Here is a 144,179-nt window from a genome sequence, read left to right as displayed (position 1 = left end):
AATATTTATAATTATTTATTTACTAGATGGCACGTGCCCGTGCAGAGCACAGGCTTTTGCACAACATCGTTGTACAGAAAAGGTCCAACATCGAAAAAGGTAATTTCATACTTGTTTTAATTGTTTTATGAATTATCAAGAAAAGAGAGCAATACCATCAAATTAAGTAAATATTAACATATATGCTTCATACCATGTAGACTAATTTTCGGAACAAAGTTACACGAATACATTCTTGAACTTAACTTGATTGTCCAACTAAATCAAGAGCTAATGCAATAATTGGACAAAATCTGAATTTTAGTAACGGCAGTTGACGACACATATATACTGTTAATATATACTATTAACCATGCGGTTTAATTATAGTATTATGTTTTATTCTTTATGAAACAATTATATATTTATTTATTCAATTCAATAAAGTCTTATTTTAAATAAATCATTTGTTCATATGTGTCTTTTACTTATATAGTAGACGATTTAGTGTATGGAGCTTTAGCTCATGCACGGAAGGTTGAATTGTCGGTTCTTATAAGTTATAAAGTTATGTTCACAATCAAAGATGAAACTGGACAAAATATCTTGATGATTGTAGCACAAGATTAAAATATAATTTATGTTGATTTTGGGAGTGATCTTATTTCAACTTCTAGTGCTAGTACATTTTGTATGTATTGAACGGACCAAGTAGAGATAAGTGGTTTTGTACTGAACATATAAAACAACCTCTCTAGCTCATTAAATGTACTTATACTCTTAATCATGATATGATTATTATGATCAATGTAATTTATTTATTATTTTGATTTATCAAAAGGTACGACTCAATTATGAGTCAACGTATTCATGATAGTTGGATAGTGGTAGATAACATTTGTGAAATAATGATTTTTTGATGAAGAAAAAAGATTTTATTGATCAACCACCACTGCTAGTTACAAGTATACGTCCTATTCATGTTGTCCCTATTCCTTTATCTATATCTATTTATATCTTCAAAGTAAGTAATTTCCTATGCTAGGTAAGTAGTCTATCAATCCACTCCCTTTCTCTATTCGTCGTCTTCTTCTCTTTGAAGCCTACTGCTCTCAGTTTGCATTCCACTTTTAGTTGCTGTACTAGATGAGTTGGAGTTGGCATTTTCTGATCCCACACAGCACCATTTCTTGCCTTCCAAATCCGGTACCCCAGAGATGCTAGTATAGCATATACCACATCCCTGCATCTTTTACCCCTTATTCTTCTAGCGCATCTATTCCATAGCCCTTGCACATCTGTTAGCTGCACCCTTATCCCAATCCTAGTAAGCACATCTTCCAAACATTTCCTAGAAAATGCACATTCAAAGAAAATATGATGTACTGTCTCCTCATAATCTCCACACATTGCACATTTGTCATCTGGGCTGATGCCAAGGTGGAATAATCTGCCCTTAGTCATCAGTCTTTGATGCATAGTCAGCCAACAAATGAAGCTGTGCTTCAGTAGAATACATCTACTCCATACCCATCTATACCATGTTATAGTGTCCCTCTCCCCCATTCTCCATTTATATCCACTAGATACTGCGTATTTCCCAGTAGCACTAAGCCACCCATCCTGCCACTACAAAAAAAAATGCTTAAATTGCGACGGTTTAATAGCGGGGGTCAATTACAACCCCCGCAAATTTCATTAAATAGCGGGGGTTTACATGGCCGACATAAATAAAAGAAACTAGTGGGGGTTTGGAACCTCCACCATCTGGGAAAAAACTAGCGACAATTTTTCCCTCACTTTTTTTTTGGCTTGGCTCTTTTTTCGCTGAAACAAAAAAGATATCTCAAACCCTCCCTCTCTCTCAAAACCCTCGGTGTCTCAAAACCTCCCTCTCTCACTACTTTTTATTCCACCCCAACTATAAAGGGTGCAGATTAAATAGAAGCTGGAGTTAGATGATTTGCAAATACCTTCCCAACAACATCACCTACCAAAACTATACAAAAGAGGACTTAATAGATCCAGATTACTACCCATAAAAGATTTTTTAAAAAAAAAAAAACAAAAAAGCAGGTCGAATTGTCAGCAAAATTCCACAAATTAGAGGCAAATCAAGAGATACAGACTTCTTCTTCTTTGGAAAACATTGAATCATCCATTTCTGATTTCAATTTGATTTTTATTGTTTGGTTTTCAATTTAGTGTTATGGGTGTTTTTTTTTAGTCCATTTTTTTGTGTGAATCTGCACTTTTTCTTTATTGGGTGTGTTTTGTTTCTTGTAATCAATTCAATTTGTTTTATTTGGGTATGTTCTGTTCTATTGTTTTCATCGACGTGTTCAAGGTAGTTCTTTTTATTTGGTTTTCGATGAGAGTATGGTTGATTTTGATCAATAGGCTATAGTATATGTTCCAGATTTGTATATGGTTTTATTGGTTTCATTTTATATATTTTTTGAGCCAAAGTTTGAGTCTTTTGGTATGGTATGAGAAGTTTTTAGGTGGGTATTTTACTGAATTTGATCCATAGGTGGAAGGTCCAAGCATAAGGAAGTTACTACTTTTTGTTTCATGTTTTGGGGGTGGGGTAAGTATTGTATAGTGCTTTTATACTGTTAGTAGAATTATTTTTTGCTGCAGATCTGATGATCTATTAATTTCTTTTGTTTGGAATGCAACTGTACCTCTGTGGTACAGTTGTAATGAATACTATAGTTGGGAATGGAAAAACAAAAGCCTCTGTGAAGAACATACAAGCGAATTTCTTGAGAACCCAAACTCCTCTTCCTCAATCAACTGGTATCTCTTCAATTATTTCTACAAATGGGTCTTTCATCTTTCCCATTTTTGGGTTTTTGTAATCTGCAATTATTTTTACAAATGGGTCCCCTTGAACGTGTTTGATTATTTGTGTCAATGAGTTGAATTTTCATACTACAGTATTAGTGTGTTGATTTTGAAATGTAAGTTATTTCAAGAAAAAAACCAGTTTTTCGGATTATTTATGTTTGAATGAGTTAAAATTTTATTACTGTGTTGATTTTGAAATGTAAGTTGTTTTTGCTTCGGGTATGAATGACTTTTGGTGAATGGCGTTTCAATGAATTTTCATGATGCCTCTGTCTTGCAGGACGTTGTTAATGCTATATGTGATGACGATATCAGAGCCATATCATTTGTTGGCTCAAATCAAGTGAGTACTGCATTGATTTCTTGACACTTATAAGCCACAATTAGGTACTTCATGCGCAGTTATAGATAGAGGACATTAAGTAGTACAGTGTTCTCAAGACTAAAAAAAATCTGTACTTCATAAGTTTTTATCTTCTGACTTCTGTAGCTTGGTTTGGTTATGTTGTCTAGTGATGGATCAAGAACTGCTTTGTAATAATTATTTGTGGGTGTTTCCTTTCTTCTTCTTTTTGTTTTTGCCTTTTCTTTATACTTTTTTCTAGTAATGATCTGCAGCTACTTTCTGGTTTTGGAGGTTTTAGTTATATCTCTACCCAGAAAGGTGTTGTTACAGTTGTGAATGTTGCTGGACCTCACGAATGAAATTTGTTAGTGATTTAGAATTTTAATTGCAGATAACCATCTCGTCGTTTTAAGATAGTATAAGTATGAAAACATTGAAAAGCTTGCCTTGAAATTAAATGCGGTACAGATAATTGGGGGACATTTGTAGATAACTGTATTTTTATGTGGGTACTCTACCTTTGAACACCCACCTGTATACTGTGAAATTTTCCCAGCAATCCAACGAAATTATTATCTTAGCAAAAGATAGGGAAAAAAAAATCTAGGTTCTTCATATTTTATTTGTAAAGTCGGTAGTCATCTCATGCTTAGTTTTTGTGCTTTATATTTGGGTGGTCAAGTCTCTCCCATTTGTCTTTGCCTCATAGAACTTTCATCCGTTTGCCATAAATAAGGTTTTGGCACATCACAAAGGCAGGGTTGGATGGTGAAGTGTACACTAAAGTAGAAATCGTGGTTTCTTCTTTCAAATGAAATCGATTGCCAATAGATTTATAATCTATTTTGAATCATCTTGTTCACCATGTGGTATATTGAGCATTCCTTGCTTTACTCTTACCCCTCAGGCTGGTATGCATATATATTCTAGAGCATCAGCTAAAGAAAAACGTGTTCAGGTTAGTGCAATATTACCAACTCTCCTCTCACCTGTATTTTCCAATGTGGCAAACATGTTTAACATCATTGTTAGTACTATTGAGGTTAAAAGACATGACTAACCAACTGAAAACGCCTTCAGTCCAATATGGGAGCCAAAAACCATGGCGTCGTCATGCCTGATGCAAACATAGATTCCACGATAAATGCTTTAGTGGCTGCTGGTTTTGGTGCAGCAGGACAAAGATGCTTGGCATTGAGCACAGTGGTCTTTGTTGGGGACTCGAAACCTTGGTAACACATTTCACCATGCTTATTATTACTCCACTTTTCTTAGATCTTTTAGTTTACTATTGACACTTGTGATGCATGACATTACATTAATCTTGCAGGGAAGAAAAACTGCTGGAACGTGCAAAAGCCCTGAAGGTCAGTGCTGGAATAGAACCTGATGCAGACCTTGGTCCAGTAATTAGCAAGCAGGTGGGTACATGGTTCAATATTGCACAAACAAGTTACTCAATGGCTGATGCTCTCAAATTTCCATGTGTATGATTCTGGACCAACCAGCTTTTATCCTTTTTTTTTTTGAGACCACAGGCTAAAGAATGAGTATGTCGATTGGTTCAAAGCGGTATCGATGATGGAGCCAAATTATTGCTTGATGGAAGAGATATTGTGGTATCGGGTTATATCTGTTCGTCTTCTAAATTTTGTTTCTGATTGCATCTAATAGGTACTTTTTGTTTCTGATTGCATCAAAGAGATACTGGAGAGCCAAACTAAATGCATGATCTCTTACATCAAATAGCTACTTAAATAAAAGCATAATCTCTTGCATTGAGTAGCGGTTTCTGTTCTTCGTTATGAAATGAGGTTGTCACTTAAGTTTAACTTGTTCCACCATGTAGCCTCACCCATACCTATCAAGTGATATATTAAGCTAAAATTGTCATTTTTCTGCTCGCAGGCCAACAGCTTAGATGAGGCCATTAACATTGTTAATCAGAATAATGTGTGTTAATGTCCTATACTAATGTCATCCTGCTTTTCCAGGTATGGTAATGGTGCTGCTATCTTTACTACATCTGGTGTAGCAGCGAGGAAGTTCCAAACAGATATCGAGGCAGGCCAGGTATGAAATGTTGCTGCTGCATGAACTTGGTAACGTTTGGAGAAAAAACAATGGTGTTAAATCCTCACTTAAAATCATGACTTCATGGATGATATTCATCATGTTATATTTTGCAAATGTGTGTCAAAGTTTTCCTTGTAAGATCTATAACGGTTTTATGGCCTTTATAGAAGTGTATGTTTTGTTGTTAGTAATGTCTCAAAAGCAAATGACTAGGAATAGAGAATTGTGCCAACTGTTTCTACCTATCAGTTTCTTGTATGTATCATTTGACATCCCATTTCAGCTGTTGTCTAATACCATAAAGTGATAAAACAATAGATCTGTCTTATAGTTTTGGAGTTCCTGTTTCCTGATAAAATTCTTGCTTCTTGTTTCTGCTTCCTTTTGAAGGTCGGTATCAATGTTCCTATTCCAGTTCCGTTGCAGCCAAGTGATGCGGTTAGTGGATCCCTTTCGCCCATGGATGCAAGAAGATCATGCGGTGATAGTAATCCTAGTGACAACCGTTGATTTCATTGTATTGTTGGGTAGGAACGGATGTTAGAATGCTGGAGTGAATGTATTGTGTTTAAATTTAGTTTTTGAGTGATCTGATAATGCTACTTAAATTTTTAGTTTAAAAAACTAATGGTACTTTATGATAACATTTGTGATTTTACGATATGTTATTGATATCTCTTAAAGTTTTAACGTTTTTTTGCTTTGATTATGATTTCCAGCTTAATTAGTGATTTTGTAATCGATAATATATAAATTAAAAAATTTAATGGATTGTTGGGGGATATGAGACTGCCAGGACCTTTAAATATAAGCTAATTTTTTTTTAAAAAATATATGTATTGCGGAGGTTCTAAACCGCCGCAATCTGTAATTGAGAATTATTTTTAAAAGATTAAATTTTAAAATTACGGGGGTCAACTGCCGTAAAATAACCGCCGCAAATTAGTTCTGGTGGTCAACAAAAAACCGCCGCTAATTGATTGCGACAGCTGTTATTGTGGGGGTTTTGACAACCGCCGCAACAACACATTGCGGGGGTTTCAAACCGCCGCAAACCTTAAAAATAACCCCCGCAATTTAAGCGTTTTTTTGTAGTGTGCACATATCCGGCAGCAAACAAATCTCTGATTTTGCGGATTTTCCTCCAATACCAGCTACTATGATGGTAGTGCCACCACTCACAACCCTTTAAATATACTGCATCAATCAATTTTATCCACAGGTTATCTATTTTTTGTGCAATGTTCCAAACATACTTTGCAACTGCAGCTTCATTCCATTTAATGCAATCAGTAACCCCAAGCCCTCCCTCATGTTTAGCCCTACATACCAAGTCCCAGGCTATCAAAGGAGATTTGTTAGTTACTGTCTTACCATCCCATAAAAAGCTCCTACATAGGCTTATGATCCCTTTGAGAACTTGCTTAGGGAGAATGAATATAGTTGACCAGTAGTTATGCACATGGAGTAGCACAGAATTTATAAGCATCACCCTGCCAGCATAAGAGAGGTGTCTAGTTCCCCACATTTTAATCCTTCTAGTCAATTTATCCAGCAGCTCCTCACAATCTATCTTAGAGAGTCTTTTAGCAGAGATAGGTACCCCCAGGTATCTAAAAGGTAGAGTACCTTTCGAGTAACCAGTCGGTTCTAGTAGATCATTTAAGCATTGTTGATTCATATTCACACTAAAAATGTTGGATTTAGCAGCACTAGTGCACAAGCCCGAAGCATCTGAGAAGGTTTTCAGTCCTCGAAGTAGTAGTAAAACAGATGAGAACTCCCCTTTACTGAATAATAAGACATCATCAGTGAAACACAAATGATTAAGCTGCAAGATTTGACATTTAGGGTGGAATCTGAAGCTTTCATGTTGTCCAACCTCCTTTATGATTCTAGTAAAATACCCCATGCATATGACGAATAGAAGAGGTGAAATTGGATCCCCTTGCCTTAACCCCCTCTTCCCTTGAATCTGGCCATACACACCCCATTGATGGCTATGTTATACTGGACAGTAGTTAGGTAGTTCATTATCCACTTAATACATTTTGGAGGAAATGCTAAGGCCTGCAACATTTACTCCACAAAGTCCCATTCCACAGTATCATAAGCCTTTTTCAGGTCGATTTTAATAAAGCAGCTACCAGTGGTGTTCTTCCTATTGTATAGCCTCACAAAGTCTTGACATATGAGCACATTCTGCACAATAGATCTACCTGCCACAAACGCACTTTGGTTTGCTGAAATGATACTAGGCAGAACAGTTTCGAGTCTTCTAGATAGCATTTTGGACACCACCTTATAAATGGTATTACAACAGGCTATGGGCCTATAATCACTCACACTCTCAGCATGGTCAGACTTTGGCACTAACGTAAGAGTGGTGTTGTTCCATATCCTTAGGATTTTGCCTGAAGAACTCCATTACCCCTGCTATTAAGTCCCCTTTGATGGTGTCCCAGCTGTCTTTAAAGAATTGGCTGCCATAGCCATCTGCCCTGCTACCTTATTTCCTGCTATCCCCTATAGTGCTTCCTTAACCTCTGCAACAGTGAAGTCCTTCACTAGTATATGTTTATGATCCAGGGACAGTACTGGCCCCTTCTTCACAATAGCTTGACAGACCTTAGTTCTTGTAGTGTTAGCAGTGCCCAACAGATCAGAATAAAATTCAACAAAACCATCAGCTATTCCTTCTATATCAGTCTTTGTAACCCCTTGAGAGTCTTTGATAGTGAATATCCTATTAGTATTCCTTCTAGCCTTCAACATGCTATGAATATACTTAGTATTCATGTCACCTTGTGCCAGCCAATGCATTTTGTATTTCTGCACCAATTACTGCTTTCTTGCCTTGTCCCTGTTTTGGTACTCTCTGCGCAGCTGTACCTCATGTTCAATCAAACTTACATTTCTAGGATCAAGTTGCAGGGCAGTCTGACAAACATCCAACTCCCCCTTAGCTTTCTCAGTAGTCAGTTCCACATCCTTGAATTGTGTTCTATTTATGCTTCTCAGGGCTGATTTAAGTCTGTTGAGTTTTCCCACTAGTTTGTACATTTGAGTGCCGGATATGTCCCTTTACCAATTTTTCTTTACCAGTTGTTGAAATTTGGAGCTTGGCTCCACATATTAAAATAACTGAATCTGCCCTTAAGTGTTTGCTGCCCTGTATCCCAACTGATGATAGTAGGTCAATGATCCATCACTCCCTCATTCCCATAGTGCACCTCTGAGCTAGGTAATGAAGTCAACCATACACTATTTACTAGCACCCTATCAATCCTACTATAAACTCTACTCCCATCCACATGCTTATTTTTCCAGGTATAGAAAGCCCCATAAGATTTAAGGTCATGTAGAGAGCAAGCACTAACACACCTTTTAAACTCTCTAACTTCAGCAATCGAGACTGGGCTGCCCACCCTCTCATCTCTATGAAGTACACAATTAAAATCACCCATCACTACCCACGCCCCTTGAACAATCCCACATACCAATTTTAATTCTTCCCATAATCCTCTTCTCAGAGCCTGATCATTGTACTCATACACCACTATTAGCTGCAACATATTTTTGGTACCTCTATGTTCCACTACACAATGCATCAATTGTGCTGAGGTCCTAATTATAGTGACATGAAACAGTTGTGGTTTCCATAGCAGCCAAATCCTTCCACTAGGATGGTGTGTAAGATTTGTGCTAAAATGCCATCCATTACAAAGATTAAGCGCAGCTGAGGGAGCCTTTGCTCCCTTAATCTTTGTTTCTAGGAGCCCAAATAGACCTACTTTAGAGTTGTGCATAAACAGATTCATTTCCCTCTGTTTATCTAGTCTATTCAAGCCCTTGGCATTCCAAAAATCAATCTTATCCATTTGGGGAAGGGGTTTCACCCCCTTTCCCAGTACCTAAACCCACTCCAGTTGCCAGTTGACTATCTAACCCCTGCTGGCCCCTATCACCATTCACCACACCCCCAGTACTTACCCTATGATCATGCTCAGCAATGTCAGGAGCTTGCAATTGACCCTCTTCTGCAGTATTTGGGACTTGTTTCCCTTGCATCACCTTACTAGAGCCAGCATCAGTATCCCCAATTGCATTAAATGAGTTTCCTATTGGTATAATATCTACTGGTTTCTTTTGCATAGGTTTTTGATACCTCCTTCTCATACCTTGTCCCCTCCCATTTTTCTGCCCTTCAGGACCTTTACCCTCTACTACCTTATCAGTAGTATCAGGTGGAGGACCTTAGATTCTCCTGCAGTTCTGCTTTTCATGCCCATAGTTGCCATGATGCCCACAAAGTATTGGTAACCATTCATACTCGACTGGTTGCACAATGAGTTGCCCGAGTTCATTTTCAAACTTGATCTCCTCAGGATACTTGCCATTCAGAGGCACCTCCATCATTACTCTTGCGTACATAAGTTTCTCCTTCATAGTCGTAGCCACATCTGCCCTCACTGGATTGCCTATCAACCCATCAATCTTAGTAAGAGCACTTTGCCCCCAGTATTTCATGTCCAACCCCACCAGCCTGACCCAGATTGGCACTTGTTCCACCATGATTCTACTCCTCTCCATCCCTGTCTTCCATGCCTTTACCACCACTGGTTTTCTGTCAAATATTTGCATACACCTTGCATTATCAAATGTGAAATAATAACTAGTTGATAGAATCCGTGCCTCGACTTTGAGATTGATGATACCCCTTTATGGATGCTTATAAATTTTTATGTGAAAACCCTGCAGTGGATTATGTATCCGTCACATGAAATAAGTTAAGCGGGAGTATAAAAGATTTAACTAGTTAATGAATTAAATTGTCAGTAATTTAATTTAATTTAATTAATTGGTATTTGTAATCATAACATGGGGAGTTAAATAAGTTTTAATGAAAGATTTCGAAATTAAACTAGGGAGTGCAATTACAATTTTTAGTGGAATAAATTGTAATTTATTACGGTGGGATTAATTCATTCATATTCCGAATCAGTACCACAATATAGAAGCCTCGTTATTAAATCTGTGATCCCTGCTATGCTTGGAATTCTAGAACTGGGAAATTAATATTCTTGGGGGGAAAAGGAAAAGCCCACACGTTTTTTCTAGGGTTTTACACCAAAAAACGTGGCTATATATAACAAGGATTTTCATCCCTAAGAGATACACCTTTTCCTAGCCGTAATACTCGCTCACTCGAGTATTCTCGTTCATAGAATACTTAGGATACATAGCAGAAGACTGCGGAATTGACATGCAGTGCTGTGGAAGATTTGTGTAAAAGCTTCAAGAGGTTAGTATTTCAATCTCATTTATGATTTATGTTATCTAGATTACATGTAACTTTGATCTTGGCTATTTACTTCCACTGTTTGTATGCATGTATTCCATCAATTGGTATTAGAGCTCGATGATGAACGCGTGGGCTATTTGTATACTCTGATACCAATTGATGGAATAAAGACATAAACAACGGAAGCAAATAACCAGGATTGAACTTGCATGTAATATAAACAACACATAATCAAGATTTTAATCAAACATAAAATCGATACTTATCTCTTGAAGCGTGAATACGACCACAAATCTAGCATTCAAGCCTGAGCAAAACCCGTCAACGCGTTCATCCTTGAGTTCCATAGTCACTGTTGCGCTTGGATAAAAAAGAATTGAATGGAATCCGATTTCTTGGTGGTAAAAGATAGACCTAGCAGGTTTGGGAAAAGGGTTTAAACCCTAAAACCTATAGTTATATAAAGAGTCTTATTCCATAAGGAGGCGACAATTGTTATAAGTTTCTACACGTTTTCCATAGTCCGCCCACACGAATTTCGTAAATACCGGTATTATTTGGGTTACATATCAGAAGACTGTGGAACTCAAGGATGAACGTATGGACGATTGTTTCTCATGCTTGAAGGCTAGATTCGTGATCGCATTCACGCTTCAAGAGATAAGTATCGATTTTATGTTTGATTAAAATCTTAATTATGTGTTGTCCATATTACATGTAAGTTCGATCCTGCCTATTTACTTCCGCTGTTATGCCTGTATTCCATCATATACTTCATTTAGGTATCCACTAAAAGAAAAAAAAATCAAGCATTAAATATTTTTTTTTTTTTTTTTTTTTTTTTGCTATAAGCATAAGAATCAAAACATAGATTATCAAACTAAATCTAGAACGATGTATGCTAAAGCAAAAGAGAGATGGCTAGCTAGCCCTCTGTTTGCAATTCAAAATGTCAACAAAAGTTGCACAATTACAATCTTAAAAGGCTCTTATTAGAAAGTTCTTAATGCTAAAGTAGTTATAACAAGTCTAAAATGGTAAGGATTTCAAATGCGGCATAAGAGTACTAGTCATGAATATAAGATTCAACTATTGACCTTATTTATCTTTAAAGCAGGTCATTCAGAATTGAGCACACACTAAGAGAAGGAAATAAGGTAGCAAACGACCTACTGAGGAAGGGAAGCAATATAGAATTTTTTGAAAACTTAATATTCTATTATGTACCCCTTTTCTGCCTTATTTTCTTACGAAAATGACTCTTTAGGTACTATATATTCTAGACAAGTCGAGCCATCTATTAAAGTTTCTAAGTAGCTAAAGTACGTAATTTCTTTTTGACAAAATAAAAACCTACTGACCTTGTTTTTATTATGCAACACTTTTGCCATTTATATCCATCTCTACTAAAAAAATTAAGGTATAGTTTCAGAAATCCCCCTCAAATTCAGTTTGATTATACTAACTTTCCTCATAGTTTACTATATTACGCTTACCTCCTTTATTCTAAGCAATTTGTAACAATTCTTCTAATCTATGAATTGATTTCCTCACCTATCAAGTACTTGAGCTTCTCACCTCATAATTAAATTCAAAACGTGATACACGTTGAATTTGAACATTAACCTGGAGCCTAGCAGGTAGGTGATGAAGCAGAAGGCCAAGCCGGTTGCCCGTCTTGCATTATGACTATTGGATCCAATCTGACAGTGGAGATAACTCCAGTGACATTTTCCAAGATGAAGTCAACGGTCAACTAATTTTTTTTAATTAATTGCAAAAGTAGCTTAACAAAAAGTATTAATGGTTTCTTCTACTTCATATCTACCTACCAATCACACAAAAATGCCTCCGCTAAATCCAAGGTTTCTAGTCATAAGCTTGATTGTTCTACTGAGCATCACCGTATTCAGAGAAGCTGAAGCATCATATAGAGTTTACAAAGTCAAAGTAGTCCATGAATTCCCTCACGACCCCCAAGCCTACACTCAGGTTAATTAGTTTCCCACGTTTTTCTATAATTTTTCAACATATGCATTATGAATTTCAAGTTTCCAATTTTTCGGTGAAATATACTTTGTGGTGACCATAGCTTTTACCTGGATTTTTTTTTTTTTAATATTTCAAGTTAAATTTGAAGAAATTTATGATTTTTTGAATTCTAGAACTTTTTTTATGATTCATAACATTATCTTCTGTCTACTCGTACTTATAGTTTTTGCGTAGAAAATTGAGGTTTTTGACCAAACTTTTAGAGAAAAAATAAATATTTTCGATTAAGTAGGCAGAAACTGTTTTTTCAAATGCTAAAGAAACTAGTTTTTCACTTAAAGCACTTTTTAAACCTTAGCCAAGCACAAATTACTGCTATAATATCGACAAAGGTGTTTTTCCAGTTGATTAGCCAAACATAAACGACTACTCTGTACTCTTCCGAAATGCACTTATGATAAAAAAAAAAACACTTTTCAAATTGAACTTTGGCCAAACAGGCTATTAGTTAGTTGCTTTTGGTGCCTGATGCCGGGTGTTTATTCTTCAGGGGCTTCTCTATGCAGAAAATAATACACTCTTTGAATCAACTGGACTTTACGGACGTGTAAGTTGCCTTAATATATATACTTGAGTTGAGTTCATGATTATTTTTGAGGCTTAACATGAGTAATTCTCTCCTTCTGAAAAAATGCAGTCATCTGTTCGAAAAGTTGCATTGCTGGACGGTAAGGTATGTCTACAACTTGCTCACTAAATGTTTAACCATAATGCAAAGTTTTGGGAGGATTTAAAATAAGTAACACCGGTCAGGTTTTTCACGGATTTGATTAGTTTAGGAGGCTTAGGGGACAGCTTCTGCTAATTGCTAAATGCTAACAATTCTATCTATAAGCTGCTTTTTATAAAGTTTATCCTTACATTTTGCATAAGAAAGAACATCTTTCTATTGCTGAAATCTATAGTGTGCCATCTTGGACCTAACAAGAATCTTCTATTGCTGGTTCCACAGGTTGAGAGACTTCATGAAATGGAGTCTTCTTACTTTGGAGAGGGTCTAACTCTTCTTGGTGAGAGGTAATGGATGCATACATCTTTTCCTGATTCTGGAAATAATGTGGAAAATGTGTTGTGGTAACTGCTAAGTAAGCAATCTTGCATTTATCAGATAGGATAATATGTAAGAAAGTAGTACTTCTATCCTGTTCTATCGTCTCCTAGCAATGATTGCAATTAAATTCTGTCCTGAGTATTGTAGCATTTTATTTTACCGTTATGAGCACATCAAATTTTGGTAGGAATATCGTATGCCTGATATTTGCTCGTGTATCAAGTGCATTTAGCTTTTGCACTACTTTCAGGCCAATTGACATAATGATAAGTAATACTGTTTGAAATAATAATAATAATAACTGACTTAAATTTGGTGAAACTTTGTTTGTAATCTGAAGTTTTGACTGTGCTCTAAGTAGCAGCCCTCTAAGTAGCAGCCTTTCTTTTACCAAATTGACAACTTCTGCACTCCCTATGTCCAATGTAGTTGTCCTACTTTGACTGGGTGCGTAGAAGAAGAGTTGAAATTATATTCTATTTCTTTAGTAGTGGGGTTAAAATTATGCGTGTATGAAAAAAGGCTTCCTTTTATACATGCTTGAGTAGCCGGAAATAGATGCTAGAACAATTTAGGAAGCCGATCTTAGGATTACTTTAAACTTTAAAGAAATTCATAATATATCTTCTGGTGTACATTAGATCAGACCATGTTTCTTTTTTAGTTTTTTCCTTTTTGATCGTTAGTGTCTTTTTGTTTCCTTTCCTTTATTCTCTTAGTGATGGTTTACTATTTTTGAATTTACATTGACCACTAGTTCTTATGCAACAACTGCGGATTTTTGTAGGTTGTTCCAACTAACATGGTTGCTGGATACCGGTTTCATATATGATCGATACAACTTCAGCAAAGTATGCTTGTCCTCCAATACTTTGTGTGCTTTTAATTAGCTCATCTTCTTTTCCGGATTTTAATGTGGATGTTGCTTGTTGTAATATGAAATCTTCTGATGTATTTTATGAGAAAAGTAATGTTTGTAGGATTATTGCCTCAATTCACTTCACAGCTTCACATGTCATAATTTTTAGAATTAAATTATATGCAGTTCAAAAAGTTTACTCATCACATGCAAGATGGTTGGGGATTGGCAACCGATGGGAAAGTACTTTTTGGAAGTGATGGAACATCAACATTATATAAGATTGACCCTAAGACAATGAAAGGTTTTGCCATCTACAGTCTACATGATATTTAGTTTCTTCTTTGCTTTCTTAAGATGGAGATACTCCTTTCCTTGGTGCAGTCATCAGAAAACAAGTTGTCAAGTCTCAAGGGCATGAAGTGCGCTACCTCAATGAGCTGGAGTATGTGAAAGATGAAGTCTGGGCAAATGTTTATGTGGTAAAAATTGCTCTATTTTACTGAGTTACATTTGGACTTGGATTTTTTTTTCCCATTTATTTTACATTATGCACATATTTAGAAAGACATCTTTGAGCAACTTAACCAATAGTTGTTTTGGTTATAGAATTCAGGGGAATAGCTCCAGGAAACAACCTTGCTTGAGAAACTAGTTGTATTATGTCATATAAGTTTGTTTGACTTATGATCCAAGAATCTGTTTGGTGCCGCTCAATTAAGTCCTCTCCGTTTCTTAATCAGCTAGAAGTAGTTAGAGCAACCTGTCTTAGCAAATCTCTTAATAAGCGTAATCCCATTTGATATGTCATGACACTAAAGGGGACAGATAATCTTCTTCTTTTTCGACATCTGAGTGTCGTATTTCTTAACTCAAAGTTTACTTTGAATTAGAGACTGAAGTAATGGTCGGTGTTGTCTTTCTCTGCAGACTGATTGCATTGCTAGAATTTCACCAAAAGATGGCACTGTGATCGGGTGGATTCTCCTTCAATCTCTAAGGTATTAGCTTTTTGTTCTTTGTCCTAATGTCTTGCTGTTCACAAGTTCTGCTCCAGATTTATTAACAGATAGCTTCTGTGACATTTTTCAGAGAAGAGTTAATATCAAGAGGATATAAGGTAACAATTTTCCTTTGCGCATAAGATGTGTTATGGAGATGATTTCTGTTTTATTTTGATATCTATTTCTCTCTCTCTCTCTCTCGCTCTCTCTTTCTCTCTCTCTCTCTCTCGTTTTTTGACACAAATATAGAGCGCAAGCTAAATTCTCTATTGCGCTTCACTGCAGGACTTCGAGGTCCTGAATGGAATCGCATGGGACAGAGATGGTGACCGTATTTTTGGTAAGAATTAATCATTATGGTATTTTGTGTGGTCTTCATCAGGTTTTTGGATAAATATGCACTTAACCGTTAACATTTCTTGTATAATACATAACTAATTTTCAATTTTCACTGAATGAGTATCAGTAAGATATTTCTAATCTTGAATGCTTTTTCTTCCCCATATGTTCTTATATCGAATTTGTTACACAATCTGCACCTTTGGTTTAATTGCCCTCCCTCTCCCTCGATCATTAACCTGCAATCCAGGCATCGGAAGCTCTCAGTCAACTTTACTAGTAGCCTCAATTTGTAAAGCACAAAAACATTTCGTACCTTTGGTACCAATGCAAGATGTCCTATAAAGGAATTCCGCTGTAATACTGTGTTTTAACAGTTTCATTTAGTGATCATGGAAGGTTCTTCGAATGACGCCGTTCTGTTCTTCATTGCAGTGACAGGGAAACTATGGCCAAAGCTCTTTGAGATCAAGTTGCTCCCCCTCACACCGAATGATCCATTGGCTGGAGAAATCAATAACTTGTGCATCCCGAAAACCAGTTCTATCTTGGAAATTTAGAGAGCTGATTATGTTTATCATTTCTCATGTAAGCATCCATTTATTGATCAATTCTTCCTATATGTTACGTCTATTGCTATGTATAACATAAGCTACTCATGCACGCTGCAACACAACAAAAAATGGAATAAGGCAGTGCAAGTCTAATAAATTGTAGCATATTCGGGTAAAAATATCAATAGGCAAAAACAGTCTGAAATGGGGACTAATATAGAAGTACACAGACACTGAGTACACATTCATTCGTCAGCCCATTTGCAAGTTCATTAATTGAGTTTAGACCAAATGGCTTCTTTTGAGGCCTTTCCAAGCAGTGTTTAAAAAGGCAGGGGCGTAAGGCGAGGCGTTTTACATATGCCTCGGCGGGGCGTAAGCCCCATGGGTATTTAATTTTTTGTATTTCATAAAATAATATAATTATAATAAATATTTTTAAATAGGTAAAATTACATAAAAAATAAAAGAAAAGTGTGTGTCTATATATATATATATAACCTTACAAGTATAAACAATACAATGAAATAAAAGCTATTATGAAATGCAAATCAACTCTAACATCTTAACTTTCAAACAATGAAAAATCACAATTTGTTAAAATAATATTAGTATCATTCTATTCATTGTATCTCCCTATAAACAACTTTATCAGTATTATAATTGAAACGTAACTCCTTCATGAATAAAAATAAAATTACTTTCAAATAGAGAAATAATAAAATATGATAATTTTGATACATAGGACAAAAGACCAATGACAAGTGAAAATTCACAATTCGGTTATGTATTCTTAAAAGAAATATTAAGTGATATTCACCCTCACGATGTTCTCATATAGTAAATATGCAATACTACGACTTGTTATTTGAGTTATACCCAATCTTCTTATTTCGGTAAATGAAAAATTATTAAGTATCAATCATTTGTTAAAGAATTATGAGGGTCAACGGTTTTAATTAAGGAATTTAACATATAATTGTGTAAGAACTGTTAGGCGAGCCCCGAGCGTTGGGCGTTAGGCGTGTTTAGGGCGTACAATCGGGCGTAAGCCTCGCAGGAATTAAGCCCCGCACGTGAGCCCTGGGGCATTTTGCTAGTGCCCCGCCCCGGGGCGAGCCCCGAGGCGAGTCCCAGAACTGCCTTTTAAAACACTGTTTCCAAGAATACTTGCTAATATGTCCCTAAGGAGTCCGGAGTCCGGAGCTTAAAGGGCACTAAAATGCACAAAATAAACCAAAAAAGGTGCTCCATTTCACATTATACCAAAAGGGGTATAACGTGGAGGGGCCAACGTTATACCACCAAAAAAGTTTTCACGCTGTCAGAAAAAAAGAAAAAAAAATGTGTAACGTGGATCAATCCACGTTATACAAAATTAAATATCACGACCTGTTGTAGTTGAATATTGCACTTGAGTCGGAGATAGATCGAACAAGTTTAGTTTTTGTTAGTGACAATCACGTTTAGAACTTTTAATAATAACAATATTAATAATATGAATCGCAATTCTCAATTGAGTATTTTGTATTTTTTATTTCAATTCATGGATGCGTAAGTCTTATTGCGAAAGACATACTTCCTATCCTAAATATTGAGCAGTCGTTTTGCGATGAAAGGAAAAAAAAAAATTACCCCACCCAACGTTTGTAAAACGTGGACTGATCCACGTTATACAAAATTTATAATTTTGAATTTTGTATAACGTGGATTAGTCCACGTTATACTTATATATAAGAGTTAATTTATATTGGAGTGGTGAAGTTGTGTATGAAGAAGGTTCAGTGAGATATAACCGTCGTCCGGGAACGGTACAAAGGTTTTCAATCTCCCTCAAATACGATCGTCTAGAACGTGTTTTTATAAGCAAAATGAGCATAACTGATCCTAACCTTTCAGTGGTTATCACTGGACGATATCCAACATCAATTACGGCTAGGGGATTTCCCATTTACGAGGAAACTCTTATTTCGGACGATGATTCCTTATCGTTATTTCTTCGAAGTCCTGATATATTTAGCAATCATATCAGCATAGCAACACTTGACATGTATGCAACTGTTGAACGCTCTACCAATGTTGAAGCACCCACTGACGATGAGTTTGATATTTGAGGTACTACGTATCTTCCCGCTATGAATATTGGGCTTGAAAGAGGTACACTTCAACAAGAAACAATGGTAGGAGTTGGTAGTCAATCACATAATTTTGGTTGGATTATGCAGAGCTGTGATATTCCTGGACCGAGTAGTGCTCCAGGTACAAGTGAATTAGGTGGCGGGAGTATAGTTCGATATCGTCCTACTCAAGTAGAGTCATTTACGGAAAGGTAAATATAATGATGTTTTGTTCACTTAGACTACAGTTACAGGTATTACAAGCAAAAGTACAGTGAAAAATTTTCACCGTTCGGTGATGAGGCATATTGGTCACCTTCTCCCTTCAGTTTAATTGCAAACACTGAATACGAGTGAACTTCAGGAGCGCGGAGTACAACTAGAAGGAGGAATGAAATGGATATAGCTCCTGCTCGCATGGCTAGGAAGTGTAGTACGTGCAAGCAAACAGGTCATTACAAGAATCGCTGCCCCGACAGAAATCAGTAGTTGTTGTTGCTTGTTGGTTTTTATGTTTTTTCCTAAGTTGTACGATCGTTGTTTCAATATGTAATCTTCCCAGAATATATAATATGTCTTGTGCCGTTTAATAACATATGTAATTTAACATTTACTACTCAGTTAATGTTTGACGTTTATTTAACTTATATTTTAATTTTTGTTTTTTAATGTTCGCATGTATAACACATATTTAATTATTGTATGAGTTAAAATATTTGTTTGAGTTAATTATTATATGACTTGTGGCGTATGTTTGAGTTAAAAATTAAAAAAATCACTGAAATTGTTTTTTATTAAAAAAACAACCGGATATGATTTAAATCTGGCCAACGTCTTACAAACTATTTTTGTAAAATGTTGGGTGGGGTAAAATATATATAAGTATAACGTGGATCAGTCCACGTTTTACAAACGTTTGGTGGGGTAAATTTTTTTTTTTTTCTTTCATCGCAAAACAACTGCTCAATATTTAGGATAGGAAATATGTCTTTCGCAATAAGACTTACACATCCATGAATTGAAATAAAAAATACAAAATACTCAATTGAGAATTGTAATTCATATTATTAATATGTTATTATTAAAAATTCTAAACGTGATTGTCACTAACAAAAACTAAACTTGTTCGATCTATCTCCGACTCAAGTGCAATATTCAACTACCATGGGCCGTGATATTTAATTTTGTATAACGCGGATCAGTCCACGTTATATTTTTACATTATTATTTTTTTTGTTCTGACAACGTGAATTTTTTTGGGGTATAACGTTGGCCCCTCCACGTTATACCCCTTTTGGTATAATGTGGAATGGAGCACCCCTTTTGGTTTATTTTGTGCATTTTAGTGTCCTTTAGGCTCCGAACTCTGTCCCTAAGGACATATGGAGAAGTCACCTAAATACAAGTTTTTGAAAAGTAATTTTAAATCATTACAACTACTTTCAAAAAAATTACACAAATACAATTTACTTCAATTTATTACCATTAATGTATATACTTTTTTAATTTCTCTTTCTTTCAAATATAGAGAGGACATGAGACAGAATTAATGTAGCTTTCCAAATAAAACAAAATTAGATGAATGTTATTTTTTAATAGACCTTTAAATCCAACATCTATCATTTTGAAAAGATTCTTTTTCAATTTCTTCTTTTTCTTCCCTTTTAACTTTTCACTTGATGCAATTATTATTTATGACTAAAAGAAATTATTTAAATAGATTAATATTAATAAAAGTACATGAAGATACAGTAATTATTATCTAAGCTTCAGCATAAAAACAATTTGTAACTTTTTTTATTGTGCATATGTGTGCGTGTGTTTATATATGTATATTATTTCATTAAAATAGTTGGTATACCAATGTTAAATGTTGGATATAATATGCTTAATATTATATAAAGTATACAATAGCACAATAATTAATATCATATCAATGTTATATGTTGTATATGGTATACTTAATATTATATAATGTATACAATAGCACAATATACTTGACATTATTATATAAAGTATACAATAGCACAATAATTAATATTATACCAATGTTATATGTTGTATATTGTATACTTAATATTATATAATATCTACAATAGCACGATATACTTGATATTATATACCTTATATAATATTACAATATACTTGATAGTATACAATATACAATACATAGATAGAATTATTTATGAATTACCACTAAAATAGGATCTTAATTAATAATTGACACCACATCCCATAAAACTTGGCTTCCTTTCTGCCATCACATATTTATTATTTAATTTTTTGCTCTCTCTTCCATGAAATAGGAAAATTAACTCAATTAAATTTTATATTTGAAATATTTAATATAATAAACAATATATGCCTAATATATACAATAATGTATGTGGTCAAATATACACACGCGCGCGCGCGCGCACACACATATATATATAATACTTTTCGTTTAATAGCATAAGAAATTATTTTATATATAGTATATACTAGTTAATATACATAAAACAAATTATATAGTGAAGTATATACTAGTATAATAGTGAAGTATACATAATATACAAGTACAAGGTTATATATACTTGTTCAACGAAGTGTATAATATATAATATATAAACAGTAGTATACTATTTTATGGGTTAAAATGCTAGCTGAGTATATTGGGATGTTTAGAAAAGAAATTAATGTGTTTTGATATGTATTTAATTTGGTTATCACTAATATAGGAAACTCCTTATTATTATCCTTTTATTCATAGCAACATTTTTTTATTTATGGTATAAAATCATGCATATACCCTAAATATACAGTATATATTGTAGATTATATAATTTAGTTAATAGTTATAGATTATAAAATATTTTACTTATTTACTTATATTTATGTAATTTCCCCAGGACATATCGTCTAAGTCCAAGAGTGAAGCATATGAAGTACAGTAACATTTATAAAGAAGAAATTGCACGGTTTGTCCGTCAAATGGGTTGGTCATTAATTTTTGTTCTTCAAAACCGAACTTATGTCTAATGGGACATAAGTTCGGCATAAGTTCTTTAACGGTCGGGGCATAACTTGTGGGATACTATGATGCAAAAATATAAACTTATACCCCGCGAAAAAGTTGCTTGTCTTTAGGGCCATAAATTAAAGACACCACAAAATAGGATATAAGTGCAAATGACCCTCTACAAATTGATTTTAACTAGAAGGCTGGAAACCATGGACTTAATTAATGATCAACATGGGTTCCACAAATTCTTAGCATAACAAGGAACTGGCTGAATATCTAACTATCTTTTACCCAATGCATAGTAGTTACAGCACAAGTCTGGAACTGAATCTTCTCAACAGGTAAAGTATCACTGGGGAAAGGACAATCAATTTTCTTATCAGGCAACAGAGCACACGGCTGAGGACTCACTTGGCTCGAAACACCTTGTATATTACTGCAGTTCCATGGTAGTTTCTTAGCATGTTCTGACAATTCGATGCCCACATTCGATATGCAAATTCCCTTGAAGGCATCACCACCTATCCCCACTAATTTTCCTGCTATTGTGACATTCTTAGCTATGACATTTTTTAAATTGATTCCCTGAATGACAGGAAGTGCTTTCGGATCATAATGATCGTCAGGATGGGACCCATAATCGCCCGTCATCCAAAAGGTATATTTCATTGTCTGTAATTCCATTCCTCTCACGAAAACGTCCTTCACGTATGCCCCTCTTCCTATAGCAGTTTTGATCCTCAGGCCTGATTCAGAACTAATTGCTGTAATGTTTTCAGCTCTAACATCTTGAATGCCACCGGACATTTCGCTTCCAAGAGCAATTACTGCACTATCAGGAGATATGCAGTTGAGGTTTCTTATGATTAGGTGTTCTGTAGCCTGTAGGCATTCCAAATGCTATTCCATATTCATCCCAACCACTTTTCACTGCTATACAATCGTCCCCTGAGACTATGTAGCAATCTTCAATTCTAGTGTTTGAACAAGAATCTGCATAACCAAAAATGAATTAGTACTACTTCACTAGAGGATGTCATTTTCTTACATATTTTGCTACAGTATGTTGTTGTAACAAACCTGGGTCAATCCCATCTGTATTGGGTGAATCAGTTGGTGCAAGGATTGTTAATCCCTTAATTACCACCAAACTGCATTTTTTGAAGGAAAAATATTAGAAACAAAGAGTACATGTCAAGTAAGTTAACAAGAACATTTTTGATCGAAAGATCTTTTTTGACGCACTATCTCTACAAAGGTTACAACCTAGGCATTCAAAAGCACTAGGGAGTGTGGTGAGATGATAAAGATCTCTCTATCCTTAACCAGATGTCTCGGTTTAGAGACCTAAAATGGAGAAACACATGGTAGGCGCTTTTTCCTCTAGTGGGCTTAACATGGCACAAATTCAAATTAGTTGGACTATCGGGTTTCGGATAACGATGGTTAAATTGAAAAAGGAAAAAGTTAAATGAGATATGATATGAATAAATGAGAGGAACAAGAAGGTATACCTGCTGTAAACAGGATGGACATTCCATGAAGGAGAGTTGATCAATGTAAGATTGGAAATCTGGACATGATCTCAATCAGGTAAGGTCGGGTGTTTTTCAGTTGACCTTGTCGAAATTTAGTCCACCACTGTTGACCTTGTCCATCTATGGTGCCATTTCCACCTGGTCATCATCAGCATACATATAAAAAAAATATCAGAAATTTTGGTGTCTTTTTTTTGAAATATTATGGACCCCAACAGAGGATTTATGATATTGAGGATTCATACGGCCTATTCCAGTTAGCTTGGGATTAAGGCATAGTAGTTGTTGTGCTTGGTGTCTTTGGCATATTATTTTGTCATGATGGTAAAGAGTGGAGTAACCATGGATAATTTACCTGTAATGACTACATTAGTCAAGTTTGTTCCAAAAATGAGACTAATAAACCTTGGTCCTGGAGCATCCCTTCCTACTCCATAAGAGGGCAATGGTGGAATTAAATCCCACTCTGCTTCATCCTGTACAAACAATCACATAGTGTTTTTTAATAACAAGTGTCGCATCTTAGTGAAGCGAAGCCAATAATTTCGCTAAGGGTTCAAGATTTAACATATATATTTTGATCTATATAATTAGTATAATATTTATATACACAGTGTTTCGAGAATAGCATTCAATTGACCAGTCTTTATTGTATGTGGCTACACCACTGCTTACGTCATGAACCTCGTCTAGATTTGCTAGGTCAACTCACATATAATTTTAATGTGGTGATTTAATATGAGATGCCCTAGCTTGTATTGCAATTCTCTGTGTCATTTTTCTAAAATAAAGTATCCAAAATTAACTAAACTAATCTAGAAGAAAAATTGAAACATTGGGACAATTATGGATAAAAAAGTTTTGATACTACACAATTAATTAACCAAAAAATTAGTAAGATATAAATTCTCTGGATTGATTTGTAACCATTGACACACTAGACGATTTCCAAAGGGGTGTCAAGGAACAAAATAAATCCGAAGACCAAATTCGTCCTTCCATCCCTTGGATAGAACACGACTATTTTTTGTTTGTTAGTTCTTTTTAATGTTGTCCAAGAGTTCTAACATAAATCGATAAACGAATTCAATTCATAGGGATCCTTCATTCAAATTGTTTTGCACCAAGACCATCTCGATTCCCTGATTAATTGATGTGGTCAGAGATATAGTGTTTTACTGATTTATTTTATATTCCAATGGATATCTTTTTTTTTTTCCCTTTCCCACGTTCTGCTAAGAAAAAATATCAAAACAATTTTTCTTTAAAGAGTAAAAAATGGCAAAGGGAGAAGGAATGAATGAAACCTGAGATGCCAGAATGACAGCATCCTGGTGTATATAAAGAGTGAAATTACTAGTGAGATTGAATGGCCCTGTTAGCCATTTTCCAGGAGGAAGAATTAGTTGTGCACCCCCATCTGTTGCAAATTTGCTCAATTCACTAATTGCCTTTCTAAATGCCGCTGTGTTCGACGTTTTACCATCTCCTTTTCCTCCAAAATCTGTCAAAATTGCACTGTGCTTTCGACAACTTATTGCTTCATAGTCCACTGATCCTAGTGTTGTAAGACATAACATTCCCCATGTCAAAATGACCATCACTTTCTCCAGAAACTGTTCCAAAATTAAAAAAAAAATAATAATAATGATAACAACAATAATTATTATAATGGGCTAAAGAGAAATGGAACTACATGGCATGTCGATGTGTGATAGAACTCCATTGTGAACAAAAAGCTTTTGAACGAATGTATATTGGTCTAAAGTTTCTGTTATATAGACTATAGTGTAGAGTAGTATTTAATAATGACATGATTCACAAAATCAACTTCACTTTAGTCGGGATTGGTATCAATCTAAGCATTTAATAACTAACAAATGAGTATGGGGTCTCAACCATTGTGGAGATTTTCACATTTGTAAGTTTATTAATTTTATTCCAATCAATATGGCGAAAATTTTGGAGTCCGGAGCCAAAATGGCATATTTTTACAGCAATTAGACCAAAATAGGCTGTCTTTTTTTTTTTATACCCAAATGGGTATTTCGTTGATCATTCAACGAAATACCCCAGTTACTGTTCATAGCAGCAACTCTTTTTTTTTTTTTTTTTTTTTTTTTGCTATTTCGTGGATTGTTCCACGAAATAGCTTTTTTTTTTTAATTTTTATAGCTTTTTTTTTTTTTTTTTTTTTTTATTTCGTGAAAAAAATGATTTTTTTTTTACATATCATGACACAATCCACGAAATAGATGTTTTTTTATTTTATTTCGTGAATAAAAAAAGAAATAGGAAATTATAATTATTTTTTTTGTTTTTGCATTTCGTGTATTAAAAAACGAAATAGGATAAATTTTTTTCTAATTTCGTTCGTATAAAAAGGAAATTGGAAAAAAAAATATATATATATATATATATATATATATTATTTCGTGTATTAATGAAGGAAATTGATTTGTTTTTTTATTTTTTTTGCATTTCGTAATCTAATGAACGAAATAGGTTTTTATTTTTTTTGTATTTAGTGAATAAAAAAACGAAATAGGAAATTATATATATATATATATATATTTTGCATTTCGTGTATTAAAAAATAAAAAATAGGAATATATATATATATATATATATATATATATAAATATATTTCATTCATGTACCAATGAAATAGGATGAATATATATATATTTTTGTGTTTCATTTATAAAAACATTTATATATTCACGAAATAAAAAAAAATCTTATTTCGTTTTTTAATAAACGAAAAAAAACAATAGTTGTAAAGTCAAGACATAACTTTATTTTAAATATAAATATAATTCTAAAAAATATAGGGAGAAAAACTAGTTGTAAAGTCGTCAAACTTTAGATGGTCATAACTTTGCGCTCGGACGTCCGATTTACGCGATTTTTTTTTTGATTTTGGGTATTTTTCCGAGATCTCTGCACGCAAACTGCCGCAAGGCGGTTTGGCCGAGCCGATTTTTAAAAAAACGCCTTTTATCACATTCAATTTCAATTTTTCCCCAAATTGGCATGAAATTTTCAGTTTTATTTACTTATAAGATGATGATACGCAATAGATTTCAACGTAAAAATCCAGGGATAATGTATCTGTGAATGTCAATTTCACTTCTGCGGTTTCAATTTTTGAAAATAAAGCTGACTAATTTTCTCGATATATAAAGTTGACTAAAATAACCTTACAGTTAAACACTAAGTTTTTTGAAAAATATATTTAAAAAAAATTAAAAAATGGCTTTTAATCAATTTGGAATATATATATATATATAAGATCAATTTCAAAAATATATAAAAAAACTGTTTTTTTTTTTATATTTCGTGGATTGTTCCACGAAATGCAAAATAAAAAATAAAAAAAAACAGTTTTAAATTAAAAAATAAAACAGTTTCGTTAATATAAATAAAACTATTTTTTTTTTTTTTTGCATTTCGTGGAACAATCCACGAAATATGTTTTTATTTTTATTTTTTATTTTGCATTTCGTGGAACAATCCACGAAATATTTCATTGGTACATGAATGAAATATATATATATATATATATATATATATATATATATATATATTCCTATTTCATTTTTATATAAACGAAATGAAAATAAAATTATTTTCCTATTTCGTTTTTTAATACACGAAATGCAATATATATATATATATATGTATATAATTTCCTATTTCGTTTTTTTATTCACTAAATACAAAAAAAAAAACCTATTTCGTTCATTAGATTACGAAATGCAAAAAAAATAAAAAAACAAATCAATTTCCTTCATTAATACACGAAATAATATATATATATATATATATATATATATATATATATATATATATATATATATATATATATATATATATATATATATATATATTCCAATTTCCTTTTTATACGAACGAAATTAGAAAAAAATTTATCCTATTTCGTTTTTTAATACACGAAATGCAAAAACAAAAAAAAATTTATAATTTCCTATTTCTTTTTGTATTCACGAAATAAAATAAAAAAACATCTATTTCGTGGATTGTGTCATGATATGTAAAAAAAAATTCATTTTTTTCACGAAATAGCAAAAAAAAATAGCAAAAAAAAAAAAAAAAAAAAAAAAAAAAACCATTTCGTGGATTGTTCCACGAAATGCAAAAAAAAAATTAAAAAAAAAGCTATTTCGTGGAACAATCCACGAAATAGCAAAAAAAAAAAAAAAAAAAAAAAAAAAAAAAAAGAGTTGCTGCTATGAACAGTAACTGGGGTATTTCGTTGAATGATCAACGAAATACCCATTTGGGTATAAAAAAAAAAAAAGACAGCCTATTTTGGTTTAATTGCTGTAAAAATATGTCATTTTGGCTCCGGACTCGAAAATTTTGCTACTTAAATAAAAGTCCGAGAAATTGAAGTTACTAGATGCAAATTTGGTAAGAAGTTTGATGTGCTTCCTATGTCTCATTTTGGTTTAGGAGATCCTCTTGCCGTTTACATTTGCAAAGTATTATATTAGAAAAATATTAATAACGGTATTGAATAGGTAATAAAATTGCAAAACCAAATCAATGAGTTTCATAAAAGAAGAAATAAATCGAGTCAATGGATTCTGAGGTGACTGTATTTTGATTTAGAGGAGGACTAATCCGAAATTAACTCTTTCTCTTTCTTTTGGTTGATTTCATATATGATCACTCAAGTTTTGGATTAAAATTATTAAAATATTATTTTAACTTTATTTAATATCATGAAAGTTACTAAACTATTTATCAAACCAAAATTTCACTCAACTTTTTTTTCTCTTGTGACTTTCTGTGATACTTATACAAAATTAAGTGATTTTTCTTTATAAAAGAAATTTATTAACTTTTGTGATACATATATAGGTAAAATTGAGTGGGTTTTTCGTTATAAAAAATTAGTGTTTTATAGTAATTTTGTTACAATAGGATAAAAGTTGTGTAGATATCCCATTTTGATGTAGAATGAACTTTAGACGGATTGAATCATAATACAGTCAATGGCTTTGTCCATTTTAACTCAATCTCATTTGACGGCCTGCTGCTGATATGCCTAGAATTAAAGATCATTTTGACTGGTCTGTGGTCGTAAGCTAAGGTAACGGAAGTAATTAATTTTTAAAATGGTTATATCCACGGTCAAATAAACAAGTGTTTATTTCCTTTTTTCCCTTCCTATCTTTCTTCCAACCCCCCCTTTTTTTTATTGTGAAAATAATTAGGTGTGTTCATGGTCATGTTTGACTCGATTTTTAGTTAAAACCAAACCAAACCAATTAAGGTGGTTTTTTTTAATATTCAAACCAAACCAAACCATTATGGAATAAATTCTATCGGTTTCGATTTTGTCGATTTGGTTCGGTTTCGCGGGTTTTAAGGAGGTATTTTATAATGCAAAAAAAATTGATACAAGTGCGGTACAAAATTTTCATATTATTCACAAATGGATAACGGTGTCCCAGAGAAATATTTACATACGCTTGAGATGATATCTAGGACACCTTTGAACCAAGAGACGAAATCAGAGAGGAAATAATTGACCTCTTGACTGAAACTTCACGAAACTTCAATTTGATTGTTGGTTGTGACAGGAGAATATAGGTCTAAAAGGGTTTTTCATCCAACTTGAAATTCATTTTCAAATTTGCATCGAAAACTAAGTGGTTTGACCATCTCACACTCTTTATACACCACCACATGAATTGAAATGGAAGGAGTAATTTTCACTCTATGATACTCCCTTCCTTTTAAATTAGCGATTTTAAATATACAATTAAATCTTTGTGGCTAAAAAGCATGATAATAAAGATAAAATGATAAACTTAAATCTAATTTATAGAAAAAAAAATTAAAAAAGTATCGATGGTTTTAAAATATATTGATATGGAAATAGTGACACATGGAACTAATGAAAATATTTCTTTTTCCGCACAAGAATACCTTCGTGAGCCTTCCTAACTCAATTGATACTATAAAAAAGCATTATGAGGCAGGAGTCATATAACGGATTGGAGGAGAATAAGGAAAGTGATAGACAAATGGTCAGCTCCATGTGCAGAGCCACGAATAAGTAAGTGGTCACCTAATTTGTATTGGCTGTTGCCTAAAGAAGAAAGTGCCAAATTTCGTCATAAAAAAGCAAACATCCAATCCAAGTAAAGGTAGGTTTTATTAATCACCATAGATTAGACGTGTCCCATTCCCAGATTCATGCTTAATCTTGGTGGAGTTTAATTGTGATTACCGTCATTCGAAAATAAAATAAAATATGACTATTAGTTGTGCTTATCCCACCGGAGCCCTTTTCCATCTGTCCAATTTATTTCCCTCACCCTCCTTTTTCGACACTAATTGCCATAACGCCATTAACACTAAACATAAGAGTTTACTCTTCATTTTTTTTAATAAGTCATTTCTCTTAATTTGTCTTTCTAAAATAGTAGTTAATATTTCATAATTGAAACATTATTCTATATATTCAATAAAAGAATAATTTACTTTGATTTGAAGTTTGCAATTCACACCCCTAATGTATGCTCTCTTTTGTGATTTACACCTTATCCTGCTATTTTTAATGATTTGCAACCTTATCTCAGTTTATTATAAGTCATAAAAAATTCCTTTGTTCAAGTATTCACAAGGGCACACCAGATAAAACAGAACTAATATTTTTCTAAAATTTATTTTATATGTACTAAGTTGAGTGGGTATACTTCTCCCATACGTGTGCTTAAACCCAAACCAAGAGTACAAACCATTAGCAACAACATCATATGATAGTTGAACGAAAACAAATTTCAACTCCGAGCAAATCATATTTGAAAGACAAAGTTCAACTTCACTGGATCAAAGCAATGCAAAATCAAGGAAGAGAAATTGAAAGCTATTTAGTAGTCTTCTCTATATAAACGTACCCGATGTGCTATTAAAACACGGTAAAAGAATCTATTTTAGTTATTATCACTATGTCATTTTGTCAGTGAATGTTGATCTAAAAATAAGAAAATCACAGTTTGCCAAAAATATAATGGAAAACCTGAATTCATTCGTTCCCGATTTACATTGAGAACGGCAGAAAAACAAAAATCAAAGCAATAATTGGCATCAATTTTACATATGTACAAATAAGCAGGGGCGGATCTATGTTGATAGGGGAGGGTGGCACGGTACTGGGTCATTTCGGTCGAAAGTCTATGCATATATGTATATATGTAAGCGAAATACTATAAATATTAATCTTGCCACTCGGAGTATCATACGACAATTAGGAAACACAGCGATTAATAATTAACGACAGTGTTTCCTGGAGTGTTGGTTAGGACCTATTGTTTGCTTACAGCGGTCTATGGTTCGAATCACAATTGGACATTGTTTTGGCAAATATTTAAGCGAGCTTTTATTGTTAAAAATTTTTAGTTAAGCGAGAATTGAACCCTAGACCTCTTGTAACTTGAGACTCAACCAACAATCTAGACTCTTTCCTCTCTACAAATTTGATGAAAAATATCATTTAGTGCTTGTCCTATGTAAATATTGAGACCACTTGACAAAATATTGGGTACACTACTGTTCATGCAGAATAATGCGTATGCCACTGTTCATAGCGATGTGGCACCCGAAACTTCTAAATCCTGGATCCGTCCCTGCAAATAAGTTAAACTCCAACCAACAAATAAGAAAGAACTCAGAGGATCTAGCAGTCTTCCAATCCAATTCAAAAAAGGTGAAAGCTTCACTTTTTCTTTTGGTAACTAATATTTTTTATTAATCATTAAAGGGAAGTGGTTATTAATAGTTCTCTTTTTTTCAATACAGGAATTTAAGGTAGTCTAGTCTTGGTATTTTGGATGGGTAGGAATTTAAGATAGTCTAGTCTTGGTTTTTAATTTAGATCATATTGTTATGTTTATTAATTCAATGTTACTATTTTGCCGTCATAATTAATTGAAATTAAGGAAGAGTTTAATTATGATTTTACAAGAAACTAAAGAGATTAGGGTGCAATCATTTTAAAAAAATACTAAGGTTTAAATCACAAATGAGTGTATATATTAAGGTGCAAATTGCAAGCTACTCAATGAAATTATTTACTTACCCATTTGGAGTATTTCATTTATATGTTTTTGTTTCCCAATACCAACCACCTGCTTGAACCTTAATCGGGAGTACTAAGATACCAAGTTAATGGTGTGGTGTTATTTAAATGTTTACAGTTTATGCCTTAAAAATAGGAAAATATATTCAAGTTTAACATTAATAATCACCTTCAAGAATGTATTTATACCATCCGATCATCTAAAAGACAATTACAGGTAATTTATATACAAACATTAATTGGTAACTTTAAATGGAAAGCAATTTCTATAGTGGATCAAAATACATTGATGGTGTAAAAAACTATTTACACTATCTTTTTGTCGAAAAATATTTAGAAAATCAATACATATAACTTAAAGTCTTAAACTCTTTAGTTAAACATCATTCTTGAATGATTTCTTCATCGGAAACTGAATTAGGGATGAAGTAATAGTTAGGTTGGATCATTGAGAAATTGCTTAGCTTTCAGCCACTTTTTTCCACTCTGATCTAGTGCAAGTTATAAACTTTCTTTGTAAATAAAATTCTTGCTTAACGGGACTACTTGACACTCTTCATTCCAAAATAAAAGAATTTTTGGGGTGTGTCACACCCCTTAAGAAAGTTAATTAAAGACATTAATCAAATACTAGTATTTTGTCAATATTATTCTTTTACTTCTTCCCAAACTTTTCTTAAAACTAGAGATAGTTTATGTTGAGAATTGATTACAACAACAACATGCCCGGTGTAAATCTTACAAGTTGGGTATAGGGAGAGTAGAGTGTATGCAGATCTCGCCTACCTTGTGCAGGTAGAGAGGTTATTTCCAATAGCCTCAACTCAAGGAAAACATAAACACAACATTTATGGAAACATACGCAGTAACAATAACAGGATAGTAAGAAAACCGAAGTATAAGTGACAACAAGTAGTAATAGAAAACTAAGAATTAAAAATACGAAAATAATTAAATAATAAAATACCAAAAATAATACTATTGGTAAGGAAACGCAAAACTAACTACTATTAGCCTTCTATCCCAATCCTCGACCTCAACCGTCATGTCCTCGCAGTAAGCCGAAGACTTGTCATGTCCTGCCTGATCACCTCTCCCCAATACTTTAATGTTAGGATTTGATTATAGTCGAAAAACTCATTAAAGAAAAGGATAATGTTGAAATTAAATTAATATATACCTCTTTGGACTTTAAAAAAATCTTTTATTTTGGATCATAAAAAAGGTGTCAAATTCATTTATATTGGAATGGAGGGAGTAAATCGAATACACCTAATCGTATATTAGTGATTAATCTTCTTCTATTTTAGGTTTGTAGAACATTGAGTGCCATAAAATCTAAAAGAATTCCAAGCAAATTGCATTTTGTCCGTATTTCAGCAAAAAATGTTCAATAAGGACACGACAAGGTCCCATGAGCATACTCCTGCATTTTTGTAATCAACAATTGCTGTCAAAAAACTAGAAATTCGATTTTTTCAGTTTACTAGAATTTGATTAGACCACCTTGGTAAGATGTATACTCGCTCTATCCTTAATCATAAATTACGAGTTTGTATTTGCTATTAGAAAAATTCTTGATAAAGACTATTTTTTCATTTAACAGGTTCTTCACGACATAATTCACAACTAGTAGAGCTAGTAAATATCAAAATTCGGATAGTTATACTTAAAAAAGGTTACAATTAGAAGGGATTGATAGTCTGCTTGGCTCAACTTCTAAAATCTACTTAGTTTGAAAAATGCATTTGTTAAAGGAAAAAGGGTCAAATATACCCCTCTATTTTAATTTATTGGCTAACTTTGTCCTCTGTTAGCCAAAGTAGTCAAATAAACCCCTCCCGTTACAAGTTGAGGCCAAATATACCCCTATCGTTAGCAAAGTTTCAAAAATACCTCTCATTTCTAACATATTTCCACATAAACAAGTCTAGTCATTGGAATTGAGTAACATGGACACCACATGGTATTTAACTTATTCTAGGCAATTTTTTTAAAAACAATCTGGAAAATTGATTTTTCTAAAAACAAATCTGTTAAAAATGGCTTTTATTAAAAATCTGATTTTATTTTATTTTATAAAACCTGCTTCTTAAAAAAATATTCTGGAAAATTGGATTTTTTTTATTAAAAAAATTGGAAAATGATTTTTTTTTAAATTCAGTTTTTCAAATTTTTTAAAATTAATCCACATTTAAAAAAAATTAGGAAACTTCAAAAAAAAAAAAAAACTTTACAGTTTTCCAGATTTAAAAAAATTATTTACCAGATTTTTTAACTAATATATCCAATTTTCGAGAATATATTTTAAAAAAACAATTTTATTAAAACAAAAAAGTTTCAGATTTTTAATAATAGCCATTTTTTTCAATTTTTTTTAAAAAAAATCAATTTTCTAGATTGTTTTTAAAAAAATTGTCACGTAGGCACCACATAAAATAAGTCAAAGGCCATGTGGCGTCCATGTCGTCTAATTCCAATGACTAGACTTGCTTATGTGCGAATATGTTATAAATAAGGGGTATTTTTGAAACTTTGCTAAACGGTAGGGGTATATTTTGCCCTAACTTGTAATGGGAAGGATATATTTGACTACTTTGACTAACCGAGGGCAAAGTTAGCCAATAAACTAAAGTAGAGAGGTATATTTGACTCTTTCCCTTTGTTAAAAGTGCTTTTCGAAGTACTTCTGAAGAATAAAATTTGTGTTTGAATAATCAATTTGAAAAACACTTTTATCAATATTAGAGCATGAATTTGTAATTGACGACAAAGGTATCAAAAGTGTTTTTTTTAGAAAAGCAACTATTTTTAGCTTATGAAAAACAATTTCTGAAACTGCCCAAACACGCTTATATTTCCCCTCAAAATTTGATCAAACATCTCAATTCTCTAAATAAGCACTTCTAACTTCTCGGAAACTTAGCCAAACAGGCTAGCCAGAGACTGGAGGCTTTTAATTAAAGGTGACAAAAAGGTTTGAAAATTGAGTTGGGGTAACTCTAGTTTTTTTAATTGAGTAGGAGTGATAAACTTTGGATTAGTGATTAGGGAGTTTTGACTTGCCACAAAGTTATATTTTTAACACTTTTCCCCCAAGCTTTGTTTTTTACACTTTTCCCCCAAGTTTTGTTTTTAACACTTTGACCCAACCCATATAAACCCTACAGAGCCAAAAAAAAAAAAAAAAGCGCCAGTTTTTTCATTTGCCTGCGCCGTTTCCACCATTTTTGGCTCTTCTTTTTTGCTTCCTTTCTTCTTCTTCTTCTTCTTCTTCTTCTTCTTCTTCGTCCGCCATTGTTGCTCAAGAAAGAAAAAAACAAGACCACCCGATTTTGCAATTTTTTGACTGGATTTCATTCGTGTAGCACTGAGAATTACTTCATAAATATTTTCCTCTCATTCTATTGTTCTGCTTTCTTATTCTTATTCTTCTTCTTCGTCTTCTTGATCTTCTTATTCTTCTTGTTCTTCTTCTTCTTCTTCGTCCACCATTGTTGCTCAAGAAAGAAAAAAACGTGACCACCCTATTTTTGCAATTTTTTGACTGGATTTTGTTCGTGCAGCACTGGGAATTACTTCATAAGCGTTTTCCGCTCATTTGGTAAGTAAAATAATGTTGTTTTATTTCAATTTTTCATCTGGGTATAAATCTATTGATTTTCCAACAACTTACAATAGCTACTGTAGTTGTTGCAACAGATAATGTGGTTGTTACAACTTCTACAACAGATTATGTAGTTGTTGTAATTGTTGTATAAATAATCAGCAACAACTGAGTGAGTTGTTACAACATGTATTCCACTTGTTGCAACAACTCAATGATCTGTTGGAGTCAGCTTCAGTTTTTGTCTGAAATAGAATCAAAAAAACTGAAACTGCTTCCAACAGATTATTGACTTGCTGCAACAAGTGGACTACTTGTTGCAACAGGTAATACATACACCTATTGCAATAACTCACTAATCTGTTAGACATATTTAACAGTCTGAAACAGAACCCAAAAAACTGAAGCTGCTTCCAACAGATTATTGACTTTCTGCAACAAGCGGACTACTTGTTGCAACAGGTAATACACCTATTGCAACAACTCACTAATCTGTTGGACATCTTCAACAGTCTGAAACAGAACCCAAAAAACTGAAGCTTCTTCCAACAGATTATTGACTTGCTGCAACAAATGGAATACTTGTTGCACTTATTGCAACAGGTAATACACCTATTACAACAACTCACTAATCTGTTGGACATCTTCAGCAGTCTAAAACAGTACCCAAAAAACTGAAGCTGACTCCAACACATTAGTGACTTATTGCAACAAGTTTATTACTTGTTGCAACAAGTAGTCCACTTGTTCCAACAAGTCAATAATCTGTTGGAACAACTGCTGCAGCTGTTTTATTTTGTTATAGTTTGGTATGTACTCTCATGACCAACTTTTTGTTAAACAAAATATCTTCAGGTACCTCAAACACCACTAATCGGGGACTCAATAACAATAGGGGTTGATTGCCATGGTGAATGGATCGAGAAGAACAATCGATATATTTGGCGATGGAAGGGTGGTGACACGTTAGAGACGATAGCGATGACTGTCCAAAGAGATATTGTGTTTGATGATTTTGTGAACCTAATCATCACCTATTGCGAATTAACTTGTGAACCAAAAGATCTCGCCATCGCTTACATGCACAGCTCTTTTGAAAATCAGAGGGTCTTGCCATTTAAGATAACTAATCAGGTTCATTTGCGTGCTTATTTGAATGATGTAGCTAGGCCCATTTTAAGGGTATACGTTATTGGAAGCCCGGTAGAGAACCACAATTTATCTCAAAACCAACAAGATGTGTTAAATAATGAATTAGATGGGGTGGATGTGGATATCCCAGATAATGGAAGTGGGGCTGACCCGATTCCTATACCCAAAGTTGCGAGCAATACAGTGGGCACTACACAATCAATACAGTCTAGCCATGATCAAGATGATGAAACATGTTTTTATAAAGGAATGTCATTCAAGAACAAGGAAGCACTAGCAACTGTATTGAAACTTGCTTTCTTGAAGAAAGATTTTAGAATCAAGAAGGTGATTAATTCGCGTACTTTGTATTACTTCAGATGTGTACATCCGGAGTGCAAATGGTGGCTGAGGGCTGTGAAGCTTTTAAGTTGAAACTTGCTTCGTTGAAACTTGCTTGCTTGAAGAAAGATTTTACAATCAAGAAGGTGATTAATTCGCATACTGTGTATTACTTCAGATGTGTACATCCGGAGTGCAAGTGGTGGCTGAGGCCTGTGAAGCTTTTAAGTTCTGACAGATTTTGTATCAGAACCTACATAAAGCATCACACATGTGGTTCTGAGCACATTACGAGCCATAATCCACACGCTACAGTGAAAGTCATTGGTGAATACTTTAAAGATAAGTTTCCTTACGGTAAAGGCCCATCGACAAAAGATATGAGTCAATCAATCCGTACAGATTTGGGTTGTAAGGTAAGTTGTTGAAAGGTCTGAAAGGGCATGGAGATTGCAAAGGCTTTGACAAGGGGGGACACATGAGCACGGGTATGCGGTGCTTGATACGTACCGTTATATGCTTCATTTTGCAAATCCAGGAAGTAAGACAACATTGAAGGTTGATGAAAATGGGAAGTTCAAGTACTATTTTGTAGTCTATAAGGCTTGGATGCTTGGTTTTGCGCAAATGAAAAAAGTCATAGCTGAGGATGGGACATTCTTGAGGAGCAAGTACGAAGGAGTAGTGTTGTTAGCAGTCGCACAAGATGCGAAGAATCATATTTTTCTGGTGGCATTTTGTGTAGTGGACAAGGAGTGTGATGCTTCGTAAAAATATTTTTTTGAACAAATGAGAAGCTATATAGAGAATACCCCTGAGTTGTGCATAATTTCTGATAGGCATCCAAGTATCAAAAGGGCGGTTTCAATTGTCTTCCCTGCATGTCATTATGGTTTTTGCATGAGGCACCTAGGGGAAAGTCTGAGAACCACCTTTCACAATGGGGCGGTCGTATCTCAATTTTATAAAGCAGCAAAAACGTACAATATTGATGTCTTTAATGACCATTTCAATCAAATCAGAGATTTGGTTCCTGGAGCCGCCGAACATCTTGAACGTGCTGGATTCCACAGATGGAGCAGGGCATTCTGCCCCGGAAATAGGTATTTGCACATTTCTGTTTCCAACAAGTAACATATCTGCTGCAACTAATAGGTTACTTGTTGCCACATATATTCTAATTGGTGTGATTTTTCCAACTGCTGAGCCACCTGTTCCAACACTAACATGTTTGTTTTGTCAGGTACAATTTTATGATGACAAACGCTGCTGAGTCAGTGAACTCAGTGTTCAATGTTGAAAGAGAATTTCCCATTACTGCTGTATTTGATTCCATAAACAGGAGGTTTACTGAGAAATTTCATGAGAGGCGTATGGAGTTCATCGACTCACTAACCATCTTTGTTCCCTCAATGGAAAAAATATATCAAAATTTGTCACCTTGGGGAATAAGTTATCGGCCCATCAAATTGCCAACTACAAGTTCAGCGTCATCGGCCACAGTTTAGTTGCAACAGTCGATCTGCAAAGAAGATCTTGTATTTGTAGAGTTTTTGAACTGGACAAAATACCCTGTCCACATGCTATGGCAGCGCTTCGAGTCCAATATGGTGAAGATTTTGGAAGGCGGATTTATGACTACTCATTTCCATATTATAGGGTGGAGAATTGCATAATTGCATACTGTGAGGAAATGAATCCCGTGCCTTCTGAAGAATCTTGGGAAGTTCCTATGGATATTTTAGAGAGAGAAATACCTCCTCCACATGTTGATCCGAGCAAACCGGAAAGAAGATGGACAAAGAGGAGGCATGGAATCGGGGAATCATTTGCAATGAGGAAAAACAAATGCTCCATATGCAAAACAGCTGGCCATCAAAAAACTACATGCCTTAACCGAATTGTTCCATAGTTATTAATCTTGTAATGTCTTGTAATAATAATTACTATTGTTGATGTTTGTGAAATTGGATTTTATGACATTTTTATGTTGTTCTTACTTATAATGGAAAATTCTGTTGATTCTGTTAGTGAACTTGGTTTAAATGATATGTTGATCTTGCTCAAATCACCAATGTATGTTCTGTGGTTTTACAATTTCTGAACAGTTTACACCAAGTAAAAATTCTGTTGCAACAACTATGTAACTTGTTGGGATTTTCCCAACCAGTAATCAGACTTGTTGCAGCAACTAACTTAACTTGGTTTTCCAACAAGTGACATGACTTGTATAGCAAGTTATTTGGTGTTTTGAGTTTGTACAACAAATGGAATGAGTTGTTGCAGAAACTCCTTAACTTGTTGTGTTTTATCCAACAAGTGATATGACTTATTCAACAGCTATGTTACCTGCTGCAACAGATTATGCAATTGCTGCAGCAGATTATGCAATTGTTGCAACAAGTTATGCAATTGCTGCAGCAGATTATGCAATTGCTGCAGCAGATAATGTAATTGTTGTAATAGATCATGCAATTGCTGCAGTAGATAATGTAATTGTTGTAATAGATCATGCAATTGCTGCAACAAATCATGCAATTGCTGCAACAAATCATGCAATTGCTGCAACAACTAGGATATGAGTCACATATATTTAGTGATCAACAAAGGGAATCAATGATAGTTAGTGTTAAACAAAGGGATTCAATGATATTTAGCGATCAATAAATTTATCTACTAATATCCTTAATGGATTAGACTGTAATTTCATTGATTAGATGGGTAATTCTAAGTGTATACTTCTCAAATCGAGCGATCGTTGGAATGATTTGATGAGAACTACTTGATTCACCTATATTGAGATGTAAACAAAGAAAACCAATGATAGTTATTGTTTACTATATGTACCTAACCAATTTGATGGTATTCTGAGTCAGGACATATGATCAACTAAGCGTATTCTTCCCAAATCAAGAGATTGTTGGAGTAATTTGATGAGAACTACTTCATTCACCCATATTGAGATGTAAACAAAAAAAAAATCAATGATATTTATTGTTTACTATATGTACCTAACCAATTTGATGGTATTCTGAGTCAGGACATATGATCAACTAAACGTATTCTTCCCAAATCAAGCGATCATTGGAGTAATTTGATGAGAACTACTTGATTCACCCATATTGAGATGTAAACAAAGAAACCCAATGATATTTATTGTTTACTATATGTACCTAACCAATTTGATGGTATTCTGAGTCAGGACATATGATCAACTAAACGTATTCTTCCCAAATCAAGCGATCATTGGAGTAATTTGATGAGAACTACTTGATTCACCCATATTGAGATGTAAACAAAGAAACCCAATGATATTTATTGTTTACTATATGTACCTAACCAATTTGATGGTATTCTGAGTCAGGACATATGATCAACTAAGCGTATTCTTCCCAAATCAAGCGATCATTGGAGTAATTTGATGAGAACTACTTCATTCACCCATATTGAGATGTAAACAAAGAAAACTAATGATATTTATTGTTTACTATATGTACCTAACCAATTTGATGGTATTTTGAGTCAGGACATATGATCAACTAAGCGTATTATTCCCAAATCAAGCGATCGTTGGAGTAATTTGATGAGAACTTCTTCATTCACCCATAATGAGATGTAAACAAAGAAACCCAATGATATTTATTGTTTACTATATGTAACTTGTTTAAACAGGTTACTCATCACAGATAAGCCACTTGTTGCAACAGACTATCAACTTGTTGCAACAACTGAACCAACTGTTGCAACAGATTACAAACTTGTTGCAACAGATGTGTCAGTTGTTATAACTTCTTCAACAGCTGCTAGATTTGTTGCAACAACTGCCTCATCTATTGCAACAGATTATCAACTTGTTGCAACTTCTTCAACTGATGTTAGATTTGTTGCAACAACTGACTCATCTGTTGCAACAGATCAGAAACTTGTTGCAACTTCTTCAACAGCTGTTAGATTTGTTGCAATAACAGACTCATCTGTTGCAACAGATTATCAACTTGTTACAACAGATTATCAACTTGTTGCAGCTTCTTCAACAGCTATTAGATTTGTCGCAACAACTAATGCGTCTGTTGTAACAAATTATCAACTTGTTGCAACAACTGATGCATCTGTTGCAACAGATTATAAACTTGTTGCAACAGATTATCAACTTGTTACAACTTCTTCAACAGTTTTTAGATTTTGTGACTTGTTTGAAACTACTGAAAATACTGAACATAATGTACTGAACACAACTTAAATACTGAACATCTAATATATACTTAACAAAATGTCTTAGAAAGGTACTGAACACCTAATATATACTTAAATACATAATGTCATCAAAAAACACCTAATATATACTTAAATTACATAATGTCATCAAAAAACACCTAATATATACTAAAATTACATAATGTCATCAAAAAAACACCTAATATATACTTAAATTGTTCAACAGGCCACATTTGGGCTCCAAAAAATACAAAATTAATAAATTGTTTATCAGCCCATCTTAGGGCTCCAACACCTTTTCAATGACACCTAATGCCCATCTCCATTGCATCCTCCCCACAGAGTTGTCGCTGATTAGACTTTCGAATTTTGTCACAGTTGTGCCGGTAAGCAAAGCCTCCATAAAAGCAATTGACCACGAACCACATGCCCTACTAGTGACATTGTAGGGGAAATTATTTAGCCTATTGAATTCCCACGGTTCATTGAGTAACTTTGCAGGCAAGTGTGCGAATATGTCACTCTGTTTCAATAACTTGGGCCATGATTCCATTACCGGCTGCATGAAATAAAAGAAAGCATCATCTGCGTACATAGGAACGTTGCAGTCATACACATTTACCACTCCCTCTTTAATCTTGAACTCGAGAGTGACAAAATGTGTGACCTCAGTATTCATCACTGTTAAAACCCTCTTTGCACCATCCCGCGAGCAGCCACTCGGGTAGGGTCTAACACCTTTACAATAATCGACCACTTTATCATCCCACTTGAATTTAGCAAGTCTAACCTCTATAGGCACGACATTCGAAATTGTACTCTCATTTGTCAATTCTATGTACCTCTTGAGAATGTTGTTGTAAAAGTTGAGGTCCAGGATTATGTCAGTGGAATCATAGTACTCAGGGAAATTGATTTGCCTCATACGCATTAGAAGCAGGACTTCATCTATATACTAAATTAAAAGTAGTAAAACAGTTAGTTACTTGTTGTAAAAAATAAGTAACTTGTTGCAACAGATTATCTACTTTTTGCAACAAGAAGTTAACTTGCTGCAACAGATTCAACAAAATAAAGGACCTATTGCAACAGCTAGTTAACTTGTTGCAATAGATTATCTATTTATTGCAACAACATACTGAATTAGATAGATATATACAAGTGTTGAAACTTACCCAATCCTCCCACCAAATTTCCATGTTTGTCAAAGCCTTGATGTCTGGGGCTCCAAATTCATGAGTACATGGTTTTCCCACGCTTTTTGGCTTTGATTGCAGTCTCAACCTTTTTCGTTCTTTGGGCATGTACATGTTTGAAAATGTCCTCCTTCTTTAGCACTTTTGGCCAACATCGAGAAGAGGAGTCTCAATTGACTTACTGGGAGTAGCAACAGGTTTTCTTGATCTAACTTATGCAAGTGCCTTGGCAATCCGAACATGAACAGGAGTATAAGGTGAGGAAAGGTTCTTTGATGGATTGATACCCCTCTTGGATACCAACCTCCGGATAGAAGTGTTTGTGGCTTCTTGGGCCTGCACCAACTCTTCCACCTTTCTAATCAAATTATCTATTTTCTCCTTACAAGTGGTGCACTCACAAGCACATGAGGGCACCTTAGAGGTACCGGCACCAACATCAACAAATCTTCTACCACTCAATCCACCACCACTAAAATTACCACCAAATCCTCCAACATCACTAAATCCAGCAGCTGGAGTAAATCCACCAATATCAGCATCTTCATCTCTTAATTTTTCCCCAATAATACTTGCCGGGACATCATCACCAACACCACCACTACCAACCACATCAACAGGTTGAACAACACCACCAACAGCATCAGCACCACCAACAGCATCAACAACAACATCACCAGCAGCATCAACAACAACATCACCAGCAGCATCAACAACATCACCACTAGCAACAAGACCACCACCACCAGCAACAACATCATCAACCCTAGTGATGGTTGTTACTCCAGCCAATTCCCCTTTGAACCCATCAATCAATCAGTCAGGCACAGATTCTATGGGCACAGAGGTCCCAAGGTATGGCATCTCCAACTTTCTTATTGTCGGGACAAGATATGGGTTCATAACCTACAACAAGAAAGTAGATATATCAAAATGGTGTTAAATCATGAAAAGCAAAACCTCTTTAAAACAAGTTATCAGGTTGTTGTAAAAGGTTACATATCTGTTGGACATTGTCCAACAAATAGGTAACTTGTTGCAGCAGGTATCTCATTTGTTGGAACTTTTCCAATAGATGGGTAACTTGTTGCAGCAGGTTACTCATCTATTCGATATTGTCCAACAGATTAATAACTTATTGCAACAGATTATTGTACTTGTTGTAAAAACTTACTGGAACAGATTCAAAAGTTATCAGATTAGCAAATAAAGTGATCTGTTGCAACAACTGTGGTACTTGTTGGACATTGTCCAACAGATTGGTAACTTGTTGCAGCAGGTTTATCATCTGTTGGACATTTTCCAACAGATGGGTAGCTTGTTGCAGCAGGCTACTCATCTGTTGTAAAAAACTAGTTGCATGTTATAACAGATTCATTTGTTGGGTAACTTGTTGCAACAAATGCATGTTTTGTTGCAGTAGATTACAAAAGCTGTTGCAACAACTAGTTATCTGTTGTAAATTATTTAAGCTTACAGAAGTTAAGTTTATTCTATGTGAATATGTTCTAATGCTTACAACTTCCTTAGGGAGGCTGAAAAGGTCAACACTCAATTTTGTGTTGTTCCTAGCAATGAGCCATCTAAGAATTCTTGGATAGGTAACTTCTTCAGAGTATTCCTTGACTTGATGCCTGAGATGAGGAATGGCTTCAAATGCCCAAGCCTATAAAAAAAAAGATGCCATCAAAATAGTGATTGAAATACAAAAAAAAAAAAAAAAAAAAAAAGATAAAACATTGAAGAAAGTTTACCATGAAAGCCCAAGGGAAGCTATATAGGTTGACTATCTTCCTCGTTGGCTTCAATTCCTTCATCAAATATTTAACAGTCAAGCTACAACTTTTAAAACCCAGGCATAGTTGTTGAAGGCATCATAGTCCTCAGCAAGTTTAATCAATCCAAGCAGTATGTTGTTATTTACGTCTCTTGCCCAAAGAACACTGTGCATAAACTAAACTAAGCACAGTGCCTCCTTGTGCTTTTTTGAGAAAGTGTTGGACTCCAAATCTTCCAACAATTTCTTCTGAATGTAGCTCTTTCCCACTAAGTCTACCAAAGAGACATCATTCTTAGCTTTGGAACCCTTTGCTTTCTTGGCTTCCTTGGGAGTCCGGGCTGGCTTGGTTAATATAACAGTAGGAAGAGGCTCACAAGGATGGCAACTCAATCCGGTAACTATGGCAAACTCCTTCATGTCAAAACAAACCAGCATGCCACAGTAATTGATCCAAACCCCATTCTTTCTATCACAAATAATCTTACGCTTCAAAAGCTCAGACACCATTGTCATTTGAAACCGCGCAATGGTTTCTTGAGGCAAGTGTAAATGGAGCCCAAAGCAGCTAGCCCTAAAGAAATTCTCCAACCCCTGCTGCCGAAGAATGCCCCTAAATTTGTCAAAGCCCTTTCCCATCATTGATTTGACCACAATATCACCGGACAAATCATTATTTCCATTCAGCGGCATCCTCACGCCGTACATTTCAATGCTGAAACTCTTGAAGACCTCGTCAATGGAAGGTCTATTGGGATCTATGGCAATACTAGAAGACTTAACAAGATTGACATCCACATTATGTTTCCTTTTTTTTCTTAACTCGGCCAAGGTCTGATCTGTAGATTCTTTTTCTTCTTCTTCTTCTTCTTCTTCTTCTTCTTCTTCTTCTTCTTCTTCTTCTTCTTCTTCTTCTTCTTCTTCTTCATTACCTAATTCAGTTTCTGCATCTTCTTCACCTCTTTCTTCTTCATCTCCTTCATTTTCATCTCCTTCTTCTTCATCTCCTTCAACAGAATTTTCATTATCTTTTTCACTTTCTTCTCTAGTTTCTTCATCTTTGTCTACTTCATCATCTCCTTTATCTTCTTTATCTTCTTGTTGTTCTTCTCTTTGTTCATTTTTATCACTTTCTTCTTCATGCCCAACAGAGGTTTCGTGGGTTTTCTCTCTTTCTGAAGCCCCAGTTTCACTAACTCTTTCCTCTAGATTTGTTGATTGACAAATAGCAGTCACAAGCTCATCTAATGGTGTTTGCACCTTGGCTCTTTTACTTTCTCCCTCAGCTGGTTTCTCTTCTTTTCTTTTAACTGGAGTCATTTTATCTACACACAGGAGATAGAAAAACAATTTTAATTGATTAATGCAACGTTCAAAGTAAAAAGGGAAAAGGAATATGTTGCAATAAGTAATCAGTTGTTGCAACAGGTTAAGAATCTGTTGCACAAAATATGAAGTTGTTGCACAACTTATTACTTGTTGCAGCAGATTCTTAAGTTGTTGGAAATAGAAAAATAGTAGCAACAACTTAGCAACTGTTTTGATTTTTTACAACAGCTTATTAATATGCTGTAACAACTGCTTCAGTTGCTGCAAAAACCTCAGCAATTGTTTTGAGCTGTTGGATAAAATCAAAACTTTTCGTAAGCCATACCATGACAGTAACAACATGTCACGACCTAACCGGAGGGCCATGACGGGCACCCGGAGCTAACCCACCGGGCACCTCTCATCGTACATTCACATTCGTATCTAGGTGAGCCACATGGCCTATTAACAAACTCTATACCTCAATAATATCATTTTCAACGGCTAAAACACTTTTATATCAACATCAACAACTGCGCCCATATACATATACACAAGCCGACGAGGATTAATAAAATAATATACCAAAAGTATGAGCCGACAAGGCAAAAGACATCTACTATACATGACAGTTTACGAGCCTCTAAGAAGAGTATGAAACATCATCATAAGAACGGGACAGGGCCCGGCGATGCCCCTATATACACAAAAGAATAGTACCCACGGTTGCAGCTCCGGATCAAAATAAGCTCCTCTAAGCAATCTCTCGATAAGCAGCCTAAGGATCAAGTTTATCTCCCTGTCCAGCTGCGGGCATGACTCAACCGTCCACAAATAAAAGGACGTCAGTACGAATAATGTACTGAGTATGTAAAGCATAATCAATATCATAATAGAAGCAGTAGAAATGACATAATATAGAAGAGTCATGAGATGCTGGAGCCATTTGTACCTCTAGTGACAATCATCATGTATTCTTACCCTTTTTCTAATAGGAACCTTCCATTTCTAATGCTTACTTATATAGTAGTACCATACCCGACCATAGAGGTTCGGTGTCTCACATACCCGGCCGTGACAAGGCTTGGTGTTATACATACTTGGCCCTACCAAGGCTCAGTGTTATCCGTACCCAATTGCAGTGGTGCGCGCGCGATAAATATCATACCCAGCCATATAAGCTCGGTGTTCTTAATATATATATATATATATATATATATATATATATATATATATATATATATAGGTATATAGATATATTATATCCTTCCTTAGGGGATCACCTATTATAAGATGAGGCCAACGGTATCGTGAGAATATCAAGATCATGAGCTTTAGTGATTCTCGGAATAAAATCATCATGGGCGATACTATGGATTTCATATGAAGGTATACATCAATGGGATCATGCCTTAAGAAAGAAGGGTTAGCCTTACATACCTCTTTGTCTTCCTAATTATCTAACGTTCACCGCCATGGCTTGAGAAATCTACATTTAAAAGGATTCATACCATGGTTAAATCTTAAAGACGCTATTGAATTCAAACTAGAGCAACTTATGAGCTAACAAAAATTGGGCAGCATTTTCCCTATTTCGTCAACTTCCACCATATTGCAAAACAACTCCCAAACAACCATAATAACATCCACAATATCATAATCAAGTAGTCACATTCCATTAAGTCTCAAAATTCATTCTCGTGTTCAACTCATACTAACAACTTCACACCAACCCTTTGCACATTTTCATACAACTCTTTCTCTTCATCATTATTACCTTCCATAAGAAGATTATATCGATATTATACTAAGAATCATGACTCAAGTTAGCTTACTACTCAAAAACATCATGAAACTCATAGTTAGAACCCATCCTCTACTTTCTCCTTTCACCCAAGTTATGCAACAACTAAGTATTCTTAATAACATGAAATAAGCATGAAAACTAACCTTTTATCTCATAAGAATAAGCCTTGGATCAAGCTATCAACTTATATGGAAACTTTAGTTTCAATACCCAAGTTATTCTTGAAGTTTACTAACCCTAGTGAGCCGTCCAACACATGATCACCTTAATTCTTGCAATTTGATCTTTGTTTTCCCTTGGGTTTGAGTGGAACATGCTTGGATAAGGGTTTTAGAGCTTTGAAGAGTTTGGAGAAAGTGGGAAATGACAAAGAAAGTAAGGGTCATCCATGTATATAAAAAGAAAAATCTGACCCGACCCAGTTATACGGCCAATTATACGGGCTGTATAATTTATATGGTCTGTATAATTGGACTGTATAATCTCACCAGGGATCACCCTTCTCTGAAATTAATCTACGGACCATTATACGGGCCGTATAATTTATACGGTCCGTACAAATGGTCGTACAAACTGTAAATTCCCGAAACTCATCCTTGTCGATTCGTTTGACTTCCAATCCTTGTGGAGCCTTCTTGGTACTTATGTAACACTTCATTAATCATCTAAGAGGCCCTATAGCAGCCCCTCAAGACATCACTACATATGTATCTCCAAACATGACTTACATTTGACTTCCTTCAACAAACTTAGTCTCACATGTTCATATGACTTTGAAATCTTATGGTATGCACTTTAAGCTATCTAATACTTTCCTTAATCTCGTAAAGGTTTCATATTCACCTTAAGCTCACATTATCTACTCACAAGGCAACAATTCGGAATCTCCGAGGTGTAGCACAACAATAGCAAAAACATCTATATTTCACTACAAACACACAACCATCACAAATCTCACTCACAACTTAAACAAAATACACCAAATAGGGGTTTTTTAACCATGCAACCTCAGCAGATGTTTACAACTGTCAAACAAGTGTTGAATTTGCTGCAACAGGTAACCTCAGTTGTTGGAAAACATCAACAAAATTGCAAGCCTTTTTTTCGAAACAATAAGGAGAACAAGAACAAAAACAGCACCAAAAACCATAATTTCACAACGACAACCACTATTTACAAACTCACAAACCCCAACAAGTGCAACAAATGCCCCAAACTACAACAAAACAAACAACATTCAAGACAAACCAATATTCTTCTTCATCTTCTCCAACCAAAATCATCATTTTTCACACTCTGATTTCAAAACCCTAACTTTTGAACCAAGTGAAAGAAAAACTTTACCTAAGAATGAATAGAGAAGCAGTAGCAATGGAGAGAGAGAGAGAGAGAGAAACGAGCAGCAGCAGCCACGAGGAAGAACAGTGATTTTGAAGAGGAAACGAGCAGTAGAAGTAATGGTGGGGGTGATCGCCGGTTTTTTCTTGCTTTGCCGCCAGAGGAACTGCCTTTTTTTTTTTGAAATAAAATGAAGTGAAGTTGGGGTCGTGGGGTGGGTTGGAAGAAGATTTTGTATAATGTGTGTGGGCTTTTGTGTATTTTTTAAAAGATTATAAGTTTTAAAAAATATAATTCATTCCCCATTTAACTTAATCACATTTTTAAGAAAAATTTGACCTTGTCAAACTTATCACCATTTCTAATTAGTAGATTTTTTTGTCACCATTAGTTTATTCTTCACAGACACTGCTCTAGAATACTTCATGCGTGAAACAAAATTTAATTACCAAAGTGGCAATCCTGTAGTATTAGTGAAAGTGAGGACCCTAAACTGAACCATAAGTTACTTACGTGGACCGCAGTCCCCTATGCTCATATGCCCAATGGGAGCAACGTGTGCCGACAGGCTCAGCAACTTAACATTTGCACTATATTTATACACTTTCCACAAACTGAAAAAATCTATGGTCTTCATGCACTTAACCTGCCCTTCAATTTCAGTGCTACAACACTACAAGTCTACAACTTGTCACCTTAATTTGTCCTCTATATAAGCTCCACGGTCCCCCAATACTCTCCCTTTCATCTCAAAGCTTTAATTAATTACCGACTTTGCGATAGACCCCTTAATTTGGATCCTGCAAGGTGTCCACACGGTAAGTTTTTCAACCTCGCCCTTCACTTTTAAGGCTACCGTCCATGGCTGCCGGAGTTTCAGGCATTGCTACCTCCCGAACGTTTTGTCTCCAGCCCAACACGTTTCTAGGCCCAAAACCCGCCTCAACTGCCCCGCCAGTTCTGTTCTTCTCTCCGTTAACTCGCAATTTTGGCACAATTTTGCGGTCTCAAGAAAAGCCCAGGTTGAAGGTTTGTTTTGTGCTGGCTGAGGATGGGAAATTGGATGCTAGGAAAACTGAGATTGAAACAATAAAGGATGAGATAGAAGCAGAGATTAATGAAGAGAAGAGTTTAGCTGCCAGGCTGGCGGAAAAATTGGCGAGGAAAAAATCGGAGAGGTTTACTTATCTTGTGGCTGCTGTAATGTCTAGTTTGGGAATTACTTCTATGGCTGTATTGGCTGTTTATTACAGATTTTCATGGCAAATGGAGGTATGAATCACTCTTTTTTTTTTTTTTCCTCTTCAGCTTAATCTTAAGCTTTTTGCTTTTAACCTTTTTTCTCAAACTTTTATGGTACAGGGCGGAGAAGTGCCTTTTTCTGAAATGTTTGGTACATTCGCTCTCTCGTTTGGCGCTGCCGTAAGTTTCACCTTCTCATATTCAATTGTATATTATATTTAACGGCAGACACGAATAAGTCAGGGATTCCATATCTATATATATATATATATATATGTAAAAAAGTACAATTTTTAACCTTGTTATACGATGTAATTTTCTGATGAAAGAGGTTCGGATGAACCATTGTGTCCCCTTGACTCCGCCCCTGCTTATAATCAGTAGCTAAACAAGGAAATGATTTCTGATTAATATAAGCTGATTACTGAAATTGGATGTTATGGTATTTCAGGTAGGAATGGAGTACTGGGCGAGATGGGCTCATAGAGCGCTGTGGCATGCTTCTTTATGGCACATGCACGAGGTTTGTAATTACTCCTAACAGACACTAATTTGGATTCTTGCTCTTGATCTGTTTGCTACGACAAATAAAGATTCTTGTCATGTTTTTTCCTGGCAACCAAACATTGACTCTGCATCATGTTTTAAATAATATTTGCAGTCACACCATAGACCAAGAGAAGGACCATTCGAGTTGAACGATGTTTTTGCAATAACTAACGCTGTTCCAGCTATAGCTCTTCTTTCATACGGTTTCTTCCACAAAGGTCTCATCCCTGGACTCTGTTTCGGCGCGGTATGTTCTAATTTAAATACTTTATTTATAAGTTTAAGTTATATATATTATTAGTGTAAGAAATTCTTATACCATTAGGTGACTCGTCTTATTTTTAAGATAATAAATCCAAACATTCCAAGGAGACTTATTCTACATATATCATTTGGATGAGCTGATAATGTAAAAATCTCTACTCTATAATGGTATACACACCATTGGGGTAAAGAACTTTACACTGTCAGCTCCCTTAAAAGATAGCTACCAATAAATCTCCTTAAATGTGGATTTGTCATCTTGAAAATCAAGTAGATTATCTGTTTAATTAGGGTCTAGGTAACGTGAACTGAAAATGTAAAAGTTTGTCATATAAGCATCGGATGTAACTTAAATTATTTTTTATTAACTAATCGTTGATTAGGAGAGATTAATTGGGTATAAAGTAGTCAAAAGAAGTAATGTGATGTAGAAAAATGTGATGTAAAAGTTTGTCTTATAAGCATCGGATGTAACTTAAATTATTTTTTATTAATTAATAGTTGATTAGGAGAGATTAATTAGGTATAAAGTAGTCAAAAGAAGTAATGTGATGTAGAAAAATGTGTTCTTGTAAATGCAGGGGCTAGGGATTACAGTATTTGGGATGGCCTACATGTTCGTTCACGATGGACTGGTTCACAAGAGATTCCCCGTGGGGCCCATTGCCAACGTACCTTATTTTCGGAGGGTAGCTGCAGCACATCAGGTAACAAAAAGTTCTTTGGACTCTAGCTTTACTCAATTTTGATTTAATCACATTTAGCACCATCGCTCAATCAGATTTATTATTAAATTGACCGATTTGTTCTTTTTTAATCCATTTATATATTAACGGATTCTAACGATTGTGATCTTCTTTGATTTTGATGTCTGGGATTTCAGCTTCATCACTCGGAGCAATTTGATGGTGTCCCATATGGCTTGTTCCTAGGACCTAAGGTGCTACTGTCTCCCCTCTCTTTTAACTTCCTCACATGATGAGAAAAAAAGATTTATGATATGTAATTAATCTTATCTTTATTTTTGGTTACGCAATACTAATGTAATTGGAATTAAATGGCAAAAGAGGCTGACAGTGGATTGATTGATTATTGGTGCAGGAATTGGAAGAAGTAGGAGGACTTGAGGAGTTGGAAAAGGAAGTCAACCGAAGAATTAAAATTTCTAAGGGATTATGATCAACATATACTTTATTGATGACATGTACCTGTAATTAGGCTCTAGCTAATTAATTAAAAAAAAAAGATAAATATATTTATAATACAAAAAGCTCTATATGGAAAGTCCCTGTCTTTATCTTCTTTGTTCCTTTACAGAGTCACAGAGGTGACAATTTAATGTCCCTGGTACTTCTTGGCAAACCAGAAGAATGATAATCCCAAATTAAAAAAAAAATGAATTAGACTTATCGTATTGGTGACAGTGGCACTTCCATTTTTTAGCGCCCTCATTCGCTGTCGCTTGTTTGCGTGTGGGGATTCTGAGGTGTTCCTTTATACGTCAGACACGGGAAAAAAAGAACCGACTCTATTTGCTTAAAGAATTTATGTTACTCTCTCGGTAAATTTATTTGACATTTTTCATTTTTCGAGGATCAAACGAGTTGTTCTTTGACTTAATTTTTTTCTTACGTTTTTTAAATATTTTAAATTATTAATTAAGGTGACTTATAGTACTTTTTATGTAATTTTTAGATATGTGAATTTTATTTCAAAAAATTTACATATTCTATGTTCAAACACACGATCAAAATTAAGGTGTTTGACTCTCGAAAAAATAAAAAATGTCAAATAAATTGGGACAGAAGGAGTGTATAACACGAATACTCTCAAAAAATATCAACCTAGTCAGATGAATCTTTAACATAAAATAGCGGGCTACATATAATTTTTACTCAGAATACAAGTAATATTTATTGATAAGTTTACTTATAATACCTATAAGTGACCTGATTGTGTAAATTTGTTTATACTGTCAATGGATAGAACTTAACTCTTATTTTGCGTAACATCTGATCATAGAAAAAAAAAGCATCAGTTAACTTGTTTATTGTATAAATACAAGGAAATAATAAGAATTTATTTTAACAGAAAAACATTGTCTCGGTTATATATGTAACTAGTCGAATGATGTATCATATAAATTCAAATAAAAATTTGTACTACTCAAAATATTTACAAATACAGTAGTTAGCGACAATAAAGTGCAATCGTGAAAGAGACGGTCCATGTGAATATATAGTTTAGCTTTGGTCGTCTTGATTAAGGAAAATTTACTTGTCATAGTTACTTCTAAAACCTATTTATGAATAATAACTACCTTTGATTTTATTTATTGTTCATAACTAAAATATTTTCTTAAATTACACATCATAACTAGTGTCCTGTATTTCACAAATTTCTCTTTTAAATTAGTTTTCTCTCACCTCTCAAATTTATTTCTCCCTCACCCTTCTCTTTCTCTCTCTCTGTTCCCTCTCCTGCCCCCAGATCTGTCAGATCTATTTCCCTTGCCTGATTCCTTCAAATATGTCAAGTTACTTCATCAGGAAAATTGTTCAAGATTGTGACAGTGGAAGTGTCAGAATGACAAGAACTAGTAACAGAACTCTTCTTGATGGCATAGAGCACATAATCTCTGCAATCCTCGTCGAATTTCTGAAGAATAACACTAGAGAGCTCGTACCCCTTCTCGATTTAGTTATGGAGGCAACTCTTCACTGTTGATGTTGCTATAAATCAGATTCCTTTGAAACTTCTAAGTTTCTCTGATTTACAAATCTCTGAAGAAAAGGAGTGATGTTTTGATTTGTTCTTTACTTTTTCGACACTGCCACTTCTTCTCCGCGGTGGCAGCGGTGGTTCACCGGTGGTTAAACGCATACTCCACCTCCGATGAGAGTTGTGGAGCTTCATGCTCACCAAGTGTTTGATAAAATGTTTCAGTATATTTCGTTGTATTTCAATGTATTTCTAATTTATGAAACAATTTTCTGATATATTTCATTGTATTCCATTGTATATATGCATACTACAATTTTATATTTCTTAAACAATCAACCATATTTCATTATATTCCAGTGTATATTTTTCTGTATTTGAAAGTATTTCTAAAGGTTTGGAATGGAGTAATTTGGAGAGAGAAACGTGGGTTATTATGGAACTTCAACAGTTATGCGTGATACATGGTTGATTTAATTTGACTTACCATTTAAAATGAAAGAAGAGAATCTGTTCCATAGATACAGCCTATTTTGACTCTGCCAGATTTTGTATTTCAGTGTATTTCAAAAATGCGAACTCAGCCGAACTTTGTATTTCCGTGTATTTCCCTGTATTTCAAAAACGCGAAATACAACAGAAATATAACAAAACTAGCTACGATTTGTAAATATAGAAAAAGTAGCTATAAATTGTTAGAAGCTGTTAAAAGGTAGCTGTTTATGTAAGTTGAAGATAAAATACTTAGGTCATCTACAACCAAACCATCAAATCGCACGGGAGGTAAACCACACTAGATAAGCCACGTATGATGAGATTGATCGAGAAACACATGGAGATGATATTGAATCCATGGATCTTATATTTATATTGAAAAACCCAATAAATACATAACAAATACGATTTGAGAACTCATTAACAAAGTATGTTGTTGTCCAGTGACAAAAAATGAACCATTTAAGCTTTTCTCCTCTTGGTCTAGAGTTCAAATCCCCTTTGTCATCATGTAGGATTTTGTTTGGTCTTTTTTTATTTTTTAATTTAAGATAAATTTATTCAGACTTTAAATTCTGAATCCACTCCCCCATTTGAAAAATCCGTGCCCCCAACCAACGCGGCCACTATCGAAATGCCGTATCCTATCCTCTTAAAGTAACTTTAAATTAAAATATTAACAATAAGTCGCGAAAATGCACTCAATAATGAGCCAGGTGTCGCCTCAATATTCTAGGTGGGCAGTCCAAATACATATGCAAAGATTAAAATAAGTTTATTCAACTTTTGTCAACTCAAACGACTTGATAATAGTCTCCCACTGATCTCCCTATACCATATAGGCTATATGTCCATTATCCATACATCTCCATGCCAAATGTTGTTTTGCTATTTAAAGAGAACAATCAAATCCCAAAAGTTTAATTCCCCTAGTAGTCTAGTACTGCTTTATTTAATTTGGTTAAGAGTGTAAATGCATGGTTGATTGAGTTGCCCACGAAACCAAGTGCGAGGCATAGTAGTATAACGAAAATAATTTGTTACCAATATTATAGACAACATTCCACGTTGTTAGGTCCAATTGTACCACAAGAAGAAAAACAATAAAAAAGGGGTGGACTTCAGCCAATTAGAATTAGAATTAACGTTAGTATGTGTAATGTTGCCTTATTTTTAAATGAATGTTAATGGTGCGCTTGATACTATATATATTGATAGGGTGCCAACCAGGTAGTTGAATCCGAAAGGCACACAACTACACAAGATTAGATTCGTTTTACTCTTTACATCCTTTCTCTTTTTAAAGATGATAATAGATTCAACGAATCAATTGATGACTCGAGGCTTCGGCCTACATTTGACCGTACCTAATAGCGCGGACTAACCACCTTCTAATTTTATAATTGAAAAATAATTATCATCGTGAAGCAGCGGCGGATTCAGAATTTTCATTCAGGATATTGGAAAAAAAAAGAAGTTAAATATACACTGTAATTTTTTACCGAGGGTGTTCAAAAGTTAATATATGCACATAAACATAGAAAATTTACCCTATATATACACTGTAATTTTTTGCTGAGGAAAAACATATTGGCTAGTGATTGTGAGGCCTCAATTCTTGACCGGAGGGGACACCAAAGGCCTCTGCCTTTCCATCCCTTGGATAGATAGAGAAGGAGGGCAGAGCTTTTGCTTACTTGAACATAATTTCTTTCCACGAAAAGAAAGGAAATGGTTCATTCCACAAAATAAAAAGCTTTTTTTTCGAGATACAAATAGAAATTCCTCTTTATTTGATTTGTTGCGAAATCGACCATAGATCAATTCCCTTTTTATTTGGGAATATTGACTACACCCCAATTCTGAGCTTCATGTTACCAATTATAGATGATGGAATCATCAAAAATTTGACTTTTTCGAACTCTGTCTGTAACTCACTAGAGGCCCGGGAAACAAAGAAAAGATGTGTACGAACGAGATATCCAGCAACAAGAAGAAGGAAAAGGATTGAATAGAGGAACTCCCGAACATTTGGCGATCTCAGATGTGTCGATACCTGTCGTGAAGGTTCAACTTTTAAAAGTGAAACATCAAGACAATATCTGAAATTTCACTTGTAGAAATTAAAATTCATGAACATTAGTGGAGTATTATTTAATTACAAAGGTTGAAAAGTGGCTAATTGTAATTTTTTACTCCCTCCGTTTATAAGTAAATGGTGTTTTGGGCTTTTCGTTTTGCTTCAAAATAAGTAGTGCTTTGGAATTTCAAGAAGAAATTGATCTTATTCTTCCAACATTATCCTTATTTATAGAATCAAGAATAATTAATAGTCTGTTTGGCCAAACTTATTTTTCTCCAAAAGTAAAAAAAAAAAAGTGCTTCTTTTAAAAAAGTGAGGTGTTTGACCAAGCTTTTGGGAGAAAATAAATACTTTTGGGCAGTAGCAGAAGCACTTTTTCAGAAGCTAAAAAAACTAGTTTTCCCGAGAAGCACTTTTTTGAAAAACACTTTGAGAAAAATACACTTAAAAGTACTTTTTAAAAGCTTGGTCAAACGCTAATCACTGCTCAAAAGTGCTTTTTACATTAATTGGTCAAACATAAACGGCTTCTCACAAAAAGTACTTTTTTAAAAAGAACTTTTCAAAAAAAGTATTTTTTAAAATAAGCTGATTTTAGAAGCTTGACCAAACAGACTATAAGTAACTTTTCTTTCCTAGGCATTTAATTAGGGGTAAGTTACTAAAAACACTCCTAATTTTCTAGGAGTGGACACTTTCTTAAAGGATGTGCATAAGCTAAAAAACCCACTTATATTATGATACGGATCGGGAGAACCCATTTGGCAAGTAACTTATAAGTACATGCTTCAGACTAACTTAAGGCACATAAGACCATACATAATTTCATATTTCTTTTATTTGTTTCTCAATCGGTGTTCGATATCGGACTTGAGGCTTTGACTAATCTGAATGCATCGTATATGGTTTGCTAAAGAGGAGAGTGGTTCCAACCAAAAATAATTATTGTCAAGACTCAAACCCAAGCCCACTAATTAAGGGTCATACATACTGTTAGGAAATCAACACATGGATAATGTTGTTTTGCTACGAGTTAACCACCGATTAAGGGTCATACTTTTTATCTTATGAGCTAAGTTTGATCATCTTAAAGTAAGAGTGAGTTAACAAGGACTAAAGTTTATCACATTGACTATTATTGTGATACACCCGGAAGGACAGGAAACAAATAAAAGGCACTGCTACATTTTGCTACATTATTGATCACTTGAGATTTGATACTTTTGCTCTGAATCTAGTGGGGAATAAAGTGAAAAAATGGCCAATAATGGAGCTATATGGTCTAAGACAAGATCACTTTTTTCGAGTTGACTCACGAAATCTTGTCGTAAAAGAGGGCCGCTTCTCAAATGCCTGGTTATGTATTAACAGTAATAACTGACTGATTGTTTAAACAATTATATTTAGATGAATATTTTATGTATTTCCGATCGATCATGAACTAACAGATAATCGTCACTTTGTTCATCTGCCGCCCATTAACATAAAATATTGCGCTCTCATCTCATCACCAAAGTACCATTTTAATATTAACCCAAAATTTTGAAAAAGGACCAAAATAAAAAACAATTCGATTGATAACTAAAGGACCAGCACGAAAAAAGCATTATTTAAATATAGATAAAATATGTTTTTCTTAGTTTAATAGCTCATTTAATAAATTTAGAAAATTTTACAAGGTATAACTAACATCTACTACGTATTTACCATTCACGGCTATAGTTAAAATAATTACGATACGTAGCTATACTTTCACTGCAAAAAAAGGGTAACTTGTGGAAGTTGAAAGTTGCAATTCGTGGGGTTTTAACCTCCGCTATTTGCTAAAGGAGACTAAAACCTCCGCGAATTGCAACTTTCAACCTCCGCAAATTACCCCTTTTTTTTATAGTGTTTGTATTTCATAGCAAATTCACATCTAAACCTCAATCCTCCTTTTTTTCTCCTTCTAATGCTAATTCCTCCACCACCGTTCAACAATTACATTCCACCGTCGTCATCACTCCATCGTCGTCATCGCCTCAGACAGTTTTGGACATGGCAGTCGCAAGTCCCTCCTCGATTAATGATTCTCCATCTCCCGGAAGAAATGTTATTGAACGATCTCCTACAATTCTTCTCGGTATGGAATGACTAACGAATCAAGCTAGAAGTCTTGATCTATATGAAGCACAGTTTTTTTCTTTCGCTTCATCACCTCCAGCGGTTTCGGATCTGGCCGGCATGGAGATTGTATTCTGGTTCTTGTGTTTCAGATCCGACTGACATGGAGATTAATTTTACTTCGTACTAAATAGGGGGTACATAAATGTCAATAAAGTTATATTGCTAAAGTAAGTTTTGGGGACAAGTTTGGGAGAATTTTATGCATTTTCTCTTTAAATAATTACAAAACATATCTTTTTACATTTTATAGCAGGTATGCATTAAAATAAATATCCATATATTATAGGCACAATTCTTGTATGAAATGTGCATACTGTGTATGTGCTATCAGTGAATACATTATGTATCAGTGTATATACATTGATACTTATGTTTCAAAAGAAAAATACTGCTACATTTTTTAAAAAAAAATAATGTCGCTATTTTTTGCTAGAAAAAGAAAATGACACTAATCTCGCTACTTATGAAATTTTCCTAATTTTCTTCTTTTTTTTTTTTTTTTTTGCACAGATTGCCCTTCATTTGGGGTGGTCTTTAATTTTTGTCCTTCAAATTGGTGGTCTTTAAGTTTTGCCCTTCGCCTCCCGAGGTTGTGGATTCGAACCCCAGCTCAGTTAAAAAAAAATGCAAGCCAAGGCAGAATTTTGCAAATCTGTCCATACAAATAAGGCAGAATTTGGGCCTTAAGGCAGAAATTTGCAAACATTTTTTTGCACGGATTGCCCTTCTTTTTGAGTGGTCTTTAAATTTTGCCCCTCATATTTGTGGTCTTTAAATTTTGCCCCCCATATTGCTGGTCTTTAATTTTTGCCCTTTCGTTGCAACCCTGAGCTTTGAGCAGAAATCATGAGGTTCTGGGTTCGAACCTCCGCTCAAGCATAAATTAAAAAAAAAATCGCAAGGTAAGGTTTGGGTCGCGTGTATGCCGGACCCGTCATACACTTGTTAAGGAATAACCAAAGTTATGTCGGACCCGACATACTTATGCCTTATGGGCAGACTTGGCATAAGTATGTCGGGTCCGGCATAACTTTGGTTATTCCTTAACAAGTATATGTTGGGTCCAGCATACTTATGGGCAGACTTTTAGTTAAGCCTTAACTAAAAGTCTTTTCCTAGTTATGCCTTATGGGGCAGACTTTTAATTAAGGCATAACTAAAAGTATGCCCCATAAGGCGGAACTTTTCCTTAAGACATAGACTTTGCCTTATAAGGCAAACTTTTAGTTATGCCTTAAGGAAAAGTTTCGCCTTATGGGGCATACTTTTAGTTATGCCTTATGGGGCAGACTTTCAGTTAAGGCATAACTAAAAGTATGCCTCTAAGGCGGAACTTTTCCTTAAGGCATAAACTTTGCCTTATAAGGCGGAACTTATAGTTATGTCGGGTCCGACATAACTTTAGTAATTCCTTAAGGAAAAGTTCCGCCTTATGGGGCATACTTTTAGTTATGTCTTATAGGGCACACTTTTAATTAAAGCATAACTAAAAATTTACCCTGAAAAGTAAAATATATATATATATATATATATATATATATATATATATATATATATATATATATATATATATATATATATATGCCTCAAGGGAAAGTCTGCCCCATCGGCAGACTTTTGGTTAAACATAACTAAAATTCTGTCGATGGGGGCATAGCGAAATTTAAACTCTGTCTTGTGAATTGTTTTTAAATTTTTGACCGAGTGGGGGTTCGAACCTGGAATCCATGGGTTTTAGACGAAGGGAAAAATTTAAAAATTACAAATATGAGGGGCAAAATTTAAAGACCACCCCAAAAGAAGGGAATTGCCCCTTTGCTGTCTTTAAGACCCAAATTCTACCTGAAGGGCCAAAGTTAAAGACCACCATTTTAACTTTTGAGTGACAAAAATTAAAGACCACCCCAGCGAAGACAATCCTGCAGATAGCTCAATTTTCTTTGGGCGGCAGCTCATCATAGTTATTGACTTCCCACAGTTCCAGGAGTCCGGAACCAAAATGACAAAAACCAAGTGAACCAAAATGCCCCAACAAAAATAAAAGCTACAAAACTACCTTTAGCGCAGTAAAATACTGCGCTAAAGCAGTTCACAGAGACGGAGCCGTTAATTGCTTTAGTGCAGTATTTTGCTGCGCTAAAGATTTTTTTTTTTTTGTATAGCGCAGTAAAATACTGCGCTATAGCGAAAACTAAAGAAAAAAAATTGGTAAACTTTTTTTTTTTTGCAACACTTAGTGTGTTTTTTCATATTTTGACCAACGATTAGTCGTGTGTCAAGACCCTGAAACCTCAATATTTTATATAGAACCTGATATTTTTTTCTGCGTACAATAATGTAGGCTCAATACATCAAGGATACGTAGACGTTCGGATCGTCATTTTAGGGGTTGAAAAGGTGCCCGAAGTAAGTTTTGTTTGAAAAAACTTAGTATTTGACTATAAGGTTATTTTAGTCAACTTTATATGTCGAGAAAATTAGTCAGCTTTATTTTCGAAAATTGAAACCACAGAAGTGAAATTGACATTCACAGCTACATTACCCCGGGATTTTTACGTTGAAATCTATTGTGTATCATCATATTATAAGTAAATAAAACTGAAAATTTCACGGCAATTTGGGGGGAAATTGAAATTGAATGGGATAAAAGGTATTTTTTTAAAAATCGGCTCGGCCAAACCGCCTTGCGGTCTTTTGTCTGCATAGATCTCGAAAAAATACGCAAGTTAAAAAAAAAAAACGTAAAACGGACGTCCAAGCACAAAGTTATGACCATCTAAAGTTTGACCACTTTACAACTAGTTTTTCTCCCTATATTTTTTAGAATTATATTTATATTCAAAATAAAGTTATGTCTTGATTAAAAAATAACACGCTTAAATCAAAACCTTAAAAAATAAGACACTTAAACCTAAAGTTTCCAAACAAAACTTACTTCGGGTACCTTTTTAACCCCTAAAACGACGATCCGAACGTTTACGTATCCTTGATGTATTGAGCCTACATTATAGTACGCAAAAAAAAATATCAGGTTCTATATAAAATATTGACGTTTCGGAGTCTTAACACACGACTAATCGTTGGTCAAAGTATGAAAAAAACACTAAGTGTTGCAAAGAAAAGATTTATTAAAATAAGATGTTGGGATCTTTTTATGGAAAAAAAACACTGAGTTTTCCTTAAGTGTGTTATTTTTAATGTGTAACTTTATTTCGAATATGTTGCAAAAACAAATCGCGTAAATCGGAGTCCGAGCGCAAAAAACCGCGTATATTCGAAATAAAGTTACGCTTTAAAAAATAACACATTTAAATCTAAACCCTAAAAATAAATAACCTTAAGCTAATGACAACAAGTCTTCAAACAAAAATGGATGTCTATGTATATAGAACACTTAAACCTAAAGTTTACAAACAAAACTTACTTCGGGCACCTTTTCAACCCTTAAAATGACGATCCGAACGTTTACGTATCCTTGATGTATTGAGCCTACATTATTGTACGTAGAAAAAAATATCAGGTTCTATATAAAATATTGACGTTTTGGAGTCTTGACACACGACTAATCATTGGTCAAAGTATGGAAAAAAACACTAAGTGTTGCAAAAAATAAAGTTGGCCAAATTTATTTATTTTTGGTACTGTTTCTATAACGCAGTATTTTACTGCGTTATAGATTTTTTTTTTTTAACTGCTTCTATAACGCAGTAAATTACTGCGCTAAATGTACTTTTGTCACTTTTTTTTTGTTAAGGTATTTTAGTTCAAAAGATTTTTTTTGAGGTCATTTTGGTTCCAGACTCCAGTTCCATTAGTACAAAATTTGAATACTTCAATTTTCTTCTCTCTTATTCTTCCTTTTTTTTTTTTTTTTGTTCTGACGAAATTTGAATACTAAACACAAACACTGACATTGATTTTGCTTTAAGCCGCGAATTGTCGCACCTTGAATAATGGTACCACCGGCAATAAAGGCACCGTTGAATTACTCAGCAAGAAATTACAGTTATTCTCAAGCAATTACTCTCACAAATGCTTCAGCTTGGCAAGTTAATTAAATAATTAATGTTGGAACAACTTCCTTTGCTTTGAAATTCCCAGCAGTAATAATTAAGGAATGCGACAATAACGAAGTCATTGATGCAAGAGAGAAGGAATGGATACACTTTGTCGGTGTTGTGGCTTGTCTGCTCTTGCCATGCTTGCTGTCAAACGACTGTTCTCTCTTACTCACACTATTTTATTTTTGGTGTCAAATTGTTTTTGCTAGTATAATTTTAATAAACACTTCATAAATGTTTGTAACTATAAAAAGTGGTAATGTTACTTGCTATGGAGTTTCAGAAATTTTTAGAACATGGGTGCACTACTAAAAAAAAATGCAAATTTATCATTGAATCTCTTGATAAATAACGTAGCTTTCAACTAAGTGCACCATTAAGCCTTTTGTAACATGGATGTCAGAAAGTGGGGTACTAAATATATTTTAAGAATTATACACATAACATACAGAGTTTAATCGGGTGACCATGGGTTCGCATGACCCTTTTTTCCACATAAAATCGCTACTGAGTGATTATGAATTGAGACACAAAATTAAATGATTGTACTCTAAAACCCTGTCTCTTTTTTTTTTTTTTTGGGACGGATGAAGGAACTTTTTCAATTTCATAAAATAGCTCGTGATACCTTGCTCAGCTCTTAAGGATGATTTTGTTTGGCTGCAGAAAAAAGAAATAATCTTGGCATAAAAATGCTCGTATCTAATACGGACAAAATTTGATTTGCAACATAAAACTGTGCGAAACAATGTGGTTTACGCATAACTAGTACAACACCCAGTGGAATATGTAACTCTGCATGCAACATTTGGTTTCCCATATTAAATTTTGCATTACCATTAGCAACTTAAATTTTGCCAGAACTTTTAATAGCGTTTTATGTGGGATAGAATGTGAAAAAGACTATGTATTAATAATACGTGGCTAAGAGTAAAGAACTCTCTTGAAGTAAATGAAAGTGCAAGAGGGGGGTGACTTGTAATTTTTTTGTTCTTTAGAGAGTCAATTATGTAGAACACCTAGTCGACTATGGTAGATATAATTGTAAAGTAAATGCAAAAAGTAATTGACACACGATAGTTATACTGGTTCAGATTCAATGTGAATCCTAATCCAGTCCCCTTGGGTTGCAAGGGTGATCTCTGCAGCTCTTTAATGTGAATCTTGGTACAGAGAATTGGTTTGAATGGAGCTCCTATGTCTACACTCAACCTCTCATATTTTTTCTGTTACAAAGTCTCACCAACTGAAAATAACCCTCTTTTTTTTTTTTTTTTTTTTGTTTACACAGCAACTCTTAATTGAATTACAATGTTTATGAAAAGTAAAGCAAAGACTATGTGAAGGTTGAGACAAAGTACAGTTGTGCGTCTGAATGAGCCAGTATTTATACATGAGGTGTGAAGTCGTCATGACTCTTGTAAGCAGAGAAAGCAACCCAAGAGATTTGATCCTTGGAAAATAGGAAGATTGAGGATCCTTATTTTCCAAGAATAAAGCAAGAGCTTTGATGATGATTGATCTTTTCCTTGTGTCTTTGAACGGATTGATACTTGATTATCTCCCTTTCTTTAATGATTCCTTGTTTTGCTGATTGATACTTTATTATCTCCTTCCTTTAACGTTCTCGTGATTTTCCTTCAACTGATTTCCTTTCCTTGTGCAATGGGTCTCGTGGTACTTGATTGCCAGTGATAGTTTCCTTTTAATGACTTCTTCCTCATTAATGCAGATATCACGCTGGCTTAGTCTATCCCTGGGATCATGGGCCGAACTGTTGCAGTGTGTTAATTGCTTAGGCCTTGAGTATTTTCCCTGCATAGTAACATAGGTTGTCATCATTAAAATCTTAACATTAACAATCTCCCCCTTTTTTATGATGACAATTAATACTCAAGATAAAGTAGTCAACTTCCCTGGTACATTTGCTCTAGAGGGTTGTTGCTTCAGTCTGGAGGAAAACTCCCCCTGAATATTTGAATGGTTGACCTCGCTATTCTCCCCTTTTGGCATCAATAAAAAAAACGGAACAAGAATAACAAAGAAATATAGCTCGGATTAAAAAGCAATAGAGGGGTTGCATAATGCAACACCACAAAACACAATCCACAAAACTGAGCTTAGGCCCAGTTTCACGCACATATAGTGTCATGACAAAACAAGCAAACAAAACACATAAATTGTCTTAACAGAAAAATACGGCTAAGAATCCTGCTTATTTTCCTCCTGCTGCTGCTCCACAAAGGGTCGAAGAAAATAAGCCAAGGTGTTTACTATGGCATCATTAAGAGCATCCAATGTTACTGTCAGCTTGTTGGGAAAGGCATCCACACTAGCCTGGAGCTTAGTAGAGAGCTTTACAGCTTCCTTGACAATCTGATCAAGCTTGACCCTAACACGAGCAATATCAGCACCTGTTTCCTTAGTAGAGTCCCTGACGCGTTCCATGTTGTATAAAGTGGACGCTATTAAGTCTTTCGTGGATTCAAGTTGAGCATTCATAGCATCCAATTTGACAAGCACTTCAGGAGACACATCTATAGGAGGGGGTGACTGAGAGGTGGAGGTTTTTTTTTTATCTTTAGGGGGGAGGGGGGGGGGGGGGGGGCATCATCAACAGAGTCTTTAGGAACCCAAGAGTCATTAACAAGAACATATCCCATGCTACAGAAAGCTCTAGAGTTGTAACATTGTTTGACCAGAATGCTGGGATAGTCACTGAGATTGATAAGATGGGCTTCAAGAATATGAGTTATAAGCATACCATAGAGTAGACTGGTTGGATTAGCATCACATTCAATCATGTAGTTAAGGATGACAACAGATAATTTCACTGTCTTTTTAGTCAAAAGACAATATGCAAGAATAGCATCACGTTGAGTAACAGTAGAAAAAGAGCCTGCACGAGGAAGAAGGGTGGTGGAGACAATGTGGGCTAAGACACGGGCTTCAAAGGTGATGTCAAACGGGCCAAGATGACTAGGAATGGTAGGGGGACCAGATAGGGTTGGCTTAACTTGGTCATAGGAAACATCAAGGGATTCAGGCCAATTGGTTTTGGGAAGATCAAAGAAGCCTAAACAATGACAGTCTAAAATAGAATCCAACACATCACAGTCAAGCACAATGCGAGTACCAAGAACAAGGGTTTCAATTTCATTATGTTTAGATGACTTGAGATTAGCAAAAAATAAGCGAACAGGGTTTCATAAACACGGGTGGGGTTTTGAAAAATTGTTGTCCAGCCTTGAAATTCAAAAAGGGGTTTTACCTTGCAAGAGAGTGTTTGCATGTAGTCAAGATCAACACTACGATTAGAAACCATCGATTTCTCTTTCAGAGCGACGAACAAGTCACGGTTAGAAGTGTCCCAAAAATGTTTCTTAAGCCCAAGAGGAGTTTCGGGGTCAAACTTCAGTTTCTTAGAGGATTCAACGCAAGTATCAACATCGAGAGAACGTTTACCCTTACTTTTAGAGAGAAATAACGCAGTGGCTTCAGAAGAAGACGAATGAGTAGAGATATCGGAATCCACATGAACAGGGAAGGTGGATTTACCGTTACTTTTGATCCTAGAGCTTTGGCGAGTAGAAGTGGGTACAGATTTCTGTTGTCTGGCCATGGAAGAAGAAAGTGAAGAGACAAGGAAGATGAAGAAGAGAAGAGAGGATACGAGAAGTATATAGAATAACCTTGGGATTGTGAACCGGCGTTGGGAAAAGGAACAAATGGGATGGAAGGTGAACGGGTGGTCTGCAAAGTGATTATGACGGGTGCGTCGTAAATATGGAAAATGAGATAAATGGAAAGGTCACAAACACATAAAATCACGCAAAAGATTTGAACAGCCAAAAATATAAAAAATATTTTTTTATTTTATTTTTTAAAAAATAAAACAAAACAACATACTAAATAACAGAATTATACAGTAACAGGATTTTCAACTAGGCCAATTAAGGTTCTTAGGTGACAAAAACGGTCTTCTAAGAGAGGTTTTGTAAAAATGTCAGCAAGTTGACTATCAGTGCTAACAAAGCTAATTTCTATATCTCCTTTTGACACATGATCTCTAATGAAATTATCACGACCCGACTAGGGGCTATGATGGGTACCCGGGGCTAACCACCAAGCACCGCTCGTACCATTACCCATCGTACACATCAAGCGTTCATTCATTAATCTTATACTCAAATCATAGGAAAACCATTTTTCACTTTGAACATAATTACCTTTATATACATAAGCCCTTCGGCTATCAAAATAATATACATACAAGAAGGACATCGTGAGACCATACTACCCACACATACGTATCTACGAGCCTCTACTAGAGTGCTAGACATAGGGGCGGGACAGGACCCCGCCGTGCCCAAAATACATATACACAAAACAATAAGCAATGGCACCTCCGGAATAATGGAGTGCTCTCAAGGCCTGCTAACAGCTCATACGAGTCTGGATCTCCTCCCTGTTTACCTGTGGGCATGAACACAACGTCCAAAGAAACGGACGTCAGTACGAACATTGTACTGAGTATTTAAGGCATGAATGAAATGAACATAATAGAGAAATCATAAGACATAAGATAAAGACATAACCTGCTTAACCTTTAGGAGTGGATGCATTTCATACATATAACATATATAATCGTAATACATATATCGTCATAGCACATACATCACCATATCGTATATATACCATCATCGTTAACCCGCGTCCGGGTAACCATCATATGCCGCCCACTAGTGGTGATCATGTCCGGCCTTCTAGGCGCGGTGGAATCATAAGCAGCCCGCCTTAGCGGTGACATGTCCGGCCATTTGGGCACGGTGGAATCACAAGCAGCCCGCCTTTACGGTGACATGTCCGGCCATTTAGGCATGGTGGAATTGTATCATTGTGAGCACATCATAGACACATCATGACCTTATCATAAGCTTATCGTAACCTTATCATAAACTTAGCATTATCATACATTTATAGTTAAAACATACATTAGAACTTGAAGGCAACTATAGCTATGTCGAGGTGACGTAAAGTCGTGAACTCCCGATTACATTATGGAGTGATCATAATCATCATATCTCACCTTGAAAGGACTACCATTTTAAGGTGAGTGTACACCATGAACAACATCAAGGGATCGTAAATAGGATCATTAACTTCATGGACATCATATCTTGCTTTAGAATCTCTAGGCTTAGACTTATTATCATTATTATCGTATTCATGATATATTTCTCATCTTTATCTCATAAGAAACTCTTTATCAACGTTAACTCATAGTTCCCGGAATGTAAGAAAGTCATGGAGAGGTAGGGAAAATAATATCATAGGAATCATATAAGGATCATTAGCTTCGTAGGAATGTCATATCATGAGCTTGAGGACTTCTAGACTTAGATTCATCATCAGTATTGTCATGCTCGTAACGTATCTTTTTTCTTTATCTTGTATGAAGCTCTTTATAATCGTAGACTCATAATTTCCGATATGTAGGAAAATCATGGAAAGATAGGAGGATTCATGCCATAGGAGTCATGCCTTAGAAAGAAGGGACTAGCCTTACATACCTCTTTCGTTTAACAATTCCATCGCTTGATTGTTCTCCTTCAATGCTCACGTTTCTACCTTCAAGAGAATTCGCATTAACATTAGTTAATCGATTATATGAACGTGCTTACTAAAGCTAGAGAAAATTGGGCAGCATTTCCTTAGTTTATACAACTTTCCTCATATCATGTATCAATTCCCAAACGTTTGTAATAACATTCACAACATTATAACCAACAATCTTCATTCATCTACATTACCCACATTCCACAAGTTCACTTCAATTCATCCATAATCATGGTCGTAGTATACTAGTACGTTTTCTCACATATAATGCTTATCCCATGTCCTTAATATCATTTATAGCATAATCATAATCACAATATATCAAGAATCATGACTCATCCCAAGCTACTACTCAAAATCTCATTATTCTCATCTTTATAACCCATTTTCTATATCCTTTCATAAACTAAGTCTTTCAACCTCTCAATATCTTAAAAAACATGGAATGATCATAAAACTTACCTTAGATAGTGTGGGAATGAGCCTTGAGTGGAAAGACTTCACTTGAGCCAAAACCCTAGTTCCTTTCCAATGGAATTTCTTGACTTGGATGAATTCTAATGAGTTTCTTACACTTGATTTCCTTGGTTTGATGAAGTTGATCCTTACTCTCTCTTGGATTCTTGTAGGTGAAGTGTGGAGAAATGTTCTAGAGAGTTCTAGAGAGAAGGGGAAATGAAATGAAATGAACTTGATCCCCTTATTAATAATACCCAATCTGACCCGTCTTGTTTCTACGGACCAACATACGGTCCGTATAAATTATACTGGCCGTATGTCTGGCCGTAGATTTCGTCCAGTGAATGCTGCCAATCTGGGCTAAATATACAGCATAACATACGACCAGTATAATTTATACGGCTAGTATGTTGGGTCGTATAATGCCCAGCTATTCCGATTTCGTTCTCGTCGACTCGTTTGATATCCAATCCTTATGGAACCTTCTTAACACTTGTTTAACACCTCATTAAAAATCTAAGGGACGCTATATCTCTTCTCCAAAACATCATTAATTCGTTATATCTCACCTGGGAACCCACGACCTATCGAATGTTCAACTAGCCTTATGGGGTATTATAATACGTCGGAGAGGTCTCTTTCTTTCCTTCAAAATATCCCAAACGTTACTATTACTGTCCCCTTTTTGCGTACTCGTTTTTTTTTTCTATTTCCGAACATCGTTGTGCTAGAACGTCCCGGCCTTAGCTGGCAGCGGAACTAGTGTCAGTTTACTTGTAATATCTGTACCATGTCTTTCGCTTTGTTTCTCAAATTCTGTTTAGTTAATATCTTTCATATATCGCGACACTGGCTGCTGGGGCCCACCTGCCGGTCGGTACAGTCATGAACGGGGTGTCATATGCACACATATACATTTACTACCATTTCACTTACAAAACAATTCCCAAACGCTTATTCAAACTTACTCTCATTCTCAAGCTGCATTGCGCTATCTTCTTCCTCACCGACTTATTTTGCCTTAGTCTCCCCGACTTCTTTAAGGTCTCTAATCACTCCACATATTCTAATTTCCTTTAGGTTACCCCAAATTTCCCATTCGTCCCTTATTCCTATACTTGTGAGAATTTTAGTTTACTTCCCAGGGGGTCACCCATCCCAGAATTGCTCTGGCCCTAGCACGCTTAGCCTTACAACTTTAATGCATTTAGGCACGTTAGGGCCGGTATAATTACACCAATTGCCCCGCACGTCCTTTGTTACGTAATTTAAGACAAGTCGGGGTCTTAACAATTTCTGAATAATTTTTCGAAGCGGGTCCCACTCCGCTCTAGAGAGGGTCTTTCATTTTTCTGATTATGCATTTATTATATTAGCCCTCTAAATCTTCAAGACTCACCTTTTATTATATGCACGGCTACCCAAACGGTTTTTGTCAATTCGGGTTTTGCCTCAATCCTATTAGTAACTAGGATGGGCAAATATACCACAAAATAGAGCCTAGACCGATCATTACACATATATTTCGAGAAAGGAATAATAATATACCTATATCCGCATTTGGTGGCGTCTCCGGATCCTGTCGACTAGTCAGGGCATAGATGCGGTTCGAAGGACCGCCAGAACTGGAAGCTCCGCCACGGCCCCTACCACGGCCTGCTGGTGCTGATGTACCTTGCCCCGTGGGGCGCATAGCTACAGACGAAGATGATGAACCAACAGCTAATTCGGTAGGCTGCGCTGCACCACCCAAATTACCCTTATACGGGCAATCTCTCACAGAATGGCCCTGACGGCCACAAGAAAAACATGCACCGGTGGCTCTGTAGCACTCTCCAGGATGATATCTGCCACAATAAGAACACTGAGGCCTGGGTGGCCTCATCTGACCGGAACCCCCATCTGTCCACGGACCTGAAGCCCTAGAGCTCTGGCCTGCTCCTGAATACCCTGGGCTATCGAATCTCCGGCCTGTAAACTGCGGAGGTGTGCTCTGTGCCGGCTGGGAAGGATGTCTGCTAGACTGCTGCTGCTGCTGAGGCTGCCTACTCCAAGACTCCCCAGAATACCCAGCTGATCTGGCCCTCTTGGGTTGTCTCCGATCCTGGCTCCTGTCGGGCTGATGTCCTCTATGCCGTTCCTCCATACCCTGGGCATGTGCCTGTATACGGGCAATATCCATACTGGGCTGAGCGGCCAACACCAAACAACTGTCGACCAAATAATCGTCCAGCCCCATAATGTACCTGTGCATCCTGTCAGTCATAGTAGCTACCACAGCAGGTGCATATCGGGCCAACGAATCAAACTCCAGACTGTAATCCCGAACGCTGCGGCCCCTCTGTCTCAATAATAGAAACCTGTCAGCCCTGGCCCGCCGTAACTCCGGAGGCAGAAAATGGCCAAGAAAAGCCTCAGAAAACTCATCCCAGACTGCTGGGGGAGCACCAACGCCTCTGGCTAACTCCCAAGACTCGTACCAATTTGCTGCTACATCATACAACCGGTACGAAGCCAACTCGACTGACTCTGTCGCAGATGCCTTAATCAAATGTAACGTGCGCCGCATCTTTCTGATAAATTCCTCGGGATCCTCCTGGGGCTTTGTCTCGAAGAACTCTGGAGGACCACAAGTCAGGAACTCACGAGCTCTCGAACTATCCCGTCTGTCTGCCCGATCATCCCTAAGTCCGTGCCCCTGAACCTGTCCCGCCACAAGTCTGGTCAACAACTGGACCGCCTCTCTCATTGTCTGATCCTCAGTCCCTGGCCGTGGAGCTGGAGGCTCAGGTACTGGAATCTCAGGAGCCGACGGTGAGGCCGCCCCCTGATCTACAGCTGTGGCTGCTCCAATCTCCTCCAGTGGTGGCGGTGTAGAAGAGCCCTCTGACTGGGGCATACGCTCGGGAATAATCAGTGCATGGGCCCTGGTAATCCTCTGGGCCCGGCTAGTCTCTCCCACTGCTGCTGACTTGGCCTTCTGGGCCGCTGTCGCCTTTTTTGGAGGCATAACTGCAAATGTAACAATTCGTTAGGGAGGAGTCATCCTGATAACACAGCTCTATCGCACGATCTAAGACAGAAAGAAGGGTAGAATCCTAAATGCCCTGTAGCCTCCTGTTTATAGGTGTGGTGCACAACACACCGATAAACAAGACTCTACTAGACACGGTCTGTAGACGTTCCGAGGACGAACCGCTCTGATACCACTTTTGTCACGACCCAACCCCGTAGGCCGCGACTAGTGTCCGTGCTGGACACCCAAACGTACCCAATAACCCAAACCAACATATTATCAAAATATATTAATATAAAGGTTAGTTGGCACTACTAAATATCACAGATGAACAGATTTTGCACGTAGAGGCCGATAAGGCCATCGCCGATCATAACAACCCAAAACATATACAGAACCCACACAAGTATGTCTACAGACCTCTACAGAACATAACAGAATCATAAGATGGGACAGGGCCCCGTCGTACCCCTGAATAGCGTACATATATACAATAGCAGAAGATTGTACCAAAATATAGGCTCCGGATAAAGGAGCGCTCCAAAATAGCAGAATAAAGTCCTAAGCGAGCGGATCAGCAAACCTGTCGTCTGTACCTGCGTGGCATGAAAACGCAGCCCCCGAAGAAAGGGGGTCAGTACGAAATATGTACTGAATATGTAAAGCCTGAATTACAGAATCAAAATCGTAACCGGTACAGAACGTACAGAAAAGTGAGTGTAAAATCCAAAGTATCAAATGCATATTTTCAAAACATACAGAGTGTATACAGAAACATATGCCATATCATATCCGGCCCCTGCCAAGGGACTCGGCAGACAAAACGTGGCCACCCTCCCGATGCTGGTGCCACAATACAGAAGGATCAGAATAGGGGTATAACCCCGTAACGTAGCATATCATATCAGATGGCCATAACAGATCATATCATATCATATCAGAATATGTGTACATGGCACAGCATACTCCACAACCCATGTACATGTATACCTGCCCCCTCACATCGAGGCACGGCGAACAATGCAGAGGAATACGCTTGACAACATATCCTGGCCCGGGCTCAGTGTGGGAAACATTGAGGCATCCACGAATGGAGTAGTGAGAAACTAAATGCAATAAAAATACCATATATATTTCCAGAGACTCAATGAAGCATATCGAATGACAGATCAAATCAATGAAATCGAACGGAGTCATAGTAAGTGAAATTTGAATGTCAAAATGGGTTACGGAAGCATAATCTTTCTGAGATCGTTCCCAAGTTTCAAAACAATTCATAAGGCTTAATGAAATATTAAAACAATTTTTATTTAGTAGTTAAAAGAGTAGTTAGAATATTTCTTAAAAAAAATGCTCGAAGACAAGTCATAAACACAAAAGGGTAAAATCGGAAATAGTGGGCCCACCTCGGGACAAACGAAGCGATGGGCTCAAATTACGTATTTTAAGCTTATAAAGTCACCTACGGAGGTTCTAGGGACATTCCATAATTTTCTAGACAATTTGCGGAAGTTTGCACAATTCTTTCAATAAAGCATACTTATAGGGTTCAATTCAATTGAATGAAAAAGGGGTATTTTCAAATGCAGATTCCGATGAGCAGAATACTTTCCGAGGCTCAAATCCGATCCTAGTACACCTAGGACATGCCAAAAGAAGAATCGGGATAGCCTTACATACCTTATATGCTCTTTACGCCTTTCCAAATTCAATTCCCGTTTCGCCCAAAATCTGCAATTGGTCACATTTACCAATTCTCAATTTCCAATCTTTAAGTATTCAATCTTTATTCATAATTGCCTACAGAAATTTGGGCAGCATCTCCCCTATACATATAGCATCCCTGAGAATTTAACTCGGCCAAAACAATCAACAACAACCCAACAACAACATCAACAACAACAACAACAATCACTATAAACACAATATAACTTAACTAGCTATCTTTCCAACATAATGTCATAACCTTCATTTCAACTTCAATTTCCAAACTAATCTCAATGGTTTCACATTCATCATTAATCTAGATCATCACAATATAATTTGGAAATATTTCATATCATTTCTACGAAATATTCACAAGATATACAAAATATTCAAACTTTCCACCAAAACATAATTCACCCAAAACTTCAAATCTTCAACCTACATATTCATAACATATTTCCATCTTCCAATTTCATCAACCATAATCATAATTCACATCTTAACAACTTCATTTCCATAATATCACAAAATCATTCTAAAGTGACATAATCTTCTACATTACAACTTCAACCAAAATTCATTCAACTTTCATTCCCAATATAATTTTCACCATAACCACAACTAGAATACAACATAAAATTCAACTCATATATGTATACAACATATATACACTCATGGCTACATATATATATACATACCCACTTTGCAAATTTCCTTATTTCCATAATTTCTACTCATTTCCACATACCACAACATAAACAAACCTTCATAACATAAGAAAAAGAAATTGATTCTTACCTTTTTCTACAACTCCTTCACTTGAACAAGTTGTCAACTTGAAGAAATAAGTGCTCCTTCTTCCAAAACAATTACACCAAGTTGTAAAGGACCCTTAAATTAGTAGGAATACCACAAGAAAATATTTTTTGGAGGAAGATTTGGAGGGGTGAATTTTCTATGGCCAAACCCGAAATGACCCCTTTTTTTTTGCTCTTGTTTTGTTTGTTCTTTCTCCTTCTAAGTTTCTTGAATCATCTAAGGGATAATGATCCCTTTATAATTAATTTGCCACATGGAAATTAATTAATTTGGTGGGCTTGGACCAGGTATGGCCGGCCACCCTCTCACCTTGGGCCTAAATTTTTCTTTTCATTTTTTTGGGCCAACTTGGTTGGTCCCGAGTTGGGCCTAGCCCACTGACCTTTCGACCTTAAAACGTCCATATCTCCTTGTACCGACGTCACCTGGGAACCCACGACTCATGGATGGAAAGCTAATTCAATTATCTACAACTTATATTTCTTGGTATTTTTCCAAATTCCAAACTTATAATACAGGTTTTGCCCCGCAAAGTTAGGTCACCCGAAAACGTTTTCTTAAAAATATTCGTTTGGAGGACTTCCACTTTGATTTGGCCCAAGGGTCCTTCTTGAGTTGTGTTTAACTTCACATATGTGATTTATATAATTTGTCACATGTCCCAAAAAAAATCTTGACGTGTGGGCCCCACCTCAACTTACAATTAACCCGACGTTCAAAAATACGGGATGTAACATTAGAACTTCAAAATACAATATCATCAACATAAATTTGAATAATGAGATTTCCTGAGGGAGTTCTTTTTATAAAAAGGGTGGTATCTATTTTACCTCGGGAAAAATCATGATTCACTAGAAAAGAACTTAATCTATCGTACCAGGCTCTAGGAGCTTGTTTAAGACCGTAAAAAGCTTTTGAAAGTTTAAAAACAGGATAGGGTAGTTTAGGATCTTCAAAACCAGGAGGTTGTTTGACATAAACTTCTTCGTCAATGAAACCATTTAGAAAAGCACTTTTGACGTCCATTTGAAAAAGTTTGAATTTTTTAAAAGATGCATATGCAAGTAAGATGCGGATTGATTCTAACCGTGCTACATGTGCAAAAGTTTCATCGTAGTCGACTCCTTCTTGTTGTGAGTAACCTTGTGCAACTAGTCGAGCTTTGTTTCGTACAACTTCTCCTGCTTTGTTCAGCTTATTGCGAAAAACCCATTTGGTACCAATCACTGAAATATTTTTAGGTTTAGGAACTAATTTCCATACATTATTCTTTGATAATTGATCTGGTTCCTCCTGCATAGCTTTGACCCAATGTTCATCATTAAGTGCTGCGTCAATCTTCTTTGGTTCTAATTGCGATATGAGAGAAATATTTGCATTTTTCTTGCTTGATGCTCTAGTCTTCATTCCTTCATGAATGTCCCCTGTGACAAACTTCTTTGGATAGTCAGGCTCACTTCTCCATTCATTTGGAACAGGTTCAAGGGCCACATCAGTCGATCTTACTTGAGCAGTAGTCGACTGTGTTTTATCATTTTGCATATCAAGTGAGGGAGCCGCAGTGGATTTCCTTTCTTCATCATCTGCATTATTACCTTCCTCGACCAACCGATTAGTATCATCAAATATAACATGAATAGATTCTTCAATTGATAATGTACGTTTATTATAAACTCTATATGATCTACTAGTGTGAGAATATTCAAGAAAGATACCTTCATCGCTTCGAGGATCAAATTTTCCGATGTTATCTTTACCATTGTTATGAACAAAAAACTTGCATCCGAAAGGGTGAAAGTAGCTGATGTTTGGTTTCTTTCCATTCTAGAGTTCATAGGGAGTTCTTTTTAGAATGGGCCTGATTAGACACCGGTTAAGAACATGACATGCTATGCTTATAGCGTCAGCCCAAAAGTGGTGTGGTAAGTTATGTTCTACAATCGTGGTTCTTGCCATATCTTGTAGAGTTCTGTTCTTTCGTTCAACAACACCATTTTGCTGAGGAGATCTTGGCAAAGAGAAATTGTGAGTATAGCCTTGTTCATTGCAAAAATCCTCAAATGCCTTATTTTTAAATTCTCCTCCATGATCATTTCTAACGGAAGTGATGTAGTAACCTTTTTCACGCTGTATTTTCTCACAGAAAAACTTAAAAAATTTTAGAGTATCATCTTTGTGAGCAAGAAATATGACCCAAGTGAAACGAGAATAATCATCAACAATAACAAAGACATACCTTTTTCCTCCAATGCTGGCAGTTCTAGTAGGACCAACAAGGTCCATATGAAGCAGCTGCAAAGGTTTAGAAGTGGACACTATATCTTTTGAATTAAAGGAATTTTTAGTTTGCTTACCTTTTTGACAAGCATCACAGATGTGATCTTTTGTGTAGTTCAACTTAGGCAGTCCTAGTACCAAGTCATGTCTAGCCAATTTTTCAATTAATCTCATGCTGGCATGCCCTAGTTTCTTGTGCCATATTCAAGGATCTTCTCCCATAAAGACTAGACATATATGTCCTACTGGATTCTTCACAGAATCTAATACATACACATTTTTGTTCCTGCTTCCAGGAAGAATTTCTTTACCCTTGGGGTCTTCAATGATGCATCCTGTTTTCTTGAATCTTACCTCAAGATTTGAATCACATAATTGACTAATGCTCAAGAGATTATACTTGAGTCCCTTCATAAGATAAACGTTAGTAATATCACAAGAGTTATTAAATGCTATAGTACCAACTCCAATAACAGTTCCTGTGGAATTATCTACAAAGGTTACCAATCCTCCATCATATTCAGCGACTGATTTGAACACGTTTTTGTCGCCTGTCATGTGACTGGAACACGCACTATCTAGATACCATTTACCTTTGGATTTCTTCGTGTGGCGTTCCTGCAAAAATATGTAATTACTTTCTTTTAGGTACCCAAGCATGCTTGGGTCCTTGAGGATTAGCTTGAAACATATTCTTAGGTCTCCATTCCCATCCAAAGGTTTGAGAGTTGCGAAATTTGCATTGATAGTATTTATGACCAGTTTTACCGCACCAAAAACATGTAAAAGAGAATGGTTCTTTGGTGACATATTGATTAGACGATTTAGACATAATGGAGAGATTTGCTTCAGACTTCCTGTCAGTTGACTTGCGAGATTTAGTCGACTGATCTGTCTCTTCAAGATATCTCGACTTTTCACTATTATAAGAATAATCACTCATAGGTTTCTTCCCAGTTGATTTGCGATTGCAAATCGACTGATTAGACCTTACATAATTTTGACTGGTGGATTTGCGCAGACTATTTATTTGTAGTTGCAAATCACAGATTTCTTCTTGAAGAAGATCCTTTTCAATCACAAATTTGTAATTTTATATCCCAGTCTTTCTTTTCTTTTTGCATTTTTAAATTCATCAAAAACTCTATTCAAATCCTCAAGGGTTTGATCTAAGAGTTCTTGTGTTTCATTACATTTAGCGCAGAAATAAGTTCTTACCTCGCTGGTTTCTCCAATTGCCATGAAGCAAATATTTTCCATATCATCTTCATTTTCTGAGATTTCATCTTCGCTCCGGCTACTAAATGCCCTTTGTTTTTTATAGTTCCTGGAGGGTTTCCTTCTTGATTCTGAGCATTCAGAGGCAATATGACCATACTTTCCACATTCATAACATTTCCCATCATTTTTCTGTAGATTAGTAGAATTTTTTCCTTTTCGAGAGTTTGAACTTGTTCTTCGATTATTTCTTGATCTCCTCATTGCTTCCACTACAGATCTGGAGATCAGTGCAACTTCATCTTCCTTGAAATCGTCATCATCACTTTCAACTATCTGAGTTTTGAATGCAACCACTTTCTTCTTCTCTTCTTTTTGGTGCCTGCTGATGTGATTCTTCTCAAAGGTCATGAGATTTCCTCTGAGTTCATCATAAGTCATTTTATCAAGCTTTTCATCTTCCAAAACAATAGCTATGGTTTCCCATGATTTTGGAAGAGATCTGACAAGTTTTCTTACTTGTTGAGCATTGGAATACACAACACCAAGAGATTTTAACTCACAGATTATTTTGTTGAATCTGGAAAACATTGATTCAATGTTTTCATCTTTCTTCATCATAAAATTTTCATATTCATGGTGAAGAGCATCAATTTTGTTTTCTCGAACTGTGGATGTGCCTTCATAGGTTACTTCTAATTAGTCCCACATTTCCTTTGCAGTCTCACAATTTGATATTTTGCTATACTCTTCTCCACTGACTGCATAGTATAGCAAAGATATAGCTCTGGCGTTTGTAGCAATGACTTCTTGTTGTTCCTTAGTCAAATCAAACGACACTTCATCAAGTTTCTCTTTATCATCTTTTGCTTCACTGTGGGGAATAGGTTTTGGTCCCTTCCTTATTACAACCCATGCTTGGTAGTCAGTTGACATGACAAAGATTCTGAATCTCTCCTTCCAGTGTGCATAATGCTCACCAGCAAAATAGGGAGGTCTGGTAGTGGAATGTCCATCTTGCAGTATTGCTCCAGGGATATGATATCCAGCCATTTGATCTTTTCCTCAAGTGTTGTTAAGCAACTAAGATTGAGTTCAGGCTCTGATACCAATTGAAAGTGCAAGAGAGGCGGTGAATTGTAATTGTTTTGTTCTTTAGAGAGTCGACTATGTAGAACACCTAGTCGACTACGGTAAATATAATTGTAAAGTAAATGCAGAAAGTAATTGACACACGATATTTATACTGGTTCAGATTCAATGTGAATTCTAGTCCAGTCCCCTTGGGTTGCAAGGGTGATCTCTGCAGCTATTTAATGTGAATCTTGGTACAAAGAATTGGTTTGAATAGAGCTCCTATGTCTACACTCAACCTCTCGTATTTTTTCTGTTACAAAGTCTCACCAACTGAAAATAACTCTTTTTTTTTTTTGTTTACACAACAACTCTTAATTGAATTACAATGCTTATGAAAAGTAGAGCCAAGACTATGTGAAGGTTGAGACAAAGTACAGTTGTGCGTCTGAATGAGCCAGTATTTATACATGAGGTGTGAAGTCGTCGTGGCTCTTCTAAGCAGAGAAAGCAACCCAAGAGATTTGATCCTTGGAAAATAGGAAGATTGAGGATCCTTATTTTCCAAGAATAAAGCAAGAGCTTTGATGATGATTGATCTTTTCCTTGCGTCTTTGAACGGATTGATACTTGATTATCTCCCTTTCTTTAATGATTCCTTGTTTTGCTGATTGATACTTGATTATCTCCTTCCTTTAATGTTCCCGTGATTTGCCTTCAACTATTTCCTTTCCTTGTGCAATGGGTCTCGTGGTACTTGATTGCCAGTGATAGTTTCCTTTTAATGACTTCTTCCTCATTAATGCAGATATCACGTTGGCTTGGTCTATCCATGGGATCATGGGCCGAACTGTTGCAGTGTGTTAATTGCTTGGGCCTTGAGTATTTTCCCAGCATAGTAACATAGGTTGTCATCATTAAAATCTTAACATTAACAGTAAATAATCCAAGCTTGTAATATTATCCATTGAATAACAACTGCATAACTCCTACATATAAAAATTTATGTATCTTAATCTTTGCATGCTAATACGTGAGTAACACGACCCATTATTATTTGGACAATTGAATTAGTGAGTGGTAGTTAGTTTAATATCATTATTTTTCTTTGTTTCTTCTGTTTTCGTCTAATGCTTAGGTAGGTAAATTGAACTAAATTTGAACATGCAATAGGGTTATGAGGTCAGTGGTTCTGATATGATATGGAAAGATGCTATGGAAGCATTGAAAGAAGCCGGTGCCCGACTGTATATAGGCCATTCTTAGCTCAATCTGAGAAAGTATAATGGTTCAGTGCCTGATGCCCTTGTTATGTCGAGTGCGATTCCTGGAGGCAATGTGGAGATTTTACAAGCCGAGTCTGTTGGGGTACCTGTGTGAGAACAGTAATCTTTTTTTTATTTATTTACTGAATTTCTGTTACCCAAGTTAGACTTGGACTCAGATGGTATACATGGTATTCTGTTCTTGTAGCTACAAGCGAGGAACTTGGTTGGGCAGGATCACTGAAAGCTACAACCTCATTGCTGTCAGTGGTAGCCATGGTAATCTTATTTCTTTTGTGTTTGCTGAGATACTGTCAAACGTGACAAATCTTTTCAATGTCGAAGCTTTGCTAAATATGGACAGGGTTCTGAGATCTTGATAAGACTCAATATATGCTTATATATACATGGAAGCCTGAAATATGAAGAAAGTTTCCTGAGGTGTAATATCATTTGTGTAAGCCATTTCTCTTGGGTGGGTCTGTTGTTTGAAAAACATGTACATTCGTAATTCTGTTCAATGTCAATGTCATTATTTACCAAACTGGCCGTTTTATGAGATCTTGACTAAAAGTGCCATGTAATCTTGTATTTCCGAGGAAGCTAAAATATGAGGAACTTCACTATCTCGCTTGTTGGACAAACCATTTCGCTTGTGCTAATTAGCTCTGCTAAAAACTCTTCTGCTTTGTAGGGTTAGCTATTTGATCTGTGGATACACTTCTTGCAGGAATGTGTATCTGCGCTGGTTTTTATGCTTACTCAAGTGTCTTGCACTAGCATAGGTGTTAAGAAGGATTCAAGGCATAGGGTATTCGAAAGGGAGAAGACAAGGGTTAGGCAACATTTGAGAGGAGAGTTTCAGGCTTCCAATACTGTAGGTTATTAAAATCTGGAATTCATGTCTGCTCTCTATATTATGCTATTAGCAAAAAGATGTTACTAATGAACCGTTATGTTATTAGCAAAAACATATACGATTAATGGGTAAAACTCATGTTATGAATGCATGGGTAGAACTTTTCAGGCCTGATAAGATGTTTGGCTTGTATGACATCTATCAGCTGAGACTGATTCTTGAAGGTCTTTGGATATTTTCTGTTATTAGTTAGGTAACCTGAATTAGTTTGGCTTGAATTTGACCTACTTGTGTTTCAGCCTCTTTTACCATCAAAATTCACTTCTCCTGCTTTCTGTTGATTTTTGACCAATACAGGGAAGAGTACCACAGCTAGTATGCTTGCTTATTTCTTAAATGCAATGGGGGATGATTTTACAGCTGTAATTGGGGCTTGGGTACCACAGGTAGCTTCACTCTGCATCTTCCTCTAAGAAGTGATTTGTATTACTCTGCATTCTGTAAGAAGTTTCTCTGGATGTGTACATTGGGAGTTTGTCAATAGGCTTGCGGATCGATTTTTATTCACATTAGAGCACTTGTATCCCACTGTGAGTTTTTTCATTTACGCACAAAACTTACATTTGACATAACTGCCTTCCGCAGCTTGTTGCAAGAAACATCGTCTGTGGAACTGGTTGCAACTTTGTATTGGAGGTATCCAATCCTCTCACACATCTTTTCTTGTATCTGGTTATCTGCATGAGTTGAGTTGATTTTGTTTGTAAAATCTTAAGAGAATCATAATCACTATAGTTTGTTGTTCCTGTAAGTCTAATATCTGTGCTTCTTAATGTAGGCTGATGAATATGACTGTTGCTTCCTTGGAGTAAAACCTCAAATAGCTGTGGTAACAAATATAGATTGGGAACATGTAGACATGTTTCAAGACGAGGTTGGTGATTCACTGCTTGTAGTGTTTGCCATGTATACTAAATTTGTTTATTTGGTCTCTGGAAATCATTAGATTATTTCTATCTCAGGCAGCAGTTAAAACTATTTTCGGGAAGTTCATTGGACAGATAAGGGTTGGAGGACATTTAATTTTATGTGGTGATACGTATATATTGCTAAATTTCCTTCCAAGGTCGATACATTTCATGGATTGAGTGGATTTAGCATCAAATTTTCTTGCTCAAACAGAAACTTGTTGAAGATTTCACAAACAATTTTGCTCACTTTTCATAGGAAACATCTCCTCAAGGAGAACAATCACATGTGCCATATTCTTTTTACTACATAAAATACTCAGCTATTGCATCTTTGTTGGTCATTACCCTTTATTCCTTTAGAACACTATCCGAAGATATTATTCACGTACTATGCAGAGTTCACTGACTACAGTTCTAATAGAATCATATGTCTCAACCAACTTGCGGATGCTGCATCTATGAGGATATGGAACAATAATCCATTACCGGAATTGTGAACTTATTATGTTTGTCCTCTGATACATTGATCGTACTTTTACTGAAGGTCCATTTATGTTTCATAAACTATCATTTGGTGGCTTATGTTATCTTTAGTTATAGACCACACAAATTGATCTCATTCTGAGGCTAACGAAGGAAATATTGAATTTTCATGTCTAATGTAGTTACTAACAATGATTTTCTGATTGGATTTACAGTCCGGGTGCACGTTCTTTGGTCAACAAAACGGGTGCAGGCTCTGCTCTTTCAGTTCTTCGCAATGATGCATTCCAGTTTTCAACATTTGGAATTTCTAGTTGTAACGATTGGCATGCCTTATCTATATCCCTAAACTCGTGTGGAGGTAGTGACTATCAGCTGGTAAGTACATTTGTTCCTTAAAAGATAAAGCTCTAGGTAAAATGTACTAGTTTATGTAAAACTGAAATAAGTTCATTAGTTTCTTACAAATATTATTCAAGAATAACATACAGGGAAATTGTTGGTAGCTTATTCCTAAGAAAGTGATATGCTTTGCTAATTCTGCACGTGCTTTGTACTTCAGTTGGCAACTCTATACTGCATGATCCATAAATTCACTTGTCAAGAAAGTGTAAGAACAACTTAATAGAAGCACAACGTAAGGTAAATATCATTACGTAAGTCTTCCTCTACAAATCTGCAGATTATTTTCTCCAGAGTCCAATTCAAAACAATTTCTTCCGAAGACCCCACCTGTGGGATTACACTGGGTTGTTGTTGTTGTTGTTTCTTCCAAGGACTATGAAAGAATGCAACAACTAACAAATAAAGTGAACATTTGGGAAGTAATCTCCTCATTTGCTCCTTCCATCCCGAAATAACCAATGCACTTTGGAATACTAGGAAGTAGGATCAAAGAGAAATTTTTGACTTTCCAACCAAATACCAAGCACCGGAAAATATTTTCGAAAAAAACCAGAAAACAACACATGCTTTCACTCATTACCAAGTGCACTCTTAAGATTAGAAAAAGACATTGTATATTCAGTTGTGAACTGGAACTTCTTAAATTAAAATTTTCAGTCATAAGGTTTTTGATGACGAGACCTGGAGATATCATAAGTGAGAATGCTGACATGAGTAACGAAAAATCTTGTGAAAAACCCAATCACCTGCCGGGGAGTGGGGATAGTGACTACCTAATAAGACAGTTTTTATTTGGACTAAGGGATCAGATAACTTAGAACGAACAAAAAGCAAAATTGGATCAAAGAAACATGAAGTATACCAGGTTCTAAAATTCTTTTTTATTATGCATCTCACGTGACTCAATAGGAGTGATTGACCTATTCCACATCTTTAATTTTGCAGCACTGTCATATCAATTGAAAGACTAATTATTCTTACGCCATCTGATTTGGGTGATTCAAATTTCCATGCAGGTTAAAGAATATATTTTGACATGGCTATTACCAACAAATAGGTTTTTGGTCTTTTGAAAAAAATTCGTTATATAGGAAATTTGTCAATACTAACTTTATATTCCTGTTAGTGAATTTGAGGCTTTGCAACTTCTCTATGGTGTACAGTATTCTTGCAGATAAATGCAAAAATATAATGCCATGGAGAGTTTTTTGTTTTTTTTTTTTTTTGGTTGCTATTTTCTGTTTATACCTACTCCCTGCAGTTATTTGATGTTACTGGCATATGGAATACCTCATACTTGTGCATGGATTGTAGTCTAAAGATATTCTTTCTTTATTCCAGTTCCACAAGGAACTACATATTGAGGACATCAGCCTACAAATGCCGGGAATCCACAATGTTCTTAATTCATTAGCAGTAAGTAAACATTTAAAAGTTATTTATAGATTCTAGAGCTCAGGGGAAGGTTTGGAACCCTAGTAGCAGAATGGAATCAGTTTACCGGGCTCACTTCCATGCCAACACGAGTAGTTTAACTCATCACTACCTCATAAGGGCGTTGAGAATTGTTTTGCTTTTTTGTTTTTTATCAGTGTAAGTAAACATTTAAAAGTAGCAGAACTATTTTATGTTTCTCTGATCTTTACTCAAATATTGTTGGCTGTAAACGATGTCAGTACAGCTAATCAATTTTGACTTGTTTATACATCAATGGGTCCCAAAATTGGAAAATGATTTGTTGGCTGCTTGTAATTATATCTTAGTTTAGAGAAAGCATGTTTTAGCTTAAAAAGCTGTTTCATTCTTCCACTGCAAGTAAAGTCAATATTTGCTGAGTTCCGTTGCTGCTTTGGATATTCCAACCTGCAGGTCATTGCAACTATCAGTGCTCTTTCCGCGGATCAGAAAAAGTTTCTTAGTTCCATTTTTTTCTTTGCAGCTACACTAGCAAAATTTTAGAGGTGGTACAGTACGTGGGTGCCATATCTTCGATGACTATGCTCACCATCCCACTGAGATTCGTGCTGTTCTTCAAGCAGCACGCCAGAGTTTTCCATATCAAGAACTTATAGTAATATTTCAACCTCATACATACAGGTATGTACCTGAGAGCATTCTCCTTCCATATTACAGTTACATTGATTGCACAATGCTTGAAATTTTAATTTGGAGTCGTCTAGCAGCATTGAAAGATGACTTTGCTATTGCATTCACTAATGCGGATAGAGTTGTGGTTACAGAGGTATAGTCCCATTTTAAATTCTGATGTAAAAACTGCTAATGTGTTAACGCATTTATTTCCCCCATTTTTCTTCTCTTGTCAAAGGAGATGTAATATTTGTTTCTGTTGCTAGATTTATGCAGCTAGAGAAACAAATATGTGGAAGATCAGTGGAAGCGATCTTGCAATATCTATAGTTGGTCCACCATCTGAGTTTATCCCTTCCCTGGTATGTTGGAACTCACTGCAGCTAAGAAAACTTCCTCGCGGTTGTAAATGTTGTAGTTATCTGGAATTTTGTTGTGCTTTCCTTACAATTGTTTTGAATATGAGAATAATGCAGTCTAATTTCACGAAGTACTGAGTTCCTATTCTTATGTCTAATGAACAAATTGGAAAATTCTTTTCGTGATGGTCGGAGACGGATGGAAGCTTCTCTTTCTCTAGATAACCCTATTTATTGCCAATGTTCTAAGAATATCACATCCATTACAGTACTGCATAGTCAACTTGAATGGTCAGTGGGAGCTTATGTTTCATCTTGGCTAACCCTTTTTTTTTCTTGCTCTTTTTCTTTTTCCCTTGTCTATGGTGTTTAACTTCCCAGATACAAGTGCTGGAAATGCTGGTTGTTCAGATATCCAAGGATCCGGATCATGAAACTGTCATCTTGACCTTAGGGGCAGGTAAACATTCTGCTTTCCCTGACTCTGAAATCTCGTGTATAACATTAGTCTTTTGTCTACGGAGATCATTCTTCACAGAGATGGAAAAAAAGGAAGAGAAAAAAACGAAGAAAGGAATATCAATGGGAAAAAAAAAGATGCATGAATCTTAGGCTCATTATTTATGAGATTTAATTTTGACATCTTTTTTCAGGAGATGTAACTTCGGTTGGTCGTAAACTACTAATTGAATTGCAGCAGAGACTGCTATAGTTTACTGCTTTCACGAGACCGGCAGCAAGCATTTCCGTTTCTGGACAGGAAGATGTTTATAGTCTTCACATATAATTGGCTAAAATTAAAGCCGAGGGTGCTAGCACTGTGCACATTCATCCACGCTAAATTCAGATGGTGCCATGCCTGACCTCATAATAGAGGATCTCAACACGCAGATATGATGATGATGACATTCAACTGCTTGAGATTGTCTGCATCCATTGACTGCAGCAAACGCACCATTTCACTAGGAACACACCCATTGGTATAAAAGTGATGGAGTAAGAAAGCACCACATTGCACCCCCAATAGTAATTCTGGGGCCCTTTCGGCTCTCACCTCCCAGCATCACTGATCGTCTTGATTATTGAGTATTTATATTGGCAACAGTACATTTCCTACCTTTATGACCACCTCCTTAACTTAGCAATCATGTGGATTGTGGAAGGAGATAGGAGAGCTTTTGAAAGGTTAGAGAACGACTATGTATCTTTGAAGAATATACTCTCATTCCTATTTTCTTGTGCATCCATGAACTTCCAGTTGGTATAGAAGATAGTGCTTAGTTTGTAGAGAATCAATCATATTGTGTCGTAGATTATCTTAGTTTGTAGAGAATCAATCATATTGTGTTGTAGATTATCTACTTTTTGATATACTGTTTGTATATGGGAGATTTTCTCATTATTAATAAATTTATGTACTTAAAAAAAATGATCACCTTCTTGGCTTCTTTTTGTGGAGAAGCAGGAGCTATTTCATTATGTACATACAGCATATGCAATATTACTGTACAGTGTAATCAATTCAGTTCAATGCTAATGGAAGTCCAACCAGGTTCCGTCCGAGTGAAAGAGGCTGCATATTTTTCTCATTAACACAGATATCTAAATTAAACACTGTTGAGGGAGTCTTACACAAAATCTACTTGTCTTTTGAGCAGTGACTCGAGCGAAATTTCTTAGAGCGTGCATAGCAAGCAATAAGGACAGAAGTGGAGATCACAGGTTGAACAAACTGAGAGCAGCCAAATACAGTCACTCAGATTAGATTGATGGAGGAAAAAAATAATCATATTTCGTGCAACGCGCATGATACAGTTTTCAGCTCAAATCCAACAAAAACAAAAGTGCACATTTCTAAAAATTGCACTAATCTTCAACTATCGTACAAACAGAATCCTGAAATAGTCACAATGGAAGAATGCAAACCGTAACTCTACTATACACAGCTTTCTTGTTCCAGAGGACCTTCCAGAAAACAGAATCAAACAATTACAGAAAACAATAACTAAAGCATCGAAGAAGATCACCATTATGCTACCTTCCGAAAAACGAGAAAAACCCTCGTTTCTTTGGCTCCTCCTCCAACATTACAGTCTCCATACTATCTTGCTCAACCAACCTCCAAGCTGCTTGTTCAAATGCAAGACCTGCCAAAGCTGGTGGCTTGTTCAACACAAGTGGATAACCTCTATTAGTACTTCTAATAACTTCGGAATCCTCAGGTATCACTCCCAACAATGGAAGCCCCAACATTTCTTGCACATCCAATACAGACATCATATCTTCCCCTTTAATCATATCCGTTCGAACCCTATTCACCATCATCTTAATATCCCTTATTCCATCACATTCCAACAACCCCGTCACTCTATCGGCATCCCTTAAGCTCGTAATATCCGGTGTTGTCACTAACACAGCCTCATTCGCGGGAGTTATAGCCGTTATAAACCCAGCATCAATGCCAGCTGGACAATCAATAATTATAAAATCAGGCACACCTTCATCGCGAGCTTTTAAAGCATCCACTAACCAAACCAATGCTTTCCCACCAAACCCAATAGGCAATTTAGATCTAGGTTTAGAAATACAAAGCAACTCGAAATTAGACCAACGTTTATCACGTACAAGAGCCTGATCAAGTCTACAATCCCCATTTAAAACCTCGACAACGGTGTAATTAACCCGGTTTTCTAGGCCCAATAGGAGGTCAAGATTGCGAAGACCAACATCGCAGTCAATAGCGACGACTGAGAACCCGAGACGGGCTAAGGAGAGACCGATATTTGCGGTGGTTGTTGTCTTACCGACGCCGCCTTTGCCGGAGGTAATAACGACGACTCTTGGGGTGTTTCCTGCGAGTTGAGGTTTGCGGTTGTATTGGAGGATTGAATGGATGCAAGGGTAGAAGTTTCTAGAAGGTTTGGAGAGTGGGGGGGTGGGTTTTAGGGTTTGGGGGGATAAGGGATTGGGAGGGGTAAAGTAGGAGGGTTTAGGGTTATAGAGTGGTTGGAGAGATGATAACATTTTTGTGTTAGAAGAATGGGAGAAGAGAGTGTATCGTGTTTGGGGTGAAAGTGAAAGACAGGAAACTTCACATGTTTGATGTCATCTTAGCAGAAAGGGGAAGACGACGGCACTGGGAGTGCCTATGAGGTGAAGAGCGAAGAAGGTAAAATATCTTCTTCTTTTTTGTTGCAGCTACCATTAGGGTGTGTTGGGTAAGGAGGTTTTCTAATTTTATTCGTTTGGTTAAAAATTTTAAAAAATATTTTCTTTAAAATTAAAAAAAAAAACCTCCCTAATAAAGTAGAAAAAAAAATTTCACAAGTTCATCCATCAACCACCAAAATCCAACCACTCTCAACCCCCCACCCCTACGCACCACCCCATCCCTCCCCATCCCCGCCAAAAATAATATTTTTTTGAAAAAAAAATTTTGACATTATTTTTGATTTTTTGCACCCACCACCCAAACCCAGCACCCTACCCCACCCCCCACCCCCCCCAAAAAAAAAAATTGTTGCAGCTACAATTGGGGTGTGTTGGGTATGGAGGTTTTCCAATTTTGTTACGTTCGTTTGGTCAAAAATTTTAAAAAATATTTTCTTTTGAAAAATATTTTTCTCAAAATTAGGGAAAATGACTTTCATAATAAAAGTAGGGAGAATAAGTTCACAAGTTCATTCCACCAATCACTAAAACTCAACCACTCCCAACCCCCACCCACTCCACCCCACCCCCACGCACCACCCCATCCCTCCCCCCACCCCAGCCCAAAAATAATATTTTTTTCGAAAAAAAAAATTTGAAATTATTTTTTATTTTTTGCAACCCGCACCCTATCCCCCCCCCCCCACCCCCCACAAAAACTTATTTTTTTAAAAAAAAAAAGTTTTGATTTTTTTTTTGCACCCCCACCCCACCCCGCACCTTACCCCCACCCCCCTGCCCTCCCGTGCAAAAAAAATTAATATTTTTGAAAAAAAAGTTTTGACATTTTTTTTGGTTTTTTGCACCCACCCCCACGCACCCCGCATCCTACCCCGCAACCTAACCCCCCAAAATATTTTTTTGGAAAAACAGTTTTGACATTTGTTTTGGTTTTTTGCACCCGAACCCCACCCCCCTCCAAAAAAAATTGAAAAAAAGTTGACAATTATAAAAATTGAATGTTTGCGTGGTAAAAAATTAAAACTTTTGGAGGGGGGATGAAAAGATTATTTTTTTGGGGTAGGGGGGTGTAGAAACCCGCAAAAACAATAAGAAACTTCAAAAAAAAATGTTGGGGTTGGGGGGGGGGGGGGGTGTTGGTGTGGTATGGGTTCCACGCAAGGGGGGAGGGGGTGATGGGGATGTGGTAGTGTAGAAAATTCAGAAAAAAAAAATAAAACTTCAAAAAAAAATGTTGTGGAGGGGGGTGGGTGGGTGGGTGGTGTATGGGTTACAGAGTGGTTGCGGGTGGGGGTGCAAAAAACAAAAAAAAAATGGAGGGGGTGGGGGCGTAGGGGTGGGTGGGTAGGAGTGGGGTTATGGGGTTGGGTTGGAGTTGGTGAGGGTTGGGGGTGGGGGTACAAAAAACAAAACAAAAAAATCAAAAGAAATTTAGGGGGAGGGGGGTGGGGGCATAGGTGGGTGGGTGGGAGTGGGGTGTGGATGGGGTGGGGGTATGGAGTTGGGTTGGAGTTGGTGAGGCTTGGATGAGTATTTTCCAGGAAACGTTTTCTATTAACCAAGCGAACATAAGAAAATAAGTAAGAAATTCACTTACTTTCCACTAACCAAACGAATATGAGAAAATAAGTGGAAATTCACTTATTTTCTAGAAAAACATTTTCCTCCATACCGAGCACACCCTTAATTTCTCTTCTTCTTCTTTTTCTTTTTTGGTTATTTGTGTTTGTTTTTATTTTTAAATAAGACAAATATATTTCTCTAGCAAAACTTTTATTATAAGGTTGTGAGAGGTTGTTGAATTTTGAGATTGAAATAATTTCAATTAATTAGGAGTGAAAATGAACAATTAAAGAAGTAAGTTTTGACTTCTATCTATATCAGTGACTAGGAACATTGTAAAATGAACATATGCTCAAGTTTAAAAGGGTATTTGAAAATTAACGATTTTCTCATTTGGTGGATAATTTGGTGCTCCTTTCCGGTGCCCTATACTCTCTTAAGCTTGTGGTTACACTTATTTCGGAAAAGGCACAAATATGCCATCAAATTATCGGAAATCGCTCATTTATGTCACTCGTCAATAATTTGGCTCATTTATCCCATCGAACTATCGGAAATGGCTCATTTATGTCACTCATCAATAGTTTGGTTCATTTATGCCATCACCGCTACCAAAATGACTCATCCATGCCAATTTTTCATTAACGCCGATTTTACAATACCAGATATGACATGTAGCCTCCAACTAGATTATAGTTGTGGGTGGATCGGGTGTATGGCTTGGACTTTTTTATTAATTTGGGATTCAAAATTGGGTTGATTTAAATAAACGACGTAGATCTCTAATATTAAACCAGCCAAATTTTAAATCCCAAATTAATAAAAAAAATCCGAGCAATACACCCGACCCACACACAATCATAATCTAGTTGGAGGTCACGTGTCAATTATGATATTGTAAAACCGACATGTATGAGTCATTTTGGTAACAGCGATGGCATAAATGAGCCAAAGTATTGATAAGTGGCATAAATGAGTCATTTCCGATAGTTCGATGGCATAAATGAGCCAAACTATTGACGAGTGTCATAAATGAGCCATTTTCGATAGTTCAATACATATTTGAGCCTTTTCCGTACTTATTTTCTCTTGAGATGAATATAGTAAATCACACTCACTATTAATGTTGAAAGTTTGGGAGAGAGTGGTCGAGATGAGGATGAGAAGGGATGTGTCTGTCTCCGAGAACCAATTTGGATTCATGTCGGGGCGATCAACTACAGAAGTCATTCATCTTGTAAGGAGATTGTTGGAGCAGTATAGGGATAGAAAGAGAAGCTTACACATGGTGTTCATTGACCTGGAAAAGGCGTTTGATAAAGTCCCTAGGGAGGTCCTTTGGAGATGTCTAGAGTCAAAAAGTGTACATGTGTCTTACATCAAGGCAATTAAGGACATATACGATGTAGCCAAGACCCAGGTTAGGATAGTGGGGGTGACTCAGAACACTTCCCGATCTTGATGGGGCTGCTCCAGGGATCAGGCCTTAGCCCATTCCTATTTGCATTAGTGATGGATGAACTGACGCGGCACGTTGAAGGAGAGGTGTCGTGGTGTATGTTATTCGCAGATGACATAATACTTATTGACGATACGCGCGAGGGAGTTAACGACAGGCTGGAAGTATGGCGACTGACTCTAGAGTCTAAAGGATTCAGGTTAAGCAGGACTAAGATATAGTATCTAGAGTGCAAGTTTCGTACCATAGAAGGCGGAGGCGGAAGTGAAACTTGATGAACAAGTCCTACCCAAGAAAGATAGTTTCAAGTATCTTGGTTCCATAATACAAAGAGATGGGGAGATTGATAATGATGTCGCTCATCATATCGAGGCGGGGTGGGTGAAATGGAGGCTCGCATCTGGGGTACTGTGAGATAAGAATGTGTCGCCTAGGCTTAAAGGTCAATGCTATAGAGCGGTGGTTAGATCGACCTTGTTGTATGGGTGGAGTGCTGGCCAGTCAAGAACGCCTATGTTCAGAAGATGAGTGTAGCCGAGATGAGGATGCTCAGGCGCCCACTAGGAGGGATATGGTTAGGAACGAAATTATACGGGACAAGGTGGGAATGGCTCCCGTAGCAGAGAAGATGAGGGAGGCGAGACTAAGATAGTTCGGACATGTGAAGCCGAGGTGTGTGAGGTTGGCTATATTAGAAGTTAGTAGAGGTAGAGGTAGGCGAAAAAAGAACTAGGGAAGGTGATTAGACAGGACATGACACCACTTCAGCTTACTAAGGACATGACCCTAGATAAAAAGATGTGGAGGTCGAGGATTAGGTTAAAGGGTTAGTAGGTAGCCTAGTGGTCTCTGTGACAGTAGTATTAGGTAGTAGTAGTGTAGTTTCGTTTCTTCAATATATATTATTATCTGTTATCTCATTTGCTTTTTATCGTGCTATTTTGTTACTATATTTCTCTTCATACCATGCTTTTTACTTTGATATTTGTTGTCACATCACTGTTTTTACTTTCGAGCTGAGGGTCTATAGGGAATAGCCTCTCTACCCCATAAAGGTAGAAGTAAGGTTTGCGTACATCTTACTCTCCCCAGACCCTGCTTATAGGATCATACTGGATATGTTGTTGTTGTTGTTGTACAAGTGTTGGCCCAACTCTGCCTCGAGGTTGGCCTTTTAAGATTTATTTGTACTTTTTCGTATAGTTTATTGATATTTCAGCTCCCGGTGCTCTTCTGAACCTTTCATTGTGTCAATTCTTCTTCAATGGGAGAATATCAGAGGGAATTCCCTTTTTCAAGCCTCTAACCTAGTTCTGATTTAGTTCTCCATCGAAAAGATCTAAAATATCTTCTCCTCCCCCATAAAGTAAGGGAGATCGACATTATCCTTATAGATAAATAATGATAAGGAGTTGCAAAGGACATCTCTTGATCCAAATACATGACCTCTCTTTCCACGCAAGTAAATTATTCTCTCCTTATGAAGTCTAAAAAAAAGAGAAATACCTTTGCATAAGGCGAAAAATCAATATTTCTTCAAGAGATCAAGGATTGCGAGTCTTTACATCCAGTCCTCCTTGATTATACAGCATGACAGAAGGCAAAAGTCATGAACAAGATTCTTTGCCCTTTTTTAGTAAAGCAGTGCATTATGCATTTCCTTTTTAAATTCTAAGAATACACATCAAATTTTCATTTATAGAGTACTCACGAAGTTAAATAATTACGCCACTAAACTATAGTGAGGGATCATCAGAATACTATTCTACCTCGTGCAATTATTCGAATTGATTTGTTGGGCCAGTAAGTTAGTATGGTTTATCCCAGAAACAAACATCATTTTAGGAGTTACTTTTGATCATGGGCTATCCGCATTAATGCCCTTATTTTGGGGTCGTCTTTACTTTTTGCCCATCAAAATGGAAGTAATTTTTGCCCTTCGCCTAAAACCTTAGGATTTCGGATTCGAACCCTTGCTTCAGGAGAAAATTAAAAAAAAAAAAATCGCTAGGCAAAGGTTGTCTATAAACTCTGCCCCATCAGGCATAGTTTACCTGCAAAACTCTCCCTTAAGGCAGAGTTTGCAGGCACAAATGTGCCTGATGGGGCAGAGTTGCTTGCAAAACTCTTCCTTCAGGCAGAGTTTGCCTGCAAACTATGCCTTAAGGTAGAGTTTTGCAGGCAAACTATGCCTTAGCAGACTCTACCTTAAGGCAGAATTTTACCTTCAGGCAGAATTCTGCCTTAAGGCAGAGTTTTGAAGGCAAACTTCTGTCTTAAGGCTAGGGGTGGGCATGGTACGGTATATACCGAATACCATATCGACACCGAAATTTTTAATACCGTGATTTCAATATTAGGGTATTTGGTATGCATTTTAATATTTTTGGTATTCGGTACGGTATTCGATATTTATAAAAAGAATATCGAGATACCGTATACCGTACAGAATTTTATACTACATATACAATCCATATATATTATATTTAATACTATTAAATATATAGACTAGTTTTTCTACAAAAAAAAATAGATCTCATTCAAGTTAGATTTCGGATGTCACTGAATGGAATTTTTGGTGTAAAATTGTACAGGACTAAGGATTATGCTTAATTTTGGTTAATGTTGTTTAGACTTTGTAACTTTGACTACTCTATCGTGATTCAAATGTCATTTTTGTGTAATTGAATAACGAAGAAAATTGGTCGTACTTTCTTTTGAATATATCTACATGTGTAAGGTGTTAGTTTAATATAATTGAGACGTTCCTTGAAAAGTCGAAATCATAATTCTTTATTAGATGAGTATATATGTAAGTTAAAGTCAAACACACTATGGTTACCGAATCACCGTACCGAAAAATACCGAAACCGAACTTAGAAATACCGAACCATACCGAATTATTTTGTATGGTAATGGTATAGTATTTTTAGAAACCGAAAATCGAAGTTACCGAACCGAAGTTTCAAATACCGTACCATGCCCACCCTTACTTAAGGCAGAGTTTCACAGGCAAAACTCTGCCTTGCGATTCCAAGTTCTGCCTAGCGAATTTTTTTAAAATTTTTTACTGAGCGGGAGTTCGAACCAGGAACGTAGAGTTTTAGGCGAAGGGCAAAAATTAAAGACCACTGCATTTGAAGGGCATTCTGCACGAAAAAATGTTGGATCATCCGTAATCTAATTAGAGATGTCAATAGAGCAGGAAACCTATATATAATTTTATTTATTTTTTCTTCTTTATTACGTTCTTAAAAGACAAAACAAACTCATTCTAACCTAATAGCACTAGCATTCTGGAAACCAGCAGCCCAAAGATGTTATAAAGTCCAAATCGAAGCGCCCCAAGTGAGCACAACCTTTTTCAGCTAGCGGCCCCAATTTTTATGCTAAATATTTGAGGTGTGCCTAATTTATAGTACTATGTTTAATTAACAGTCAAAATCAAAAAATTTAGTATTCGATATAGTATCTGATTTAATTTTATTATAAATTGATATTCGATGTTTAAAAAAAAGAACATCAAAATACACACTAACTTACACGTATTTTAGATTGTAACATAAATATAGACCTATATTTTGCTTTCTTTATTCTTACAATTTTTTTTCTCTTTTCTCACATTTTTTTATTACTTTTCCACTATCCCACCTTTAGGCTTTAGACATCTAAAATCGACAATTTTAGGCTTTCACTTATTTTCTTTCAAAACGGATGGTAATTCAGTTTAAAAGTCCATACATGATTATGCTGGCAGGATGTCCAGATTTTTAAGAAGATGGGTGCAATATTACAAAAGGGTACATCCAAAATCAATATTTAAGGGGTTCATCCTTTAGGTTCTTTCCATGCCACATTATACGGGCAATGCCCCTCATATTTGCGGTCTTTAAATTTTGTCCCTCATATTTGTGGTCTTTAAATTTTGCTCTTAGCTTGGATACCTGAGGTTCTGGGTTCGAACCCCCGCTCAGGCATAAAATAAAAAAATAATTTCGCAAGGCAGGACTGGAGGGAGTATATGCCGGATCCGGCATAAAGTCCTTAAGGAAAAACTAAAGTTATGCCGGAGGGGGCATAACTTTTCCTCAAGGCATAGTTTTAGTTATGCCTTATGAGGCAAAACTTTTCCATAAGGAACTATGCCTTATGGGGTAGACTTTTAATTAAGGCATAACCAAAAGTATGCCTCATAAGGCAGAATTTTTCCTTAAGGCAAACTTTTAGTGTTGCCTTAATGAAAAGTTCCGCCTTATGGGCATACTTTTAGTTATATTTTATGGGGCACACTTTTAGTTAAGGCATAACTAAAAGTATGCCCCATAAGGCGGAACTTTTCCTTAAGGCATAATTAAAAGTTTGCCTTGAAAAGTAAAAAAAAAAATATATATGTCTCAAGCAAAGTCTACCCCCTCCGGCATAACTTTAGTTTTTTCTTAAGGATTGTATGCCGCATCTGGCATAAAGTCCTTAAGGAAAAACTAAAGTTATGCCGGAGGGGGCATAACTTTTCCTCAAGGCATAATTTTAGTTATGCCTTATGGGGCAAAACTTTTTCATAAGGCATAACCAAAAGTATGCCTCATAAGGCAGAATTTTTCCTTAAGGCAAACTTTTAGTGTTGCCTTAATGAAAAGTTCCGCCTTATGGGGCATACTTTTAGTTATATTTTATGGGGCACACTTTTAGTTAAGGCATAACTAAAAGTATGCCCCATAAGGCGGAACTTTTCCTTAAGGCATAATTAAAAGTTTGCCTTGAAAAACAAAAAAAAAAATATATGTCTCAAAGCAAAGTTTGCCCCCTCCGGTATAACTTTAGTTTTTCCCTCCCCCCAGTCCTGCCTTGCGAAATTATTTTTTTATTTTATGCCTGAGCGGGGGTTCGAACCCAGAACCTCAAGTATCCAAGCGAAGGGCAAAACTTAAAGAACGTAAATATGAGGGGCAAAATTTAAAGACCACCCCAAAAGAAGCGCAATCCGTGAAAAAAAATGCTTGTGATATATTAGATTTAAAATTTTCGTTTTTGCATTTTAGTAATATTCATATATGTGTCTATACACTACATCGAAAATATTGAAATTAATTGAACTCATATACTATATGCTACATCTTCCACTGCTGCTAAATTTAATATAGACATCTGGTTTAAATATGTTGAATTTAATGGCGACGATAGAAGGAGAATAGAGAATTCGATGTGTCAAATTAAGAGTTTGGAAAGAAAAAATACAAATAAAGAAACAAAACAAAAGGGCAGAATACATCGAAAACCCCTTAAATTTGCTAGTAAATTTCATTTAAACATTCGAATTATAGCGTGTTTCAATTGAGTAGCTAAACTTGTTAAAGTGTTTGTTGACCGAAGCCCATCTCAGAATTTTGACCTAGGCCCAAGTTATAGAAAGACCCGGTCCAACTATTATGTTTACTATTCTTTGTTATTCAATCCGTGTAATTTTAGAAGCACATGTACATACATAAGGCTTTGGGATATTCTAGAAGTTCACTTTTGGCACTTTTGACATTCTACGGATGAAATGAAACCTCTTCTTTTTCTTTCCATTATTTAGGTTTGTTCATCAATATTTCCGCATCGATCTCTAGTTTCAGAGATCTAACATGGTATCAAAGCGGGTATTCGTGATCCTCTCGATCTTCTCTATCTTCCAATTGTACCCGTGAAAGTTTTTGCTAAGAAATTTTTCATCGATTCTGATGTTTTCATGGTTTTGTGGTGCATTTTGGTGTTCCTTTTACTGGTTTGGTGATTCTCGTGGTGATTTTGATTCGACGAGTGAAATACAAGGCCTTGTTTCTTCAGGTTGCGAAGAAGAGCGGTAACAGTTTTTATTCTCCTTCATATATTGTATGTGTTAGCGATTCTAGGCTTTGCTACCAGGTCTATACGTTTCTAGACAATTTCGTACTGTGTTAATCGAAATTCTAGGGTTTGCATATAGTTAACATCGTGATTGGTGGATGTCTGGTTATTGTGCAATTTGACTACTGTGTTGTGGTTGTTATATACATCGAGGTTGGTGGAATTCTAGTTATTGTGCAATTTGGTTGTTCTGTTGTGATTGTCGAGTTGTGATTATCCTGATTTTGACATATTTTCTCGAAAATGTCTACTACGAATGGTACTGACACTCATGGTTTTGAGGAATTCACAGTATCTACTACTCATCCATTCTACGTTCACCCTTCAGATAGTCCTGGATTTCACCTAGTTTCTCCTCCTTTTGATGGTACTGGTTTTGTTATTTGGCGTAAGAATATGCTAACTGCACTTTCCGCCAAGAACAAATTAGGAATCATCACAGGAAAAACACCTAAACCAGATGCTGAATCACCAACTTTTCCTTTCTATGAAAGATGCAATGACATGGTTATAGCCTGGATTACCAATTCTCTATCACCTGACATAGCTCGTAGTGTTATAGGTTTTGATTCTGCCAAGGACATTTAGACTGATATAAATGAGAGGTTTGGTCATTCAAATGGTAGTAAGTACATCCAACTTCAAAAAGAACTCAGTGGAACTGCCCAGGGGTCTTCCAATATTGCCTCTTACTTTACTAAGATGCGTGCCCTGTGGGATGAACTGAGTACAGCTTATGTGGGACCTGTCTGTACATGTGGGGCTCTCAATAAGTTCATAGAAGAACAAAAATTGTATCAATTCCTTGGGGGCCTAAATGAGTCCTATTCTACTTGCAAGAGCAACATTTTAATGATGCCTGTACTTCCTTCCTTAAGTAAATCCTACTCTATGCTACAACATGATGAAAAACAGAAGGAAACTTCTGCCCCTGTTTCCAGTTTCTCAAATGAATCAGCTTCCTTCAATGCCTCAGTGTCTCATCATAGTAGAAATTTTACTCAAAGATTCTAATTTGATCCTAAGAGGACTCTCACTCCTGCCAATGCTCAACCCCCTACATCTTCACTATTCTGTAAATACTGCAAGAGACCTGGTCATAGTATTGAAAAATGTCACAGGTCGCATGGATATCCAGCAGACTACAAGTTTACTAAAAACAAGAAATCTACCTCATGTGTTCAAGAGGATGGGAATCATCTAGAACCTTTTTATCCTCCTACTAAGTCTGACATCATTCCTCCTGGTTTCACAAAGGATCAATTCGAGCATTACCAACAGTTACAACAAAGGTTCCAACAGACCCATCTCTCTGAATCTGAAAACTCAGCTTTTGCACACTTTGCAGGTGTGTTCACCCATCCTGAAATTCATTCTGTTGCTTTTCATGCATGTGCAGTGTCAAACTTAGGTATAAATCCCTGGATCATTGATTCTGGGGCCACAAATCACATGACCCCTCACAAACATCTTCTTCACAATATTATACCTCTTATCACACCCTTTTTAATTACATTGCCTAATGGATATAAAGTTAAGGTGATTTCTACTGGTTCCTTACACCTCAGAACTTGTATGACCCTACATAAAGTTTTATTAGTTCCTTCTTTCCATTTCAATCTCATATCAGTACACAAACGTCTTACGCAATTTGACTGTGATGCACTCTTTACCAAATCTAATTGTACTTTACAGGGCCCTTCTCTGAGGAGGCAATTGAAAATTGGTAGAGTTGTTAATGGTCTATACTTCCTCAATACGGATTGTCTAAAGTCTACTACTATTTCTTCTTCTGTCAATTGTAATGCATCTGCATCTGAATTTCCTTCTGTAAATCATTGTTCTCTTTGTACTTCTCACAATAATGTAAATAAGGCTAATATGTTTTGGCATCAAAGGTTGGGACACATGCCTTTTCATAAAATGAAATCTATCCCTTTTTTGTCTGATAAACTGTCCCTTAAACAACAGTTCATGTGTGATGTTTGTCCTAGGGCTAAGCAACAAAGACTACCTTTTCATGAAAGCACCACTCACACTTCAGTCCCTTTCCAACTAGTACACATTGACATTTGGGGACCTTACAACACTCAAACATACAACGGTTTTAGATATTTCTTAACTTTAGTAGATGATTTTTCTAGGGCAACTTGGACTCATCTTCTCTCTTCCAAGAATAATGCCTTATCTGTTTTAAAGGCATTCATTACCATGGTTAAAGTTCACTTTCATACTTCTATTCAATCTCTTCGATCTGACAATGCTTATGAGTTGGGTAGTAGTACTGAACTTCAACAATTTTTTTTTCTGAAAATGGGATTTTTCACCAAACCACCATTCCACATACACCTCAACAAAATGGGGTTGTGGAAAGAAAACAATAACACCTTTTAGAAGTCTCTAGAGCTTTATTATTTCAGTCCAAACTTCCTTTGAAATATTAGGGAGAATGTGTGCTTACAGCAACCTATTTGATCAATAGACTACCATCCACTGTTTTACTCAACCTTGCACCTTTTTTAAAAACTGCATGGCACCCCTCCTACTTATGACCACTTAAGATCTTTTGGTTGTTTAGGATATGCTGCCACACCTAAACCTGGGAGGGACAAATTCCAGTCAAGATCTATTCCTTGTGTTTTTTTAGGTTACCCTTGTGGTAAAAAGGGTTATAAGTTACTCAATCTCTCCACTCATGCCAATTTTTTCTCTAGAGATGTTATGTTTCACGAGGATACTTTCTCTTACACCAATCCACTTTCTTTTCCTTTTCCTCCTTCTGATCACATTTTCAGTGATCTTCCTAATGAACCCCATCCTGTTTCTGCCCCTATCACTACTGCTCCCACTCCACCTGATCCATCTACTCCTGTACTAACCCCTAGTCCTCATCCAGTGTTTCCACCTGCCCCTCTTCTGCCTACTAGACATAGTACCAGGCCCAAGCAAACTCCTGCACATCTTGCAGACTTCATCTGCACTTCTGTTCGTCCCTCTTCCTCTCTTCCTACTCCCAAAATTTCTTCCGCTGATTTACAACTGCATGAGCCTCAATTTTTCCAACAGGCTGCCTCTCAACCTGCTTGGCAAGAGGCTATGCTAAAATAATTTCAGGCCCTTGAGGCAAACCATACCTGGGACATTGTTCCTCTTCCATCTCAGAAAAAGGCTATTCCTTGTAAGTAGGTATACAAGATCAAACAAAAATCAGATGGCACTATTGAGAGATACAAGGCTAGGCTTGTGATTAGGGGTGATCCTCAAAAAGAAGGCATAGATTACACTGAGACTTTTTCCCCAGTTGTCAAACTTACCACTGTCAAGTGCCTTCTGTCCCTTGCTGTTAAGAGACACTGGACAGTTTTCCAGTTAGATGTTAACAATGCTTTCCTTCATGGTGATCTCCATGAAGATGTTTATATGAAAGTACCCCCTGGTCTTCAGATTTCTTCTTCCTGTTCACAATCCTCTACTCCTTTAGTTTGCAAACTCAAAAAGTCTTTATATGGCCTTAAACAAGCTTCCAGGCAATGGTTTTCAAAATTGTCTGAAATTTTGGTTTCAAGAGGCTACATTCCAAGCAAGAATGATTATTCCCTTTTCACCAAGTCCTCTGGCCCATCTTTGGTTGTTCTAGTGGTATATGTTGATGATATTTTGTCACGACCCGACTCGGGGCCGCGACGAGCACCCGGTGCTAGCCCACCCGGGCACCCTCTTAGCTTACTCTTATACTTACATCTAGGTGAGCCATATAATTATACATGCATTTCCATTCATTCGTCAACTAGTCCCATATGGGCAACCGCACATTTATATCATCATAGGCATTTATGCCACATCAATATACATGGGCCAACGTGGCCGACAAAATGATATACAAGACATAGGCCGACAAGGCCAAACACATCTACCCACACACACACATGTCTACGAGCCTCTAAGAGTATAACATATCACACTAGCGGGACAGGACCCCGCTATGCCCATAATTATATACACAAAAGAATGAGTACCCAAAAGATATGGCTCCGAAGGAAATGGAGCTCTCTATGTAATCTCCGAATAGGCAGCTATGGATCAAGTCTGTCTCCCTGTGCACCTGCGGGCATGACGCAGCGTCCACAAACAAAAGGTCGTCAGTACGAAGAATATACTGAGTATGTAAAGCATGAGCAACATCAATAAATAAGCATCATGAACAACATATGAATTAGCATAGGAGGGGGGGGGGGGGGGGGGGGGGGGAGACAATAATATCATCGTCATAGCACTTACCTGCCTTTCGTAGGACTTTCCATTTTTTTCATACGTATTTGTACACCTACGTCATCATCCGTATTCCATAATAGTACTCGTACCACACTTGTGCTCATGTTCGTGTACATGCCCTTATTCGTATTCTTATACATAGTCTTATCACATTCATATTCATATTATATACATAGTCATTTCATATACATAGCATTTACATAACATACCCGACCTCATGGGATCGGTGTTTTATACATACTTGGCCAACCAAGGCTCAAGGTTACTCATACCTGGCCCTACCAAGGCTTCAGGGTTATCCGTACCATCTGCAGAGGTGTGCGCGCGTTTCGTAATCGTATACATACTTTATACATATTCATATACATATATCCTACCCGGCGTTATAAGCTCGGGGTGTCATTATAGCCCATCATAGGCACATGTAAGTATAATAGCCCGTAGGCACCTTTAGCATCATTATTATTACCATCGTTATCGCTACATCTTTATCTTAGGCTTACTCGTCATATGGGGTGCATAGTACAATCGTAGTACATATCAAGGATTGTGAGCTTATGAGCTCGGAATGTCAATCATTTGGAGACAACATACTCATATAGAGGATTTAAGAGTTTGGCCAAAGAACCATGCCTTATGAAAGAAGGGTTAGCCTTACATACCTTTTCGTCGAACTATTCTACACTTGCACGTACTCCTCCGATGCTCACGTTTCTACCTTTATTAAAGTCGTACCATCATTAGAATCGACAATTTGCACACATGGATAAAACTAGAGAAAATCGGACAGCATTTCCTTTATTTATACGACATTCCTCCATATCGTAATTCAACTTCCAAACGTCAACAATACATTCACAACATCATAATAATAGCCTTTAGTCATCTACATCATCCACATTCTTAATTCACTTCCATTTATCCCTATTTATAGTCACAACACCCAACTTCGTCCATTCATATACAATGTCTATTTCATGATCTTAACGTCATTTATGACACATTCATATCACAACACAACAACAATCATGATTCAATTCAAACTATGTCTCAAAAACGTCACTATTCATCATTCATAACCCATTTTGCTATTCTCTTCTAATGACCAAGCATTTTAACTCTCAAATACCTTAAAAAAACATATAAATATCATGAATCTTACCTTAGATGTTGTAGGAACAAGTCTTAGTTGATAATATTCCACTTTGAGCAAAACCCTAGTTTTTCTCCATTTGGGTTTCTTGACTTTAGATGATCCTTGATGGGTTCTTACTCTTGATTCACTTATTTAATGTTATTGATGGCTTATAATCCTTGAAAACTTGTATAATAAATGTAGAGAGATGTTTTAGAGAGAGGGAGGAAATGTTGAAATGATTTCATGAACTTGGTCCTTTATTTAATAACATTCCACTGATCTGTCGGGTTCCACTATACGGTCGATTATACGGTCCGTATAATGGTTATACGGTCCGTATAATAGACCGTGAAATGGGTCTGCCTGCACCCCTTCACTGTGACCATTTGACGGTTCATTATACGGTCTGTATAAATTTATACGGTCCGTATAACTAACCGTAAAATTCCACCAGCAAACAACCTCCACTGTGATGGTTTTACGGTCCATTATACGGTCCGTATAATGAGCCGTAAAACTCATCAGTTCACTGAACTTATTCTCTTCACTTCGTTTGATCTCCGATCCTTGCAGAACCTTCTTAACACTTGTTCAACACTTCAATACCAATCTAAGGGACGTTATAACTCTTCTCCAAGACATCACTAAGTCCTGGCTAACTCGTTGCTCGTAATCCCTTTCCGATATTCGTTCACTTGCGTACCAACGGAAAATTTCCGAGGTGTAACATTCTTCCCCCCTTAAGAACATTCGTCCTCGAATGTTAGGCACTTGGGGATTCTACAGAAATTTCGCCAGAGTTTCCCCTATAATATGGCATTACCAACCTGTCACAACAACCCATAATATCGATGCCTCACAGGGCCACAACACAATAGCATTTAAAATTTGGCCACACACGACCCAAAAGCATAAAAAGGAAATCATGCATACCTTATGATTTTGACGTCTCATCTTGGCCCTCGTCCAAAGGCTGAAATAAATGTGGGTATTTGGATTGCATACTCTCTTCTGCTTCCCACGTCATTTCCTCTCGATTGTTATTCCTCCATAAGACCTTAACTGAGGCCACTTCCTTGTTTCTAAGCCTCCGTACTTGCCTATCTAATATGGCAATGGGTATTTCATCATAAGTTAACTTTTCTGTCACTTGAACATCATTTACTGGGACGATCTGCGTAGGATCTCCAACACATTTCCGAAGCATCGAGACATGAAAAACTAGATGAACTGACTCTAACTCTCGAGGTAAATCTAACTCATAGGACACTTTGCCTACCTTGCGCACAATCTCATAAGGCCCAATATACCGGGGACTAAGCTTCCCCTTTTTGCCAAACCTCATGACGCCCTTCATTGGCGACACTTTCAAGAATACCCAATCTTTCACTTCGAACTCTAAGTCTCTCCGACGGTTATCCGCATAGGACTTCTGACGACTTTGAGCCGCTAGCAACCGATCTTGTATGAGCTTAACTTTCTCTATTGCTTGCTGGACCAAGTCTGGCCCTATCAACTTAGCTTCTCCAGTTTCAACCACCCAATTGGGGATCTACATTTTCGCCCATATAAAGACTCATACGGTGCCATTTGAATGCTAGAATGATAACTATTATTGTAAGCAAACTCAATGAGTGGAAAATGGTCATCCCAATTTCCTCCAAAATCTATCATACATGCCCGTAACATATCTTCAAGAGTCTGAATAGTACGTTCAGCTTGCCCATCGGTCTGTGGGTGAAATGTCGTGCTAAGGCGCACTTGGGTCCCTAAACCCACTTGGAACGATCTCCAAAACTTGGCTGTAAACTGGGTCCCTCTATCGGAGATAATAGATACTGGAACGCCATGGAGTTTCACTATCTCTTTAAGATAAAGCCGTGCATAATCTTCTGCCACATAGGTCGTTCTGATCGGTAAGAAATGAGCTGACTTTGTGAGTCTATCCACAATCACCCATATGGAATCATACTTACGTCGAGAACGGGGTAACCCTGTAATGAAATCCATATTAATCACTTCCCACTTCCAAGTTGGGATTTCTATAGCTTGCAATACTCCACCAGGCTTTTGGTGTTCAATCTTCACTTGTTGGCAATTTGGACACTGAGCTACGAATTCCGCTATATCTTTCTTCATTCCATTCCACCAGTATATAGACTTAAGATCATGATACATTTTCGTCACTCCGGGGTGAACGGAGTAACGGGAACAATGAGCTTCCCTCAATATTTGGTGACGTAGACCTACCACATCGAGAACACATAACCTGCCTCGACATCGGAGAACTCCGTCTTCCGAAATATCAAATGATGACTCCTCCTTCTGAGGAAGTGTATCTCTGTACTGCATTAGCATGGGATCCTCATATTGTCGCTCTTTTACTTCCGCTACTAGCGATGAAACTGCTGAATTCTGAATAGTGGTCCCCCGGCTACCTGAGTCCATCACTCAGACTCCTAGGCTAGCTAGCTGTTGGAGCTCACGGGTCATTTCTCTCTTCTCTTGTCGCACTTCACATAGACTTCCCATGGGTCTGCGGCTAAGAGCGTCAACCACAACGTTAGCCTTTCCGGGGTGATACAAGATATCAACATCGTAATCCTTTAGCAACTCCAACCATCGTCGTTGTCGCAAATTCAAATCTTTCTGCTTGAAGATATACTGAAGGCTCTTATGATCTGTATAAATATCCACCTGGACACCATATAAATAATGTCTCCATATCTTTAATGCATGGACCACCGCAGCCAATTCTAAATCATGTGTTGGATAATTCTGCTCATGTTTCCGTAACTGCCTTGAAGCATACGCAATCACCTTATCGTGCTGCATCAATACACAGCCTAGCCCAACACCTGAAGCATCACAATAAACGACATACCCCTCCAATCCCTCTGGAAGTGTCAAGACTGGGGCAGAAGTCAATCGCCCCTTTAACTCTTGGAAACTACGCTCGCAAGCATCTGTCCATTGAAACTTTATCGATTTCTGTGTCAACTTTGTGAGTGGTGCAGAAATAGAGGAAAAACCTTCAACGAATCTCCTGTAATAACCTGCTAAGCCCAGAAAGCTACGAACCTCTGTAGGAGTTGTGGGCCTTGGCCAAGTCTTCACGGCCTCAATCTTTTGGCTATCCACTCGAATACCATCGGCTGCAACAATGTGGCCCAGAAATTATACCGAGTTTAACCAAAACTCACACTTGGAGAATTTTGCAAACAACTCTCGAGCTCGAAGAACTCCAAGGACAATTCGCAAATGATCCGCATGTTCTGCCTCGGATCTAGAATACACCAAGATGTCATCAATAAATACTATCACAAATAAATCCAGGAAGGGCCTAAACACATTATTCATCAAATCCATGAATACCGCCGGCGCGTTAGTTAGCCCAAACGACATTACTCGGAACTCAAAATGACCATATCTTGTTCTAAAGGCTGTCTTAGGGATATCTTTCTCCCTAACTCTCACTTGATGATACCCGGACCTCAAATCAATCTTCGAAAATCATTTAGCACCTTGCAATTGATCAAACAAGTCATCAATCCTCGGGAGAGGATATTTATTCTTAATCGTCACCTTATTCAATTGCCGATAATCAATGCACATTCTCAAAGAGCCATCCTTCTTCCGGACGAACAATACGGGTGCTCCCCACGGGGATGAACTAGGCCTAATGAAGCCTTTTTCAAGCAAGTCTTTCAATTGCTCCTTCAACTCTTTCAACTCTACGGGTGTCATCCTATAAGGAGGAATAGATATGGGTTTAGTGCCTGGCAATACATCAATAGCAAAATCGATCTCTCGCTCGGGAGGAAGGCCTGGAAGCTCTTCCGGGAACACATCTGGAAATTCGTTCACTACTGGAACTGACTGAAGAGTCGGCGACTCAGCTTCTAATTCTTGAACTCGCACTAGGTGATAAATACACCCTTTCGTGATAATCTTCCTTGCCTTTAGATAGGAAATAAACCTACCTATTGGTGATGCCGCATTCCCTTTCCATTCTAAGACTGGTTCTCCCGGAAACTGGAAACTAACCATCTTCATTCGGCAATCAACATTGGCGTAACAAGAAGCCAACCAATCCATGCCCATAATAACGTCAAAATCTACCATTTCTAGCTCATGCAAATCAATCATGGTACGACGATCACAAATCACAATCACACAATTCCTATATACTCGGCTAGCTATTACCGAGTCACCCACGGGTGTAGACACCTCAAAAGGTTTGATAGACTTCCGCTCAATTATAAATCGACCCGCAATATATAGAGTAACATATGATAATGTGGAGCCCGGATCAATCAAAGCATATACATCATGAGAGAATACCGATAATATACCTGTGACCACATCAGGAGAAGACTCAAGATCTTGGCGTCAAGCCAAAGCATAAATACGGTGCTGAGGACCGCTAGTACTGGGAGCTCTGCCTCTACCTCTACCATGGCCGACTGGCGCATGTGAACCTGGCCCCGTAGGGCGTACAGATGCCGGATCCGGCTACCGACCCTGATGGCTGGGTCCTACCTCTACCATGCACTGAGGGGCAATCACGCATAATATGGCCCGGTCGACCACATGAATAGCAAACATCTGAACCCAATCGGCATTGACCCCAATACGACCTCCCACACTGGGAACATCGTGGTATAGGTGGCCTTGACTGGCCTAAATCACCTCTAAACTGGGACCCCGAATAACTCTCACTCGGCCCTGAACGAACAGATCTATCAAGGCCCTGGTCTGGAAACCGTGGAGGTGTACTGGTCATAGAATAGCCCGAATGTCTAGGGAACTGTTACCTGTGTCCGCCTCTGGACTCACTTACTGGGCCCGAAGATCTGGCCCTCTTGCTATGTCCCCTATCATGTTCACGTTCACTTCTCTGCTGTTGTAGGCTTTCCTCTAAGTTCTGAGCATGTGCCTGAATGCGTGCAATATCCATACCGTCCTGAAGGGACGCAGTCAAGCATTTGTCCATCAGATGGGGCCCGAGGCCTTTTACAAATCGGTGTACCCTGTCGCCCATATCTGCTACCATGGTCGAAGCATACCTGGCCAAGGAGTTACAACGGAGGCTATACTCTAGGGCACTCATACTGCCTTACCTCAAATTTAAGAATTTATCGGCCCAAGCCCGCCGAACTTCTGGGGGCATGTAATGACGGAGAAAAGCATCAACAAACTCTTGCCATACCGGGGGAGGTGCATTGGCTCCCCGCGAAGCCATCCATACTGTATACCACTGGATCGAGACATCTCTCAATCTATAGGACGTTAGCTCTACCGACTCGGTGTCTGAAGCATGTATCAACGTCCTTAGCATACCATCAATAAAGTCCTGGGGATCCTCCTCCGGTTTTGACCCAAAGAATTTCGGAGGGTTCAAAGTAATGAAATCACGGGCTCTTGCACTAACAGCCCTATCACCATACCCTGAACTGCTCCTCTGAGCCTGGGCCGCAACCAATTGAGTCAATAAAGTAATGGCTTCTTTTACATCTTGGCCCGAAGCATTTGGTGGAGGAGCCGGAGCTGGGGCTGAGGCTCCCACGTGCTCCTCGGTAATAGGCACTGTCTGGGAGGACTGAGATTGAGCCGCACTCTGGGACTCATCTTCCTCTACTACCGGTGGCGGTGCTCTTTCAGCCAGCTTTTCTACAACCGTCTTGCCCTTTTGGGCTGCTGTAGCCTTTTTCTTTACAGGCATTCTCTGAAATACACAACACACTATTAATGAACAAGAATTTCTTACATCATAGCTCTATCGCACGATTCTTATGAAGAAAGAAGGTCATTTATTCCTAAAATGTCCGCAGCTTCCTGTTTATAAGTGTGGCGCGCAACACACCCATAACCAGGACTCTACTAGACTCGGCTCGTAGACACACCCTAGGACTGAACTGCTCTGATACCACTTTTGTCACGACCCGACTCGGGGCCGCGACGAGCACCCGGTGCTAGCCCACCCGGGCACCCTCTTAGCTTACTCTTATACTTACATCTAGGTGAGCCATATAATTATACATGCATTTCCATTCATTCGTCAACTAGTCCCATATGGGCAACCGCACATTTATATCATCATAGGCATTTATGCCACATCAATATACATGGGCCAACGTGCCCGACAAAATGATATACAAGACATAGGCCGACAAGGCCAAACACATCTACACACACACACACATGTCTACGAGCCTCTAAGAGTATAACATATCACACTAGCAGGACAGGACCCCGCAACATCAATAAATAAGCATCATGAACAACATATGAATTAGCATAGAAGGGGGGGGGGGGGGGGGGGGGGAGACAATAATATCATCGTCATAGCACTTACCTGCCTTTCGTAGGACTTTCCATTTTTTTCATACGTATTTGTACACCTACGTCATCATCCGTATTCCATAATAGTACTCGTACCACACTTGTGCTCATGTTCGTGTACATGCCCTTATTCGTATTCTTATACATAGTCTTATCACATTCATATTCATATTATATACATAGTCATTTCATATACATAGCATTTACATAACATACCCGACCTCATGGGATCGGTGTTTCATACATACTTGGCCAACCAAGGCTCAAGGTTACTCATACCTGGCCCTACCAAGGCTTCAGGGTTATCCGTACCATCTGCAGAGGTGTGCGCGCGTTTCGTAATCGTATACATACTTTATACATATTCATATACATATATCCTACCCGGCGTTATAAGCTCGGGGTGTCATTATAGCCCTTCATAGGCACATGTAAGTATAATAGCCCGTAGGCACCTTTAGCATCATTATTATTACCATCGTTATCGCTACATCTTTATCTTAGGCTTACTCGTCATATGGGGTGCATAGTACAATCGTAGTACATATCAAGGATTGTGAGCTTATGAGCTCGGAATGTCAATCATTTAGAGACAACATACTCATATAGAGGATTTAAGAGTTTGGCCAAAGAACCATGCCTTATGAAAGAAGGGTTAGCCTTACATACCTTTTCGTCGAACTATTCTACACTTGCACGTACTCCTCTGATGCTCACGTTTCTACCTTTATTAAAGTCGTACCATCATTAGAATCGACAATTTGCACACATGGATAAAACTAGAGAAAATCGGACAGCATTTCCTTTATTTATATGACATTCCTCCATATCGTAATTCAACTTCCAAACGTCAACAATACATTCACAACATCATAATAATAGCCTTTAGTCATCTACATCATCCACATTCTTAATTCACTTCCATTTATCCCTATTTATAGTCACAACACCCAACTTCGTCCATTCATATACAATGTCTATTTCATGATCTTAACGTCATTTATGACACATTCATATCACAACACAACAACAATCATGATTCAATTCAAACTATGTCTCAAAAACGTCACTATTCATCATTCATAACCCATTTTGCTATTCTCTTCTAATGACTAAGCATTTTAACTCTCAAATACCTTAAACAACATATAAATATCATGAATCTTACCTTAGATGTTGTAGGAACAAGCCTTAGTTGATAATATTCCACTTTGAGCAAAACCCTAGTTTTTCTCCATTTGGATTTATTGACTTTAGATGATCCTTGATGGGTTCTTACTCTTGATTCACTTATTTAATGTTGTTGATGGCTTATAATCCTTGAAAACTTGTATAATAAATGTAGAGAGATGTTTTAGAGAGAGGGAGGAAATGTTGAAATGATTTCATGAACTTGGTCCTTTATTTAATAACATTCCACTGATCTGTCGGGTTCCACTATACGGTCGATTATACGGTCCGTATAATGGTTATACGGTCCGTATAATAGACCGTGAAATGGGTCTGCCTGCACCCCTTCACTGTGACCATTTGACGGTTCATTATACGGTCTGTATAAATTTATACGGTCCGTATAACTGACCGTAAAATTCCACCAGCAAACAACCTCCACTGTGATGGTTTTACGGTCCATTATACGGTCCGTATAATGAGCCGTAAAACTCATTAGTTCACTGAACTTATTCTCATCACTTCGTTTGATCTCCGATCCTTGCGGAACCTTCTTAACACTTGTTCAACACTTCAATACTAATCTAAGGGACGTTATAACTCTTCTCCAAGACATCACTAAGTCCTGGCTAACTCGTTGCTCGTAATCCCTTTCCGATATTCGTTCACTTGCGTACCAACGGAAAATTTCCGAGGCGTAACATATTTTGCTAGCTGGTTCTGATATTTCTGAGATGACTGATCTTATGTCCTTCCTTGTTGCTCAGTTCAAAATAAAAGATTTGGGTTTGGTCCATTATTTTCTGGGTTTGGAAATCACTGTCCACCCATCTGTTTATTTGATGAATCAACATAAGTACACCTCTGATTTGTTGGAGGAATTTCAGTGTTCTCACTTTACACATGTTTCCACACCTTTGGATCTTGCTGTCAAGTTAACTCTGGAGAACCCTTATCTGATCCTACTACTTATAGACGGCTTATTGGGAAATTAAATTTTTTACAACATACTAGACCCGATGTCTCCTTTGTTGTACAACATTTGAGCCAGTTTCTCAATTGTCCAAGGATTCCTCATATGTTAGCTGGACTCCATGTGTTGAGGTATCTCCTGAATGCTCCTGATCAAGGCATATTATTAACTTCTGCTCCTGATTATTCTCTTGAGGCATTATCTGATTCAGATTGGGCTGCATGTGCACTGTCTAGAAAGTCAGTTACTGGTTTCTACATTACATTAGGTGGTTGTCCAATCTCTTGGAAAAGCAAGAAACAGCCTACCATTTCCCTTTCCTCTGCAGAGCCAGAGTATAGGGCATTGAGAAAAGTAGTAGCTGAGGTGATATGGCTTGTGCGACTGTTGGGTGATTTTGGTTTGGTTATCTCTTCTCCTGTGCCAATATTCTGTGACAATCAGGCTGCCTTACATATTGCCAAAAATCCTGTCTTCTATGAACGCACAAAACATATCGAAATTGATTCTCACTTTGTTAGAGATTGTTTACTTTCTAACCTTATTTCTCTTCATTTTGTGAGATTTGTTGATCAGTTAGCTGATATGTTGACGAAAGCACTGCTTGGTCCACTTCATCACTCATTTTTACGCAAGCTGGCTGTGCTTACACCCTGCAGCTTGAGGGGGGATGTTGACCGAAGCCCATCTCAAAAGTTTGACCCAAGCCTAAGTTAATGAAGACCCGATCCAACTATTATGTTTACTATTCTTTGCTATTTAGTCCTTGCAATTTTAGAAGCACATGTACATATATAAGGCTTTGGAATATTCTAGAAGTACACTTTTGGCACTTTTGACATTCTCCAGATGAAATGAAACCTCTTCTTTCTCTTTTCATTATTTAGGGTTTGTTCATCAATATTTCCCCATCGATCTCTAGTTTCAGAGATCTAACAGTGTTCTTATAAGACATTTTTTGCTCTCATTTTGAAAAAGCTATTGTCTTTTATTTTCAAACACTTATTATGTAAATAAATTAATAATATAAATATATCCTATCTCTTTTAATTATACATATCAATCAATCTCAAAGAACAAAATTTCATGAAAGATCCTATTTGTACAAATCACCCCAACCTTTTCTGCTAGGGGTCCCCAAATTTATGCTAAAATATCTTCTCCCTCACCTGTTTTACTTCATGCATATGACATGTAACGACATAGTGAATGAGCTCATCCAATCGGAGCCGTCCACTTCCAACCACATAAATCTTTGATTCCCTGATCTGCTCCATCCAATAACCCTCTTTTCCTCTTTTTTCAAAGCAAAAGCAAAACTCCTTATCAGGAAGAAAAAGCAAAAGCAAACTCCTTTCAGTACCAACTAAGAAAAATAAAAGTAAATCATTCAGATCAAGCGGCACAAAATTCTCCATTTACGCGGGTCCCACTCAAAATATTAAGGGATTGTTTGGTAAGATGCATTTTAGATAAAATAATACATGTACTCACTATGTCGTTTAGTAATACCAAACTTAGTTTTGGTATTTGCTAATTTCTTGTTGGTACATGTTTTCCAATTTATGCATAATTAATATTTGTATTAGTTATATACCCTATTTTGATATTATCTTATAGTATATAATTAGTATATAGCAAATCATGAAATTAGCAATGTCAAAACTATTAATACATGCATAAGCATGTTAAAGATAAAAATGAAAGAATGTAGAAGCATATTTATTTTTAAAAAATAGATAATTTTTTTAGAAATTACGCCATGCATGTTATTTTTAATACACCATATCAAACAATCTATAAGAAATAATCTCAACATACTAATACATCATATTCAGTACTATTCTGGTACGCCCTACCAAACTAGCCCTAACAGTTAATCAAAACCGTCCATTCCAAGTGTACGTCATCACATTAAACATGATGAATTCTAGAATCACCCTACACATCTCCCACGTGTCTCACAGCAAATTTTCAAGAATTGACAATTGTACCCTTGCTTCTCCTAGTCATCCCCGTCTCTTCCAACCGGCAAATTCATGTGATCACTTCCTTATTTTATTATCTCTCTCTCTCTCTTTTGTATCTCATCCCCAATTTCTGTTTCACTTTTTGGGTTTTCTTATCTGTTATCAGATCTACACATCTTTATATACTCTTCTATTTCTAGTTGACTTTCGCTGGAAGAGCTTTTTGCTGGCCATTTTCTCTTAAAGGTTTGCTTTTCTTGATTTTTATAGCTTTGAGATCTGAAAGATTTGATTTTTATGTCTGATTTGGCTTGTGGGTGTTCTTGATTTGATGTTATTAGTGTGTGGGAGTAATTGATTGTATTGAAAGTTGAGGTTTTTGTATGTGGAAATAATTGATTCTATTGAAATTTGAGGTTTTTGTGTGTGGGTCGAATAGATTATTGAAGTTTATATAGAAATAGAACATCTAACTTCAATTATAATTTATTTTTTAAAAAAAAAAAAATTGAAGGGACTGAATTTAATTTGGGTTATTGCTTTTTGTAGTTTCTGCCTTGGTGTGATGAAGCCAATTTCTGATTTAAGGATCTTATATGATCTCATATTTGTAAAATTAGGGTTTTCTTTAGTTGCTGACCTACTATGACAGCTTTTGATTTATCGGAAACTATAGTATACTAGCTTCCTTGTTAACAAATAAATTTATTTTTATAAAACAATTTAGATGATTAGATTTAGAAATGGCTGATATGACTAAGTATCTCAAACCTCATATTTGAGAACATGAATGTCCGGGATTCAATCTCTATGTTGTTAATCGGTAGTTAAAAGGATATTTAATGTGACTTTATTGGGGCTCTCATGGATGCTTGACGACACTGATGATTCGTCTATGTTGCTGTTGGGATTTTTGTGTCTCTTAAATTTCCCTCCGCTTTTGGTGGTAGATTTGTCAGTGATATCAAGATGGGCACCTTTGTTTTAATGGTCTCTTTAATAAGCTGGATGAGTACTATGGATTATCCTTTACACAGAAGTTATGTTTGTGTATGGAAGAACGTGGTTTTACATCGTGATAAACATATGTCTAGAATGTACTCTCTTGATTGTGTTTCCAAAATATTTGTTCAGATGATCTCTGGAATTTATGTACCAAGTTTGTTGCATATTCTGCAGGAGGGAAGGCCATGTGAGTTGTTGCAAGCAGACAAGTATAGGCATCATTTTGTTGGGTTTTCAGTGAGCTTAGTAGTTTGGTTAGTTGCTGCCAGATGGGTAAATGCAAGGCTTTTGGCAAACTAGGAAGAATGGTGAGTGACGGGCCTGCGAGTGCTTACCATTCTTCTCTTCTTCAATCTCCTGTTGTTTCTGTCTGGGACTGTATTGTTCGTAAGATGCGGTATTCCTTTAGACCTGAGTTTGTGTAGTGTACTTTTAGTAAAAGTTTTAGATTGGATAGGGTAGTTTTTTGCAATAGAATTAATAACGGGGCACACATGAAAAGGATAATAAATTAGTTATAGAGAGAATGACCATGTCTTAGAGATATTCTCAACAAAGGGAAATTCGGATCGGTTCAAGTGTTACTTGATTCATAATTAGTTGGCAAAATGGAATGTGCTAAGGTTGCATCTGCTGTTAGAAAAGGCAAGAAGAAGCAAGTTAAGGATGAGTTGGATAGAATAAAACAGGCTGAGAAAAAGAAGAGGCGCTTAGAGAAAGCCTTGGCTACTTCAGCTGCGATCCGGTCTGAACTGGAAAAGAAGAAACAAAAGAAGCAAGAAGAACAGCAAAGGCTTGATGAACAGGGCGCCGCGATTGCTGAGGCAGTTGCTCTTCAGGTTCTACTTGGTGAAGATACGGATGATTCATGTAAGATCATCCTGAAGAAGGAAGAAGGATGGAGCACGTGGGATGTTAATAGCAATTTTAACTTCTTCATGGGGAGACGACTTCCTCACCAAGACTTCTCGACATATTCACTTGAAGGAACAGAGTGGGTTTCTGGCGCAAGCGGGTACGGATGCATGTCGAATGAGTGGGGAAATTCTGAGTGGATGGTCTCATCTGAACCGTGGGTAAGGGATATTAACCATCAATATTTTGATGAGGGAAATTGGGAGGTTGCAAGAATTTCTCCTGGTTTTATTGCAGCACAGGCTGTCTCGTCTCTTCAGATAGCTGAAGATGCTCCAGTGGATTCTTCAATCAGATGTTGAGGGAGTGATTAATTTGAAGTCTTAGGTTTGTAATCCAGTTGGTGCTGCCGAACTACTGTTGTTTTTTGTCTTTTCCTTTTATGGATTTGAATAATCCCCTGTGTATATTTGAAGGTGAACTCACCCAACCTTGTCTGCATAATGTACGCTTTTGCTCTTGCTTGTGTTTTAAAATTTACTGTTTTGGCATTTCTATTATGTACTTGCGATTTTGTTTTCTTATTGTTATGGTCTCGGAGTCCTTGCTTGAAATGTTGACCTACTCGTTGAGGAGACTTAATTTCTTGGTTGATTTATGTATGTCCTCTATGCAGGCGTTGGGAGAATATTTGGTTGAAGTTGAGAAAAAAAAACAGTATCTCAAAGTTAGAAGTTGTTGCATGGGATGAATGAGCGATTTTCTTTAAGCAGATTCTGTCATGAAAACGATACGACCAAGATGTCCCAAGTATCAAATTTTTATGACAGCCAATAACTTGATTTCTTTCTTTTTGCAAGATCATTACTTCAAAGAGAAACTAGATATGCATGTAATTCCTCTGTTTCAGACTTATATGAGAGCCTTTCGATTTATGGATGAGGTAAAGCATCGTCGAATATACATGACGACTCCTTATTTTATCTGGACCACAAAGGAACCTTGGCTGTAGAGAAACAATTCAACACCCATCCTCTCAAAATCTATGAAAATTAAGAACAGTTACCGCACAGAAATTACATGCCGTCGAAATGAAATTGAAGAAGAGGACAGCTAAGATACTAAAAAAAAAAAAAAGCTAATTTGTGCGTGCAGTTTCTAGCATTAAAATCAGCATAACCAAAAGAGCAGAACAATTTACATTATCCCATAACAAATTACAACATTTAAGTACCAGAAAAACAAAATGATTTACATAGATCAGCATTCAGCAGCAATAAGCTTGCATTTTCTTGACAATAACAGGGATTGGAGTGAGAAACCATATTCCTCATGTCTTGAGTACAACATGAACTATAACATGGAACAGCGCAGATGAGTGGAATTCTTTTAGCTGTCCTGCCGCAAGTTTTGCCTCAGAGGGATCTCTGTGCTGTGCTGCTGCTGCTGTCCTAGCATCTCTTCACTGTGATTCTCTAAATCTGAACTGGATGGTTTGGCACCAGTGGTGATAAAGTTTTTAAACCAATTAGCTTGAAACCTAGGAGTTCCTCGATCAGAGTTACCAGGAGAGTCGGGGGCAACTGAATTGTTGGAAGCAACTCCTGCGAAGAACCTATATGCCACTTTACTAGCTGTAACGATCTCTGTTTTAGCTTGCCTCAGCTACAAAGTGATAAAGAAGTCAAGTTGAAGCAAAAAATGTGCTAAACTAGCAAGATATACCCAAGTTAACTACCAAACAAAATTTGTCAAGGTACTTCTTAACTAAACAAAGTTATGAAATCAATAATCTCTAATAAGCTGCTTAATTCATGTTTTTAAAGACTTTGACTGAGCTACATACAGGCAAAAGGAAAAATAAAAAAAATTAATATGATTACTATTGTACTTGCTTTGGATAAAGATAGTAATAGTTGAATGTGGAAAACGAGTTGAAAAATGTCCAATCAAGATTATAGTCGTACAAGTAGAATAATCTTTACATAAAATTAACCATTTGAGAGAAATGTTCCCTTCAGGGAAAAGGTCAAACAATTGGTGCACATATAGAGAAGTAGAAACAGAAGATAAACTTCAATTCACCAGGCCAGCAGGCAGGAGGCGTTGGGAACTAGGAGAGTAGTAACTACACATTACATTAGAAATAACGAAATGCACTTCCAAAAGTAGAAGAATCTCACCCTAAAGGCAGTTGTTCCTGCTATCTCAACAGCAGCATCACCAGCATGAGCAAACCTGTTAACCCAACCTGTAACATGCTGAAGCTATAAGAATATGGCCTATGATGCGAGTTACCGACAGAAGATAGAAGATTCAGAAAATTATGCTGCACACAACTATAAATGTTTGTTAAAGAAGTTGCTTGAATCAGCATTTCACTAGCACCAGTGAGCAGTTTAACAATCAAAAGTACAATCGTCACAATTACCAATCATATGGCACTGAACATCTAACACCAATAAACTCCAGGAATCAACTGATATTGCAAAGATCCCATAAGAAACATGTGTAGTTAAAATCATGATTAAAGATGTTGCTTCAATCAGCAAGATTAGCACTCAAGTATCAATGGACGGTTTCGTTTCATACTTCTATTTTGGTGGAAATCTGTTTCTGGCAGTGGTATATTCTAATAGTATAGCAATCGCAAAAGAACCTACCATTCAACACTCATTTAACTTTAGCAAGAATCATGTGATTAAACAATACTTTTTTATAAAATTGGTAACTGTTGAGAAATTCACAAGGGCCAGTGGTGCACAGTTCGAAACTCGGTGGATAGTGGGTCAGCCCCTCTACCCTTCTCCGCTTAAATACTAGGTTTTTGTTTGCAACAGGTTCGAACCCACGATATCATGAGCTTAAGCACTACAATGATGGAAAAAAGAGTTCAAGAAAACCTGGAGAACCATTCAGGCATGTGTTTTTTGGACTATTTGGAAGGGAGAGGAACAAGAGATGTTTTGAAGGGAAGGCATCATCAATACATGTTTTAAAACATAGAAGTTTATGCAATCTAGCATTATGGTGTAATTTGCTGATGTCTAAGATGCAGGAAAAATGATTAAATACATAGTAGCTCACACAATATTGACACATAGTAATCTACAAAATAGCTGTTATAATGCCTAGCACAATCTTAGTGCTTGGCAATTAACAATAATGAAGTATTTGCTTACTTAACAGTGCAAGAGATAATCAAAATATACTAGGTGTTTGTGTGCCCCAGATTAGGGGTTCCACTACAAAATTAAACTTTCTGAGGTGCAAATATACCCCTCAACTTTGCAATTTAGAGCAGATATACCCCTCGTTAAAAAAGTGGTGGATATATACCCCTGCCGTTACAAAATGGTGCAAATATACCCTATTTGCTGACGGAATTTTTTGTAAAAATCGTTTAACTTATTTTTTAATTAAAAAAATGCCACATGGTTTTTTTTTAAAGTCTACCCCTTTTTTTTTTTTTTGCACACATATTTTTCTAAAGTCACATGGTAATTTTTTTTCCTAGTGGGTTGTGTCTGATTCGTTTAAAAAAAGGGGTAGACTTATTTTTCTAAAGTCATGGGGATATTTTTTTAAACGAACCAGACCCGACACACCAGTAAAAAAATTACCATGTGGCGTTAGATAAATGTCTACTCAAAAAAACAAATTAGGTAGACTTTTTTAAAGCCACGTGGCATTTTTTTTAGTTAAAAAATAAGCTAAATGATTTTTTAGAAAAAAATTCCATCAGCGAAAAAGGTATATTTGAAGTAACAACAGAGGTATATTTGCACCATTTTGTAACGGCAGGGGTATATATACACCACTTTTTTAATGAGGGGTATATCTGCTCTAAATCGCAAAGTTGAGGGGTATATTTGCACCTTTACCCTTCTAAGTTCTATCTATAACCATGGATCATATTCTTGGCAAATCTAAGGCGGGACTTTGGCAGTGTTTCCATCATGTTTGTGCACCTTGTTTCTAGGCTTGAATGTTTATTAATCAATGATTGCAAAGAGTTTCGAGTGAATGGATACTCCGAGATAGAAAGGAAACTATTGAATTTGATTAGTTAAACTTATAAGACATTGGACCAATTAGAAAATTACAAAAAACAAAACAGAAATCAAAACTAGGAAACTTGGAATTATCTTATCAAAGAAAAATAAGACGAACTAAACGTGGAAAGAAAGAAATAACATTCATAAGAAATGTCAACTTCTAAGGTCGATGAAAGTTTCCATGAGCATTGATAAATATGAGGAGAACTGGCAGCCAAGAACTGTCTCCACAGTAAAACATCTCACCGGTCAACAGACATCACCCAATTGAAAATCATGAGATAGCAAATATATTATAATTTGAGCATTTCTTCGGACACCAAAAATTGTGGCAATACAATTGCACCACATTCAAGTTCACCACTAAGAGTTTGTAGATGAAAATGGTTAAACCACAAACAGAGATCAACAAGCAAGAGGAGAACAGAGGGAGAGAGAAAAAGATTACCAGGAAGCTTTTCAACACCAAGTCTTTCACAAAATTCATCACAAAAGTGATTGCAATTCTTTGCCAATAGATCATATGACTGCCCAGGCCACTCTCTACTAAGCTCTCTCAGAATCTGGTTCACTTCGGACTTAGAGTGGTTTGTGTTTCCAAGTACAATGCATTCACGGTATGTATACATTGGATTTTTCCCAGCAGGACAGCTAAAAACTCCAGTACCTTGCTCACAGAATCCGAATGACCACTCGCCATCTTCATAAACCTGTGTAAAATATACACCAAATCTTACATTTATCAGCACAGGCTGAAAAAGGATAATAACAGAAAGCGGAGCTATATACAATATAAGCCAGAGCAGCATTTTGACAAAAAGAAGCTAGTTGACAAACAAGAATCTAAATTTCAACTAAAGTTAAAGAACTACTGAAGACAGCAACTGATGAGCTTAAATGGGCACTACACAAGATGAGAGCATGCAAGACTTTTGCAAATAGGGATCAACATATCTGATAATAGAAAGAATTAGAATAAGAAAATCACACCTCAAACTTTGCTAATCAAGTCATCAAAACAAACAAAAGTCTAGGTCAGACAAACTGAGCTAATCAGTTATCAAAACAAACAAAAGGCTAGGTCAGAAAACTGTGAGGCTTTTAAAAAGGATCAACATAGTTTTGAAATCTTATTCAAGACGTAAGCATGTGAAAAAATCAGTTAACATTAGTATACGATTTTAAATAAGGAAAACCAGTACTCTCCAAGTATATGATAGCAGAATAACCAGTATATTTCGATTTTTTTAATAACCTTGGTGTCATGGGCCGAATTGTGCTCACCTCGACTAAGTTCACAGGGTACCTGCTACCTCCCACCAGCACAGTTATAGGGTAACTTTGTCCGCCAAAGCTTGGACAGGTAAGATTTGAACCTGAGACCTCATGGTTCTCGATCCACTTCATTGACCACTAGGTCACACCCTTTGTATTTATATATGCCTGATGGTGGAAAGGGAAACTATTTTGTTTATATTACTAGCAATATTTCATTTCTAGTCTATGGTGAAAAGGTAATCCTGCCCACCAAGGTTGGAACCGATGGACTCACACCAAGTGTTATAGCTAGGATTAGAACCTAAGGATCTCCAGGCTATTACTCCCATGCCTCAATCAACCCCTTGGGAACTGAACACCTTTCAAGTATTAACAAGCTTCAAAGACGAAAATTGATATAATGGTTAGTCATATGTACATCAAACTTGTTTTCAACTTTAGTACCTAATTCTAGATGGTATTTAGTTACAACTGCTGACATCTGCTATGAACTCAAAACCTGAGTATTAAAGGAAAATTTTGTGTCAAGGAAAAGCAAAAAAGAAACGAAAGAGAAACAAAACAAAAGGAAATTGATGCCGCCAAGGCAGTTGATTTTACTAGTTAAAGAGCAAAAACCAAGTCAATTCATACATCCTCACAACAAGTACGTTCAACAAAAATGTTAATTGACCCCCACCCCCCCACCCCCCCAAAAAAAGGGAAGGTATATGTTTGAGAATATACCACCACCACCAACATACCCAGTGTAATTCCACAAGTGGGTTTTGAGGAGGGTAGGGTGCACGCAAACCTTACCCCTACCTGGTGAGGTAGAGAGTCTGTTTCCGGAAGACACTCAGGCTCAAGTGCAGCAAATCAAAACAATTATGAAAAAGAAAACATGGCAACTAGCAAGCAAATCATTACCGAGCATAAAGAAAAAGAACAGTAATTTTGAGAATATATATATCCCATGAACACATTACATTCAACCAGATCCCCTATTACTAAATATTCCCAGACATGATTTCACGCATTAAAAATAAACAAATTTCAGTATCCCAATGTAGAAATCCAGTACCACACCGACACTAAAACCCTAGATCCAATTAACCTACACTATGTAATAATAAGAAGCAAAAGAAAAAGGTAATTAATGTCACCTGAACAGCACTATGGAATATGCCACCTAGGCCAATACCATCTTTGAAAAACTTATTGATCTGAACAATTGTATTGTTCGTCTTATCTGACCCACTATTCGTCACATCATATATATGGACGACCACCTCCTTCATCCTTTCTTCAAAACCCTAATTAAATCTCCCCCAAAAATTGAATTCAAATGAAAATATAAGGAGCCCAATGATTATTAACAATGAAAAAGCACCATGGACCGTTGCCTTTGGCAATTCCCTTTTTTTTCTTTTATGGATTGGCTAAACTTTTTTGCTTTATTTTGTTTTACTATATAGTTGGTCCTAGTTACGGAAATTAGATTTCAGTGTTTAACTTTTTTGCGGTTGTTTCCGACTGAGGCAAAAGGGACACACGCTACGTGATTATGGTTGTGAAATGGGTGGTGGGTCCGGGTTTGGGCCTGTGGGGGCCCATTACTTAATTTAGAGATAAGAGATGCTCATTACTTTACTCATTATTGAGGGACGACGGGGTACTACTCATTTGTTCACACCGACGTTCTTTATTATTTAGCTGGCAATTCAGCACTAATTTTAGTCCTAAGTTTGGCCACAAGTTCGGTTTTATTCCCTAACTTTTTGTTTTTAATTCAAACCGAGTATACAATATGGAGCATCTTACTCCTTTGACCTTTCTTCCAAATAAAATACTCCATCCGTTTCTAGTCTAGTTTTGACACAAAATTTTAAAAAATAAAGAAAAAAAAAATTGACACTTATGCTGCTAGACTAACAAAATGTAGAATATACCAAAATGTTCTTTAATTTTATGGTTTTAAACAAGTTATGTGAAAAGTTAGAATTAAAAAGTTATCAAAAAAAAATTATTTTGAAACAGACTAAAAAGAAAACTAAAACAAACAAATTGGAATAGAGGGGGTACTACTCATCTCGTCCCAACTTAAACGACACACCTCTCTTGATAGTATGTCCCGAAAATTATTACTCCACATATTTATACTCAAAAATAAATTAACTTTTAAGTTTTTTTCTTTATTTTTAATAAATTATCTATAGCGATATAAATACCCAAAGCTAATTTAGATTATAAGTTTCAAACCACTTTATTTATTTATAAAGTATATCATTTTAAACAGTGTCACATATATTTGTACAGCGAGAGCAAGTGTTTATTTTGACTTGCTGGATGCTACCAAGATTCTAAACATAGTTTGATGAAAAGGACAACTATTCATCATAAATGCAAGCGAGTTAGGTGGTGATATATTTCAAATCAAATTAGGCAAAATGAAAAGTGGAATTAGTATAAAGCAGTTTGAATTTGTTGAAAGAAGATCTTCTTCTTTTTTCATTTAAAGAAGGAAGTCTAATTTTTCGGTAAGTGACAAAAAGCAAAAGGGAAAGAATATCAGCTTTACTTGGATGGATAGAGCAATTTTGGTATTGTCAAAAGAGAAAAATAATAATATAAACACTCTCTACCAAATTCAATTTCAGACATACTTTTACGGACTACTTAAGCTTTACATTTCGATAGCACGTGGTGATAACTTGAGAACAAATCTTACAAAATACTCCCTCCATTTTACTGTATTAAACATAATTTAACTTGAGAAAAACTTTAATACAAAAATAATTTAAAATTTATTATATAATACTTGTCTGGGTAAAAACTTTAAAACTTGTGATTTTAAATATATCAAATCATTTGGTTACAAGAGCTTTTAATTAAGAAAATATAAAAATATATGTTTCTTTTCTTTTTAAAATAAAGTAATAAAAAGTAGTATCAAACAAAATGAAATGGAGGAATTACTAAATATTTTTGTTTTCTCATTCATCAGAAGGGGAAGGAGAGTTTTTAAGGGAATGGAAACAAAAGGAATGGATTAGAAGTTTTCACCTCATTGAGAAAATTTTGCTAGAAGGTGTTTTCATGTTTAATGATTCTTCTGCGGTGAAAATCTGAATTAATCAAGCTGAAGAGTACCAATATTAGTTGGTTACGAAAAAAAAATTAAAGAGTTATTAATAAATTAAAGAGTTATGCTACCGATGGTTGTACTAGTTCTCTATTAATCAACTTGATTAAAGCCAAAATCAGTATTGGCAATAGGTCTTCCCAATCAGATTGCAAGTTGTTCGAGCCTTTGTTGTCAGTAATAATACAGAAAATGAGAAGTGAAGTGGTTGCTTCCACTAATAGCCACCTACTAATTACCTAATTTTAAGAATATATATAGTTACTAAAAATGTGGTAGGCTTTTAATTGAAACAAAAATAATGGCATACCCACTAAAGTCTCACAAGTGGGTATGAGGAGGGTGGTGTACGCAGACCTTACCTCTATGGCTCTACCTTTGTGGGGTAAAGAGGTTGTTTTCCATAGACCCTTACAACAACAACATACATAATATAGTTCCACAAGTGGGGTTTGGGGAGGGTAGAGTGTAAGGCAGACCTTATCCTTACCTTGAGAGGTAGAGAGTATGTCTTTCCGATAGACCCTTGGCTCAAGAAAATCATTTTTCAGAAAATGGTTTGAAAGAAATGCAAGAGTAAAAAGCTAACATGAATATATGAAGAAAGAAAATTATTGATAATATAAATGTTAAGGATAATCAAAATAAAAGAAACAACAGTAGCAGTAAAATTGAAGCATAAGATAATGCGCATAATAGTAATAGTACTGGTAAGGGAACAGGCAAATGCTCCAGATTAGAACCTTTCTCTACCACTGTGGAGAGAGAAAACGCTTTACTTCCTACTAATCGCCTACCCTAATCCTCAACCTCCATGCTTTCCTATCTAAGGTATTATCCTCGATGAGCAGCAGATGTATCATATCCTGTCTAGTCAGCTCTCCCTAATTCTTCCTCGGTTTACCTTTACCTCTCCTCAAATCTATCGCCACCAACCGCTTGCACCTCCTCACTATGGCATATGTGCTCCTCCTCTTCACATGCCCAAACCATCTCAACTTTGTTTCTCGCATCTTGTCCACCACGGGTGCTACTCCCACCTTGTTGTATATCTTCATTCCTAATCTTGTTTCGTCTAGTATACTCGCACATCCATCTAAACATCTTCATTTCTGCTACTCTCATCATCTGAACGCGCGAATTCTATGTTTAGCTGGCAATTCATCACAAATATTAGTCCAAAAATTTTTGCCAGAAGTTCGTTTTTATCCTTAACTTTTTGTTTTTAATTCAAACCGAATATACAATATTGAGCATCTTACTCCTCCTTCCAAATAAAAGAGGGACTCCCTCCGTTTTAGTTTGTTTGTCTAGTTTTGACTTGACATGATAAAAAAGTATTTAAATCTTGTGATCTTAAACTAACGAAATGTAGAATTTACCAAAAATGATCTTTAATCTTATAGTTTTAAACATATCATGTGGAAAGTTAGAATTAAAGAGTTGTTAAAAGAAGAATTATTTTTGAAACGGACTAAAAAGAAAAGTAACACAGTGAATATTATTCATCCTGACCCAACTTAAATGATACACCTTTCTTTATAGTATGTCCCGAAAATTATAATATATTTATACTTAAAAATAAATTAACTTTAAGTTTTTTCTTTATTTTTAATAAATTATCTATAGCGATATAAATACCAAAAGCTAATTTAGATTATAAGTTTCAAACAGCTTTATTTATTTGTAAATTATATCGTTTTAAACAGTGTCACATATATTTGAACAACGAGAGCAAGTGTTTATTTTGACTTGCTGGATGCTACTAAGACGCTAAACAAAGTTTGATGAAAAGGACAATTAATCATGATAAATGCAAGCGAGTTAGATGGTGATATATTTCAAATCAAATTAGGCAAAATGAAAAGTGGAATCAGTGTAAAGCAGTTTGAATTTGTTGAAAGAAGTTTTTTTTTTCCATTTAAAAGAAGGAAGTCTAATTTTCAGTAAGTGACAAAAAGCAAAAGGGGAAGAATATCAGCTTTACTTGGATGGATAGAGCAATTTTGGTATTGTCAAAAGAAGAAAAATATTGTAAATACTCTCAACCAAATTAATTTCAGACATACTTTTACCGAGCTTTACGGTCAAGTCTTTACATTTCGATAGCACGTGGTGACAACTTGCAAAATACTCCCTCCATTTTACTTTATCATTCATAATTTAACTTAGACAAAAAGTTTATACAAAAATAATTTAATAATTGTGATCTTAGACTATAATATTTGTGTGGGTAAAAGGTGTTCAGACTTGAGAGTTTTAAACATATCATTTGTATGGTTATAGAAGCTTCTTGTTAAGAACATATAAGACTATATTATTTTTTCTGAAAATATAGTTATAAAAAGACAGTATCAAACAAAATAAAATGAAGGAATGACTAAATATTTTTGTTTTCCCATTCATCCGAAGTGGAAGGAGTCTTTTTAAGGGAATGGAAACAAAAGGCATGAATGAGAAGTTTTCACCTATAAAACCAAGTTATCCACGGCATTCAAAGTTTGATCATGGAGAAAATTTTAATGTATTTTCTTATTGGGAAAAGGGCCTGATTTACCCCCTCTACTTTGGGAAAAGGTTCATATTTACCCCCGTTATACTATCAGTCCATTTATACCCCTACCTTTACAATAGTTGAAACATTTGCCCCTATTTTTAACCCCCTGTCCCTGATAGTATAACGGGAGTTAAATATGAACCTTTTCCCAAAGTAGAGGGGTAAATCAGGTCCTTTTCCCTTTGATTGCCGATTCTTTTATTTTTAGATAACGTTGCAGCTTGCAGGTTTCCTAACTAGTTCTGATTTGCTAAAAGAACAATATACACAATAATTTTATGCAAAAGTAAGACATTGCTTCATCCAAAAGAAGGTTTCACAATGGACATATTATAACAACAATTTATCCAAATGAGGGCATTACATTACATTCATCCAAACAAAAGCATTTAAAACAACTTCATGATAATATTTTTCAAGTTACACTAAAAACATAAATACTAGTCTCGCAAGGACAATCACTTCATCATTGGAGCTGTAACGAAACCCACGAAAAGTGCCAATGAAACTATAATTACCATCCACATCTTTGTTACTTTGTCTTCTAAAGTTGACACTTTAATCACTTGAGAATGACTTATAGACTCCAATTTGGCTACTTCTTTCCTCAAATTGGATGAATGTAATGTAATTCCCTCGTTTGGATAAATTGTTATAATATGTCAATTGTAAAACCTTCTTTTGGATGAAACAATGTCTTACTTTTGCATAAAATTATTGTGTATATTGTTCTTTTAGCAAATCAGAACTAGTTAGGAAACCTGCAACGTTATCTAAAAATAGAAGAATTGGCAATCAAAGGGAAAAGGGCCTGATTTACCCCTCTACTTTGGGAAAATGTTCATATTTACCCCCCCGTTATACTATCAGGGACAGAGGGTTAAAAATAGGGGCAAATGTTTCAACTATTGTAACGGTAGGGGTATAAATGGGCTGATAGTATAACCGCGGGGGGGGGGGGGGGGGGGGGGGTAAATATGAACCTTTTCCCAAAGTAGAGGGGTAAATCAGGCCCTTTTACCTTTCTTATTTAATGAATTTTTGCGGAGAAAATCTGAATTAGTCATACCCAATATTAGTAAGCGCTTGGACATGCGATTTCATCTCTGATTTCATCTCATGAGATGAAATCCCAAATCATCCAAAAATGCATGATTTGGGATTTGAAATCATGATTTCAAAAACTATAAATGTAAAATTTGACCCATACATTTATATTTTGTAAAAAAAGACCCATAAGTTGATAGATATATTTACCAATCATGTTTACCAACCATTTGTATTAAATATTAATCTGCAAGTTGGTAAGATATATTTACCAATCATGTTTACCATGTGGGAGGATTATATTAAAGAGTAGTTACATTACTATTGATGTTAAATTTTCCTTTTTATTGAACTAAAGTTTGATCAATTGATGTTGTATTTTCTAGAAAGGTCTTCTAGTAGCGTATTAATTTTATTATGAATTATGATTTACTCATTTGGTAAGATTGCATAAGAATTGGGAAAATTTTGATGGTTTTCACAACTTGTGGGGTTTTTATGTTTATAAAAAAAATTGCAACTTAAGAAATTCAAATTACATGTCCAAACATGATTTCATCTCATGATTTTATCTCATGATTTTATCACATGAGATGAAATCACGTCCAAACGGCTCCTTAGTTTGGTTGTAAAAAAATATTAAAAAAAAAGAGGTAATATCTACAATATTCAAGGGAAAAGGGTCTTTAGATTCAACTATCGCTATAACTTCCGTGGGACCCATACAGATTGGCATTACTTGGAAGAAGAAAAAAAAGATGGAGTGGCTATATAATGCTACGGTTAAACAAATTTGTTCAAGAGCTGTTGGTGTTAGTGGTTACTTTATCTTGTTATGTTTTGCCTTTTGACTAATGGTTGCAAACATTTCTCCATTAATCAACTTGATTAAGGCTAAAATCTGCATCGGCAATAGGTCTGTCCAGTCAGATTGCAAGTTGTTCGAGCACTTTTTTTGTCAATAAAAATACAGAAAATGCAAAGTTAAGTGGTTGCTTCCACTTAGGGGTGGCAAATGGGTGAGTTTGGTTGGATTTGATTTGGTTGAAAATGGTTTGAACAAAAATATGTTGGGTTTCAAACCTCCCATATTTTATGTGGGTAAATATGGGTTGAGTGATAAATGGCTAGGTTGGTTATGGACTAACTCATATTATACAAGTGTACTATTATTTCAAGTGTATGTTTATAATTTTTTTCTTTTGTCAAGTTAAATTAATTTTTTCATATAAATTTCAGGGGTGAGGAGTGGGGGTGGGGGTATGATTTTTTTTTTCATTTATTATAATTTTTTATAAAAATAAAATATATGAAATTGATTTTTTTTTGCGGGGGGGGGGGGGGGGGGGGGTGCAGGTGGGGGACCAGAAATTCTTTTCCATTATTTATAAATTTTTTATAGAAGTAATATATATGAAAATTGAAATTTGGGTTGGGGGGAGGGGTCGTGGAGGGGGTGGGGCGGGGGTAAGAATTTTGTTTTCCATTTTTTATGAAACTTTTATAAAAGTAAAATGTTTGAAATTGATTTTTTTTTTGGGGGGGGGGGGAGGGGTGGGGTGGGGGTAAGAAATTTTTTTCATTTTTTATAAAAGTAAAATATTTGAAATTGAAATTTGTGGGGTGCGGGGGTCGTGGAGGGGTGGGGGTAAGAATTTGTTTTTCCATTTTTTATAAATTTTATAAAGGTAAAATATATGAAATTGATTTTTTTTTTGGGGGGGGGGGGGGGGAATAGTGGGGGTGGGGGTATGGATCGGAGTAGGAGGTAAGAAAAAAATTTCTCCTTTTTTATAAGCTTTTTAAAAAAAAAAATATATATGAAATTAAAAAAAAATGTGTGGGGTGGGGGGCATGGCGGGGTGGGTGGTGGGCTAAGGGTTGGGATAGGAAGTAAGAAAGAAATTTCTCATTTTCAAAATGAGTTATTATTGAGTCTAGTGTGTTCTTATATGGATACCCATATTTTACCCATATTTGCCCATATTTTTATGGGTTAAAGAGAGACTTGAAGCCCATATTTACCCACCTGAAATATGAGTGACCCAACTCACTAACATGTAAGTAAAATAGGCTAATTTTCTAAATATGGGCTCAAATTTCCACATCTACTTCCACTAATAGCCATCTACTAATTAACTAATTCAAGAATATAGTTATTAAAAATGAAGTAGGCTTTTAATTGAAACAAGATTAGGAATCTGTTTATCCTACTTTTCATTTTTAATTGAGTATACAATTTTAATACAACGCTTTGTTTCTCAACAAAGCCGCCAAAAGAAAATAAGCTGGGGTTTGGGGTGAGGCATACGCAGATCTTACCCCTACATTTTATGGGGTAGAGAGATTATTTTTCGATAGATCATTGGCTCAAGAAAATTAGTGTTCAATAAGTGGTTTGAAAGAAATGCAAGAGTAAAAAAGCTAAGTTGAAAATATTGAAAAAAGAAAAGTACTAGCAGTATAAATACTAAGGATAACCAAAGTAAAAGAAACAATAGTAGTAATAAAATTGAGGCATAAGATAATGTTAGCATAATAGTAATAGTACTGGCAAGGGAACGAATGCTACAGACTAGAACCTTGCTCTATCATTGTTGAGAGGGAAAACGCTCTACTACCTACTAACTGGCTAACCTAATCATCATCCTCCATGCTTTCCTATTTAAGGTCATTTCCTTGGTGAGTTGTAAAAGTGTCATGTCCTGTCTAATCACCTCTCCCCAATACTTTCTTGGTCTACCTTTGCCACTCTTCAAACTTATCACCGCCAACCTCTTGCACCTCCTTACTGGGCATCTATGCTCCTCCTCTTCACATGCCCGAACCATCTTAGTCTCGTTTCTAGCATATTATCTACCACAACAGCTACTCTTACCTTGCCCCATATATCTTCGCTCCTAATCTTGTATCTTCTATTATGCCCACACATCCACCTAAATATCCTCATTTCTGCTACATTTATTTTCTAAACGTGTGAATTTTTGACTCCCGAACATTCCAACCCATACAGCATAGTCTGTTTAACAACCACTCTATAGAACTTACCTTTAATTCTCGGTGATATGTTCTTATCTCATAGGATAACAACTGCGAGCCTCCATTTATTCATCTTGCACCAATACGATGTGTGACATCCTCGCCGATCTCCCCATTTTATTAGATTATAGACCCAGGGTACTTGAAGCTTCCTCTCCTGGGATAACTTGAGTATCAATCCTCACTTCCCCATCAGTCTCTTGTGATGCGTCACTGAACTTTCACTTCATGTACTCTGTTTTAATCCTGAAGCCTTTAGACTTTAAGGTTTGTCTTAATATCTCTAGTCTGTACTCCGTGGCGTGTCTCGTCGATCTATACTATATCGTCTCTGAAAAGCATACACCACGATACAACTTCTTGAATATGCCGTGTCAATTCATTCATCACCAAGGCAAATAAAAACAAGTTGAGAGCAGCCCCATCTCAATTGGAGAGTGTTCTAAGTATCTTTCCATTACCCTCACTCGGGTTTTGGCTCCATCATACATGTCCTTAAGCACTCTAATGTAAGCCACAAGTATACCTCTAGAATCCAATCATCTTCATAAAACCTCCATCGGTACTTTATCATATGCCTTTTCTAGGTCGATAAGTACCATACGTAAGTCATTTTTCCTCTCCCAATACTGCTCTAACAATCTCCTCAAAAGGTGAATGACTTTCGTTGTCGGTCACACTAACGTGAATCTGCATTAGTTCTCGTAAATAAACACATTCTTCTTCATCTTCATCTCTATCACCCTCTCGCAAATGTTCATAGTGTGAGTTAGTAGTTTGATATCCCTATAGTTGTTACAATTTTAGATATCACCCTTGTTGTTATTCAACAGGATCATTATACTCCACCTCCATTCTTTGGGCATTCTAGTCGTCCTGAAAATGACATTAAACAACCCAGTTAATCACTCTAAAATCACTTTGCATGTGCTCTTCCAGAATTCCGCAGGAATCTCGTCTGGCATGGTTGCTCTTCACCTCTCATCTCTAGAATTGCCCCTTAACATCCTCAAACTTAATACGCCTGCAATATTTAAAATCATGACGGCTGTCAGAGTACTCTAAATCACCCAACACAATATTCCTGTCTCCCCCTTCATTCAAAAGTTTATGAAAGTACTATCTTTGTTTAATGTGTCTCTCATTTATTACGTAATATTTTGTCTTCCTCGTCTTTAATTCCGGATAAAAAAAAAGAGTCCATTTAGCCATTTGCACACCCTTAAGAAAATACTAACTCCTAGACAAAAATAGGTAATTTGACTAAACTACCCCTAATTAAATAGGCATTGGGATTTGATCATATAACTCCTAATAGGGGCAAATATGGAAAAACAAGGTTAATTCTTTCTTGATTTGCTAAGTGGACTCTCTTTTTTATCCAAGAAAAAAGGCTAAATAAACTCTTTTTTTTATCCGGAGGGAGTAGTAAAAAAGAATAAGCATTGTAAGTCATGGTAAAAAGGAACAAGCATTGAAGTCCGAAGATAAGCATTGCACGCATAGTGTATTAATTAAAGTTAGTAGCAAATCTGTCATTGTATTGAATTTTTTGAATCTTAAGAATGCTCTTAAATGTCGTGTTCCGGAATTTTTCCATGTGCATTCTATGACATTGCAACGTCCTATTAAAGTTCCTTTTCTACTTCTGTCTTCGAAGGATTCCATTTAAGTTTTTTTATATGCTTAATGCATATGCAGGCCCCTAAACTTGTTCCTTTTTTCCATTTTGACAGCTCAACTAAGTCTTGTTCCTATTGAGCCCCTGAACGCGTCCCCAAGTGTGTCTATTAAACCCTCTAATTTTTTTTTTTGGCAATTAACAAATTTTTATTAATCACCAAAGTGTTGTTGTACATAACCAGAGCACACCACATCCCGGTTGCTCATCTCATATCTCCTATGGTTCCTACCAAATACTTAAATCCTATAAAGAACAAATTGTATCAAAAAGGTTCCTATTTCACCTAACTCGTATGCATATATTGGTCTGTATCATATGTATTAACATTTCCGTAGTACTCCTCTTGTTTTGAAATACCCGACAATTTCTTTCACACCAGATTTCGTAAACCACGCCTGCAAAACAAGCCTTTAATAACATATTTTTAGCTCTCTTTGGCTTGCTGTGCTGCTGTACCCACTGCCATTCCAATGCCCATGCTAAAATACTTCGTTGCCAGCTTAACCAATTCAATATCTTCTGCCAAACCTCCTGTGAATATGTGCATTAAAAAAAAAGATGGTCCAAGGTCTCCTGTTGGTTGTCACAGAGTACACAGGTTCCATTGATGCCAAACTACATTGTGGCACACTAGTCCTCTCCATGGTACTATCGTGACATCCCCCCGCAGCATCTTATATGCATTTTGAATATGAAATTTGCCCCTGCTAAGTAGTGTTTGGTTGCTTGTAAGCACTGGCCAGAATTTCCTCATTTGAAATATCTTCCTGATCATCCACGAGGCCTGTTTAGGCATCCCTATTGGCAACCAATCTTGATTTTTGATGTAATATGTATGCACCCATGTGATCCAGAGTTTCTCCTTCTGTTGACTAAGAGCCTATAATAGCTTGCATATGGCTGATTGATTCCATACCTTAAGGTTGATGAAGTTCAAACCCCCTGCATCCTTTGGAAGGCATACTTTTTCCCACGCGACCAGTGCCCTCTTTGATATAGTGGCCTCTCCTGTCCATAGGTAGCTTCGGCATGTTGCCTCTATGAGCTTGATCACTTTTTGAGGCAGGAGAAAGAGTTGTGACCAATATGCTTGAATGCCAAACAGGACTAATCTAATCATCTGGACTCTACTTGCATAAGACAATCCTTTAGCCATCCATGATGTGATTCTTGCTGTGATCTTGTCTACCAACGGTTGACATTGAGCTACAGTGAGTTTCTTTGTAGATAATGGCACTCCTAAATACTTGAAAGGTAGTTCACCTACCTCATACCCAAGTACAAAAATAATTGCATCCTTAGTATCATTGTTAACCCCCTCAAAGTAAACTTGACTCTTTTGTATATTTGCTTTCAAACCTGATGCCTCAGAGAACATATCAAATCTATCCCTTAGCAATTGGACAAACCCTACATCTTCTCTTGTAAACATGAGGAGATCGTCCGTAAAACATAAGTGAGTAATCCCCAGTCTTTGACACCTCGGATGATAGTTAAAATTAGGTTCCTCTTTCAGTGTCCCAAGGCATCTGTTCAAGTATTCCATGAGAAAGACAAACAAGTAGGGAGACATGGGGTCCCCCTGTCTCAATCCTCTTCTGGCCACCATGTTGTCTGATAAGATGCCATTAATTTGAAAGCTGTAACTGACAGTTTGCACACATAACATGATCCATCTCACCATCTGCTCAGGAAATCCCAATTCTATCAGTATTTGCTGGATGAAGCACCACTCAACTGAGTCATAAGCCTTTTGGATATCAACTTTTATCATACATCTTGGGGAAATATGTTTCCTTGTGTACCCCTTGACCAGCTCATGACTAAGTAAGATGTTATCAGATATGACTCTCCCTGGTATGAACGCTGACTGGTTTAGTCCTACAAGTCCATCTATCACCCCTCTGATTCTATTTGAAATCACCTTTGAAATTATCTTGTACATGGTAGAACAGCAAGCAATAGGCCTAAAGTCCCAAACTGTCTCAAGATGAGAAGTTTTGGGAATCAAAGTCACAACAGTGTTGTTTATTGCTCTGAGGAGTTTATTTTCCTGGAAGAATTCCTGCACAGCCGTGCACACCTCTTCTTGAATTATAACCCATGCCTTCTTGAAAAAAAAAGAATTGAAGCCATCAATCCCGGGTGCTTTATTTTCATCAATGTCAAATAATGCTCTCTTAATCTCCTCTTGAGTGACAGGTGCGCATAGCTCTCATTGTTGTGTTAGAGTTAGTTTAGGTCCCTTCCTCATAACTCTGACATCAATAGCAGGTAAATGATCTGTTTGAGAGCCAAGTAGTCCCTTATAAAACTTCAATATCGCATTTTCTATCTCCTCATGTTTCACCAGAGTTCTTCCTGCTCCATCTTTCAACACTGATATACTATTTAAGCTGGACCGTGCCTTCATACATGTAAACAAATACCTATTATTTCCATCGTATGAGTTAATCCAATGTGCCTTCGATTTTTGCTTTAAAATCCTCTCCTGAAGTTCTGACCATCGTTGTAGATCCGCTAAGACATCTTTCTCTTGTTGGACTAATTCCGGATTCGCCCCATGTTGCATTATTTGGGTCACTTGTATCTGAATGACCTGCAGCCGCTCCCTTGCCTCTTGTACTCTCCTGTCAATGTTTCTCACACGATTGTGCATTAATTTCTTTAGAGGCTCTTTGCATAACTTGAGTTTGTGCCACACTCTATACATGGCATTTCCTTGCATTTGTGTATCCCAAATGGCACCCACTGTGTGCAAAAACTCCTCATGATCCTGCAAGGATATTCAAAAATCGAAATGGCCTCTTGGCACCCCCTGTAAGTCTATGGTGCTCGATGTGGATGGGAGAATGATCTGAGAAGTTGTTCTCTCTAAACTGGGCAGTGAGATGTCCATGTTGTATAACCCATGCATCATTACAAAGTGCTCTATCGATGATACTCCATACATGTTCATTTGACCATGTGTACAGCCTCCCAGACGCCTTCATATTTGCTAGGTTCAAAGTATCTACCACATGCTGTAAGTCCTTTGTTTCATGAGCTGCAACCCCCTGGCCACCTATTCTATCTGTACAAGAAAGTGGAGTGTTATAGTCTCCACATATGCACCAAGGTGCAGTGATGTTTGGCCCTAGTCTTAGCAGCCCCTCCTATAAGCTTTTCCTTTCCTCAATCGTGTTCTTACCATAGACGTCAGATAACAATGGAAATTAGTGGCCCTGTCATTTAATTTTGCATGTATGTATTGAGCATGCACCTCCTCTATATTTATCACTATATCAGCAGCCTTCCAAAGCAACCATATTCTCCCATTATCCGCTTCAGAGTAGTTATGTGCATAATTCCACCCTTGTGCTATCTGTGCGGCACTTTTATTAAAATTATGTTGCTTTACTTTAGTTTCTGAAATACCCGCAAGATTAATCTTGTGTTTATTGAGATAATTACGAAGTTCCTTTTGTCTGAAGGGCCTATTCATGCCTCTCACATTCCATATGAGCCAATTCATTAACACGCTTGTTTGTTCCTCCCATCAGGAGGTTCTTCTGCCCTCTCAAGTCCCACATTATCCTCTGTCAATGGAATAAACTTGTTACTCACTCGCAGTACTGGATTTGTTAAAGCCTCTGCTGAAGTTCGTTTTCTAACCAGTGCAGCATATGATGTTGTGCCAGGTCCCTCTATATTTTGCATTGCATTGTTTATCCTTTCCGGAGTGGTATTCGTTCCTCTCTGTGATGTTAGCTGAGTCTGCTGCTGCTGTCCCTTTTGAATCTGCTGCTGCTGTCCCTTTGTGGCAGCTGATTTTGCCTCTGCAGGGGTTGGGTCCAGGTTAGTCACCTCATCGTCTTTAGTATTTGTACCAGTAACTGTACCTAACTGCTTGGCATGTTCTATTACTTTGATTGCTGCATCAGTTTGAACTGGTTTGGTATTCCATTGTTTCTCAGTATCCCTTGGCCTTCCTCTGAAGCCTTGTCTATGTCCATGTTGTGGTTTTCCTTCCTCAGGTTTGCATTCATGCCCATGTCGAAGGCACGTTTTGTAAAAGATGGGTTTCCAATCATATTCCACATCTTGCTTAAAAACTCTTCCATTTGGATCTACCACTTCAATTTCACTGGGCAGGTCTTGTGTGATATTCATATCAATTAAGACTCTAGCATGGGTAACCTTATTTTGTCGTGCCGTGCATTCATCTGCGTACATGGGGATGCCTAGACGACTTGCAAATTTACTCAATGTATCTAGTTCCCAGCAGTTCAGAGGAAGATAGGGAAATCGTACCCAAATTGGCATCGTGTGGGGAAGATCCTCCTTGAAATCAAAATCCGAGGTCCAGCCTTTCATAATAATTGGTCTACTGTTGATAGAGTACGGTCCAGCATATAAAATCTCATCCCTATCATCTTTATTTTGGAATTTAACAATAAAGAAGCCATCGTCATGCCTATACAAAATCGGATTTGCAACAGAGTTCCAAAATTTAGCAATGTAATTTGCCATATAAGAATAAGATGGGTTTCCCCCCACCACATACACCACCAGTGCATTCTGCCACTTCTTAGTCTTCTTTTCCAGCTCCTCTTCTTCCAACACCACCATAGGTTTTCCATTAATGATCGTGGGAGGTATGTAAGTCAGTGGAAGTCCCGACGTTGCCGTACGGTTCTTCGCGAACAAGCTAGCCCAATTGTTCCTTCCACCTTCCTTATCTGCATATTCCGTAGGTGGAAATTCCTTCTGTTCCTTCTCCGTCGTCGTTCCTTCTAATTGCACAGGATTAAGTTCCCCGCTCTGCCTTGTATGCAGTGTTGAACTCGTAGACCCCATTTCTACCACCGTAGGAATTGGTACAGAAACCACCGCCGCCGCCGGAGTTTTAATTAGGGTTTTAGTTGCGCTTTCTCCTTCCCCCACTACTGGCGATTTGAGTATAACCCCCTTTCCATTTGACTCTTCCCTCTGTCGATCTGTTGCTACAACTGGTATAAGTTCCATCATGTCCTTTCTAGGTCGTCCCCGACCTCTCTTTGCCATGGATTGAGATCGTGGTGCACGTTAGCAAATAGGGCTAATCATGCGCCAAGAGCTTTTATTTAACGAAGCAAAAATTATATTATGGTAATGAAGGTGAAATAATATTTTAAACGTGTGGTAAGTTATTCTTTAGGTCATGGATGTGTCGGTTTCTGCTGGTTCTGCTCTTCCACTGCCAGCTTAATTAAGAACTTACTTTTTTTTTCCCTCTCAATTACTGCTAATCTTAGCTAAAAGATGGCATAATTAAATTAGAATATATATTAGCATGTTGCTACATTGAAGATAAAATATTATGTAAGTCAGATTGTGTTTGGTAGACACACTTGAAGACGAGTTCAGGGGTTCAATAGGAACAACTCTTAGTTAAGGTGCCAAAATGGAAAAAAGGGACAAGTTCGGGGGGCTGCATATGCTTTATAAGATAAAATATAGAACGTGCCATGCGCATAACATGTTTTAAATGTAACCTTCAATTAAACATAGAAACTTACCACAAAAACATACCAAGTGTAATTTCATAAGTAGGGTCTAGAGAGGGTAGAGTGTACGCAGACCTTACCCCGATCTTGGGAGGTAGGGAGGTTGTTTCCGAAAGACCCTCAGCTCAAGAGAAAGCATGATAAAAAGGGGTCAGATAAGAAATGTCAAAAGAAAAGAAGCAATGACAAAATACTATAGCTAAGCATTATGAAGAAAGTAATAGTAACTACAAACTAATAAATAAACGAAGTACAAGAGACAGCAAATAGTCGAAATACTAGAATATCGCTACAATACTAGTATGAAAGGGTAAGTAGGACAACACTCAACTACATACTAACCATCTACCCTAATTCTGTCCTCCAGAACCGCCTATCTAAGGTCATGCTCTCGGTAAGCTGTACCTGCGCCATATCCCGTCTAATCACTTCCCCCAAATACTTCTTTGGCCTACCTCTACCTCTCCTTAAACCGTCCATAGCCGATCTCTCGCACCTCCGCACTGGGACATCAGTGCATCTCCTCTGTACATGTCCGAACCATCTCAGCCTCGCCTCCCACATCTTTTCCTCCACCGAGGCCACTCCCACCTTGTCCCGGATATCATCATTCCTAATCATATCTCTCTTGATATGCCCACACATCCATCGCAACATCCTCATTTCTGCAACTTTTAACTTTAGAACGTGAGAGTTCTTGACTGGCCAACACTCTGTCTCATACAACATAGTTGGTCTAACCACCACTCTATAGAACTTTCCTTTGAGTTTTGGTGGCACCTTCTTATCACATAAGACTCCGAATACGATGTGTAACATGATCGTTAATCTCCCCACCCCCTTGGATAAAAGGCCTAAGGTACTTGAAACTTTCTTTCTTTTCAATAACTTGATTAACAAGCCTCACCTCCACGCCTATCTCAGGCTCGGTAACGTTCCTGAACTTGCACTCCAAGTATTCCATTTTGGTCCTGCTCAATCTGAACCCTTTAGACTCCAAAGTCTGTCTCCAAATATCTAGCTTAGTATTTCACTCCTCTGTCTCCAAACTTCTAGCTTAGCATTCACTTCGTCACGAGTCTCATCAATCAGGACTATGTCATTCGCAAATAACATACACTATGGCACCTCCCATTGGATTTGACGCGTCAGTACCTATATCACCACGATAAGTCAAAAAAGACTAAGAGCTGATCCCTAGTGCAACCCCATCACCACTGGAAAATGCTCCGAGTCACCTCCCACTGTCCATACCCTGGTCTTCGCTCCATCATACATTTCCTTGATCGCCCTAGTGTACGCCACAGATACACCTTTAGCATCCAAACATCTCCATAGAACCTCCCCTGGGATTTGTCGTATGCCTTTTCTAGGTCGATGAATACCATATGTAAGTTTCTCTTCCTTTCCCTATACTGCTCCACCAACCTCCTTACAAGATGAATGGTTTCTGCAGTCTAGCGTCCTGGCATGAATCCAAACTGGTTCTCTGAAACAGACATGTCTCTCCTCACCCTCATCTCCACTATCCTCTCTCACACTTTCATAGCGTGGCTTAGCAGCGTGATGCCCCTATAATTGTTGTAACTCTGAGTGCCACACTTGTTCTTGTATAATGGAATCATTGTACTCCGCCTCCATTCTTCAGGCATTCTCGCCGTCTTAAAAATGACTTTAAACAGCCCAGTCAGCCACTCCAAACCTGTCTTGCCTGCACTCTTCCAAAATTCAACTGGGATCTCATCAGGCCCGGTAGCTTTCCCTCTGCACCTCCTGCAAACAACACCCTTGACCTCTTTAACCTTTATACTCCTACAATACCCAAATCGCGACACCTATCAGAATTCTCTAGCACTCCCAACACAATGTCTCTACCCCCTTCTTCGTTCAAGAGTTTATGGAAATATGCCTGCGATCTTCGTCTAACGAGAGCGTCCTCCACTAGTACATTGCCGTCCTCGTCCTTGATGCACTTTACTTGATCCAGGTCACGCGTCGCCCTCTCCCTCGCCTTGGCTAATGTGTATATGATGTGGCGTGAATTTACACCATAATCGATGCTTTTTAACTATAAGTTTTACTTGTTTTTAAGCAAGTCTGTATTATTTTTACGTGGTTTTTGTCATGTTTCAGGTTATACGAGGTCCCTAGAGCCTAAGTGTGGAAAACAAGCAAAAAAGTTGCAAAACTGGGGATAACTGGAAGTTCTGGAAATTTTCGCGAAATATTGGTCTTCGCGATCGCGCGGCAAGATCACGCGCTCGCGGTGACGCGCGTCCGTGACACTGCGCGAACGCGCAGTTAGTTCACGCGGTCGCGGTCACGCGCGTCCGTGACCCTGCGCGATCGCGGTTCCTCTTCGCGCGTTCGCGATTCGTAAACGAAGCAATTACACGCGATCGCGCAGTGACGTGGCGCGATCGCATTGAAGGATTTTTCAGCGTTTTCGACTAGAACTCGGATTTTGACGATGCCTTCCATCCCAGTTCATATAAATAGAAAACTAGGGCAAAATATCAGATTATCTTTGGCACAACACACAAGTTCTTGGAGGCTAGGGTTCATCACCAACACCTTGGAAGAGAAGATTTGGAGACACCAATGAGAAATTCTTTACCCATTTCTTCTACTCTTGCTATGTATTGAATATTTATGTGTGTAGTATTTCATTTCAATACTTGAATTTCGTTTATGGAAATATTCTTGATTAAAGTTTGGATTGAATCTCTTGTTTTGCTTATGTGTTGAATGATTTTATTCCTAATGAAGTGAGTTATTGTTTCTTTAATTAATCTCATTTTGAATGATTCTTAAGGGAGTAGCTAACCCTAAGACTTGCCCATTTATTTCGGTTTAAACTTGGAAGAGGCAAACTCGGGATTGGGAAAGATTAATTAACAAGAATTTGGGGCGTTAACCCTCATCTAATGGAAATCGACCTAGGAATAGGCGACACCACTTGTAGCCATATTCGGGTGTTCTTAATGCTCCTAATTGCTTTAGGGATATTCAATTAGGTAGTCTAGTTAGTCTTCGGAAGAAGCTAATTTAGAGTCATTATCCGAGGCTAAGTAATATAAACTCACCATTATTTGTAAATCATGAAGTACATTGGATCGTTACTTGAGCGTAGTTTCCCTTGTATCCATGCTTGTGGCCATTGATCATTTTACTTGCTTTCTAGGTTAGTTTACATTTTTGCATTAGTTATAATTCTCTCAAACAAAACCAAAACATTATTCATCGTTTGGCTTTAGCGTAGTTGGTGAAAATTCCTACTTTTCCTAATCGCCTATATATTGTTCTCTGTGGGATTCGACCCCGACTCATAGTTGGGTAAATTATATTTGCATACGACCGTGCCCATTCTAATTAATAGGGTGGATTTGGACGTTATCAGTATATAATTGAAAGATTTACTCTATATAATACCCGTAGGTAATAGTTCAATAATTAAAAATGCATAATTGGACGTCAATTAGCTAAATTATGAAGGACCACATGCTCTAGATTATTGCAAACTAATGACTGTGGGACAGAGTAATTATTGATTTAGACAAACGACATTAGTTGCCACATGCAGACATTCGGGCAGGGCCCAATAGATCCAATCGGCCATTCAATCTGATGGAGCTGTTTGAGGCAAACGAAGAATGTAAAAATGGCTCAGCCGATCAGTTTTTAGAACGTTGTTTGAGATGTAATTGATAAATAATTATTCTCAATCCCAATATTTAGTCACTGTCATTGATGTTAAATTACAAATGAAACTCCATAACATTATAATGAAAATTTCACATATTTTAAAATTTCAAACACCATAATAATAATAATAATTATATTTCAAAGACATGCCCAAGAAATGGTGAACTGACTCTATTTCTACGAAGAAATTGTCTGTTTCCCTTTAAATGGGCTGGTCTTTAATTTTTGTCCTTGAAATGGGTTGGTCTTTAAATTATGGCCTTTAGTAATTGAACGACATAAGTTTTTTAAGGGAAAAAGTAATGCGTGACATCATTTGTGGAATATTATGATGCGAAAATATAAATGTATGTCTTAGAGAACTTTTTTTTTTGGTTATGAGGGACAGAAATTGAAGACCAGCATAAAATAAGGACATAGATGCCAATGACCACCATTATTGTTGGTTGGACTGTTTGTTAGTGGGGCAAGAATCTTTATTGGGCTGACTGGCAGAAAATCCAGTAAGAGATAGTACAGTGAGCTGACCCAAATCCATCAAACGTCGGATAGAAGGGCACAAAAATTAGAGAGGGACAAAACAATCCCATAAAACCTTTTACGCAAATAAAGTTGTCCCTTGGTCACGTTCTCTTATTTTTTCCTGGTACATGTCAAGCACTGTCTTGTTTGTTCATCATAAAAAATTCAGCCAAAAAATCAAGTAAGCTACGTTTAATACTCATTTTACGTTGCCTTTTTTTGCCTAGTATATGTTGCAATTTTCTGCTAAATTTGTTAAATACCAGGGTTTATGTAATTGGAGCTTTAGCTCGATTCCTTTTCCCAATTTCTGGCAGCATTTTCCTAACTAAAAATTAAATCAACACTTATTTGCCTACAAAGATAACTATTTAACCATAGTTCTTAGAAAAGTGAAGCACATTATCAGATTATCACTATTGGGTTTTTCTTGGATAAGTTTCTTGGGAAGAAGACATTTCTTAATTTTTGATGGATTGGTTTTGGGGGTCATCCTAGTCTTCATTCTTGAGAACTCAATTTACCATTTCTAAATTTCACTGCTTACATTGGGCAAAATCTCAAGTTGGGCGTGCAACTGTCCGTCCCTTCCCCTAGACTTGTACAACCCAAATTGGCTGGGGAGGAGATCGTTCTTATATATGGATTGATGGCATGGGGTCTTGAAATTTTTTAATTTTCACGTTTAAATTTCATAAGGTCAATTGTTTTAGTTTGTATCTATGGCCCAAAGGTGAAGTCGGGTCTCTATCCCCTCCCTAGCTTTCTTAATATTGGTAAATGGCACGGGAGTACATCCCGGTATTGATTTGTGATGAATTAACAAGTATAACAAATCTTAAGCTAGTTGGGGTAATGAATTGTATTATCCATTTGCACATTTTTCATTCCAATGTTCAATAACTTGGGAATCTCTAATACTAAAATTCTCAATTTTTTTCTGCCGACATACAAATTAAAAAAAAAAGGTCCCTTTTTAGCACAGGATCATATGTAATTGTACCAACATGACTACGCCTTAATTCCAACTAGTTGATATTGCCTTTTAAATTTATAGGCCAAGTTGTTCATTTTACATATATGGTCCAAAGATGTGAGGTAGGGACTCTTGTCTCCCTGCCCATCCCAGCACAATGTGGGGTTCTGTGGAGGTGAGAGGAACCTAAATGTGTGAGGTGTTTGTGGAGAATTGAATAATGATTTTTGAATGCAAGAGGCAACTCAATGTGAAGCATGAAATCAGAAAAAAATGCATTAAGTGGGAATTCACCGTTGTTCCTCTAGGTAAATAACTCAACTTTCATTCTAGTGCACCATTAAGCCTTTTTGTAGCATGGGTGCCAACATCTAATAGTAGATCAATTCTAGAAAATATGTACATAAAATATCTGATTTTGTGGAAAGACCATGGGTTCACTTACTTATGCTAAATGTTTCTGGTTGAAACTGGGATAGATGAAATTTTAGTAGAATTTTTGGTTGAATATTTTTTTGTTGTTCGGTTGATTTGCATCTTGGCCTGCCTTCTATTTGTATTTAGGAGCTCCAATTTTCTATGCAACGTTAGGAAATACGTGTATCATGTGAGTTCCAACTTGATGGGGTTGTAGATTAGCTTATTTATTACTAGTATTCTAGATTTGGGTTTACTAATCAAGCATCACAATCTACTTAGAGTAGAATGCTGATGCTGTTTTATACTCCCTCCGTCCCAAAAAGATTGTCTTCCTTTATTTCTTAAACTCCGTGCCAAGTCAAACTAAGACAATCTTTTTGGGACAAAGGGAGTAACATTTTTCATTGAGTTTATGATATAGAGAGGCAAAGATGAAAATTGTCAATACGGAAGATGAAGGTTACCTGGCATCTTAGTGTAAAAAGTTAAGTGTGATGGGGGATGGATTTGGAAGGGGAAGTTGTGCATCTTTGTTTGAGTGGTTAGCACTGCATGACAAGTCATTCATGTGTATCAAACATGTTCAGAAGAGTGATGTTGGCATGATCTGAATGAATGAGGTTTGTAGCATGTTACTGTTTCGTAATTATACTTCAGAAACCAATTTATTGGCCAAAAGATGCAATTGCCCAGGGAGAAGATATTTCTTAATTTGTTGATAGATGGGTTTGGGGGTCATCCTGGTTTTCATTCTTGAGAAGTCAATTTTCCATTTTTAGATTTCATAGATATAGTTGTTCTGTTTACATTTATGGTCCAAATTTCAAGTTCGTTGTCCAACGGTCCTTGCCCTCCCTTAGACTTCTACCGCCAAATTGCTGGGGAGGAGATCGTTCTTATTTATGGATATATGGCATGGGGTCTTGAGAATTTAATTTTCCCCTTTAAATTTGATAGAGAGAGTTGTTTTAATTTGTATCTATTGCCCAAAGGTGAAGTCTGGTCTCTGTCCCCTCCCTAGCTTTCTTAATTTTTGTAGATGGCATGGGGATGGAGGTACATCCTGGTATTGGTTTGTGATGAATTAACAAGTATACCTCAATCTTAAGCTAGCACTCCGTTTATACCCATTTCATTCCAATGTTCAATAACTTGGCATTCTCTATACTAAATTCTCTATTTTTTCTACCGACATACAAATATGTAAAAAGATTCCTTCCAAGCACAGGATCTTTTGTAATTGTACCAACATGGCTAAGCTTTAATTCCAACTAGTTGGTATTGCCCTTTTAAATTCATAGGGCAAGTTCATTTTACATCTATGGTGCAAAAGTTAGGTAGTAAATCTTGTCTCCCCGTCCATCCCAGCCCACTGTGGGTTTCTGTGGAAGTGAGAGGAACCTAGATGTGCAGACCTTTGTGGAGAATTGAATAATCCAAGAGGCAACTCAATGTGAAGCATGAAATCAGTGCTTTAAAACGTGAACTTGGTTGCCATGGGCACTTCTCCTCCCGAGGACAGGATGCATGGGAAAGATGCCTTTGCTTTTGGGAAGACCCTAAGACACTTTGGATCAGTGAAAATTGGAGAATGAAATGGTAAGGAGAGTAGGAGGGGCTTTTCTTTTGGGATGAGTTGAGAGGGAGGAGAAACAAAGGAGGGGGAGATGTTGGTGGTCTCTTCACTGTCTGACATGCCTAAACAAAACGAGTTATGTTGAATTCTGAAGTTCACATGAAATTTATCTTCCTTCCCGTGGTGTCGATGCAGGAAAGAGTGTAATTGGATTTATGCTTAGCTATGTTGCAGCGAACTGAAAGAAATATTACTTAAGTTGGAGAAACGACAACAACAACATACCCAGTGTAATTCCGTGTAATTCCACAAGTGGTGTCTGGGGAATTACTTAAGTTGGAGTATCTGACCTAAAACTTTCTTTCTGAATGCAGGTCTTTGCGGCTGCAATATTCTAGACACCAAAGTCCAAAAGTTCTATTTTGCTTGTGGATTGCTGCTGCATTAGTTACCAGGTCCTTTTGTTCTGCATGGTATAGTTGAAAACATTTACCTTCCTACCAAACACATCCTTGGTCATATAAGTTACTCTAGAATGTTTCATTTGTAATAGTAATTCTGGCAACTGCTAATTAGCTGTTTTTAATGTTATTGCAGGATCCAAGTAATTCTTTGGATGATAAGTCTGAAAGCAGACTTTATGTTGGAAACCTTGATCTTAGAATATCAGAGTAAGGATAGATCTCTGCAATCAAATTCCCTGGTGAACTTGTAGCACTGGAATACTATATTGCCCAAGAC

At 36.7% G+C, this 144,179-nt stretch overlaps 6 protein-coding genes and 3 pseudogenes across 12 annotated transcripts in view; 6 read left to right on the top strand and 3 right to left on the bottom strand.

The window, feature by feature from the left end:
- The first annotated feature begins 1,011 nt into the window (after positions 1-1,011).
- On the top strand, positions 1,012-5,915 carry LOC132631968 (methylmalonate-semialdehyde dehydrogenase [acylating], mitochondrial-like; annotated as a pseudogene).
- Positions 5,916-11,928: 6,013 nt separating this feature from the next.
- On the top strand, positions 11,929-16,673 carry LOC132631967 (glutaminyl-peptide cyclotransferase-like). Its single transcript, XM_060347738.1, has 11 exons — positions 11,929-12,551; positions 13,102-13,158; positions 13,249-13,284; positions 13,564-13,628; positions 14,450-14,513; positions 14,708-14,825; positions 14,906-15,003; positions 15,452-15,522; positions 15,614-15,641; positions 15,811-15,865; positions 16,300-16,673. Exons 1-11 carry the CDS (start codon positions 12,363-12,365, stop codon positions 16,422-16,424), a joined length of 906 nt encoding a protein of 301 aa, XP_060203721.1. The 5' UTR covers positions 11,929-12,362; the 3' UTR covers positions 16,425-16,673.
- A 5,024-nt stretch (positions 16,674-21,697) lies between these two features.
- Positions 21,698-25,024, bottom strand: LOC132631966 (probable polygalacturonase; annotated as a pseudogene).
- Positions 25,025-48,574: 23,550 nt separating this feature from the next.
- LOC132631965 (beta-carotene hydroxylase 1, chloroplastic-like) lies at positions 48,575-51,256 on the top strand. Its single transcript, XM_060347737.1, has 7 exons — positions 48,575-49,189; positions 49,280-49,339; positions 49,611-49,682; positions 49,821-49,955; positions 50,554-50,679; positions 50,856-50,912; positions 51,074-51,256. The coding sequence occupies exons 1-7, from the start codon at positions 48,779-48,781 to the stop codon at positions 51,149-51,151; spliced, it is 939 nt and encodes a 312-aa protein (XP_060203720.1). The 5' UTR covers positions 48,575-48,778; the 3' UTR covers positions 51,152-51,256.
- A 10,134-nt stretch (positions 51,257-61,390) lies between these two features.
- LOC132631963 (uncharacterized) lies at positions 61,391-85,883 on the top strand (annotated as a pseudogene).
- LOC132631964 (septum site-determining protein minD homolog, chloroplastic) lies at positions 85,884-87,334 on the bottom strand. Its single transcript, XM_060347735.1, has one exon. It carries the CDS (start codon positions 87,139-87,141, stop codon positions 86,152-86,154), a length of 990 nt encoding a protein of 329 aa, XP_060203718.1. The 5' UTR covers positions 87,142-87,334; the 3' UTR covers positions 85,884-86,151.
- Positions 87,335-112,134: 24,800 nt separating this feature from the next.
- Positions 112,135-114,475, top strand: LOC132631962 (uncharacterized). The gene is made up of 2 exons (XM_060347734.1): positions 112,135-112,310; positions 113,244-114,475. Exon 2 carries the CDS (start codon positions 113,678-113,680, stop codon positions 114,284-114,286), a length of 609 nt encoding a protein of 202 aa, XP_060203717.1. The 5' UTR covers positions 112,135-112,310; positions 113,244-113,677; the 3' UTR covers positions 114,287-114,475.
- A 591-nt stretch (positions 114,476-115,066) lies between these two features.
- On the bottom strand, positions 115,067-120,786 carry LOC132631961 (uncharacterized). The gene is made up of 4 exons (XM_060347733.1): positions 120,406-120,786; positions 118,431-118,692; positions 116,108-116,175; positions 115,067-115,589 (listed from the first exon to the last, which is right to left on the bottom strand). The coding sequence occupies exons 1-4, from the start codon at positions 120,538-120,540 to the stop codon at positions 115,314-115,316; spliced, it is 741 nt and encodes a 246-aa protein (XP_060203716.1). The 5' UTR covers positions 120,541-120,786; the 3' UTR covers positions 115,067-115,313.
- A 19,713-nt stretch (positions 120,787-140,499) lies between these two features.
- Positions 140,500-144,179, top strand: part of LOC132631960 (uncharacterized) — a 4,473-nt gene continuing 793 nt past the window's right edge. The window contains exons 1-4 of one of the 7 annotated variants that reach the window (XM_060347730.1): positions 140,540-140,647; positions 143,634-143,728; positions 143,813-143,911; positions 144,036-144,109. In XM_060347730.1, coding sequence (XP_060203713.1) covers positions 143,909-143,911; positions 144,036-144,109 — 77 coding nt within the window. In that variant the 5' untranslated portion in view covers positions 140,540-140,647; positions 143,634-143,728; positions 143,813-143,908. The other 6 variants (XM_060347726.1, XM_060347729.1, XM_060347731.1 and 3 more) reach the window with 6 other exon arrangements.

The sequence above is a fragment of the Lycium barbarum genome, chromosome 3, assembly GCF_019175385.1.
Source record: "Lycium barbarum isolate Lr01 chromosome 3, ASM1917538v2, whole genome shotgun sequence".
NCBI lineage: Eukaryota > Viridiplantae > Streptophyta > Magnoliopsida > Solanales > Solanaceae > Lycium > Lycium barbarum.
This window is presented reverse-complemented; position numbering and strand designations above follow the sequence as displayed.

Excerpts from the sequence above, each read along its gene's own strand:
- LOC132631961 (XM_060347733.1), bottom strand. The coding sequence starts at position 120,540 with ATGAAGGAGGTGGTCGTCCATATATATGATGTGACGAATAGTGGGTCA. Across the intron at positions 118,693-120,405 it reads TATTCCATAGTGCTGTTCAG|GTTTATGAAGATGGCGAGTG; the intron begins GTGACATTAATT and ends TATTTTACACAG. Across the intron at positions 115,590-116,107 it reads CAGGAACAACTGCCTTTAGG|CTGAGGCAAGCTAAAACAGA; the intron begins GTGAGATTCTTC and ends ATCACTTTGTAG.
- LOC132631965 (XM_060347737.1), top strand. The coding sequence starts at position 48,779 with ATGGCTGCCGGAGTTTCAGGCATTGCTACCTCCCGAACGTTTTGTCTC. Across the intron at positions 49,190-49,279 it reads GATTTTCATGGCAAATGGAG|GGCGGAGAAGTGCCTTTTTC; the intron begins GTATGAATCACT and ends TTTATGGTACAG. Across the intron at positions 49,340-49,610 it reads CTCTCTCGTTTGGCGCTGCC|GTAGGAATGGAGTACTGGGC; the intron begins GTAAGTTTCACC and ends ATGGTATTTCAG.
- LOC132631962 (XM_060347734.1), top strand. The coding sequence starts at position 113,678 with ATGGAATGTGCTAAGGTTGCATCTGCTGTTAGAAAAGGCAAGAAGAAG.
- LOC132631967 (XM_060347738.1), top strand. The coding sequence starts at position 12,363 with ATGGTTTCTTCTACTTCATATCTACCTACCAATCACACAAAAATGCCT. Across the intron at positions 13,285-13,563 it reads TTGCATTGCTGGACGGTAAG|GTTGAGAGACTTCATGAAAT; the intron begins GTATGTCTACAA and ends CTGGTTCCACAG. Across the intron at positions 15,642-15,810 it reads TAATATCAAGAGGATATAAG|GACTTCGAGGTCCTGAATGG; the intron begins GTAACAATTTTC and ends GCTTCACTGCAG.
- LOC132631964 (XM_060347735.1), bottom strand. The coding sequence starts at position 87,141 with ATGTTATCATCTCTCCAACCACTCTATAACCCTAAACCCTCCTACTTT.